This window comes from Pinus tabuliformis, chromosome 9 (assembly GCF_031772625.1).
Source record: "Pinus tabuliformis cultivar Carrire ecotype Pingquan chromosome 9, CPIR1, whole genome shotgun sequence".
NCBI classification, from domain to species: Eukaryota; Viridiplantae; Streptophyta; class Pinopsida; order Pinales; family Pinaceae; genus Pinus; species Pinus tabuliformis.
In genome coordinates, this window is record NC_142307.1 from 992,064,518 (window position 1) to 992,208,696 (window position 144,179).

The 144,179-nt window shown below is 38.8% G+C and overlaps 1 protein-coding gene across 1 annotated transcript; it reads right to left on the reverse strand.

The window, feature by feature from the left end:
* Window positions 1-8,795: 8,795 nt before the first annotated feature.
* On the reverse strand, window positions 8,796-9,347 carry LOC149152061 (uncharacterized). Its single transcript, XM_089443359.1, has one exon. It carries the CDS (start codon window positions 9,345-9,347, stop codon window positions 8,796-8,798), a length of 552 nt encoding a protein of 183 aa, XP_089299485.1.
* Window positions 9,348-144,179: the final 134,832 nt, after the last annotated feature.

A 144,179-nucleotide genomic window follows, 5' to 3' on the forward strand; every position in this document is an offset into this window, starting at 1 on the left:
ATGATCTGTACACAACCTAACTGCATTTCCAACCATTCTAATATGAATTGAATATTTGAACATCCACAAATTGCGAAAAGTGTTTCATGGTGATGTAATGGTTGTCTACAACACATTTTTGGACAAAGAAACAAAAATGTATCAAACACTACTTGATGATTTGACTAATCAACAAGGATTGATGACAATCATACTAGTTGTTCTAAGTGACCTCATCGAAAAACGCAATCAAAAGATCTTTCCAGGAAAAGGAATTGCAATCACAAATTTCCAAATTGTGTCAAAAACAAACTACGACCATGGAAACTATGACCACACTATGTTGTTAGATAATACAATCACTATAGAAAATATTGATAGAGTTTATGTAGAATATAAATTTGTTCCCAATGCAACAATAAAACAGTGGGGAGAAAGCATAGAAGCATTCCAAATTGGAATAATTGCAACACTTGTAACAACAGTTCAAAAAGTTGGAATGCAATACACACTGCAAATCAGAGACAAAATCTTTGAAGATGATAAGGCATTGGTAACATGCTCACCCTTGCACAACTCCCCCATTAGTCTTATGCATTTTAGCTTATTGTCTCTATGCAATATCAAAAAGTTACATTTTTTTGGGTACTTTATATCACAGCTATAGCTATTTGAAAACTCTGCACTTATCTACAATGAAATGGAATAAAAGCAACAAAGTGGATATATGCCAATTATGCTTTTCAAAAACATAACAAAAAGAAAAGACAACAAGGAAAAAACATTTTTTACAACACATGCGACATTCATAACGCATTTGAACACTAAGATACAACAAGACCTCAAAAACTTAATCGATAGACATATTCTGGTAATTAGATACCCAACAATCTACTTATCTTTCATTCCACAATAACATATATTTCTTTATACATTTGTTGACTAGTCTTCTTTTCTAAGAGGTGCAAGGAATACTTGTCGTTGCAAATGCATACTCTACCCCATTTGGGCTTGTTTTTGCACTCTACAGTTTCCCAATGCCATCATCTGCAATGATAGAAGATACGTCAATATTTTTCATTAAGTGCAAACAACAAATACATGTTCCCTTTCTACATTTTATTAACTGCATTATAAGAACTCTCAATAACAACACTCTGCATTGTTGCCTTAGAAACATGATAGTTTTAAAGAAACCACTCTCTGAATTAGCTCAAATATCTTACCAAAGATATTTGCAAAAACAAAAACAACGATTTATGTGTTGCACAATTTACAGATTCATGGTCTTTTCACTCTCAATGGTGACAATGAGATTCTAGATGCTAACAACAACAACAAGGAAAACAAAATGAGCCAAAACTCCAACTAGCAAGTTTGTCTTGTCTACTCAGGTATCATCTTTATTCTTTCATCTTTAGTTTTTAGTCACATAACAAAATGCTACAATTTTCTATTTATGCAAGCATTAGTAAGCACTTTGTATTATTTTTCCTCATGCATGTATGATCAAAATTCATAAAAAATACTCTAGATTATTATAGATCTTAAATGCCAATGTTGAAACAAGAATGAACATTACTATTTTCATGCACAAAAACATTGATGTCAAACAGAAGAATGTCAATTTTTCATTAATAGTGATATCACCATAACAATATTTTAAATTTTGAAATTGCACAGAGATTTTGAAACAATGTCTCTAACCTTTAATATAATATGACTTTGAAGTATCTTTTCATATTCAATTTTACCATTATTAAAAAAACTATTTTTAGTATTGTCTTGTTTTACTTATTCCCTATTATGCTTTATTTTCCTTTTTTTTTTGTTAATATGAAAAAATTAATTGCTCTACTCATTCACAAAAATGGATTAAATAGATTGTACTTTTGTCAAAGTATTAATGTCATTTGTTAAATTACGTTTCTTCCTTGTCTTTACAACATATTACGTTGCCATTTAAGTACAAAAGTTATCTATTTTTCTTTCAAACAACTCTCATGCAAATTCTTGCTATAGTGTCTATTTAGTCAAAGTATTGTAATTTTTTACATTATGCTCTCCTTCAAGCACTTGAAATGCAAATTTTTGTTATGCTTTATACATTAAAAAAACTCACACATTTATGAATGGTTTAACATGTTTTGGCATGTATCATTGTCTTTTGCGTGATGACATTAAATTTTTAATTGTGATATCTCAAACTAGTTTATTTAAGCTCGGAAGCAAATGAGCAATTGAGATAAATACCTTCAGCATTTTTACTCAACCTCAACACATTGATTGAATTGGAATTTCAACGCACAACCATCTAACTAAGATGTATAGATGCGGTATATATGTAACAACTAAGTTGGAAAACCAATTTATTGAAGTGATTGGATGTTTCAAAATAAATGAAAACATGTCTAAGTGTTATATCTATGAAGTTGAGAATACACATAAAGTTAACCTGAATTAAAAGATATTTTTATTTTATTTAATAAAATAAAGTGAAAATAAATAATAGTCTTTAAGAAAATTATATTTTAAAAAATCAAAGTATAGAAAAAAACATAAATGATTTTTTTTTTTTTTTAAATTCTAAAGGGAAGTTTTTCCTATGCCCCACTGAAACTAATAAGAGGTTCAGAACAATTAGTGAGAAAATTTAATTAACAAGAAGAAGTCCCGACACTGTCCTTGACCCGTGCAGTCAATTGGAAGTCGGGCCCCAACATATACATGAAGACAATGTCTCATTTTACATTAAATAAAGTCAACGTTTCATGCATTGCAAGAGCAAGATCTTTGTAACAAAGGCTCTATCATTATGTATCAATGTATAATGATGTCGTCAAATTTTACCTTCATGTGACTGTCTACTATTGGTTTCTATGTTCGAGGCCTGTAGATAACTTTCATTGCCTTCACTTGTCTCTGTTATGCCTGAATATTAATTGGGTCATCTTTGCACTTCCTTTTAGAATTATGGCAAAAGAATAATATTTAGAATTGACAACTCATGTTTTAAGTTAGACTGGATCATCCGAAGTATTGAATACGCATGTAGTAGTAAATATGGTGCTTGATAAGGTTATAAATATTCGTTGAAGGAAACCTATAGCAAATATGAAATTCCTTTCCCAAATAGGGTGCACATGCCCTAGATATTTATTGCTTTCTAGATTGATAGCATACACCATTGATGTTTTGCGATTCTGACAAAGCACGAAAACACATAGGCTATTCTGCATATTATGGGCAACTTGATGGTCTTTGCAACACGTTGATAAACATGGGGTTGATATTATAAGCATGTTCATAACCTTTTAAACACGTGTCCTCATTTTCGTGTTTCAGTGTAAAATTGACAGACACTTATAACGATGTAATCTCGAGCACGTGATTGAGTTAGATAAGATCATCTCTGATCATGGAGTTCGCAAAAAAAACAAAACTGTTTTTGTTTTTGGACAATGGAGTTGTACATCAATTTCTTGTAACTATGATATTGAAGATAAAGGGGTTTCTAAAAGGGGAGTTGATAAGCATGTATGCTCAATATGTGTCGGAATATACCAAAATGTGTCAGAATATACCAAAAAGTCTTGGGAAATCTTAGAATTGATCAACTGGGAGAAAATAAGAAAATATGATTGTATAGCTATTAATAAATTTTATTCTGCAGATAAATTTATGTAGCTCAACTGTTTTAGTAGGAGCTTCACAGGTTAAGTTGTTGGGTTAGTAACATAATATTATATCAATTTTTTTGGATGATATCATTTTTTTTTGTGTGTAAATCAGCCATTTGAATTAAGACAAAAAATACATAGTGTACAAAAAGGTCTGCTCGTGCAGACTAAAGATCGACTCCCTTGCCCGATTCCAACATTTCATAACCATCTAGACTGTCAAAAATCCCCAAGGCTCACCACGCAGGGCGGCACAGAGAGGGTTGGGGACATCAAAACCAGTAATCCATCTGAGTATATGGAAAAACAGAGATCAAACAGACCAAAGTTCCTCCGAGACAAGCAAGGAAAACTAAGAAAAAGACTGTTAAAAAGAGAGACAGAGTACTGAAACATAACAAGTAGACTCGCGTAACCGAAACAAAAAAGTGCTGACCCAAGACCCATGAAAGCACACAGAGACTCCCAAAGCATCCCATTACAGCCCTAGAATGATATAATCCTTGGTGGAGGAATCCTGGCCGGCCGAAGTTGTAGCTCTGCCGGACTGAGGTGGACGTTGGGAAGAACGCTTCCCCTGACTGGTCCCCATGGTCTCCTCTGCCCCTTCCCCCACAACAGCGGCATCCTGGCAAATGGAATGCCTCAGAAGGCTAATCAGCACTGTCAACTTTTTGGATATGTTACCAAATTGTTGCTCCAACGAACTGATTTTGAAGTCCAGCGCTTCCAAAACTGCCATGTGATCCGCAGATAAGACAGAAATAGCCTGGTGAGCCTGATTGAGATACTCCCCTTGCATACTGATAGCTTTCGCTAACATCATTTTCATTCGCCACATCTCCGCCTGAGTGTGGACATATTGAGTTGCCCGTGTTGTTGCCGTGTCGGGATCCTGAACCCACTCCATTTCCTTTTCCAGTTCATTATCCTCTAAGTTTTCTTCCTCTTCAGCAACAATTGCTTCCAACTCCTCTATTTTGTGTTTTTCCTTCTGCGAGGTTCTCATTTCGTATGCCTCCCGAGCATGCTGCAGGTCTTTGTTGGCCGCAGCGTTTCTGCTGCCTTCTCGCGCCATCCTCCTATGACAAAGAACAGAGAAAAGCCACCTTCTGAGAGCACAAATGAGACGATGCTGGTATCCGTTGGAGAGCAGAGCATTGCTCTTGTAATTGGGGACTGTAATTATAGAAGAGGGAGACCCTGAGTCGCTTGAGGCTCCCCATCTCGTCAACTTATGCTCGCACATCCCTTCATAATTATTTCTACTCCAAGGATCACAATTTTGTTGATGGGCTGAATCCATATTATTAAATCAGCTGCACTTGAACCATTCTGGTGAGTGCCAAGTGGCTTTTATTTTGTTTTGATGCCAGCGGAGTCCATAATTTTTGTTCATGGAGCTCCTAGGAACTGACCTGGCCTGCTTGTGCATTGAATGCCTCTTCCATCTGTGTACTCCTTTAGCCTGCCGACCCTTTATCCTTACTTCCCTTCGATTGGATGGCATCATTCTCCACTAACGGCGAAGATCTTTGTACCCCTAGCCTCATCTTTCGTTAAAAATGTCCTGCCTCGAAAGCAGTGTGCACCTGTTTCTCAGCGTCGTGTAAGTGATGTCCTGCCAACAACTGTCCAAGTTGATAGTGGGATTATCGATGCCATAATTTGCCAAGTGATCCACTCCGGTATTAGCTTTGCGTCTAACTGCCTGAAAGATTAAGTTGTTCAGCCAAGAAAGATGTTCGGCAATGCTCTCTGTTACCTTGGCCAGTCTCCAGTGCCGAGTGAATTTACTTGTTTTGGCTCCCAAATACAGTTTCCTCGCTGCCGTGATCGCTAGCTGAGAGTCCCCTTCCACCACAGCTGCTCCAGCTTTTAGTTTCCTGAGAATTCTCAAACCTTGTTCCAACGCTGCAAATTCCATTTCGTTGTTAGTTCCTTCACCTAGAGCTCGACTGTAGATATATTGAATTCCGCCTTCACTGTCCCTTAGAACCCCTCCGATGCCAGCAGGTCCTAGATTACCCCTGGAAGCTCCATCGAAATTGAGTTTGAGGAATCCTAATGGCGGTTGCTTCCAGGTATTCACACTGGTATTTAACTCCTGCCGACGCTTCGAGGAGGATGCGAAGTTTCCCTTGTCAAGGTTAAAAGCTTTCAAAATCTGTAAGTCTGCACTCGAGATGTTTGTGTCTTGTTCTATCCTTCCTTTGATGAGAACCGATTGCTTGATATTTTGGAGAATTGTATCTTTTAAGTGGTTTATATTTCTAATTTCATTTAGGAAGACTCTCCAGTTCCTTTCTTTCCAAATTGACCATGCAATGAACCCTGGTATGAGTTTCCAAATGGTGTTAACTAGTTGATTATTGGAGAAATTACCCCTCCAGTTCTCGATAGTTTCTTGAATAGAATTCTTGTCCCTGTCCGTCCTTTGAAGTATGGTTTCCGCCCATATCCATAAACTGTCTGCCCAGTCACATGTATTGAAGAGGTGATTCATGGTTTCCTCTTCCGTTCCACACATGGGGCAGCGTGAAGGGCCTGTGAATCCTTTTTTCTGGAGATTCTCCCAAGTTAGCATTTTCCTGTGCATTAGGAGCCATAGGAAAGTTTTGATTTTTGGCCAAAGTTGGGCATCCCAGACTTTGTTGTGCCATTTGACCTTTTCTTCATGCTCTAAGTCTTCTATGTGAGTTCTGGCTTCTCTGAGCCTAAAGTTTCCTCCTTCTAGCTTTCCCCATCGTAATTGGTCACTATCTCCTGCTATCCATCCTTCTCTTCTCTAGTTGTGTTCTCAGGTTCCTCATACCGTTGTTTACTTCGGTCAGGTGCTCTGTCTCATTGAATATCCAGGTTCTCCACACCTGGTCCCTTTCATTAGGCTTCCAATATTGATTCACTATAGTTCTCCCTAGCTCCTGGTTGTTTCTTTTGAATCTACGAACTCAGGCCTTTCCAACTTGGGGAGTTTTTTCCATGCGTCCTCCCAAAAAAGGGCTATTTTATCATCACAAATTTCCCAAAATCTATGCTCCTGGATAATTTTCCGGTTGTTTCTCGCTAGGTTCCATATTGGTGAGCCTTCTGGGTTTTCTTGCATTCTGATTAAGTTTTGTAAACTATGATTTGGAGTGTACTTTTTCTTCCAATGTTTGGCCCATGGTAATTGAGGTTCTTTCAGCCACTTCCACCATAATTTAGCACGACAGGCTCGGTTAATAGTGGAAGGGTCTTGCAAGTTCAACCCTCCCATATGTTTAGGTTTGCACAGTTTGTTCCACGCTATCAGTGACCATTTCTTCTTCTTTGAATTACCCGACCAGAGAAAGGTCCTTTGGATGACCCTTATCTTTTGCAGTACTCCCTTGGGTGCTGGAATAATGGAGAGCATATATTGAGGAATGGCCTGGAGGACTGCTTTGGTTAAGACCAATCTTCCTGCGAAGTTTAGGGCCCTGTGGGTCCAATGATGACATCTTTTTTCTAGGCTAGCCAAAAAATTTTCCCAGTGCGTTTTTTGCCAAGGTTTGTCAGTCAACGGAGCTCCTAGATATCTCGAGGGGAGGCTGCTTCTTTGGAAGCCTAGAATGGAGGAAAGATTTTTCTGCACAGCTAAATGAGTATTGAAAAAGAAGATAGAAGATTTTGATAGATTTAGATCCATACCTGAGGCCTTGCTAAAGAGATTGAGAATCCTTTTGTAGCCCAAGGCTTCTTTGACTGAGGGAGTACCATGCAACATCGTATCGTCAACAAATTGTTGGTGGGTAGTTGCTGGAATTGAGGCCAGGGGTTACAGTCCTTTAATAACTCCTTCCTCTTTAGCTTTATGAATAAGTCTACTTAAACCTTCCATCAAAATCACGAAAAGGAAGGGGGATAATGGATCACCCTGTCTGAGACCTCGTGAAGGAGAGAATTGGGCAGAAGGGGCTCCATTCACCAGAATTGAAAATCTAGTAGATTTGACCAAAGCTAGAATCCAAACTATCCATTGTTCAGCAAAGCCAAAGGCTCTCAATATCGTTTCCAGATAATGCTAGTTAACCTTGTCATACGCCTTTGACAGATCTAGTTGCATCATCATACCTGCTTTCTTCTGAGTTTGAAGTGTATGAATCATCTCTTGTGCCAGTAATACATTGTCCAGAATCTGTCTCCCCTCTACATAGCCTAATTGCTCTTCTGAGATAATGCCCGGAAGTATGGGTTTCATTCTATTGGCTATTACTTTGGAAATAATCTTGTATACGACATTGCATAGCGCTATTGGATGAAACTTTGAAGGGGTGTTAGCTTCCTCCTCCTTTGGAATCAGGGCAAGGAAGGTGGAATTGAGGGACTTGAGGATTGAGGCAGATCGCTGTGAAATCCTCCACTACCTCCCAAACTTCTATTTTGACTATTTCCCAACAAGCTTTGTAGAAGTTAATGGTAAAACCATCAGGCCCAGGTGCTTTATCATTAGGCATTTCTTTCACGGCCTCTTCCACCTCTTCCATGGAAATTTCTCGAGTTAAAGCCAAGTTCTGCTCTGCCGTGATTAGCTTGGGGATTGAGGAAATAAGTTCATCAATGGCCTCCATTCTGTCAACTTCAGGTTCTTGAGCTATTCTGCTGAAATGTGTAGTAAGAAGGTTAGAGATCTCTTGATGTGTCTGTATTGTGGCTCCCTGTTCATCTTTAAGGCTAAGGATTTTATTAGCTCCTCTGTGGTCAATAGCTGATCTGTGGAAGAATTTCGTATTCTGTTCTCCTTCCTTAAGCCACTGAACTCAAGATTTTTTTCTTCCAAAGAGTTTCCTCCTGTTGGCAACGTAGTTGCCAGTCCTGCATCAGCATCTTTTCCTTGGTCACAGTTTTTGGGTTTATGTTCCCATGAATCCATCCTTCATGTATCTACTCTAATTGCTCCTCTAGTTTCTTTTTTCTTTGAATATGTTCCCAAAGACTACTTGATTCCAGATTTTGATTTTGTCTTTAATGTATTTCAGCTTACCCTGTAACCTATACATTTTGGTGCCTTTAATGCCCATAGGTTCTTTCCACCATTGTTCAATTTGCTGTATGAAATCAGGATGGGTGAGCTAGAATTTTTCGAATTCTAAAAATTTTATTTCTTAGAGTACCCTAGATTGCAGCAGTCAATGTAATGGGCCAGTGGTCTGACCCTCCACTGGGAAGAATATTTGATTCCACTATAATTCCTTCCAGTAGTATTCCTTCTATTACTAGAAATTTGTCCAGTCGAGAAGCTATTTGCCTTTCACCTCCCCTTTTGTTGTTCCATGTGAAAGCACCACTTCTGGGGAAAACGTCCACTAGTTTAGCCGTCTTGATGAAGTCTAGGAAAGCTTCAGAGTCTCTGTTGAGTTTCCTTATACCTCCTTTCTTTTCCATGAGGGTGGTTATCATGTTGAAATCCCCTCCTATGATCGCCTTTGCTAGGGGATACCTTAGCTTCAGGTTAAGCAGATTTCTCAAAAAAAGAAGCTTGTCCTCTAGCTTCTGTGGACCATAGACATTAGTAAAAATATAGGTCTCAGAGTTTCCTACGACTTGAGCTTCTACAGCTATGAAGGATCTGGCCACCTCAGAGGAAAGGATCTTGATCACTTGTGGATTCCACAAAGTGATTAAGACTCCCTCCCATCCATTGCTAGCAGTCTCCAAGTATTCCATACGCTTACCTAGTTTTTTGATGATATTGATTACCGTGCTACTTGAACATTTAGTTTCCTGCACAAACACTATGGCTGGTTGTTCCTTTTGGACTTTCTTCTTTAAAAGACACTGTTTTGTTTGGTTGTTTAGCCCTCTAGCATTCCAAGAAAGATTTTTCATTTTAAACAGAGTTTAGGAGATTAGAGAAAAAGCCTCTAGGGCTTTCATCTTACCAAAGTTTAAGAGCATTTTTCCCAGTTCTTACAATGCCTCATTGTTCGTTCTGGGTCCTCTCTTTTTACGGTATTTGGAACTTGTTGAGGTTTGACGCAGACTGGTGAGCTCCAGTATTGTAGCAATAATGCTACAACTCCCGGGGCTTCCTGTCTCTCATTTTATCAACCCGGTAGTTCGTACAAACTTGGAAGCGACGGTGCTATATGCACAAGTACTAGCTCTTGTCGCAACTGTCACTTGGTCAGCTGGCACAAGTCCGCTAGGGCTCAAGCCAACTTCTATAGGCTCTCAGAAGAAGCTTGCTAATTGATGGACGAAAGCTAATCTCAAAGGAAAGCTACTCTACTTGACAAAAATGGACTGAAAGCAAATCAAAGCATGTAAACCTAGGAAACCCTAATTTAACTAGTCTGACCTCTACAATGCATGGAATGTAAATGCAACTTCTACCAATGCTGTCACTACCTCTGATAAATGAAAATGCATCGTTCTAAATTACTTGCATCATGAAAGTTATGTTTTTGTATTTTCTGTTAAGTGTGTGGGATGATGGTGATCTTGAGCTAACTAGGGTTTGGTTGTGCAGATGGGATGGAGAAGGAAGGAAAGCGTGGGATAGGTTGGGGAGGCTAGGAGAGGTCCCTAGGGATCCTTAGCACCCATCCACAGAGGTTCCTCGCATTCAGATGCTCAGCAACCGAGAGAGTGGCCTCCTACAGGATGGCTGTGGAGAATCCTACAGGATACTCTGTTTTCTACAGGATGTCTATAAATGGCTACAGGATGACCTACTGTGAGTGTTTGGAGTGATGGAGGTGTGATGAAATGGTAGGGGGAGATGTGTAAGGTAGGAATGAGGCTGGTGATGGCTTTAGAAGTGGAAGATTAGGATGGGAAGTGAGTGTAGGGAGGAGGATGGAAGGTGAAGTGCTATGTCAACGAAAGGCTAGAGAATGGAAATACGTGAGGAATGAAAGACTTTGTGAGGTAACAGAGCGGAGCAGGGGTCAAAGAGATGTCTGCATGCGTGATCAAGATGGAGGGCAAAGTGATGGAACGAGAGAGAGCAGTGTAAGTGAAACAAATGCTTATGACTGTCACTTAACCAAAAATGCATCAACCTAAACTACTTGTGCTTGTAAATTCGATGAGCAGCAATCTAAACGTGAAAGAGAACGTGCATGAAGCTGTGGTAAGGAAGTGTGGTGCAGGTGTGAATCATGTAGAAGCAGCTAACTTAACGTGACTGTGTTGGCAGCAATCATGGAATAAAGAAATGCGTATTTTTGGTGGTTAATCATGGACTTCACTCCAATCCCAGATGAGACGGCAGTGAGCCTTAACAACCTTTTTGTTGGAGCTCCAATCGATTATATCTATCCTCTGCTACACTAAGCAAATGGAAACAAATTCACTATAAGCAATCTCCTTTCTAACTCATGAAAAAGACCAACTCAACAACTTGTAATTCGAATTGCATGTGTAAATGGAAAGCTCACAGTGCTGAAATGAAATGGAAACAACACTACAGCAGAGGGGATCTATGGCTCTCAGGTTGGGCCCTAACCTGAGAGCTATAGTCTCCTTAAGAAAAACTCAGAACTAGATCACAAACTGCCTTCTTTATTCATAACTGATATCATGCCAAATTGGCTTACAAAAAGGAACGAAAACTGAACTGTGCTCCAAAATTACAATAGCAATACGAGAGTTTCAACAACCTATCTAAGGCTAAAGCCTTCATACTTATACAAAAACGATGATCCAACAAGTGTCCTACATTTTAGGAGCTCGGCTGTCCAACTAGAGTTTAACTGCTGATCCTGTAGGATGGTCATAATTGCTGTTCCTGTAGAGCAGTTTATAATTGCTGTTCCTGTAGAACAGCTGGCCGTTTTTTAAGCTCGGAGGGGAGATGGATTAGAGCTCGGAGTTCTTGATGGGAATCACGAGGGATGTCCCTAGAACCGTGGACATCCTCTCCCAAAACCCGCAGTGCCACCTCGTTGTCTCCTTAACTCCTTTTTCGTTGTCTTTTGCTCCCTTTTAATGCCAAAACCTGGAATCAAAATGCATTAGTCACATAGAGAGAGTGCCTACCCTTCTTCCTACAAACAACATGAATAAACTAAGAAATGCATGCATAAGCAATAAAAAAATGAATGGTTTGAGCAAGAAGAATAGGCCAAAATGAGCCCAAATTGTACCAAAATTGGGGCTCATCATCACCCCCCAGCTGAACCATTTGCTCATCCTTGAGCAACCTTGCTCCTGCTCCTTGTCCTTGGCCGAGGATTCGGGACCGGAACAGGCTCTTTCTTTTCTGGTTTTGATGGCCCTGCCTTCTCTGCCCCTGGTGGTGATGAGGGTGATGCTTCCTTCCCCTTTCCTATTTCCTTGAGTCGGGCTTCGGAAGGCGACTGGCCTATTTTTCGTGTCCAGGAAGTTATTTTTGGGCTCCCTTTTTCTGGGGTGGCTGATGTTTTAGAGGGGGTCCTTGCACTGGGTGAAGTAGGGACATCCCCTGAAGTGGTTTGGCTGCTGGGTGGAGGCTGTGGCTTGCCCGTGGTCATCCTCTTGCTTCTCCTGACTTCAGGTGGTAGAGGGGTCTCCCTCTCTCTTTTCTCTTTCGGTTTTGGAGGTGTGCTGAGGGCAGCCAGTGCCACTGCTGCCTCCTTCTCAAGAACGCCAGCCTTCTCTTTCTTGCGCTTTGCTATCTCGGAGCTCCTTGTAGAGGGCCTCTCCTTTTTAGATTTCGGGCTTCCTGTGGAAGACCCTGCTTTGCCCGCTTCCGGGCTTCCTGTAGAAGATTCTTTCTTTGTCTTCGGACTCTCTATAGGAGGCTGTATCTCAATGACCTTCGGGCCTCTTGTAGAAGCCCCTCTTTCCAATCTCGGGCTTCTTGTAGAAGCCTTTTTCTCCGTTTTTGGGCCTCCTGTAGAAGCCTGTCCTCCAATGATTTTCGGGCTTCCTGTAGAAGCCTTGGTTGTTGCTCTTGGGCTTCCTGTAGAAGCCTGTTCCTTACTGATCTTCGGGCTTCCTGTAGAAGCCTTTATCTTTGTTTTCGGGCTTCCTGTAGAAGCCTGTTTTTGTGTTTTCGGGCTTCTTGTAGAAGCCTGTGCTTGCGTTTTCGGGCTTCCTGTAGAAGCCTGTGCTTGTGTTCCTGTAGATGCAACTTCCGCCACCTTTTCTTGCTTGGCTGCGTGGATTTTGCTTTTGGCTTTGCCTGCAGGAGCTGACGAGGTGCTTGGGCTGGCAGGGACCACCTCAGTCTTGACTGCCCTGCTTTTCAACCTCTGTTCCCTTGCTGACAGGATGGGGGTGTCTTCTTTTGCTCTGTCATCCTTTCCCTCCTCCTTTTCCTTTCGTTCTTCCTTTTGTGTCGGAGTCGGGACCTTTTTGCTTTTCCCTTTCTTACTCTTGGCTACGGGCTCTTCTTCTTCACCGCTAGAGGACTCCGTTTCTTCAAGCAACATTTTTATGTCCCCTTCCCGTGTTAAGTTCCTAAATGATTCCCATGCGAGGGGGACTTTATATGAGTGAAGAGCATCCTCCACAAGCAATTTTATCAGCCCATGATGGGCTATCTGATCAGGGATTCTGTCCTTGAGCTTTGTAGAGCACTCCATCAAGGACTGCAGTAAAAAGTAAGGAATGCTCAGCCTCTGTGCTGCAGGGAGGTCAATCTGGTGTCTTAGTTCATTGAGCAGCCTGAAGTGATACGCATATATGATGCTGTAACGACCCTCACAGGTGATATATTTCATAATTTGCAAACTGACTTCGTTCCACGGTGGCAACAGGCTTGTCCTTTTCACCCCATTTTTGTCCTCTGTGAATGATTCTTCAGGCGGGAAGAACTCCTTCTTTGCTTGCTGGCTCTGCTTCCGCTCTTCTTTATCCCACGGCAGACCCATGGGCAGTTCCGTGACTCGACTTATGTGCTCTGGGGTGAGTTGGAGGCTGAGGCCTCGGAAGCTTACCGTGGCCAGTGTCAGGGATTTAGGCTTCAAGGCCTGCAAGAATTCCTCGGCTACTTCATCATCGTAGCCTTGTAGCTTATCACAAAAAGGCATCCATTGTGCTCTGGTGAAGAGCTCAACCACTGCCGGGTTTCTCCTTAATTTGGCGGAATCTGTGGGTTCTCGCCTGATAAACCCACCAGGCATGACGAACACAGTGGTTTTGACCAAAGGCGGTAGATATAAAGGAAATTCGGTCTTATAGACAGAGCATGCAATGAATTCACAAAACCACAGTCTAATTATACTGCTATCCTGTAGAAGCGATAGTATAGGCACGGTAATCCAATATCTTTTATGACCAGACTGTGAATAATGACCTTGCCACCTTTGAAAACCAATTGCGGAAGGAGTTTCAGGGTTACCTCTTTTCCGCCACCTTTTTTTTTTTTTTTACGTGAATACTTCACCTTCCTGTAGATACTGCTTTCTTGTAGATACTGCTTCCTGTAGGACTGCGTTCCTGTAGAAACTGTTCCTGTAGGAGCAGTGCGCAGACTTCGGGGGGAGCTATAGTTGGACAGCGGTCGAGAGGTGCCTTACCAGCGTTCAGGTAGCCGAGAGCTTGGCGTATCAACATGCAGAGGTAATCAGAGGAGTTACTCGAGTCTTGAAGTGAGGTTGATGGATATACACGCTTAATCGAGCCGATTAGATTTTGAATCGGCGCAGCTCGTGGCGCGGGGGGTGAGTTGTCCCCGCCGGACCGTTGGGTGACATCACCCATCATCCGCCTGCACATTCGCTTGCTGCCGCATTCATTCCCACAGATCTGCCGCCGCCCTTTTCGGTTAAACTCGTTTCACGGTTGACGGGACTGATCTTCACGTGCGTGCTGCGTGTGTCCTTTGTTGTGGCTGCCACCTCATCATCCTACTATCCCTTCACTAGCCGATGTGGCCAGTCAACTGGCCTTACGGCCGCTCAACCATTCACCTTGATGCCATGCAAAACAAATCAAAGTAATATCCATGCGATTTGATGGAGAGAAGGATTAGAACACTTACCTGCGCGCGTCTGCATATGATTTTCAGGTTTTTGGACGACGGATCTACCTGCTGCATGTGGCTTACACAGTCCGGAGGCTCGTGGTCACGGGATGCTGGCGCTGTGGTGGACGTTCTGGTTGCATGCGCCCGCGTTTTGCTTGCAGATGGCTGGCCGATGAATGGCATCCACTCCTGCAGGTTTGACTGCTACAGGATTCCCGCAGGAGCCTTGCAACAGTCTCACCTCCTTGGGTGCATGCTGCATGCTGGCGGTTCTGGCTTCTCGATCACGATCCCAGCGCTTCTGATGCATAACGTGGATGTGGTATGGCTCTCGGTGCTTGGTTTTTCTTTGACAGATGTTTTTTCCCGAGAACTCATTGCTTTGTTGTGCTGCTGCAGGGATCTTGGTTGCATGGCGACGAGGATGGTGGAGCAAGATAATAGCAATGTTCAGGGGTGCCATCAGTGGCATGCATGCATTCAATCCATTCCTCAGTCGCTAGATCTTCATTTAAAACACATTTCGGCCGTCGCAACCTTCTACAGGAAGTTTCCTGTAGAACACAGAGCTTCCTGTAGAAATTTTGCACTTTCCTGTAGAAGATCCGCGTCTTCCTGTAGGAAGACTGTCTGTTCCTGTAGAAAACTGTATCTTCCTGTAGAAGATCCAAATCATGATGAAAATTGCACATACCTTGAAAAACATTGTTATTCTTGGAGGAGGTGTTGATGACATCCTTTGATAGCATGATGAAGGCCCCTGGCTTGGAGTGGAGAGGCTTCTTCTCCTCCATAGAACATCTGCATGCAAAACTTTTATTGTGCTTATTGATTTTTCTTTTTTTTTTCTCTTTTTTTTTTGAAAAGATAGCAGGGGCACCCCAAAGAGGTTTTCACCCTTGCTACCTGCCCTGAGCGCCTCAGAGAGGTTTTCACTCAAGGATCCTCTTTTTTTTTTTTTTTAAACTTTCTCCTTTTTTTTTTTTTTTGAAAGACAATAGGAGCGCCTCAATGAGGTTTTCACCCCTACTGCCTGCCTTGGGCGCCTCAGAGAGGTTTTCACCCACGGATCTTTATTATTTTTTCCTTTTTTATTTTTTTTTCTTCAGGGTATGCCCAAAATGGAGGCAGAACCCTTCTCTATGACCAAAACAGATTTCTCCATAGTGCTGATAAACTCTTGTCTTGAGGGAGGCTTCCTGTAGATCTTCAATCGGTGCCCATTGACAAGCATGGGAATGGCTTCCTCATCAATGGTTCGAATGAGGACAGATCCATTGTCATGGCACTGCTCCACTACATATGGTCCTAGCCATCTGGTTCTCAACTTCCCCTTGAAATCTTTGAATATGGAGTCATACAACAAAGCCCAATCTCCCGGCTGAAATTGCTTGTCATGGAGATGTTGGTCATGCCACACCTTCCTCTGAAGTTGAACCACTTCTGAGTGAAGGAGGGCCTGCATGCGGTGCTCATCCAGCCCATTTAGCTGCAACAACCTTTCTTGCTGTGCATGGCTGAGATCTAAGTCCAGCTGAGCTACCATCCTCAAAGTGTTATACTCAAACTCAATGGACAGCAAAGCCTTCTTCCCATAGACCAGCTCATAAGGTGTGAAGCCGGTGGTGGTCTTCCAAGTGGTGTTGTAAGCCCAGGTGGCTTCAACCAGGCGATCTGCCCAGTCCTTTCTGCTGCTGCTCACCACTTTGGTCAAGATCCCCTCTAATGCTCTATTGGTGACCTCCACCTGCCCATTTGCTTGAAGATGATAGGGAGTGGAGGTTCTATGCTTGATCTTGTGATGAGCTAGGAGATCTCCAACCAAGTGGGAGGTGAACTGGCTCCCTTGATCGGTGACCAGCTCTCTTGGATAGCCAAACTTATAGAAGATGTTCTCTCTCAAGAACTCGGCCACTTTTTCTTCTGTTGCTGCTTTGATGGCTTTGGTCTCTGCCCACTTCGTCAGGTAGTCAGTGCACACAATGATGTAGGATATTTGCCTCGAAGAGGGATTGATTGGACCCACAAAGTCCATGCCCCACTTCTCAAATGGCTCAAGAGTCACTTGAGGTTGGAGAGGCATCTCATCCCTTTGGGTCGGTTTCCCCATTCTTTGGCATTGGTCGCACTGGCTGACATATCTTCTGACATCTTGATGCAGTGTGGGCCAATAGTAGCCTGCCTGCAGAATCTTGAAGGCAGTTCTCTTTTCTGCAAAATGTCCTCCACAAGGCCCATCGTGACAGGTGAGGAGGATGTCAAAGACTTCCTCTTCCCTTACACAACGCCTTAAGATCTGATCGGGGCCAAGCTTGAACAGATTGCCCCCAATCCATGTAAATGAGGCACTCTTTCTGATGATTTTGCTCTTCTCTTTTGAAGAGAGGTGCGGAGGGAACTGAGCTGAAACAAGGTAGTTTGCTATATCAGCAAACCATGGAGAGAGTACTGATATAGCAAACAGATGCTCATCAGGCATCTGGTCATCCACCATCCCATCTTCATCTACAAACAAATCTAATCTGGACAAGAAGTCAGCAACAACATTTTCTCTCCCTGGTTTATCAACAATGGTTAGATCAAACTGCTGCAATAAAAGTAACCATCTAATAATACGAGCATTCACATCTGGTTTATTCATCAAGTATCTAATAGCAGCATGGTCAGTATGTACAAAATTCTGGTAACCGGTAATATAATGTCGGAACTTGTTCAGTGCATGGACCACAGCTAAGAATTCCTTCTCGGTTACAGTGTAGTTCAGCTCGGCTTTGGACAAGTTTTTGCTAACGAAGTAAATGGCATATGGAAGTTTTTCCTCAACTTGTCCTAAGGCTGCACCTATGGCTTTGTTTGAGGCATCAGTGTGGATGTGGAAAGGTAGGGCCCAGTTTGGACCTCTCAAGATTGGTGCTGACACCAACTTGTCCTTTATCTCATTCAAACTCCTCTGACAATCGTCAGTCCACTTAAACTCCACATCTTTTGCCAACAGACCAAACAATGGTGAGGCTAACTTGCTGAAGTCCTTAATGAATCTCCGGTAGTATCCTGCTAATCCCAAGAAACTCCGAACATCCCTTACTTTTTGAGGAGGTGGAACCCTCTTGATGAGAGCAATTTTGTTGGGATCCACCTGCAATCCTTGGGAAGAAATAGTATGGCCTAGCACGGTCCCCTCAGTCATTAGGAATTCACATTTTTCAGGACTAAGGGACAAGTTTATCTCAGTGCACTTGGTTAGGACCTTTCCCAAGTTGGACAATGCTTCCTGGAAGTTGGCCCCATAAGGGGTAAAGTCATCCATGTATATTTCCACTGCATCATGGACCAACTCCGAGAAGATGCTCAAGACAGCTCTCTGAAAAGTAGCAGGAGCATTGCATAGCCCAAAGGGAAGGACTCTGTAGGCAAAGGTACCCCAAGGACAGGTGAAGGTGGTCTTATCTTGGTCTTCCGGGCTGATTTGGATTTGATTGTACCCGCTAAACCCATCCAGGAAAGAGAAGAACTTCTTTCCTGCCAGTCCATCCAACACTTGATCTATGAAGGGTAGGGGGAAATGGTCTTTCTTGGTAGCTTTGTTCAGCTCACGGTAATCTACATAGATCCTCCACTTCCCATTCTTCTTGGGAACCAACACTAGAGGGGACACCCATTCACTATCTGAGATGGGGTAGATGAATCCGGCATCCAACAGTTTTTGCAACTCTTCCTTGACAATGTCCTTAAGGGCTGGATTCATTCTCCTCTGGGGTTGCCTAACTGATTTGCAATCCTCTTTGATGTATATATGATGGGTACAGACCGAGGGATGGACTCCTTTCATCTCCTTATAGCTCCAAGCAAAGGCATCTAAGTGGCTGGCCAATAGGCTACACAACTCCTTCTCCTGGGAAGGAGATAGGGAGGAGCTGATCCTTAATGCTCTCTCAGGGCCAAACTCCACACTTTTGACTCTGGGAGTGATAGGGCCGGTTGTACAAGGGTCCACTGAGGTGCTAGCTTGGGCATCCTCCACCAACTTCTCTAAGATAGTGCACTGGAAGGTGGATTCTGGATCAGGGTCTCAATCAGATCATCCTCGGTAGGAGGGTCTCTTCTATTGGTATCTAGGGTGCACAGAGGTGCAGAGTACACCTCGTCTTCCTCTCCTTCCTCCAACCAGAGTGGTAAATCATGCTCTAAAGAAGGTTGGGCAGGAGGGTATAGGACTAGCTGCTTGGACATGGGACCATTCTTGATGGTCATGTTTCCTGCCCGACAACTTATGTAAGCATCTGCAGTAGCTAACCAAGGCCTTCCCAAGATGAGAGGATATCCAGTAAGCTTGGCCTTTGGTTGCAGAACCAGGAAGTCTGCAGGGTATTCCCAAGAATCAATAGAGACCAAGACATCCTCCACAATCCCTTCGGGAGTCACGGTGGAGCGATCTGCTAATTGCAGTACTGTCGAGGTCTTCCTCAAGGAACCCTGAAGATTGAGTTTAAGCATGGTATCTCTGGTCATCACATTGATGGCTGCCCCCAGATCAATCAAGGTGTGGGGGATAATGGTGCCATTGATGTGAACATCTACTACAGGGCTTCCAGGATCTAGGTACTTTGGGCAGATGACTTGTCCTAGCATAAGGTCAGACAGTTGTCCTATGACATTGATAGTTGAGGCATCTTTCTTCCGTCTGCCTGGGTGTTTGAAACACTTCTCCTTAACCAGCTTGTTATATATAGGCACATCCTTGATGGCTTGGAGAAGTGGGATTTTTACACACAACTGCTTGAGCTCACCCAAAAGCTCATCTTCTTCGGGGTTAGGTTGTGTGGTGGCTGTTAGTCTCTCAGGAAAGGGTGGAATAGGCTTTGGTTCACTCTCCTGATGGTTTTCCTCATCCTCTGGGGGAGGAGGTTGGCGATCTGGAAGAGTCTTTCCAGATCTAAGATTGATCTCCTGGATCTCCACAGCATAGGTAGGGCATGAGGTCTCCCCAGTATATACCTGGTGAGCTTGTCTATTGTTGGGGTTCGGGTTCGGTTGAGCAGGCATCTGAGGTTGCCTAGGAGGAGCAGGAGGTAAAGGCTGAGGTTGAACTGGTGGTGGAGGCAAAATGGCCGGAGGAGTGTTGTATTGGGGCCTCCACCCCGACTGAGGAGCACTCCATTGAGGCTGCGACTGGGTATGTGAGTGATATGGATGAGAGGGAGGTTGAGTAGGATACTGAGGTGGATAAGACCATGGAGGAGGCATGGACCAAGAAGGATGAGCAGGGGGACCCCAGGAAGGTATATGAGTCGATTGGTTGGGGTTGTAATAAGCTTGAGACGCCCCTTGCATCCCCTGCTGATAAGGTCTAGATCCTTGAGGCCTCCGTTGGTTGATGAAGTAGAGAGGTTCAGTGGGGGCTTCAGTCCCTTGGTACATGGCTTTAAATCCAGGTAAAGTTGGACACTGATTTGTTGGGTGGTCCTCCTCACAAATGAAACACACTTCAACCGAATGCAATGGACATTCGTTCTTAGGGTGTCTTCTGGTGCACCTAGGACAGAAGATAGCCAAGGCTCTCTCAGCTTCTTCTTTCTTCTGCTGGATCCTGAATGTGTCCAGCTGCATGGCAATGGTCTGTCTCACCTCACTCTTAAGATCTTCTAATTGGTTTGTAAACTCATGTTTGGAGAAAGGGACACCAGTGGAGAGGAGATTTCCTCTACCTCTTTTCCTAGCTGCCCTAGAATGATTTCGGAACACAGTCTTGATGTCCTCATAAGGCAGTTGGTAAATGTCCCCCCCAGCTAACATGTGAAGGGTGTCTAAGAGATCTTCAGGGACTCCTCGGAGTAGAACCAACTTGAGGGATTCAGGGTCAAGTGTGCACCTGGCCCGTTTATAGCTAATTTGGAACCTCTCCTCATAATCCTCTAAAGACTCATCATTCCCCATGGTCATTCGAAAGATCTCTCCCTTAGTTTCCTTGGACCTACAATAATCCCTATACTTGGTATTGAAGGCTTGCTGCATCTGAGCCCAAGTAGCTATGCTATTCCCAGGTAATCCCATGAACCAGCGTAGGGTTGCATCCTTAAGGGTGGAAGGGAAAAGCTTCAACTTTTGCTCATCTTCAGTATAGTCATAGGTTCTACAAAGGACAGCAAACTCAAACAAGAAGGTATCAGGATCCTCAGTAGTCAGTCCATGGAAGTGAGGCAAAGCAGAGGGGCTAATGTTTTTCATTTTCATCTCTACATTGGTCTCTCGGATGGGGAAAGCTCCTTCTATTCTCTAATCTTCTCTCCTATTATCAGCCATGGCTACAGATGGAGTGGTCTCTAACTCTTCTTCTTCTATAGGGTCTTGGTATATCTTCGGATGTTCACCTATAGGTTCCTCTGGGTCACGGTCACCAAAGAAGAGTGAAGGGTGACTCAGTGATGTGGTGGGGGTGTTTGGTAGGAATTTGCCTGATCTATCACGGTTCCTACGAGGCATGAAATGGAAAGGACTTTTCTTTCTTTTGTTTTGAGTGCTTTTGTTTTTTCTTTGGTACCTGCAAAACTGAAACAAAGTGATCTACAACTAACTATATTGCTCAAATGAAATTGCAAAATTGGAAAGCTAATCTAGGAAAGCAAGAAATATTAATCTAGGAAAGCAGGAAATGCTAATCTAGGAAAGCAAGAGATGCTAAGCTACTTTTGCAAAAAGGGAAATGAAGTAAACTACTGAGCAGAAGTAAGAGTATGGAAGTAGAAGAAAAGCAACAATTAATAATACTCTGACGCTTCCCCGGCAATGGCGCCAAAAAGATGGTGAGCTCCAGTATTGTAGCAATAATGCTACAACTCCTGGGGCTTCCTGTCTCTCATTTTATCAACCCGGTAGTTCGTACAAACTTGGAAGCGACGGTGCTATATGCACAAGTACTAGCTCTTGTCGCAGCTGTCACTTGGTCAGCTGGCACAAGTCCGCTAGGGCTCAAGCCAACTTCTATAGGCTCTCAGAAGAAGCTTGCTAATTGATGGACGAAAGCTAATCTCAAAGGAAAGCTACTCTACTTGACAAAAATGGACTGAAAGCAAATCAAAGCATGTAAACCTAGGAAACCCTAATTTAACTAGTCTGACCTCTACAATGCATGGAATGTAAATGCAACTTCTACCAATGCTGTCACTACCTCTGATAAATGAAAATGCATCGTTCTAAACTACTTGCATCATGAAAGTTATGTTTTTGTATTTTCTGTTAAGTGTGTGGGATGATGGTGATCTTGAGCTAACTAGGGTTTGGTTGTGCAGATGGGATGGAGAAGGAAGGAAAGCGTGGGATAGGTTGGGGAGGCTAGGAGAGGTCCCTAGGGATCCTTAGCACCCATCCACAGAGGTTCCTCGCATTCAGATGCTCAGCAATCGAGAGAGTGGCCTCCTACAGGATGGCTGTGGAGAATCCTACAGGATACTCTGTTTTCTACAGGATGTCTATAAATGGCTACAGGATGACCTACCGTGAGTGTTTGGAGTGATGGAGGTGTGATGAAATGGTAGGGGGAGATGTGTAAGGTAGGAATGAGGCTAGTGATGGCTTTAGAAGTGGAAGATTAGGATGGGAAGTGAGTGTAGGGAGGAGGATGGAAGGTGAAGGGCTATGTCAACGAAAGGCTAGAGAATGGAAATACGTGAGGAATGAAAGACTTTGTGAGGTAACAGAGTGGAGCAGGGGTCAAAGAGATGTCTGCATGCGTGATCAAGATGGAGGACAAAGTGATGGAACGAGAGAGAGCAGTGTAAGTGAAACAAATGCTTATGACTGTCACTTAACCAAAAATGCATCAACCTAAACTACTTGTGCTTGTAAATTCGATGAGCAGCAATCTAAACGTGAAAGAGAACGTGCATGAAGCTGTGGTAAGGAAGTGTGGTGCAGGTGTGAATCATGTAGAAGCAGCTAACTTAACGTGACTGTGTTGGCAGCAATCATGGAATAAAGAAATGCGTATTTTTGGTGGTTAATCATGGACTTCACTCCAATCCCAGATGAGACGGCAGTGAGCCTTAACAACCTTTTTGTTGGAGCTCCAATCGATTATATCTATCCTCTGCTACACTAAGCAAATGGAAACAAATTCACTATAAGCAATCTCCTATCTAACTCATGAAAAAGACCAACTCAACAACCTGTAATTCGAATTGCATGTGTAAATGGAAAGCTCACAGTGCTGAAATGAAATGGAAACAACACTACAGCAGAGGGGATCTATGGCTCTCAGGTTGGGCCCTAACCTGAGAGCTATAGTCTCCTTAAGAAAAACTCAAAACTAGATCACAAACTGCCTTCTTTATTCATAACTGATATCATGCCAAATTGGCTTACAAAAAGGAACGAAAACTGAACTGTGCTCCAAAATTACAATAGCAATACGAGAGTTTCAACAACCTATCTAAGGCTAAAGCCTTCATACTTATACAAAAACGATGATCCAACAAGTGTCCTACATTTTAGGAGCTCGGCTGTCCAACTAGAGTTTAACTGCTGATCCTGTAGGATGGTCATAATTGCTGTTCCTGTAGAGCAGTTTATAACTGCTGTTCCTGTAGAACAGCTGGCCGTTTTTTAAGCTCGGAGGGGAGATGGATTAGAGCTCGGAGTTCTTGATGGGAATCACGAGGGATGTCCCTAGAACCGTGGACATCCTCTCCCAAAACCCGCAGTGCCACCTCGTTGTCTCCTTAACTCCTTTTTCGTTGTCTTTTGCTCCCTTTTAATGCCAAAACATGGAATCAAAATGCATTAGTCACGTAGAGAGAGTGCCTACCCTTCTTCCTACAAACAACATGAATAAACTAAGAAATGCATGCATAAGCAATAAAAAAATGAATGGTTTGAGCAAGTAGAATAGGCCAAAATGAGCCCAAATTGTACCAAAATTGGGGCTCATCACAGACCCTGTGTCCGGACCCCAAGCGCTTTAGCTGTACCCAAGCTTTTGCTTTGCAGTTCCATCTCTGCTCTTTGCCGTGCTATGAGTATGTCATTAATTCTTTTTACTTCCTCTTCCGATATGTGTTCCATTCCCTTCTTTTTCTAGTTCTCAACCATGTCTAGTAGATCCCCACCCTCTTGCTCTAGTATATCATTGAGTTCCATATCTTCGCTTTCGATTTCACTAGTGAGCATTTCTGAGTCTTCTTCAACCCCCTCTATTGTTTCTTGAACCTGGAGCACTATGCTCAGAGGGTTCCCCTCCGGTTCTTTTATTTCTGGCTCTATTGTAGATTTGCTTATTTTTGTGGTTTTTTGTTCTTTAATGTTGTCCTCTGATTCCATTTCAGTTTCCAAGATTCCAAAAGCATTGCTCATGTTACCTTGTGAAGTGCTTGCCTTGGTTTGGTGTTTCCTATTTTCTCTCTGTTTAGCTTTCAGTATGGTGAAGATTTCCTTGTTCTTCTCTTCTTTTCCATCCTTGTGATCTCCTGCTACTTTGTTCAGTGGCATTCTCTAATTAAATGACCATGCTCATGACATTTTCTACAACGAACAAGATTTGCTCATAATCTATGGCTTGGAAATAATCCTCGTCCCTGTATTCCAGCCATAGGCCCTCATGCAAAGCTCCCGACACATCCATCTCCACATAGATTCTGGCACAGGAGGTGTACCTTTTTTGCAAAGTTACTTCTGAGGCCTTGATGAAGGTCCCTAGCTTATTAACTATTTGTTCTAGACCTGTGTGTCCCCAATAATCAATTGGTAAGGAAAAAAGGCGTATCCACACTGGTACCTGCTTGAAGGTTTCCTTTTCTGGTACAAAGTTGGGTTTCCATGGCCTTATGTAAAGGCCCGTAGAGGCAAAGAAATAAGGCCCTCCATTGAATATTCTATACTTATCTTCTAAATTTGAGAAAACAACAGTAAAAAAGCCTTTAGCTCCTAAGTGCAGTCTAACATCACCTCTGGGTTTCCACTGTTGCTTTATCGACTGACACAATGCCCGTTTTGTTGGCCAAAACCCCATGAACTTGCAGATCACTGCATGTTCAACCATGTGATCCCGGTATGCCTAAATCTCCGGGTCAGATATTACAACCCTTAGGGTTTTTGCAACTTTGGGTTTACATGGACCCTGGTTCTTCTTTCTGTTGAGTGTTAACGTTGTTCCCCCTTGTTCCTCTTTATCCTGATTCAGAACCTCTTCCTCTGCTCCTGCTTGCTCCTTTCCCTGTTTGTTTTCATGAGCGAAATGTGCTTGTGTTGGATTCTCTCTGGCTCTATTTTCTGTTCTTTTACTATTATCCTTTTCTTTCAATTTTTGAGTGTGATTACCTTCATTGCCTATATTGCCTTTCCTCCCCTTGCTGGTCATATCTTCCTTATTTGACCTTTCATAACCTGCTATCTGCACCCCATCCCGTGATGTCGGCTTGTTCATCATTATTTGTTTGTAAGATGGGGTTCCAATGGACCCCGCGTTTTCCATTTGTCAGGTCAGAGTTTGTCCCCTTCTGTGGAGCTTTGCTGCTCTGCCCCTGTTCTTCTCCAGACTTGAAACCTCGATCTGATGAGTCCGTGAACTTCAAACCCTCGTTTCCACCAGATCTCTCCCTGGATGATATCATTAATATCAATTGTTTAGGATAATAAATAATGATAGCACATGTAAACCCCTTATTGGGGACCACGGTTATCATCTAATATATAATCTATGCACATGTCATGTCTCCTCCCATATGTATGGAGTTCTGTATGCTATTATGAGGAAATTACTATACAATTTTGTTTAGTTTTCTTGACATCCATTTATATTGAACTTTTTGTATATTCTTAAATCAGGTTTTAATTCAATGCATCATTGAATAATAATTAAACAATTATAAATGTAGTATATATATATTGAACAAATTTACTAGTCAAAATAAGTAATTAGTATTTTTCAAAGTTCAATAATTACGCCCATAAACATCCCTCCTATTGGAATTGGGCACATTAATCTTTTTTCTAATTAAAAATTTTGATCAAATAATGTAAATTCAATGATACCAATATATTCTAATTGTCTCCACTAAATCAATGAATAAAATGCATCTACCTAACTTCCTCGCATATTTAAATCAGATATTTAAACCATGTTTAAAATATTTTTTTCACAACATTAAAATTAAAAATTTACTGTCCCTGTTATTAATCACCACCTATGATAATTAGCCAGAAATAAATTTAAAACTCAAATTTCAAAACATGAATGAAATTCGAAAAATTCTGCCTTTTCTTATTCTGAAACGTATGTGCATGCCGGTTGTGAACGTATGATCGTGGAAGAGTTAATTAGAGTTAAGTGGTTGAATAAAATGTAGGGTTTCGTTATATAATAAATAATTATTATTGCTCATGCTTGTTGAAACCGTAATTTCAACGCTGCCTAGGTACACATCCAAAACCGCCAGCATGAAACCACAAACCGCCCAGACAATATCGCACCACCTTCCAGCGAAAAGCAGTTTCCGTATATTGGCCTCCGATGCGTTTTGGTGCAGGCACGTGGCTCTCGCCTGACGTAAGCAGCTCTGACATATCGGGAGCTATCGTTCACTCAAGTGAGGGCTTCCAATATCTCTCTCCACCGTTGGATTTACTCCATCGCTCTCCACCGTCGATCAACCAAAGCTGCTCCAAACCTGCATACGGCAAATATTAAATGTTGCGTGGAGTAATTTAAAAACTTGGTTGACCATACCCTTCTTTAATGCATTGTCATAAGCTTAGGTGAATAAGTTAAGTTAAGTTTTTTTATAGGGCAGGTAATGCATTTAGTTTTATATACGGCATATATTTATTTAGTCGTTGACCATATATATTAAAAAAAACCAATAGTAGTATAGTATGTTTTTTAACGAGTTAAGTGATTTATGCTCGTTATTATTTTTTTTGGTTGCACATGGGAGATATGTAAGAGCGCAGCAGCGAAAGGGAATAGTGTGAGCCAAATGAAAAGAGCTCGTGGGTTGAATTTTTGTGTGGAGGATTGTAAAACGAAGATGCAGTAAAACCCAAAAACCATGTGTGGTTTTGCACAGCAGTGCATAAAGAAAATGGTTGAGCGAATTTTGTAAGCCTGTGTAAATTTTTTTTTACAGCAGTAAACATATGTAAATTTTTATTACAGCAGTAAGTTGTTTTTCACAGCAGTGAATATAAGAAGGATTTTACAGTGGTAAATCTTTGTATCAGGTTTTAATGAATAGAATGTTTTTTATGGTGGTGAAATACTTTGTTTCTCAGTGAATTTTTTTTTAAGCTTCTCTGTGCACAAAAAGATCCCGTGGAGGTAAAACAGAGCATTGCCTTGTGTGTTTGTTTATTTGGTTTTTGGTATTTTCCCATAATTCCCATAAAAAAATACCCAACAGTGGTATCGGAGCAGGCCCAGGCTCTTTAAAGAAGTTAAAGAAGCTGAAGGGAGAAGGTTGTTGCTGCAGCAAGACTTCTCAGGCAGACAGAAGACTCAGACATCAAAGGATTCAGGTATTTCAAAAGTTTTTTTTTTGTGTTGCTGAAGAAACATTCAGTTGTTTTTAAACATACAGTCAAGGAATGGCCAGCACAAGCACTGGTATGGGTATGTTTAATACACAGCTCCCACAGTTTAATGGGAAGAACTATGACTACTGGTCAATAACTATGAAAGCCTTGCTTGCTTCCCAAGACTTATGAGAAATAGTTGAAGATGGTTTTGAAGAACCAGCAGATGAAACTGAGTTCAATGCATTAACTCAGGGAGAGAGAGATCAGCTGAAGAGCAATAGGAAGAAGGATTCAAAAGCCCGTGTGTTGTTGTATCTAGCAGTAGACCAGAGTATATTTCCAAGGTTAGCAGCAGCTAAGACATCCAATGAAGCATGGGAAACCCTTAAGACAGCCTATCAAGGCATGGAGAGAGTGAAGACAACAAAACTACAATTGCTGGGGAAGGATTTTGAGAATCTGTGCATGAAGGAGTCAGATAACATTGACTCATTCTTCACTCATGTGATTGGTGTAATCACACAAATGAAAACTCATGGAGAAACCATTGAAGATAGAAGGATTGTGGAGAAAATATTGAGGGTCTTACCCTCAAGGTTTGATGCCATAGTCACCACCATTGAAGAGACAAAGGATCTCTCAAACTATTCAGTTGATGAGCTACATGCATCACTGATAACTCATGAGCAGAGGTTGAGAAGGAATGAAAACTCATCCCTTGAGCAAGCCTTCAAGACCCAGATGTCCTTTGGAAGAGGAAGAGGTCAAGGAAGAGGAAACAAGAGAGGAAGAGGCAGAAGCCAGAACAGAGGTGGAAGGAACAGCCCATCAAATGCACAAGGAAGAGGCAGCAATCCAAATCAGAACCAAGGTCAAGGCAGTAGCCAACAAAGAGATCAGTATCAGGCTCAAGGACAAAGGTATGATAAATCTAATGTTCAATGCTATTATTGCAAAAAGTATGGACATTATGCTAGTGATTGTAGAAAGAAACAACATGATATGAACAACAGACAAAATGCAAATGTTACAAGAGAAAACAACAGTCAAGAAAATGTCCTGTTAGCTTGTAACATGGCTGAAACGCATAGTGAGGACATATGGTTTTTAGACTTAGGTTGCAGCAACCATATGACAGGGAAAATAGCCCTCTTTTCAGCCTTAAATCAGAATTTGAAATCAGAGGTCACACTAGGAACTGATAGTAAAGTGTCTGTTATGGGAAAAGGAGAGGTAAAAATATTTACAAAACAAAGAGAAAGGAAAACCATAGCAGATGTCTACTATGTCCCCGGAATGAGATGTAACCTCTTGAGTGTTGGACAACTTATCCAAAAGGGCTACAATGTTTACTTTGTAAATGATGTGTGCACCATCATGGATATACCACCCAGCAAAAGATGCATTGCTGAAGTGAAGATGACAAGGAACATGATGTTCCTTCTCCGGATCAGGGCAGATATGAAGAACAAAAGGGAAATGGCAGCAGTCACCCAAGAGGCCTTCCAAAGCGTGCCAAAGGATGAGAACTGGTTATGGCACTTGAGATTCGGGTATCTAAATTTTGGAGGTCTAAACTTATTGAGCAGAAAAGGAATGGTAAAGGGATTACCATTGATAGAGAAGCCGGACAGCCTTTGTGAAGGTTGTATATTGGGCAAACAACATAGAGAAAGTTTTCCATCAGGGAAAAGCATAAGGGCAAAGACACCCTTAGAGATTATCCACTCAGATTTGTGTGGACCAATGCAAGCTCCATCATTAGCTGGCAGCCTATATTTCTTGACATTCATTGATGATTTTACAAGAAAGACTTGGATATATTTCCTCAAAAACAAAAGTGAAGTGTTTGAGAAATTTCAAAATTTCAAAGCACTTGTGGAGAACCAAAGCGGGTTGCACATAAAAGTATTGAGAACTGATAGAGGAGGTGAGTACATCTCAAATGAATTCCTAAAGTTTTGTAGAGAAAATGGAATACATAAACAGTTCACAACTCGGTACACTCCGCAGCAAAATGGAGTTGCTGAAAGGAAAAACAGAACCATCATGGAGATGGCAAGGAGCATGTTGAAGGCAAAGCATTTGCCAAATGAGTATTGGGCTGAAGCTGTACATTGTGCAGTTTATATATTGAACATGTGTCCTACAAAAGCAGTCATGAACAAAGTGCCAGAAGTGGCATGGAGTGGGAGAAAGCAAGGAGTCACCCACATGAGAGTTTTTGGGTGTGTGGCCTATGCACACATACCAGATCAGCTAAGGAGGAAGTTGGACAGCAAATGGGAGAAATGCATCTTCATTGGATACAGTGATGAATCCAAAGCCTACAGGCTGTACATCCCATCTACCAAGAATTTCTTTGTAAGCAGGGATGTTCAATTCATTGAGGAAGAAGCTTGGGATGGAAGCATCGAGAAAACAGTGAATGTTAAAAGCTGTTTGCCTCATGATGAAGATGAAGAGGAAGTGGCTGAAATGCATCCCCAAACAGCAGCGCCAACACAAAGACAGCAAGGGACACCATTGAGGATCAATGAGAGTGCTTCTCCAAGCACACCACAAGGAGGAAATTCAAGTGCATCATCAAGCACTTGCACACCAAATGAAAGAGGTAAGAAGTTTAGAAATCTAAGTGACATTTATGATGAAGGAATGAATTCCTTATTTGCCTTGTATTGTCATGTTGATGATCCTATTCATTTTGAAGAAGCTATTAAAGATAAGAAATGGATAGAAGCTATGGATGAGGAGATGAATGCCATAGAGAGAAACAAAACATGGGATTTGGTTGAGTTACCAAAAGGCAAAGAAGTCATTGGTGTGAAATGGGTCTACAAGACCAAGAGCAATGCTGAAGGCAAAATAGAAAGACATAAGGCAAGGCTGGTTGTCAAAGGGTACAAGCAGCAGTATGGGAGAGATTATGAGGAGACTTTCGCACCGGTTGCAAGAATGGAAACAGTGAGAGCAGTGCTGTCCATAGCAGCACAAAACAAATGGAAAGTCTACCAAATGGATGTGAAATCAGCATTCCTAAATGGAGTGTTAATGGAAGAGGTCTATGTGGAACAACCTCTTGGATATGAGAAGAAAGGTGAAGAGCACAAAGTGTGCAAGTTGAAGAAAGCTCTTTATGGGCTGAAGCAAGCGCCAAGAGCATGGTACAGCAGGATAGATTCATATCTATTGGATAATGAATTTGACAAATGTGAAGGAGAACCCACAGTCTACATCAAGGAAAAGGATGGTAAAATTTTAATTGTTGTCTTGTATGTAGATGATGTTATTTTCACTGGAAATGATATTTATCTTATTGAGAATTTTAAATCAGTCATGAAGGATGAATTTGAAATGACTGACATGGGTTTGTTAAGATACTTCTTAGGCATAGAAGTAGATCAAAATGAAAAAGGAATTTTTATATCTCAAGCAAGATATGTAAATCAAGTTTTGGGCAGATTTAAGATGGAAGAATGCAAGGCAGCAATCACTCCCACAGTGATGGGATTAAAGCTCAGCAGAGAGGACAGCAGCAAGGATTTTGATCCTAGTTTGTATAAAAGCATTGTGGGCAGTCTTATGTATTTAACAGCAACTAGGCCTGATTTAATGTATGCTGTTAGTTTAATTTCCAGGTTCATGGAGAGGCCAAAGGAGGCACATTGGCAGGCAGCAAAGAGAATTTTGAGGTATGTCAAAGGCACTAAAATGTTTGGAATTCTATATCATGCCTCAGAACATTCAGATTTGGTTGGGTACACAGATAGCGATTGGGCTGGAAGTGTAGATGATCGGAAGAGCACTTCCGGTTATGTTTTTAATATGGGTTCAGGAGCCATTTCATGGGCTTCTAAGAAGCAGTCCATTGTAGCATTGTCTACAGCAGAGGCTGAATATGTGGCAGCTACAGCAGCAGCATGTCAAGCAGTGTGGATGAGAAGAATGTTGAGAAGCTTAGGCCAAGAGCAGGCAAAAACGACAGTGATCTTTTGTGACAATAGCTCAGCTATTGCATTGTCAAAGAATTCAGTGTTTCATAAAAGAACGAAACACATTGATACAAGGTTTCACTACATCAGAGAATTAGTGAATAATGGAGAAATTGTCCTCGAACATTGCAGGACCCAGGAACAGGTTGCAGACATCTTGACAAAGCCACTTGATCAGAAAAGCTTTGAATTTTTGAGGAAGTGTCTCGGTATGACCGAATGCCCAGCTGTTGAAATTAAAGGGGAGTGTTGAAATCGTAATTTCAACGCTGCCTACGTACACATCCAAAACCGCCAGCATGAAACCACAAACCGCCCAGACGATATCGCACCACCTTCCAGCGAAAAGCAGTTTCCGTATATTGGCCTCCGATGCGTTTTGGTGCAGGCACGTGGCTCTCGCCTGACGTAAGCAGCTCTGACATATCGGGAGCTATCGTTCACTCAAGTGAGGGCTTCCAATATCTCTCTCCACCGTCGGATTTACTCCATCGCTCTCCACCGTCGATCAACCAAAGCTGCTCCAAACCTGCATACGACAAATATTAAATGTTGCGTGGAGTAATTTAAAAACTTGGTTGACCATACCCTTCTTTAATGCATTGTCATAAGCTTAGGTGAATAAGTTAAGTTAAGTTTTTTTATAGGGCACGTAATGCATTTAGTTTTATATACGACATATATTTATTTAGTCGTTGACCATATATATTAAAAAAAACCAATAGTAGTATAGTATGTTTTTTAACGAGTTAAGTGATTTATGCTCGTTATTATTTTTTTTGGTTGCACATGGGAGATATGTAAGAGCGCAGCAGCGAAAGGGAATAGTGTGAGCCAAATGAAAAGAGCTCGTGGGTTGAATTTTTGTGTGGAGGATTGTAAAACGAAGATGCAGTAAAACCCAAAAACCATGTGTGGTTTTGCACAGCAGTGCATAAAGAAAATGGTTGAGCGAATTTTGTAAGCCTGTGTAAATTTTTTTTTACAGCAGTAAACATATGTAAATTTTTATTACAGCAGTAAGTTGTTTTTCACAGCCGTGAATATAAGAAGGATTTTACAGTGGTAAATCTTTGTATCAGGTTTTAATGAATAGAATGTTTTTTATGGTGGTGAAATACTCTGTTTCTCAATGAATTTTTTTTTAAGCTTCTCTGTGCACAAAAAGATCCTGTGGAGGTAAAACAGAGCATTGCCTTGTGTGTTTGTTTATTTGGTTTTTGGTATTTTCCCATCATTCCCATAAAAAAATACCCAACAATGCTCATTGTGCGTCAGTTTAATTGTTACTATTTGAAAAGACATACACGTGTTGTTGTAGAGGTAATTTCATCTCTACTGTTACTGGTAGATGGTGACATGTGTTCATCACTTAAATAATACGTGGGCAGGCCGACCACAATACAATTTGTGATTATCTGTAGATTGGTGAGGCGGTGAAGTACAGTGACAGAAATGGCTCTCGCTAGCCACAATAGAAATTGTGAAGTCCAAATGAAGTGGATTCTTGAGTAGGAGGAAGTTGCAGAGGTCGTGAGCGAGTGAGATGGTTGTGTTGCGAGAAAATGTATAATGTGGAAATCTCCTTTCCATTCTCTGTTCCTGATTCTTGGTATTCTTTTTATTTTAATTACACATACCAAGCTGGTAGGGTCTTTCTCTCTCAAATAAATTTTGAATATTAATGTTCTAGTGTGAATTTAGGGTTTTAAATTAGAATTTCAAAGTGAATAGTGTTTCGTCATCAATAAGGTTTTACTGCTTGATGTACAGTCTATTCGAGTTTTACTGCTTGATCACATTCTTCACGAGGTTGCGCTACCAATATTCTTTTAAATTACTAGAAAACGTAGGATCAGGGCATAGTCCATAAAATTTTCATAAATCTTTGTTTAGTAGATATATTGCAAATATATAATTTAGCTTTCAAATTCTTTCTCTCATTTTCAAAGGCATCTTTCTTTCTCTGGTTTTACTCCAAACTTTGGTCATTTCTGTGATTTATCCGTAAATGAAATGAAATCTTTCATGTCTTGTCTTATTTGTGTTATGTGATTTAACCTTAAATTAGGTAATCGATGCTTAAATAAACCATTCTCTCTGGTTTTACATGCAACCATTGCCGTGTTCTACATTTTATTTGTAAATTAAATAACCAGTACTTAAATCTACGATTTTATTACAAATTATTGCAGGATTCTGCAATTTTCCGGTTTCTCTGATTTTAGTACAAACTATTGGCCTTGCGTGATTTATCTATATTTATTTAATTAAATAAAGATTTAGTGAAATCTGCAAACTCTTAGAGAGAGTTTAGTGATTAGTCCATAAATTAAAAATTAAATCTCTTTGAAATGATCTTAATCATGTAGTTGAGCTTTGAATGATCTTAATCATGTAGTTTTATTGCAAGGTATTGGTTCATTTGCACAATTTCAATGTGCTTTATCTGCAAAGGAAAAACTATAATCTTAAAAATATAGTTATCTAGGAATTTACAGTAAATTATTGTTTCATTTACAAGTTTTCAATATAATATATTTCCAAGTAAATTATTGTTTCATTTACAAGTTTTCAATATAATATATTTCCAAATTACTTAATTTAACATTAAAAGAAAATCTTTATTCTTTGAATTGAGATTTGAAATCATTAATTATTAGTAATAATATTATTAATAATGTTGTTGTTATTAAAACTAATATGCAAATATAAAATTTAAGATTAAAACATTTTATTTATAAATTGTTTTAATTTGAATTAATATTAAAATATTTACTTTAAAATATTAGTTTTAAAATTAATTTTTTAATACTAATTTTAAAATATTAGCTTTTATAGTAATAACCATAAATAATGGGTGGGCTAACACATAATAAGTGGGTTCACATAACGAAATTTTTTGAATAAGTGGTGTATAGTATTTCAAATAAAAAGTTAACATATAAAATCTATGCAAATGACAAACTGTAATCTTAAAAATATAGTTATCTTGGAATTTACACTAAATTATTGTTTCATTTACAAGTTTTCCATATAATATATTTGTAAATTACCTAAGTTAATATTAAAAGGAGCTTTTTATTCTTTGAATTGGGATTTGAAATCTTTATGGTTATAATTAATGATATTATTAATAATGTTTTTGTTATTATTATTATTAAACCTAATACCAAAATATAAAATTTAACATTAAAACATGTTATTTGTAAATTGTTTTAGCTTGAACCAATATTAAAATCTCAAAATTAATATTAAAATATAAACTTTGAAATATTAGTTTTAAAATTAATTTTTATTTATTTATTTTAAAATATCAGTTTTTAAAGTAATAACCATAAATAATGAATGAGTTAACATAATCAAATTTTTTTAATGAGTGATGTATAGTATTTCAAATAAAAAATGTTGAGTTAACCCAAAAAAATTATGCATGGTGTCACTCCCTCTAACATTGAAAGAGTATAAAATTTATTTATTTTAAAGATGACTAGTTGAGATATGCTTTTTGATTTGAATAATTAATAAATATAATTTATATTTTAATATTAATTTTTATTATTATTAAATAGACTTATTTTAATTTTGAATTTAATACATTTGAGGAGAACCATAAATTTCTTTAAATATATTTTATTTATTTATTTTACATTTAAGAAAAGTTAGGTTTGCATCAATCTCTTTACAGTTAAGTTTTCATCTAATGTGATTTATGTGCAAAGGACAAATTGTAATCTTAAAAATATAGTTCTTGGAATTTACAGTGAATTATTGTTTCTTTTACAAGTTTTCAATATAATATATTTGTAAATTACCTAAATTAACATTAAAAAGAAACCTTTATTTTTTGAATTGAGATTTGAAATCAATAATTATTATTAATAATGTTGTTGTTATTATTATTATTATTTAACTTAATATGAAAATATAAAATGTAATATTAAAACATTAAAATTGTTTTAGTTTGAATTAATATTAAAATCTGAAATTAATATTGAAATATTAACTATTAAAATATTAGTTTTAAAATTAATTTTAAAATATTAGTTTTTAAAATAATAATCATAAATAATGAGTGGGCTAACAAATAATAAGTGGGTTAACATAATGAAAATTTTTGAATAAGTGGTGTATAGTATTTCAAATAAAAAGTTAAGCAAAAAAAATTATGCAAAGGACAAATTGTAATCTTAAAAATATAGTTATCTTGGAGTTTACACTAAATTATTGCTTCATTTACACGTTTTCCATATAATATATTTGTAAATTACCTAAGTTAACATTAAAAGAAAACTTTTACTCTTTGAATTGGGATTTGAAATCTTTGTAGTTATAATTAATGATATTATTAACAATGTTTTTGTTATTATTATTATTAAACCTAATATGAAAATATAAAATTTAATATTAAAACATTTTATTTGTAAATTGTTTTAGTTTGAACCAATATTAAAATCTAAAATTAATATTAAAATATTAACTCTCAAACTAATATTAGTTTTAAAATATTAGCTTTATAACCCATATTAAAATTAAAATCTAAAATTAATATTAAAATATTAACTTAGACTTCTTAAGGATTTATGCTCTACCATGGGTATGATTGTTAAGACTGACAAAACAAAAGTTATGATTATCAAATCCAAGAATGACACTTATGCTATTTTTATGTATGACAATAGTAACCTCGAGGAAGTGTCTTCCTACATGTACCTAGGAATTGATATTCATCACAAGCTCAACTGGAACTATAGCATTGAGAAAAGGATTAATGGGGTATGGAAAGCTTATTTTGGTCTTGAAAATAATTGTAAAACGACAAACCTCATAATGTGGGATAGAAAGAAGTTCCTCTTTGAAACTTTAGTCACTCCATTTATCTTATGTGGATATGAGGTTTGGGGTTGTAGCATCTCTAGAGAATCTTGGAGAAAGATTGAGCAAATCTAGAAGCGTTTTATAACGTATAACCTCAAAATTAAAAGCAACACACCCTATCCTATTCTCCTTATAGAAGTGCGTCTGTCCCCTATCAAGAGCCTAGCTATGACTAGGATTTTGTTGTACAAGCACAAACTCAATAACATAGGAGACCATAGACTTCCTAAGATAACTTTAAATTCTAGCCAAAACCATCTAAGGCTCAAACGAGGTTGGTATAAAGACACCAGGGCCTGGTTAAACCATTGGAGATCGACGAGAATGTTGCATTGCAAAATATTAATAACATTAAAAATATTGTTACTTCTAAGTTCAAAGAAAAAATGTGGTGTGAGAAAGATTTCGTAGCTAAAAGAAAATTAAGAAAATTAAGATATTATAAGGAGGTCATCAACCCCACCCTAGAAGATCAAAAGTATCTCTCATGAGAGTTCGTTCTAATCTTGGCTATATTGGTCATTCATGGTCAACCATGGTCCAATGTCACATTGTAACAAATATTATCTCAATATGAAAAACAACCATGGTCAACAATCTTCAATCATGGTCAACCATAGTCAAATGTCGCATTATGACAAAGATTGTCTCAAAATGAAAATTAGTCATGGTTAATCATGGTAAATATGAAAATCAATCACGGACAATCATGGTCAACCATGGTCCAACATCAAATTGTGACAAATATTGTCTCAATATGAAAATCACCATGGTCAGCCATCATCAACCATGGTTTATCATTGCCAACCATGGTCCAACATCGCATTGTGATAAAGATTTTCTCAATATGAAAATAAACCATGGTCAACTATGGTCAACAATGGTCAATCATGGTCAATGATTGTGAATAGCCATGGTAACATTGTGACAATGATTGTCTCAAGGTCCAACATCACATTTCTATAATCATGGTCGTCCATGGCCAACCATGGTCGACGGTGGTCCAACGTTGCATTGTGCCAAATATTGTCAATATGAAAATCATCCATGGTCAACCATGGTTTGATGTCACATTATGACAAATATTCTCTCAATATGAAAATAAATCATGGTCAACCATGGTCCAATGTCACGTTGTGACAAATATTGTCTCAATATGAAAATCAACCATGGTCAACCATGTTTGTTTTACGGTTTATAATAGTTATGTTTGGGTTTATATACTTTTTGTTTACAATATTAATCCTTTAGGTTTTTGGGTTTTTAGAATTAATCCCTTGTTTTTATTAGTGCCTTATGTTTATAATATTAATCCCTTGGGTTTATTAATCTAAGGGTTCATATTCCTAGGGTATAATATTATTAATAAGGTTTATAATATCAATCCTAGGTCTTAATATAAATCCCTTGGGTTTATAATCCATTGGGTCCATAATATAAATTCCTTGGGTTCATAATATTAATTATTGGGTTTATATTCCTAGCGTTTAATATTAAGCCTAGGGTTTACAACATTAATCCCTTAAGTTTATTAATTTTAGGGTCTATACACCTAGGGTTTAATATTCATCCTAGGGTTTAATGTTGTTCCCTTGGGTTTATAATCCCTTGGGTTTTTAATATTAAGCCCTTGGATTTATTAATCCATTAGGTTTATAATATTAATCATAAGGTTCATGATATGAATCTTGAGGTTTAATGTTTATTTTAGGGTTTATAATATTTATCATAGGGTATATATCCCTTTAGTTTATAATATTAATCCCTTGGGTTTAATATTATTCGCTTGGGTCAATCTTCAATCATGGTCAACCATAGTCAAATGTCGCTTTGTGACAAAGATTGTCTCAAAATGAAAACCAATCATGGTTAATCATGGTAAATATGAAAATCAATCATGGAAAATCATGGTCACCCATTGTCCAACATCATATTGTGACAAATATTATCTCAATACGAAAATCAACCATCATCAACCATGATAAACCATGGTTTATCATTACCAACCATGGTCCAACATTGCATTGTGTTTTTGGGAAAACTAGTGTCTTTTCGATCAACTAGCCCTCTAAGTTTGGCAGCTACCCTAGAAACAACAGTTTAAAGCAATTCGTGATTTCTTCTATGTATAATAGAGAAGAGAAAGACAAAGGAACCAACCTGGATCTTCTGCTTAACTCCTTTCTTGATCTCTCTCCCCCTTGATAGATCTTGCAACTCCTCTCCATACTTATCTCGCTTGGAGAGTACCTGTAGAAACACAGTAACAAAGAACCGTCAAAGCATCTTGATCTATTATATCATAAATATTACAGAATCAGAAATGTAATGAACATACAATGGCATTCACAAATGATAACATTCAAAATTACATAATTATATGGAAGAAAACTCGAAGAACTTTATTAAATAGAAGGGAGAATTACAACCCAGTTATATGATCCGACGTCATCCTCCCAGCATCAATCCCTCTTCACCTCATTAAATATCAAGATCATGCCAACAATACAATGCTCTTTCTCAAATACAAACTATCAGCACTTCCTTGCAAATTACAATATTCCAGCCTGTAGATCTCTTAGATGAGGAATCCATTTGTAGATGTGTGCAAGGGTGTGAGTCATCTCTGGGGTTTTGATTAGTGTGATTTGACTTGTTGCATTTGGTTCCACTTGGAGATTTCTTAGATCTCTTACTCATCCCTGGGCGAATTCAGAGAGGCAAGTGTCATAGGAGAAGTTTCTGGAAGATTCCATGATCAACCACTTAGAAAACTGTCTCGGATATTTGTCCATCCTCGCCCATCGCACCTTACTGAAGGCCAAATCAGTATGCATCGCACCTGGCTAGTGTAGAAGTCAGTATGCATCGCACCTTGACAGTGGAGCAGTCAGTATGGTCTAGTTTAAGCCAATTCTGGATAGTTTCTCAGGTGGAACTTTTGGGGAATGAGGTAATTAGATGACCATGATCTTTTAGGGTATGAAACAAAACTTTTGGGGGTTGAAGAGCCCTAGCTTATTGACATATAATATTGGGGTTGAAGTGCCCAAATATGTCTATAACAGTTGCCCCCTAAAGCATGAAGTCGTAAATCTTGATTTCAGGTGAAATGCTTTATCATGAGGATCTGAGGTTTCGAACTGGAAGGTGACCTGTATAAGATACAATACAATACATCATCATCATATAATTTTCATGATCTAGCTGAGGCGGGCATTCCCATGCTCAGCTTTATAAATTCATTTCATGTACATAGAATAGATAATTGTCTGCACATGCAGACTAGTGATTCTTCAGATGTATAGTCATCATCCTTGGTCTGGATGACCATCTGTGTAGCTTCTTTGCACATTTGATGTCTTTATATCCCTAAATATATCATAGCCCAAATGGATGAAACTAGATCCGGGGTCTTCAAACTCATTCAATATTCGCCCGATGTACAAGTCAATCCATGTGAAAAGATGTTCTGAAGTCGAACATGGAAAGACATCGCCTGATTACTAGCCAATAATGTAAGCTATTAACAGATGTGAGAGGAATCACCGATAATGATAATGACCCTCAAGGTACTACAGTACAATTCACGTGGTGTGAATATATGATCCGATGTCGAACACCACACAAAATCCTTCGATCGAAGGCCATTGATGTCAACCTATCGCCAGAAGTGAGAAAATTTCCATTGAGGGTTGCAAGCTTCAAAGTACTAAAAGGGGTGTTTCTAAGTCAACTTCTTGGATAATGTGTTGATGTAGACAAGAAGTGACCCGTTGTAGGAGGGCCTTAATGTATCCTACATCTACGACATGAAACGAAGCAAATGATTTTTCTGGAGGTGAAAACGATTTGATGACACAAGGTTTAGGAATGGCAGTGATGGAAAATGAAGGTTGGAGGTATTGCAGTGGATGAGGCATTAACTGGGTTTGTGGTTTCTCAACTGGATGACTTCTCTTGAACATGTCGACGACACTAAGATGGATTGGTAGTGTTAACCCCAAAAGATGGATGGTGTGGAGGACCAATGGTGAGATGATCGGTGAATGAAATAACCCAACCTGACTCAACAATGGTGATGGAGTGAAAGTGTCATGTTCAAGAGCGACCTGCTACCATAAAATTCTTCAAGTTTTCTTCCTTTTTTTCCCAGTCATTGCTGACGTGTACCTCTTTATTATTGTCAAGCTTGAGGAGGATAACATGTGCTTGTTCTATAATTTTCCCTTCGGGCAAACCTATCACTATGTTTTAACGAGTCTAGTGACAGTAAAACTCGTTCTTGTCTAGGTGGACAAGTTTGTCGCTATTGTCTTAACGAGTTTAACGACAAGGATAACTCGGTCCTTTTCATGTTTAGAGAGTTTTAAAAGGGATGAAAAGGAAACTCCAGTAGTTCTTTTTCGTAGCATAATCGCTTAAGTCCGAAAAAGGATAAAATAATACAAAATGGATGACTTTTCTGATCACTTTAATGAGCCGAAAAAGACAAGTGCTCGAACTTTTTCATGAGATAATCCCTCAGGTCTGAAAAAGATTAAAATATACAGGAGGGATGGAACTTCCAATCACTTTAATGATCTGGAAAGGCCAATTGCTCGACAATCTTTTCATATTTAACGAGTCTGAAAAGAGTTTAAAGGAGACTCGTTTTTTAGGAACGAGTGGTGTCTAGGGTAGCAACTGGTTCCGGGTAATCTTGGAACTTCTCAAAAATGGTGATTTCTATGAAGAGGCTGGCTAACAAGACCACTCATCGCAAGTGTTCCTAAAAAAGGGTAAACAACCAAATGGAAGGGTATTGATTGGCCAAAAGAATGGAGGTGATGGGAGGTACACAACCAAGGCTCAAAAGGCTGATAGAACGACAATCACGAAGGTTTAATTACCCAAGGTGGGTTCATTTTTTAACGAGCTTGAACCATGGGGGAACTATGCTCGGTGGGTTTATTTTTTAATGAGCTTAAACCATGGGGGAACTTTGCTCGGTGGGTTTATTTTTTAATGAGCTTAAACCATGGGGGAACTATGCTCGGTTTTAGTTTCATTTTTATGCAAGCTAGAAATGACAAAACTAAAAAGCTAGAAAAGACAAAACTAAAAAGCTAGAAACGACAAAACTAAAAAGCTAAAAAATGAAATTGAAAAAGGTTTGCATGCCCCCAACATGATGAAAAGGAGAGTCTCCAGTAGCCATATGGAAACTTCTGACGTTAGGTAGGATGGTTTCGTCTGCAAAATAGACAAAACACTTCCTTAGCTTCGTCCGTAGAATAAACAAAGGTGAATGGTGTGTCAGACCAATCACATAACCTACAGGGAAACCATGTTAGGCAGGATGGTTTCGTCAGCAGAATAGACAAAACACTTCCTTGGCTTTGTCCATAGAATAGACAAAGGTGAATGGTGTGTCAGACAAATCACATAACCTACAGGGAAACTTATCTTTTTAGCTGGGTTCGTCCGCAGAATAGACAAGGGTGCATGCCCCCTAACCTTTGTTACATTCACCAGACTACTCATTGCAATCAGGTGGATGGAATGAAGGTTCAAGAGATATTGCTGATGTAAAAGGACCATTTACATTTGGGGGTACCGAATAAATGGGTGAATTAACCTCTTGAGTTACGAGAGCTGGGGGATTTTCCTTTTGTTGTGTAGGAACGGGCGGATTGCCCCCAAGTTCATCGGAATTTGAAGTAGCAAAGTGAATTTGAAAGGCATCATTCTTACTCTCTTCAGGAAGGGTATGATCTTCTGAAGGTAAAACAGGGTCAACTGTCACCTCGACCTGTTGACTTGGGTCGGGTATCGACTCCTGAGATTCACTTTTAGAGAGAGTGGTTTTGACCGATGGTTGATTTGAGTCAGTTGGTTTTTCAACTAGTAAAGGACTTGGGGAGAGTTTCCTGTAGCCAGATGGAAGCCTCTGTGGTGAAGTAGGACGGTTATCCAATACTCTTTTGGCTTTATCCAAAAAAGGAAAATGGTGAAGGGTATGGTTCCCTTCACACAACCTACATGGAACTTTGACCTTTCCTTTCTGTCCATGAACTTCACTATTACTAGTTGATGGTGTACTGTTAACATGATCACCAGAGGTTGATGACACTGGGTGGTGCGAATGGGGGGACCATTCTCTCAAGATCTGAGGAAAGCTTGGACAATCTCGTTGAAAATGGTCTCCACTACAAATTATGCAAGGAAATTTGGGTTTGTGAGCTTTAATGTGCGGATTTTCACCAAATGATTCATGGTTGCCCCCTTGCTGAATTGACTTCTTCTTCTTCTCCTTCCCCTTCTTCTTCTTCTCAATCACCTAGTTACTAGCATCACTACTTTCACCAAGCGAAGAGGAAGAAGGGGAGGGAGAAACGAACAAAGAAGAAGGCGAAGGGTCAACTTCGGTACCAACTGGATGCTGATTTGATTGCAAAGGAATCACGGTATTTTGAACCACAGAGGTTGAGAATAGCCATACTGGCAGGCCAATGGTAATTCCCGGAAGGGATAATGTAGCCATATACGGAGCACCAATATTTCCCCAAGAAGAAAAAGGGCTAGGATTCCCCTCAAAAGGGATTCCTTGATTGATGGACTCCATATATCTCAACCTAAGATCAACGAAGGAAGAGGGATGTTATTCTGAATTAATTAATTTTATTGACGCTTTGTCACAACTTTGATTTTTCAATTTTTAAGAGTCGAGAAAAAGCTAAAGATGACTCTAGTCCCCTTTGATTTTTAATGAGCCTGAAGTGACAAGTGCTCAGATGGACCTTTTCTTTTAAAAAGTAGAGAAGGAACGAAAGTGACTACTTGGAAAATCTAGACAGATGGATTACCAAACCAATCACAAAACTGCAATATACACCTTAGTGATAAATTAAAGAGAAATTACCAAGGAATTATGTACGACAGTCAATCTTCCTGAATGCTGTGTTCAGTGCATTGCGATTGATAGGGCGACCGACACAGATTCCTATGAATAAAGGATATAAGCCTATTGTGGTCTCCCAATATATATGCGACGGTACGGGGAACACAAGTTCGTGCTAGCACTTTCCGTATCAAGGAGGAGGAATCACCCAACCTTCAATGAAAATGATAGTTACTAGTTTTTACGATGCTGAAACACGTCTCTAGCCTAGGCATCTAGATGTGTTGCGTTAAGTTCCAAAGCGTTGTTAGCTTCATTGAGATTTATTTTAGACTTGAACTTGTTTAAAGTTTGCCTTTCAATGGTTCACTATGTGATGTTGATTTGAAATTCCTAAAAATGCAATCTACAATGATAAACAATCATTGTTTATTTTGATCAATGAAAATCCTAGCTACTAGGGAAAGAACATTACGATTCTTTCAAACAAAGAGCAAAGAGCACACACTAATGCAATTTCCTAAATCATTTTTCACACACAAACTAAATGCAAATGCAAATGCATGTATTTGTTTTCCGTTCTCCTTAATGTGGAAAATGCCAAAAAGGAAAAACAAATGTAGTAAAGATCTGAAATATTTTACTCAAAGCGACATTTTCGACAATTTCTTTTTTCAAAATAGAAAGGAAGACTAAACGACACTTTTCAATTTCAAATAGAAAATTCTTTCGACACTTCGAATATCAAAAAATCAAATCAAATACATGATAAAAAGTTCAATCGACCATTCAGGGAAGGAAGAATCCACGACACTTCTCTTTTTGATATAAAACGACAGTTACAACACTTTTTGTACCAAAGTGACAGATCGATTTAAGCAACGTTTTGACCAAGGATTGTAAATGATGGACAAATACATAAAAACATTTACTAATCCTAATAAATGGAGGCTGATCTATGTGATGCAAGGAGGTTTCAGTAATGAGGCACTATTCATAAGCAGCAAAAACAACTAAACAAAGTTGAAAACAAGGACAAAAACCCCAAATTTCAAGAATGGAAATAGGTTCAGTCAGTCATCACACCCGGGCTTCATAGAAACAGGGATGAATCGAACCTACTACACTCGAGAAGCGTAATGCATACTGGTTTATAGTGACAGACAGTGCGATGGGCCAGGGAGTGCAACTGAAGTGAGTTTTGGCTCAAATTTATAGCTGATTTCAGTGAGTTAAGCTGAGCTATGATGGACAGTAAAGAGAAAAGTATAGAGGAATGATCTTGAGAGGTTACTAAGCTACCAAAAGGACATCTAGAATGCTTGTAAGTCAAATGTTCAATACATAAACTAAACCAGAGATTGACTGAAGCAACATTCATCTACTACGCAATGGCAGAGCAAGAGCAGTTCGAAGGCTACCTGGATGACTTCAGGCTCTGTCTATAGTTTATAAAACAAACAATAACAACAAACAAACATCTATTCACTCCCCAGTGGAGTCGCCATTTTGTTTCTAGGAAAACTAGTGTCTTTTCGATCGACTAGCCCTCTAGGTTTGGCAGCTACCCTAGAAACAACAATTTAAAGCAATTTGCGATTTCTTCTATGTATAATAGATAAGAGAAAGACAAAGGAACCAACCTAGATCTTTTGCTTAACTCCTTGCTTGATCTCTCTCCCCCTTGATAGAGCTTGCAACTCCTCTCTGTACTTATCCCGCTTGGAGAGTACCTGTAGAAACACAGTAACAAATAACCGTCAAAGCATCTTGATCTATTATATCATAAACATTACAGAATCAGAAATGTAATGAACATACAATGGCATTCAAAAATGATAACATTCACAATTACACAATTATATGGAAGAAAACTCGAAGAACTTTACTAAATAGAAGGGAGAATTACAACCCAGTTTTCTGATCCAGCATCATCCTCCCAGCATCAATCCCTCTTCACCTCATGAAATAGCAAGATCAAGCCAACAATACAATGCTCTTTCTCAAATACAAACTATCAGTACTTCCTTGCAAATTACAATATTCCAGCCTCCAAATCTCTTAGATGAGGGATCCATTTATAGAGTGTGCAAGGGTGTGAGTCATCTCTGGGGCTTTGATTAGTGTCATTCCACTTGTTGCATTTGGTTCCACTTGGAGATTTCTTGTATCTCTTACTCATCCCTGGGCAAATTCAGAGAGGCAAGTGTCATAGGAGAAGTTTCTAGAAGATTCCATGATCAACCACTTAGCAAATTGTTTTGGACATTTGTCCATCCTCGCCCATCGCACCCTACAGAAGGCCAAATCAGTATGCATTGCACCTGGCTAGTGTAGAAGTCAGTATGCATCACACCCTGATAGTGGAGCAGTCAGTATGGTCCAGTTTAGGCCAATTCTGGATGGTTTCTCAGGTGGAACTTTTGGGGAATGATGTAATCAGATGACCATGATCTTTTAGGGTATGAAACAACACTTTTAGGGGTTGAAGAGCCCTAGTTTATCGACATATAAGATTGGGGTTGAAGTGCCCAAATATGTCTATAACAATTGTGACAAAGATTTTCTCAATATGAAAATAAACCATGGTCAACTATGGTCAATCATGGTCAATGATTGTCAATAGCCATGGTCACATTGTGACAAATATTGTCTCATGGTCCAACATCACATTGCCACAATCATGGTCATCCATGGTCCAACGTTGCATTATGCCAAATATTGTCAATATGAAAATCATCCACATAGGGTCTATATTCTTTTAGTTTATAATATTAATCCCTTGGGTTTAATATTATTCACTTGGGTTTATAATCTTAATACCTTGGGTTTATTAGTCCCTTGGTCTTATAATATCAAGGGTTTATTACTGTAAGATTGGAATGGTACAAAAATGTTTCCAACATCACATTATGACAAATATTGTCTCAATATGAAGATAAGTCTAACAATCATTGTCGCAATGTTACATTACATTGTAACTTATTCAATGTCGCATTGCTATATTACAAAACTTGGATTTAGTAGGTTTATAATATTAGGGCCTTTTAATATTTGATTTATTATATTAAAGTTTAATATTAGGTTTATAATTTGTAGTATCGAGGTTTATAATATTAATCTCAGGGTTTCCTATTAATCCATTGGGTTTTTAATATTAATCGTTTAGGTTTATCATATTAATCCCTTGCATTTAAAATTATCCCACTAAGTATATAATCCATTGAGTTTATAATATTAATCCCTTAGGTTTATTAATTGCTTGGATTTATAGTATTATTCTCTTGGGTTTATAATATTAATCCTAATGTTTATAATATTAATATTATGGTTTATATTCCTAGGGTTTAATATTAATCTCAGGGTCTAATGTTATTCCCTTGGTATTATAATCCCCTGTGTTTTTAATATTAATCTAATGGGTTTATTAATCCCTTGGTTTTATAATATTGATCCTAGGCTTTCTAATATTAATCATAGGGTTTATATTCCTAGGTTTTAATATTAAGCCTATTGTTTATAATATTAATATTATGGTTTAATATCAGTCCCTTAAGTTTATAATTCCTTGGTTTTATAGTATTAATCCTTTGGGTTTATGTTCCTATGATTTAATATTGATATCTTAGGGTTTAATGTTTATTTTAAGGTTTATATTGCTTTAGTTTATTTTAGGGTTTATATCACTTCACGTTATTCCCATGGGTTTATAATTCCTTGGGTTTATCAGTCCCTTGCGTTTATGATATCATTCTCTTAGGTTTATTAATCTAAGGGTTCATATTCCTAGGGTATAATATTATTTACAAGGTTTATAATATTAATTCTAGGGTTTAATTTAAATCTCTTGGGTTTATAATCCATTGGGTTTATAATATTCTATCAATATGAAAGTCAACCATGGTCAATGATGGTCAACCATGTTTATTTTAGGGTTTATAATATTTATATTATGGTTTATATACATTGGGTTTTTAATATTAGATCCTTGGGTTTAATATTATTCCCTTTGGGTTTATAATCCCTTGGGTTTTTAGTGTTAATCCATTGCTTTTATTAGTCCCTTTGGTTTATAATATCAATCCCTTGGGTTTATTAATCTAAGGGTTCATATTCCTAGGGTGTAATATTATTCATAGGGTTTATAATATTAATTCTAGGATTTAATATAAATCCCTTTGGTTTATAATCATGGTCAACCATGATCAACCAAGGTCCAATGTCATATTGTGACAAAGATTGTCTCAATATGAAAATAAACCATTTTCAACCATTGTCAACCATCATCAACCATGATCATTCATGGTCAACCATGGTCCAACATCACATTGTAACAAAGATTGTCTCAATATGAAAATCAACCATGGTCAACCATGGTCAAATGTCACATTGTGACAAAGATTATCTCAAAATCAAAATCAATCATGGTCAATCATGGTGAACCATGGTACAACGTCACATTGTGACAAGTTTTGTCTCAATATGAAAATCAACCATTGTCAACCATGGTCAATCATTACCAACCATGGTCCAATGTCACATTGTGACAAAGATTGTCTCAATATGAAAATCAACTATGGTCAACCATGGTCAATCATGGTCAATAATCATCAATAGCCATGGTCACATTATGATAAAGATTGTCTCATGCTCTAACGTCACATTGTCACAACCATTGTCATCAATGGTTAACCATGGTCCAATCACATTTGTAGGAATTTATAGGGTAAGTTCCTCAGACAGAACACCAAAGGAAACCGCTCACAAACAGATCACAGATCAATACACCAGTATTTTGACGTGGTTAAAACCCTCAAAGAGGGAAACAGTCCACGGCCTGAGCCAACGCGGCCAATTCAGGCAATTTATTAATAAAAGAATGAAAATTTACATATGCTTCTCTCATAGACGGATTACCCTACAAATGACCTTCCATGCTCTTTAAATAGAGATCATGGACCAATTGGGTGTTAAGCCATGGATCAAGTGTCGGTAATACCGAGGAGAGAATGAATCGTCGGATCACTACATATCGTGACCGTCAGATTGTAAGTTACAAAATGTACATAGTAAAGAAACATACTTTACCTAACTCTATACTAGACCAAGTTGTACTTAACTATTTACTATGTGTCGGAATATCCTAACATCCCCCCTTAAGAACAACTTGGGATAGGATTGAAGGATTTACAAATATGACACAATAGGAGAAGGAAGGAGGCACTAGAGCCTATCCCCCCTTAGTGACAACTTCCTGAACTCCAACCATAAATCGAAGTTTAGTGAACTTCGCCTCTGTGAGAGCCTTTGTAAAGATGTCTGCAACTTGATCATCTGTTGAACAATATTGCACTTCAAGAACATGGTCGTGAATGAGCTTTCTGATGAAGTGCATGTTCAATTCAATGTGTTTGTTGCGCTGATGTTGGACTGGATCTTTACATAGCTGAATGGCACTTTGATTATCACACCAAAGTGTAGTCGGATGCTGCTGCTGAACGCCAAACTCTGACAGGATCTGACGAAGCCACAAGGCTTCCTTACTAGCTTCTACGGCACCACGATACTCTGCTTCTGCTGAAGAAAGAGAAATGGCACCTTGTTTCTTGCAAGCCCATGTAATAGGTCCTGAACCAAGAGTGAACACATAACCTGCAGTATACTTCCGATCATCAGGGTCACCAGTCCAATCGGAATCAGTGAAACCAACCAATAGAGGAGCTGCTTCGGCACTGTAATGAATCCCAAACTGAACTGTACCTCGAACATAACGAAGTATTCTTTTAGCTGCTTTCCAATGACTTTCATGTGGGTTTTGCATAAATCGAGCAACAAGGCCAACGGCAAAGGAAAGGTCAGGACGAGTATGGGTTAGATACAAAAGTTTTCCTACAAGTTGATGGTATAAGGTAGCATCAACTTCAGGAGAAGTACAAGTGACTGAAAGTTTGACTCCAGACTGAAAGGGAGAAGGGGCTGGCTTACAGTCTTCCATGTGAAAATGGCGTAGAATATCACAGGCATACTTGGACTGAGAAAGGGAAATACCTTCCTTGGATTGCAAGACTTGAAGATCGAGAAAATAATGTAAGTGTCCTAACTCTGTCATTTCGAACTTCCTTTTAAGGCTAGAATTCACATGGTTTATAAGGTTGGGATCACTACCAGTCAAGATAAGATCATCAACATAAAGAACAATAATGATAAGAGACTTGCCCACTTTCTTGGTGTAGACAGTATTGTCAGAATGACACCTAGAAAAGCCATTTTCTAAAAGAAAGTTATCCATTTTGGCATACCAAGCTCGAGGAGCTTGCTTGAGACCATAAAGGGATTTCTTAAGCCGACATACAAGGCTGGAGTCTGTTTGTATAAAGCCAATAGGTTGTTCCATATAGATTTCATGCAAGTCCCCATGCAAGAAGGCGGATTTAACATCCATTTGATGGACTTCCCATTTGAAAGAGGCAGCAAGGGAAAGAACAAGGCGGATAGAGTTCATTTTGGCAACATGGGAGAAGGTTTCAGTATAGTCAATGCCTTCAACTTGTGAAAAACCCTTAGCAACAAGACGAGCTTTATGTTTATCAACTTTCCCATCTGGTCCATACTTGGTTCTGTAAACCCATTTGCATCTAACAAGTTTTCGTCCCTTTGGTAGAGGAACAAGATCCCATGTATCATTTTCCAATAATGAATGATATTCTTCATTCATAGCTGCTTGATGGCCTGAAGCTTCTGCAAAGGTGTCAGGATCATAATTCACTGAAGCTTGAGCCAGTAAAGAAGAGGCTCTCTCGAACTAAGAACGTGTACGTCGCTGATCTGTAGGATCACCGGCAAGATCACCTACTGCATCCCGAGTAGCACAGACCCATTTTGGAAGCTGAGGAGTTGAAGGTGGATCCTGAGAAGGTGGGGGAGGAGTTTCATCCTCGCTTTCATCATCTGTGTAGAGCCTCTACTTTACACTTGATTATCCACCATTACCTACAGTTTTCCCTCATTCATCTCTCACTTTTGCCTCATTTTCCTTGCAAACCAACCCAGATCATTACATTATATGACTTTAAGCATGATTAAGGAATTTTGCTAATGTGTGACTGTTTTGTTTAGATTTTGACATATTTACAGGCATTCCGCAGCCATCTGATGATCCCGCAGCCTTTTTGTTAATCTCAAGGTTCCACGTGTCATTTTGCCAAATGAGCCACATGGGCACTTAGGAATCAAGGTGCTCGAGGTTCCTGTGCTATTTGTTCAGCCATCCACGTCATCTGTACCTTCGGTCAACGAGGGTCAAGTTACGGTCAACAAAGGCAGCTTAACGATGATGCGTAAGCTATTGGGTCACGTCAGTTCAAACGGTGACTTGTCCGTGTTACGCGGGTTGTGGGGGACATAATCCAACTCTGGATTCAATGCCCATAACGACCAGAACCTCCAGCTCATCCACGCAGGCTTATGACATGTTATTGAACCTTAATTACGCATGACAGTTAGTTTATTTTTCAGTTTTAGCTGTACGCATTAGGCCATCTTTCAGATGCCTATAAAAACTTGCGTCTGCGTACGCTTATGTTACTTTTAGTTGCTGTGTTTTATGAACTCGTTATCATTTTAGTGCATTCCAAAACTCTGTTTTAATAGTGCTGTTCTAGCACTCTTGACTGTAATTTTCTGCACATGGAGTAATAGAAGCAGTGCTGTTCTGAAGTTTTCAATACCTTGAGTCTTTTTTGGGTTATATGAATGGAGGGCCCCTGTTCATGTTAGCCTTGTATAGTATTTTATGTTCAGCATTTCCTTATTTCCATTCAGCATTTCCTTTTCTTGACACATGTACAGCGTAATTTACTTTCATGTTATTTCATTTCCAGCCTTTATTTTAAGTTGATCAACATTGTTCTTTTGCAGGTTTTTAACCCGGGATTGCTTGTGTGTTTGTGTATTTGCTTTATATCTAGTGGTAGTTTCAATTGACAGATTCAAAGTTGCTGCCTTTACTTTATTTTCATAGCTGATTTTTAGTTTTATTTCTCAAATCTGTCTGCTAACATATGAATGGTCTCTTTATTATAAATTGTCTATCTTTTAGAGATCAGAATACTAATAACTTGCAGCTGGCTTTGGGTACTTTTTAGACTAATCTTTAACTACTTTCTAATCGTGCTTTACACAGTACTATGTGTTAGAGGCAGAGAGTTAGAAAGAGCAAAACATTATAACTAGTCTTTAAAGTAGATTTTTCTCATTTTTTATCATTTCTTAGACTTATCTTTAGCTACTTCCTAATCGTGTCTTACACAGTACTATGTGTTAGAGGCAGAGAGTCAGGAAGAGATAAACACTATCATTGGTCTTTTAAGTGATTTTCTTACCTTTTATTTGCAGCAGCATGAATGGTGTCTAATGCCATTAGAAAGTGGTTCTTTGCTTTCAGTTCATTTTAATTTATTTATTTCCTTCAAGCTTTTCCTTTTCAGCAAGTAGTTAGAAACCACTAATCACACACCTTCACTCATCTAGAATTCACCTTACACACACCATCACTCATCTGTTTATAAATACATCACTCCATCTTAGGAAGATAAATTAACCACAAACAACACCCCAAACGACAAAAAGCCCTAAGAGGTTGCTTAAGTACATATAGTACACCTTCACTTCATCAGCTTACGAGCCCCGGGTTGACAATTAATGACATCAATTTAGGAACACTAAATTGACTAAACATTTTGGCGCCATTGCCGGGGAAGTGAAATTAAGTAGCCATATTCTTAGAAAAAAAAAACATAAAAATTTCAAGGAAAGAAGTTGATAACCTATCAAAGTATGCTCTCCTCTTGCACTGCAAGGTGATCTGGAGGATCAGAAAAGAGAAAGTTATTGATTTAGTAGTTTCTTGAGTATGCTCTCTTCTTGCACCTAGAGTGAACTGGAAGATCAGAAAAAGAACTATTAACTTGACTTGAAGAAAAAATAATAAAAAATGACATGCATAGAGCTAGAGATTCTAGAGGAAGGTTTTTAGCTAGAGCTCGAAGTTCAATTTTTACAAGTCCATCTGCTTCAAGGGATAGACAAGAGACACCCCCCTTATCTCCAACCGAAACTCCTAGTCCTACAATTCCTGGAATTCAAGAGCCAAGAGTTGACTCTCCTACACCTTCTATTGAGTTTGAACCAGGAAGAGACTCTTCTTTTTCTCCTACAGAAAGACCAATTGTAATTGAGGAATTGGAATCATCTGAAGAAGAAGGAGAAATCTCTTCTCATTCACCTTTTGTAGAGGAACCAGAAGATTTTGAAATCCCTAGGAGAATCATCATGGCAGAAGAAGAAGGAGGTGGTAGGGGTAGAGGTAGAGGTAGAGGAGGAGGAGGAAACAACAATAACAATAATGGAGGAAGAGGTCCCCTTGGAGGAGGAAATAGAGATGGGGATAATTCATTTGGGTTTCCCATTGTTAATGAGGATTCCCGAGCCACTATGAAAAACATATCACCATCTGTCCTCCCTAACTTCCATGGGTTAAGGACTGAGGACCCTGAAACATTCTTATTTGAGTTTGAAGTGGTATGTCGAACTTATGACTACCTGGATGACTCTCAGAAACTCAAGTTGTTCCCTTCAACATTGAAGGATCAAGCCTTGAAATGGTTCATGGGGTTACTCACTCAATCCATTAGGACTTGGGATGAAATGAAACAGACATTTTTGGATAGGTATTTGGACTATTGTATGCCTACTAATCACAAGGACGAGGTTTTTAAAATGATACAAAAAGAAGATGAGAGCTTAGAAGATTTACTTGAAAGATTTCAATATAACTTGAAGAGAGCAAAAATGAGTACCTTGGATGAAGAGACCTTAAAAGCCCTCTTATTAAAAGCCATTAGGGATGAATGGATAGACATCTTAAACATGATGGGGAAAGGGGATATTTCTCAACTTTCTCTCAATGATATAGCAGAACTTTGTATCCATCTCTCAAGGGGCAAATCAAAAACTCAAAAAGGGCCTAGAGATCCTTCTCTCCTTAGGGCAAATAAATCTGCAACAGGATCAGTGAGTAGGGCTGAAATCGGCAGTATGCTTGATGAATTTAAAACTGACATCTTAGGGAGTCTTAGTGAACAACTTGATACCCTTAAGATTCACAATAAACAAAAAGCAGAAGCTGAGGCTTTGGCTATCTTTTGCCCGAAGTGTAGAAAGAAACATGCTTTAAGGGAATGTCCCTTAGATGCACACGTTGTAGAAACATGTGTAATTTGCTCAGAAACTCATGAGACCAAGGATTGTCCTTCAATTCCTGGCCTCAAAGCAGTCTTTCAAGAGGATCCAGATACACTTGAATCTCTCTGTTTTATTGCAAGGAGACCTTGGCAAGGACAACAGAATCAAGGGTTTAACAACTCTATGAATTCTCAATCCCAACCAAATTGGAATCCTTGGCAACAACCTTGGCCTCAACCTCAAAATGCTTTTCAAGCATGGATGCAAAGCATGCAAAATCCTTATGGGAGATTTGCTCAATTCTATCAATATCCTCCATCATTTCAGAATCAGCAAGCTCCACAACTTCCAAACCAAGGTCAACAACTATCATTGCCATACCCTCAACAACAACAACCTCCTCCACGAAATCAAAATTCTCAACTATCGCTTCAATCCCAGCAGAAATCAAATCAACTTCCCTCTCAGTCATTACCAAATCCAAATAATAGGAATCCTCAAAATGCTTACATGATGGAAGGTCAACCATTCCCTACCTATATGGTTGTTCCTCTTAATGAAGTACAACTCAGATCAGGTAGAATCTTAGATCAACCTTCTACAAGTGTTCAACAACCAAGCATTTATGAGGAAGAATCTCTCAAAGTCAATAAAGGTTCTGAAGTATCACTTCAAAACCAAAATATCCAAAAAGAAAAAGAATCAACCTCTACAACTCCCATAGTTGAGCAACCTACACCTGTAGCTACACCTCCTTTTCCTGAAAGATTGCAAATTGACAAAGGAGTGGAAAAACAGATATGGGTGCCTGACTATAGTTTCCTAGATGAATTGAAGAATGTCTGTATCAAAATCCCCTTGTTACAAGCCATTAAAGAAATTCCCATTCTAGCAAAGACAATAAAGGAGTTGAGTTTGAAGAAAACAGGAAAAAGAACCAGAGATACTAAAAGGATACATCTAGTTGGAAAAATTGCAGACATAATGATGGGTAAGATTACCATGCAAAAATATGTAGATCCTGGTAGCCCTATTGTCAAAACTCATATTAATGGGGTTGAAATCCCAAATACTTTGATTGACTTAGGAGCCGCGATCAACATTATGAGTAGACAGACCATGGATCAGTTAAAGCTTCCTAACCTTCTCTTTACACCTACTTTACTGCAACTTGCAGATAGATCAATCATTAAACCTGATGGTGTATTGGAAGATATTCCAGTCTCTCTAGATTCTTGGGAATATCCAGTTGATTTTATGATTTTAACTCCCAAGAACAATCTAGGAGGACATCCTCTTATTTTAGGAAGACCTTGGCTGGCCACAGCTGATGCTTTCATAAGTTGTAGGTCTGGGGACATGTATATATCAGATGGTAATTCCACCAAGAAATTCAACTTGTATCCTCCAGCAAAGGCAATAACAGAAATAGGAGAAGATGAATGGGTAGAGGATGAAGATACTATTCAACCTGTTCTAACCATCTCTGAGATCAGTGAGGATAGTCAAATTCTAAATACATTAGAAAATTTTGAAATACCTTTAGAATATGACTCTACACAGTTTCAGTTAGATGCAGACATTGAATATATTTCCTCTAGACAGATGTCTCTCTTCTCAATGGAAGAGTTTGGTAGTTCTACAGTTGAAATCCTTCCAGGAAAAACATTGAACATTAACAAAAACTTGGGAAGACCACAACAAGAAGAATTAACCAAACTGTTGCAAAAACATTCCACTGCCTTTGCATGGGAATACACTGACATGAAAGGAATCGATCCTAAGACTTGTATTCATCACATCTATATTGAAGAAAATAGCCGACCTATTAGGCAACCACAAAGAAGGATGAATCCAAACCTTAGGGAAATCGTGAAAGAAGAACTCCAGAAATTGCTCAAGGTAAACTTCATTTACCCCATTTCAGATAGCCAATGGGTTTCTCCCTTGGTTATAGTGCCCAAAAAGAATGGTAAATGGAGAGTTTGCATTGATTATCGAGAATTGAACAAGGCAACCTTAAAGGATCATTTCCCTCTACCTTTTATTGATCAGGTACTAGACACTTTAGCAGGTAAAAAGTATTTCTCATTCTTGGACGGTTTTAGTGGGTATAATCAAATTCAGGTAGCACCTGAAGATCAAGACAAAACCACATTTACTTGTCCTTGGGGAACTTTTGCCTACCGAGTACTCCCTTTTGGATTGTGCAATGCACCCGCTACATTTCAAAGGGCTGTATTAGGAATCTTTTCAGATCTGATTCATGATTGTGTAGAGGTATACATGGACGATTTCACAGTTTATGGTAATACATTTGAAGAAGCTTTAGAAAATTTGGAAAAAGTACTGGTAAGATGTAAGGAAACAAATCTTTCTTTAAGTCATGAAAAGTGTTTTATGATGTTTACTGAAGGGATTGTTTTAGGACATCATATTTCAGGAGATGAGATTAAGGTTGATAGATCCAAAGTTGAAGTCATCTCTAAGTTACCTGTTCCAAATTGCCAGAAGGATGTTAGGAGTTTTCTTGGGTTTACTGGGTATTACAGAAGATTTATTGAAAACTTCACTAAGATAGCATCCCCTCTTTTCAAATTGCTTACCAAGGACTGTGAGTTCAAATGGGATCCTGAGTGTCAATCTGCCTTTGAAGCTTTAAAAACTAGAATATCTGAAGCACCCATCTTAAGGGGGCCAAATTGGAAACTCCCTTTCCACATTTCTACTAATGCTTCAGATACAGCTCTAGGAGCTGTTTTGGGACAAAAGGATTTGATCCCTTATGCCATTTATTACACAAGTAAGAATTTGACTCCCACTGAGTTAAATTATACTGTTACAGAAAAAGAGTTCTTAGCTGTGGTACATGCAATCAACAAGTTTAGACACTACATAACCGGCTATGAAACCTTTGTCCATACTGATCACTCTGCCATAAGATATTTAATGAACAAACCTGTCACTAATGGTAGAGTTACAAGATGGCTTTTGATTTTACAAGAATTCAACATTACTGTGTTAGATAGACCTGGAAAACAAAACACAGTAGCTGATTTCTTGTCTAGAATACAAAACACTAATGAAGATTCTCCAGTAGAAGATAAGTTTCCAGATGAATACTTATTTGCAGTGACTACCAAGACTCCTTGGTATGCAGATATGGCTAATTATCTTGTTACAGGGAAGCTTCCTCTACACTTATTTCCTAATGAGAAAAGGAAAATCATTCAGGAGAGTGCACATTATTCTTGGATTTCTAATGAATTGTTCAAAACAGGGCCAGATTGTATAATCAGAAGGTGTGTTCGGGAAGATGAAATGCCTGACATCCTTAAGGCATGTCATGATGAACCATGCGGCGGGCACTTTGCTGACAAGAGGACAGCCTATAAAATCCTTTCTCTAGGATATTATTGGCCTTCTCTCTTTAAAGATGCAAAGCAGTATGTTAAAAGGTGTGACAGCTGCCAAAGAGTTGGGAAACCAACTCCTTCAAATGAAATGCCTCTACAGCCTCAGGTATGCATCGAACCCTTTGAGAAATGGGCTCTAGATTTCGTTGGACCAATTAATCCTCCATCAAAGCAAAAGAAGTATATACTGGTTTGTACTGATTATGTTACTAAGTGGGTAGAAGCAAAAGCATTGCCTTCTGCCACTGAAAATTCAGTTGTTCAATTTCTTTTTGAGGATATTTTCACTCGTTTTGGTGTCCCAAGGGAAATTGTGACAGATCAGGGCAGCCAGTTTACATCTAAATTAATGGAGAAGCTGATGGAGGAATACAAGATCAAGCACAGAACATCTACTCCATACCATCCACAGTCAAATGGCCAAGTGGAATCTACCAATAAAGTTCTTGAAGGCATTATCACCAAGACTGTTCATCTTCATAGAAGAGATTGGGCGGAAAGGCTCCTTGAAGCCTTATGGGCCTATAGGACTACATGGAAGAACACAACAGGACATTCTCCCTATGAACTTGTTTATGGGAAGGAAGTCCTGCTCCCCATTGAGTTCCAAATCAAGACCTTCAAGATGGCAGTCCAATTGGGAATGAGCCTCTCAGAAGCTCAAAGACACAGAATGGACCAGCTAAATGAGCTAGATGAAATAAGACAAGATGCAATTCTAAGGACCGATCTAGTTCAGCACCAAAGATCTAAATGGCATGATCGTCATATCAAAGAAAGAAAGTTTCAGAAAGGAGATTGGGCTCTATTGTTTGATTCAAAGTTCAAAGACTTCAAAGGAAAGTTTCAAACTCATTGGCTTGGGCCATATGAGATTGATGAAGTCTTTAGCAATGGAGCAGTTAGAGTGAAAACTATTGATGAATTTCATACTCCTCTTATTGTGAACGGCCATCGCTTGAAAATCTACCAAAAGCCATTCTCAAAAGAAGAGTTTGTCAAGTTGTTTAAAGAAGATTCTGCAATCAGGTTGGTGGAGAAGGATTCTTCTCCTCCATCAGCCTAATCTTTGGTTTTTGAAAAAAAAAAAAAAAAAAAAAAGAAAAAGAAAAAAAATAAATGTATGAGCCTGAAAACCAATCTCTGATTGGCAGTCTCATGCAGAAAACCTGAGGTGAAAATCAGGGTCACCTGACACCTCATGTTTTCCAAAAAAAAATCTCTCTCTCTTCCATCTCATTTCGCCATTTCATCCACCTCATTCACCATCTCATTCATTTAATCACTTTCACTTCACCTCATTTCTTTTCATCCATCCATCCATTCATTACATTTCATTCCATCAATAAAGTTATTTTTTTTTTTAGACAACTAAAGTTATTTTGTGCAGCCGGAGGGTACCACTGCAGATTCCGCAGCCATCTGGAGATTCTGCAGCCATCTAACGATTCCGCAGCTCTCTGCACCTGCATAAAAAAACAAAAACACAGTCTGTTTGAAAAGAAATTTACAGTTCAGAAGTCATCAACAATAAATGGAAAAGAGTCATGCAACAACAATAAAACAATGAAGGGTTAGTAGAAAAGAATCAAAGGCAATCCAAGTGCGGATCTGAGGTATGATCTAAATCCTAAACTGACGGTTATCTCATTTTGCAAAGTTTCAGGGTTATGTTTCTTGCCATTTAATGTAATGATTACCAGTTTTTCCCATCATACGACCAAAAATCCACGTATCCCCCACACTTATCGGTCATGATCCTCACGATTTTGAAACTCAACTGCGGCTGCTCCTCCATTAAGATTTTCGTACCTAAGTGACGTAGACTACTGTACTACGTCTCTCTAAGTCATAATCCCGCAGCCAAGTGTGAACCTATGACCGAAATCTAAGGACCTAACCGTTTCTACCCATCATTTCATAACCCTCATACTCTCGTATCATTCCATTCACGCTGTTTCATTTCCGCAGTTCCCTTATTCCGCTGTGCTCACTACGCTGCTACCTTAGCCATACTCTGTTTTACGTTTTCCTCTCTGCTAATTCTGGTTATCAGTGAACGTATGTTACGGCTGTTACAGTAGAGCCGTAAATTTACTGTGTTAGGGCCACTGTTGAAGCCGTGTAACCTTTTTTCCAAAAGTCTTAGAACAGAGCCGTAGAGCCAATGGGTAAACTCTTGAGAGCAGAACCCGAGGGTTCAAAATTTCTGGAGGGATATCCTCAAGTTAAAGAGGCTTTGCAGAAAGCAAACTGGCTCCAATGCATCCAGAAATTCAGAGGTTACCACAGAGAGGTTACGAAGGCCTTTGCACGTTCCTTCAGAGACAAAGATAATCAAGTGGAGATAGGGGACCTGAAGTTTACAGTCACTGAGAGCAGTATAGCACAAGCCACTTCACTCCCACAAACTGGAGAAAGATGGTTTAAAAACCGATCAGTACAAGACCAACAGTGGAAGCAAATCTTAAAGAACCCAGGTATGGATACCAACATTTTTACAAAAGGGATTCCTGTTACTTATGTCAAGGAAGAATGGACAACTTTACTGTTATTAGTGCAAAAATTCTTTACTTGTGAGGGAAGGTTTGGATTTTTATATGTTTACCATGCCAAAGTCATGATGCATTTCTTAGTAGATGATATTAACCTTCCATATTTTCTACTCTCAAGTCTTAGAAAAATGTGTTCAATTGCCCAAAGCAACCCAAGAAACATTGAACCACATCTGTATCATCATGGTCTTGTTAAGATGCTAGTTGAGGAACAGTTGAAAGCAAAAAGAGATACCTGGGAGAAATTTCTTGTGAGAAACCATTTTGAAGAAGCAGGAGAAACCTCTGTGCCTAGAAAGAGTAGAAGGAAAAGAGAAGAGGCTACCCCTGAAACTGTTGTCCAAGAGGAAACTGTTGTCTAAGAGGAAACTGTCCAAGAACAGATTGAAGAAGAAATTGATGTACATCATTCTGAACATGAAATTGATCCTGAGCCTGCTGTGGACACTGATCAAACAGCTCAAGGAATCATCACAGAAACCCTTTCAGAACTTGCCCAAGAAGTTGCTCAAAAGAGAAAAGAGAGTAGGATAAAACAAAAGAAAGATAAAGGCAAAGCTGTAGCCCAAGAAACTTACGCTACTCCTGAGAACTCTAGTGAAGAAGATACTCAGCCCTTAGCACAAAGAATGGCCAAACTCCATGAAACTGCCCTTTCAAAGAAGGTGGAAAAACAAAAGCAAAAAGCACAAAAAGAAAAACAGAGCACCACCACCGTGAGAAGGAGCAGCAGGTTACAAAGAAAAGTGGGGGCCACAAAGGGTAAATCACTCATCATTGACTTGAGCACACCTGAAAAGGTTGCTACAAGTCCTGACTTTGAGAAAAGCTCTCCACACGCTGAGTATGTTGACACCAGTCCTCCACATGAGGAAAGTCCTTTTGAGCATCAACCTGAATATGAACATGGATCTGAATTTCAGTATGAGCCTAGTCCTAAGAAATCACCTGAAGTTGACCCTGATCAGCAGAAAGTTTATAATTACCTGGAGACGCTAGAACAAGCAGTTGCTGGTCCAAGTACTGCTCAACCTTTGGAGCAGCAAGTCCAATCACTGAAGCAGGAAATATTTGAGCTAGAGGTACTAAATCGCCACATCAAACAAGAAAATGAAAAACTGAAGATACATAGCAATGTGGACAAGATGGTTCAAGATAACACCATGCTTCATATGGGCTTGTGGCAGAAGGAAAACAAAAAGCTCAAGAAGAGATGCAGGAAATTAAACAGAGCTTTGATCAATCTGAAATTCAGGTGTTTGATGAAAAGACCAAGAGTCAATGTGGCCACACAGAGAAAGAAGAGAAGGCTGGATGTCTTAGCAGAGGCATCCCAGCAGGTGGACTGAACCATGTTTTTGATTGCATGAGGACATGCAATGCCCTCGTAGTGGGGGTATGTAGAGCCTCTACTTTACACTTGATTATCCACCATTACCTACAGTTTTCCCTCATTCATCTCTCACTTTTGCCTCATTTTCCTTGCAAACCAACCCAGATCATTACATTATATGACTTTAAGCATGATTAAGGAATTTTGCTAATGTGTGACTGTTTTGTTTAGATTTTGACATATTTACAGGCATTCCGCAGCCATCTGATGATCCCGCAGCCTTTTTGTTAATCTCAAGGTTCCATGTGTCATTTTGCCAAATGAGCCACATGCGCACTTAGGAATCAAGGTGCTCGAGGTTCCTGTGCTATTTGTTCAGCCATCCACGTCATCTGTACCTTCGGTCAACGAGGGTCAAGTTACGGTCAACAAAGGCAGCTTAACGGTGATGCGTAAGCTGTTGGGTCACATCAGTTCAAACGGTGACTTGTCCGTGTTACGCGGGTTGTGGGGGACATAATCCAACTCTGGATTCAATGCCCATAACGACCAGAACCTCCAGCTCATCCACGCAGGCTTATGACGTGTTATTGAACCTTAATTACGCATGACAGTTAGTTTATTTTTCAGTTTTAGCTGTACGCATTAGGCCATCTTTCAGATGCCTATAAAAACTTGCGTCTGCGTACGCTTATGTTACTTTTAGTTGCTGTGTTTTATGAACTCGTTATCATTTTAGTGCATTCCAAAACTCTGTTTTAATAGTGCTGTTCTAGCACTCTTGACTGTAATTTTCTGCACATGGAGTAATAGAAGCAGTGCTGTTCTGAAGTTTTCAATACCTTGAGTCTTTTTTGGGTTATATGAATGGAGGGCCCCTGTTCATGTTAGCCTTGTATAGTATTTTATGTTTAGCATTTCCTTATTTCCATTCAACATTTCCTTTTCTTGACACATGTACAGCGTAATTTACTTTCATGTTATTTCATTTCCAGCCTTTATTTTAAGCTGATCAGCATTGTTCTTTTGCAGGTTTTTAACCCGGGATTGCTTGTGTGTTTGTGTATTTGCTTTATATCTAGTGGTAGTTTCAGTTGACAGATTCAAAGTTGCTGCCTTTACTTTATTTTCATAGCCGATTTTTAGTTTTATTTCTCAAATCTGTCTACTAACATATGAATGGTCTCTTTATTATAAATTGTCTATCTTTTAGAGATCAGAATACTAATAACTTGCAGCTGGCTTTGGGTACTTTTTAGACTAATCTTTAACTACTTTCTAATCGTGCTTTACACAGTACTATGTGTTAGAGGCAGAGAGTTAGAAAGAGCAAAACATTATAACTAGTCTTTAAAGTAGATTTTTCTCATTTTTTATCATTTCTTAGACTTATCTTTAGCTACTTCCTAATCGTGTCTTACACAATACTATGTGTTAGAGGCAGAGAGTCAGGAAGAGATAAACACTATCATTGGTCTTTTAAGTGATTTTCTTACCTTTTATTTGCAGCAGCATGAATGGTGTCTAATGCCATTAGAAAGTGGTTCTTTGCTTTCAGTTCATTTTAATTTATTTATTTCCTTCAAGCTTTTCCTTTTCAGCAAGTAGTTAGAAACCACTAATCACACACCTTCACTCATCTAGAATTCACCTTACACACACCATCACTCATCTGTTTATAAATACATCACTCCATCTTAGGAAGATAAATTAACCACAAACAACACCCCAAACGACAAAAAGCCCTAAGAGGTTGCTTAAGTACATATAGTACACCTTCACTTCATCAGCTTACGAGCCCCGGGTTGACAATTAATGACATCAATTTAGGAACACTAAATTGACTAAACAATCTGAAGAAGAAATATTTTCAAAAGTAGAAGAGATAGGGAGAGGTGGCACATCCGCCGAACTAGGCTCGCATGCCGATATATTTTCAACAAACTTTACATCTCTTCTAATGATAACATTTTTGGACTTAAATGGAATAAGTCTATATCCTTTGACATCTTCAGAATATCCAACAAAAATACATTTTTCACTCTTAGGTTCTAAAGCTTTATGTTTCTCATCTGGAATATGGGCCCATGCTTCACTTCCAAAAACACGAAAGTGACTTACATCTGGTTTGATTGAGCTCCATGCTTCTTCTGGAGTGATATTCTTTAAAACCTTAGTAGCAGTGCAATTTATTATGTAATTTGCACAGTTAATTGCTTCTGCCCAATAATTAAGACTAAGTCCTTTAGATTGAAGCATACAATTAGCCATTTCATTTAAGGTGCGATTCTTCCTTTTAGCTACACCATTTTGTTGTGGAGTATATGGAACAGTATGTTGCATTTGAATTCCATTCTCAGTGAAAAAGTTGATGAATGTGTTTTTAACATATTCTCCGCCATTATCAGATCTTAGCTTAAGAATTTGATGTCCAGATTGTTTTTCAACAAAGGCCTTAAAGGCCAAGAACATGTTAAATACTTCACTCTTGAGTTTTAAGAAGTATACCCAAGTGCGTCTGGAGAAATCATCAATGAAAGTTAAGAAATACTTGTAGCCAGAGAATGAAGCAACTGGAAGTGGACCACATAAATCACTATGCACAAGCTATAAAGGGGCTGAGGCGTGCCAAGGGGCATGTTTTTCAAAACTGTCCCGATGATGTTTTCCGAGTACACATCCGGAACAAACACCATCTCTGCAAGATACCATTGGAAGACCTGTCACCATATTTTCTTGACATAGATTCTGAAGAGAGCGATAGTTTAAGTGACCAAATCGCTCATGCCAAAGTTTGCTCACTTCATCATTATGAGCAACAAATATTGAGGGAAGATTTGATGACCCAAAGTTGTGAAACTTATACAACCTTGTAGAATCATCAGCAATGCCAGTAGCTAAAATCTGTCTAGGATCTCTTAGGTCCTTAATTACAACATCGTGGGGTGAAAATTCAACGATTTTACCTTCACTTGAATGGGTTATCTGATATACAGATAGAAGGTTGCAAGATAAGGTTGGAACACATAATAAATCATTAAACTGACCATTGTCTAGATGAACAGTTGCAGTCCCTACAACACTAAGAGATCTATCATCACCAACATATATATTTTTGGTGTTACAATCATTTAAAGAAGAAAACATGGCTTTGTTTTTGGCCATGTGACAAGAAGCTCCAGAATCAATGAGCCACTCATGAGAATGAGAAGAAGAAGATACATTTAGTGCATAGCCAGACCGAGATGCTTGACAACCACATGCAGAAAGTGCCATTCCTGAAGATGAAGTTGAAGTTGAAGATTGCTCCAAATGGATGTTATGCTTCTTCATTGCTGCTTCCAAGGCTTCCATCTTCTTAAAGCATTTGGATTCTAAGTGGCCATCTCGATTACAAAAGTTGCAATGTCTATCAGTCTTCTTCCATTTGTTTTTATTTGTCTTATCATTTTGTTGAAATGATTTTTCATTTTGAGGCGGAAATTTCTTAGGACCCTTGTTTGGTTTAGGACCATTCTTTTTAGGATACAACTTCTTAGGATTCTTTGGATTTGGTTGCTTCTGGGCGGCTAACGCTTTCTTAAAAGAGTTTCCAAGATGAATAAGACCAAGGTGTAAGATTTTTTCTTGTTCTCTTATTAAAGAATCACAAAAGGAATCAAAGGAAGGGGACTTGTAGGTTTGTCCTTGAGAAATGAAGGCTTCTCTTGTAGAATGGAAGGTGGAAACAAACACAGAATAGGCTGGTCCCAACTTAGTAAGAATGGAGTAGATAATGCTACTATCTTCTTTCTTAACCTTAACACCTTCCAAGAGAAGTCTAAGGGTCTTGAACTTGGACAAAAAATCTTCAATGCAAGAAAAATTATTGGGGTCCAATGTAAGCAATTGATTTTCAAGTTGATGGGCTTTAAGTTCATTTTTAATTCCAAAGACTTTAGTAATCTGTTTCATTGCTTCATCAGGAGTATCAAGTTCTGCAATATGGAATCTAAGATCTAGAGAAATAGACATCCCTATCAACCCACGTGCTTGGTCTTGCCTATTTTCCCATTTAGCTACCTTGTCTTCATCTTTCGGTTTGGTCTCTTGGCCTGTGGCTATTCTGTAAAGACCTTTACTTCTAAGTAAATCCACAATGTAGGAACACCATTGGAAATAGTTGGTGCTGTCAAGAATAAATTGGCATGGACTTTCCATTTTAAAAAAAACTGAAGCTATAGATGCTGGAACTAAGTGTTTCAATGGAAAGATCTCAAAAAATTAGGCTGTTTAAAAAAAACGATTCTGAAAACGGATTTCGGATGAAGAAGTTATGGCTTTTTGAAGAAAATTGGATGAAGTCGCCGACGAAGTGCGGGAATGTGCGGAAATGAAAAATCCGCCCCCACAAAATGGAGACTTGAACCCAAGACCTCTACTCTCATAAATTAGCTTTGCACCAAGTGAGCTATACAAAAAGTTAGAGAGAGAGAGAGAGAGAGAGAGAGAGAGGGCGCCGGGGGGGGGGGGGGGGTTGATGCTTACAAACAGATCACCTTAACTCACTGAAATCAACTCAGACAAAACACCAAAGGACACCGCTCACAAACAGATCACAGATCAATACACCAGTATTTTGATGTGGTTAAAACCCTCAAAGAGGGAAAGAGTCCACGGCCTGAGCCAACGCGGCCACTTCAGGCAATTTATTAATAAAAGAATGAAAATTTACATATGCTTCTCTCAAACTCTTTGGTTTATTGATCTAAGGGTTCATATTCCTAGGGTATAATGTTATTCACAAGATTTATAATAGTAATCCTAGGGTCTAATTTAAATCTCTTGGGTTTATAATCCATTGGGTTTATAATACAAATTCCTTGGATTTATTAATCCCTTGGTTTAGAATATTATGTTAATTATGTTATAATTTCAAATATAATTATTAATATAATTTTCAGACCAGGAGGTAACTCCTCAAAACAAATCATGATATTCATTCAGGTTGGTCATTATTATATACATGAGGGAGAGACTGTTCATTTCATCTCCCGGTGACTCTTCATCTTTTCTATTATTTATTTACATTAATTACAGTTGTTCACCCAATCCCTATGATTAGGTGTCAACATTCCCCCCCTTAATTTGAAGGGATGTTGGTGAGTCCAAGCATCGTTCTAAATCTTTCAAGCTTTTCTCTTCCAAGCGCTTTGGTGAAGATGTCTGTAATTTGCTCATTAGTGGAACAATGGTGGAGATGGATTGTTTTGGCCTCAACATGATGTCAAATCAGATTATATTTACTATTTATGTGCTTCGTTCGATCATGGAACTTTGGGTTCTTGGCCAACTTTATTGTCGAGGTATTGTCAATCATGAGTGGAGTCGATTGTACTTGTTTTACCTGCAAATCTTCAAGAATTTTCCTGAGCCACACAATTTCTTTTGTTGCCTCAGCTGTCGCCACATATTCTGCCTCTGTTGTGGAATCTTCTAGAACTGATTGTTTGTGTGATCTCCAGGAAACAACTCCTGATCCAAGACTCATAACATAACTTGAAGTAGATACCCCAGTTTCTTTGTCTCCATCGAAGTCTGAATCAGAGTATCCAATCAAGTTGAAGTAGCCCACCTGTGTATACTTGATTCCAAAGTCTTGAGTTCCCTTCAAGTACCTCAAAACTCTTTTTGCAGCAGACCGGTGTCCCTCACAAGGCTTTTGCATAAACCTAGAGAGGATTCCAACATCAAACAAAATGTCTGGTCTGGTAGTAGTTAGGTAGTTGAGACTCCCTACAAGTTGTCTATACTTTGTTGCATCCTCAAATTCTTTTCCTTCAATGGATGTGAGCTTTAAGTTTTATTCCATTGGAGTAGTAAGAGGATTGCATTCTATCATTCCAAACCTGTTCAAAAGATCTCCGATGTACTTCTTTTGAGAAAGGAATATGGACTTCGGATGTTGAGTTACTTCAATACCAAGATAGTAATGAACATAGCCCAAATCAGTCATTTCAAAATCTTTCCTCAATTCCTTCTTTATGGATGCAATGTAGCTTTCATTGTTCCCTGTCATCAAAAGATCATCTACATATACCACAAGATATACAATTGTTTTGCCAACCTTCTTGACAAACAAAGTTGCATCATCAATATCATAATGTTTGAAATTGAGTTTCAGAAGATGCTCAGTTAGTTTTTCATACCAGGCTCGCGGTGCTTGTTTGAGGCCATACAAGGATTTCAAAAGTTTGCATACTTTATGTTCATGTCCTTTCACAACAAATCCTTCAGGCTGGGACATAAAAACATTCTCTTTTAGATCTCCATTTAAGAAAGCAGTTTTTACATCCATTTGATGGAATTTCCAACTGCTTTGAGCTGCAAGGGAAAAGAGTGTCCGGATGGTAGCCCATTTTGCTGTGGGGGAAAAAGTCTCCTCATAATCGAACCCTTCCTTCTGTGCAAAACGTTTTGCCACAAGCCTAGATTTGTGCTTGTCAAGTGAGCCATTAACTTTATACTTGTTCTTGTAGACCCACTTGCAGCCAATTGGTTTGGTTCCTAATGGAGGATCAACCAGCTTCCAAGTGCCATTCTTTATTAGGGCATCATACTCCTTTTGCATCTCTTCTTTCCATTCATCATGAGAAGCAACTTCTTTGAAGGAAGCTGGTTCAAAATTTGTAGACAAATTCAATTCACAATCATAAGAAACATCCATATCAACAGGTGAATCAGAGTCATCTACATCACCTCCATTTTGTCGGTTTGAATTTCTAGTTCCTGTCTTTCCAACCTCATCAAGATGAACACTTTCAAGTGTCTTTGTCAACCACTTTGGGGGACCTTTCTTAGATGGTCCAGGCTCCTCCATTGATTGAGTTGGGACTGAATCAAGATTGAGTCTCCCAATTCTATTGATCACATCACTAAAGTATCATCCGTTGTTGGAGTTTCATGTGGGGGAGAGAGTGCTTCAGAAGAAGATTCCACAGGTTGATCTAGTATAGGAATCCCCCCTTCAATATGTGCAATCTGATTATCAAATTCTTGATATGATTTTGCATTTGCAAATCTATCCAAGTGATCAGGTTGCCGCTTAACAACATTGTCAGTTTTGGATGATTCAAGAAAGATTACATCTCTAGATACAACAAACTTTTTATTGACTTCATCATAGATACGGTATGCTTTGGAGGTGTTTGAATACCCCAGGAAGATACACTTATGACTTCTTGCACCAAGTTTTTTTCTATGTACCTTTGGTATCAAGGCATAACATGTGGAACCAAAGACCCTGAGATGATTTACCGAAGGAATGTGCCCATACCACATTTTATAAGGAGTCTTGATTCTAATAGCATTAGATGGACATCTATTCTTTACATATACAGAACATAGAACTGCATCAACCCAAAACATCAATTTTACATTTTTGAAAAACATCATGGAGCGTATCATATTTAAGATTGTCCTATTCATTATTTCAGCTACTCCATTCTGTTGGGGATTATAAGGCACAATTGTTTGATGTTTGATCCCATGTTGGCAAATATAGTATTCAAATTCATTTGAAGTGTATTCTTTTCCATTATCAGTGTGAATAGAGCGGAGATTGTGCGTCATTTTCAATCCATGAATGAAAGTTCTTGAATGTTTGAAAAGCATCATATTTGTTCTTCAATAAATAAACCCAACACATTCTGGTGTAGTCATCAATAAATGTCATCAGTCATTTCAAAATCTTTCCTCAATTCCTTCTTTATGGATGCAATGTAGCTTTCATTGTTCCCTGTCATCAAAAGATCATCTACATATACCACAAGATATACAATTGTTTTGCCAACCTTCTTGACAAACAAAGTTGCATCATCAATATCATAATGTTTGAAATTGAGTTTCAGAAGATGCTCAGTTAGTTTTTCATACCAGGCTCGCGGTGCTTGTTTGAGGCCATACAAGGATTTCACAAGTTTGCATACTTTATGTTCATGTCCTTTCACAACAAATCCTTCAGGCTGGGACATAAAAACATTCTCTTTTAGATCTCCATTCAAGAAAGCAGTTTTTACATCCATTTGATGGAATTTCCAACTGCTTTGAGCTGCAAGGGAAAAGAGTGTCCGAATGGTAGCCCATTTTGCTGTGGGGGAAAAAGTCTCCTCAATAAATGTCATCAGTCATTTCAAAATCTTTCGTCAATTCCTTCTTTATGGATGCAATGTAGCTTTCATTGTTCCCTTTCATCAAAAGATCATCTACATATGCCACAAGATATACAATTGTTTTTCCAACCTTCCTTTCAAACAAAGTTGCATCATCAAAATCATAATGTTTGAAATTGAGTTTCAGAAGATGCTCAGTTAGTTTTTCATACCAGGCTCGCGGTGCTTGTTTGAGGCCATACAAGGATTTCACAAGTTTGCATACTTTATGTTCATGTCCTTTCACAACAAATCCTTCAGGCTGGGACATAAAAACATTCTCTTTTAGATCTCCATTCAAGAAAGCAGTTTTTACATCCATTTGATGGAATTTCCAACTGCTCTGAGCTGCAAGGGAAAAGAGTGTCCGGATGGTAGCCCATTTTGCTGTGGGGGAAAAAGTCTCCTCATAATCGAACCCTTCCTTCTGTGCAAAACCTTTTGCCACAAGCCTAGATTTGTGCTTGTCAAGTGAGCCATTAACTTTATACTTGTTCTTGTAGACCCACTTGCAGCCAATTGGTTTGGTTCCTAATGGAGGATCAACCAGCTTCCAAGTGCCATTCTTTATCAGGGCATCATACTCCTTTTGCATCTCTTCTTTCCATTCATCATGAGAAGCAGCTTCTTTGAAGGAAGCTGGTTCAAAATTTGTAGACAAATTCAATTCACAATCATAAGAAACATCCATATCAACAGGTGAATCAGAGTCATCTACATCACCTCCATTTTGTCGGTTTGAATTTCTAGTTCCTGTCTTTCCAACCTCATCAAGATGAACACTTTCAAGTGTCTTTGTCAGCCACTTTGGGGGACCTTTCTTAGATGGTCCAGGCTCCTCCATTGATTGAGTTGGGACTGAATCAAGATTGAGTCTCCCAATTCTATTGATCACATCACTAAAGTATCATCCGTTGTTGGAGTTTCATGCGGGGGAGAGAGTGCTTCAGAAGAAGATTCCACAGGTTGATCTAGTATAGAAATCCCCCCTTCAATATGTGCAATCTGATTATCAAATTCTTGATATGATTTTGCATTTGCAAATCTATCCAAGTGATCAGGTTGCCGCTCAACAACATTGTCAGTTTTGGATGATTCAAGAAAGATTACATCTTTAGATACAACAAACTTTTTATTGACTTCATCATAGATACGGTATGCTTTGGAGGTGTTTGAATACCCCAGGAAGATACACTTACGACTTCTTGCACCAAGTTTTTTTCTATGTACCTTTGGTATCAAGGCATAACATGTGGAACCAAAGACCCTGAGATGATTTACTGAAGGAATGTGCCCATACCACATTTTATAAGGAGTCTTGATTCTAATAGCATTAGATGGACATCTATTCTTTACATATACAACACATAGAACTGCATCAACCCAAAACATCAATTTTACATTTTTGAAAAACATCATGGAGCGTACCATATTTAAGATTGTCCTATTCATTATTTCAGCTACTCCATTCTGTTGGGGATTATAAGGCACAATTGTTTGATGTTTGATCCCATGTTGGCAAATATAGTATTCAAATTCATTTGAAGTGTATTCTTTTCCATTATCAGTGTGAATAGAGCGGAGATTGTGCGTCATTTTCAATCCATGAATGAAAGTTCTTGAATGTTTGAAAAGCATCATATTTGTTCTTCAATAAATAAACCCAACACATTTTGGTGTAGTCATCAATAAATGTCATCATATATTTATTTCCATTTGCAGAAGAAACAGGCATTGGACCACATAAATCTGAATGAATGAGTTCAAGTTTTCTATGTGCTCTTGAATATGAATCATGAAAAGACTATTTGTTATGCTTTCCTAGAATGCAAGCATCACATTGCTTAAGTTTCTTAGGAATTGTAGGCAACCCAGTAACATCATTTTTCTTCAACAAGTGGAGGATGTCATAGTTCAAGTGTCCAAATCTAGCATGCTATAATAAACTTGATGGAAATGTACCTTCTTCATAATGAGAATTGTATGAGAAATTTTGTGCATAAGCAGAGGTACCCTGTAGCTTGAGAAGCCTTTCTTATTCTATCCCCATCATGACAAGTGAGTGGTCTAAAGCTTTTCTCACCTCAAGCTTGCCATCAAACATATGAATGTAGTGTTCTTGCTGGCGAATGTGCACCAAGGAAGACAAGTTTCTCCTCAGCTGTGGGAGATATAGAACATGATGCAGAAGAAAGTCTGGAAGACTAGGCAATTTAAGCCTGATTGTGCCAAGCCCTGATGGCTTGAGTTTTGATTTGTCTGCAAAGTATACTGCTCCATCAACATTGTTAGTAAATTCTTCAAAAAAATCTTTTCTAAAAGTCATGTGTCAAGTTTCTCCTGAATCAAGCAAGCAATCATTTTTCCAAGAAGCAAGTGAAGCATTAAATAAGTCTTCATTTACTCTAATATTACAGTGTGCCACAACATAGTGAACAGATTCAGGTGCTTTACCTTTGTCTTTGTCATTAGTTTTACCTTTGGGTTGGTTTCTTTCCTACTCAATTCTGTCCCAAGGCAGCTTGCATGTGGATGCATCATGTGATCCATCTCTTTTGCAGCATATGCAATGCAAATCTATCTTTTCTCCTTGAAAGTGTTTGCCCCCCCGCCTCTGAAATTTCTTCCTCTTACTCTTCGATCACCTCTTCCTCTGGAAGAATCTTAAGAAAGATTCTTTTCTCTTTGAGCAAGACACACAACCTCTTTAGAAGATTCAGGAGTTGTCTTCTTCCCAAAAGCGTTCTCTCTTTCAACAAATTTTTTCACAAGGGAGTCAAAGGTAATATCTTTGAGGTTTCCATTTGCTTGCAATGACTCAAGATAATTTGAGTAAGTGGGATAAAGTGCCTTAAGAAAAGCTATCAGAGGAATATCTAGTTCAACATTAGTGACTTTGATATCATGCATTATAGATTTTACTTCTGATGCAAGAGCAAGAGGATCATTGTTTTGTAATTCAAGAGTGAAGAGCTTAATCATGAGTTGAACAAATTCAAGTGCAGAGTGTGAGTCATAGAGTTCCTTCAATTTTTCTAAGGCTTCGAAAGCATTTGAAAATGGTGAAATATGGTGACTCACCTCTTCACTTACTGATGCTACAATCAATGCATAGGCCTTACTGTTCTTATTTTCCCAAATGGTGAACTCCTTGTCTGAGGTAGCTTGTTCTGGCTCTTTGTCTCTATCTCCAACACACTCCTTTACACAACTCATTGAAAATGAGGGTGTGTTTTATTTTTCGGGACCACTCAGGATAGTTCTCCTTGCCAGTGAGAACTACTCCCACAATAGATATGATTGAATGCATTGTAAAATCTGTGTACTGTGGAAAATACTGTGAACTGTAAAAAATATATATACTTCTGGTGGAGAAAAACACAGTTTTGGTGCAAAAATTTAAAAAAAAAATTGCACTCTGATATATAGGACAGAGCTTTAGAGAACCACGGAACTTCGAGCTAGAAAACTCCTGCAACATACCAAATCAACGAAAAGCATCCAATCTGAATGCAAAGAGAGGATTATTACCATAGGCGTTTGAGAGCAGATAGATAGGCGTTGTCATCTTTGCAGCGGAATGGATCCAAGTTTAGACCACCATTCCAATCCTAAAACCCCCACAAAACCCTGTCTCAATTCACTACAACAACCCAACACAGATGCTTCAACCCCATCAAGGCGGATCACCAGGCGCATAGCAGCCAACAATGCAGGAAATCCCTCTTCATCAGTCAGGCAAGTAAACGATACCATATTAAATTCCTCTCCATTGGAATCCGTTGAAATTTGTGACGAACCCCAAAAAATAATGAACAGAGAAGAGCTTTTGAAATGCCTCTGCGATGGATTTCTGGGGCGACAAACAACTGTTTTGCGGGAGTATGGAGTGTATTCGAGATTGGTTAGCTGAGCGGTATTTGAGTCAAGCATTCCACACAACAAAAACCGTGGCTTGAGTAGTCAACAGTGCGTATGGTGTTGTATGTGGAGTTTGTGCTTGAGACTGGAAGGATGTGTACAGAGGGCGGAGAAAGGAGAGAACAACTGGAGTCTCCATGGAAACAAAGAAATATGTGCCCGTTACGAGACTCTAGAGAGGGTCGGCAGCGGAACTTATTCGGATGTGTACAGAGGGCAGAGAAAGAAGGAGCAACGTTTATGTAAAGCAGAGAAAACGCTAGGAAGTAGCAGGAGGAGCAGCGCTTTTATGACGGGAGGACCAAGAATGGCGATGCCAGTATTCGGTGGGTGGGAAGATGCAGAATCCCTCCACTATTCTCTCGTCTTTGCCATAGGGCTCATAATGTCAGAAATAGAAAATGCATATGACAGTGTACTAACAAAGACAAAGGTGTGAGTTCTGCAAAATAGGTAGAACATAGGCCAAGAGGGAGTTACAAGGGCAAACTGTAATGCCAAATATAGAGTTGGCTCTGATACCATGTCAGACCAGGAGGTAACTCCTCAAAACAAATCATGATATTCATTCAGGTTGGTCATTATTATATACATGAGGGAGAGACTGTTCATTTCATCTCCTGGTGACTCTTCATATTTTCTATTATTTATTTACATTAATTACAGTTGTTCACCCAATCCCTATGATTAGGTGTCAACAATAATATTATATAAAAACATAGTATTATATTAATATATACTAATATTATTAATATAATAACCATATTATTATTTATATCATTATTAATAATTACAAATATTTAATTTTTAATAGCCATCTTTACATTATACACCTAATAATTATTAATGTGGTTGATTTAACCCTATCGACATATATCAACCACATTTGCTAATGTGGTTGTAAGTTTACTTGATATACGCCTATTAGTGTATATCAACCACATTAGAAAATGTGGTTGTTTTGGGTTTAATATTATTCCCTTCAGTTCATAATCCCTAGGGGTTTTAGTATTAATCCCTTGGGTTTATGTTTCCCTTGGGTTCATAACATCAATCCCTTGGTTTTATTATTAACTTTGGTTTATAATAACAATCATGGTCAACCATAACCAACCATGGTCAACTGTGGTCAATCATGGTGGGATCTCACATTATGACAAAAATTGTCTCCATATAAAATTCATGGACAATCATGGTCAACCATGGTCAACAATGTTTGATGATAGTCAAACATGTTTTATAGAATAAAACATGGTCAACCATGGTTAATCGTGGTCAAACATGTTTGATGTTGCGTTGTGACAAAAATTGTCTCAATATGAAAATCAACCATGGTCTAATGTCACATTGTGACAAATATTGTCTGGATATGAAAATTAACCATGGTCAACCATGGTCCAACATGGAATTGTGATAAGGATTATCTCAATATGAAAATCAACGATGATCAACCATGGTCTAATGTCGCATTGTGACAAATATTGTCTAGATATGAAAATTAACCATGGTCAACCATGGTCCAACATGGCATTGTGATAAGGGTTGTCTCAATATGAAAATCAACCATGGTCAATCGTGTTTATTTTAGTGTCTATAATATTTATCTTAGGGTTTATATACATTGAGTTTATAATATTAGTCCCTTGGGTTTAACCTTATTCCATTGGGATTTTAGTATTAATTCCTTGGGTTTATAATATCAATCCATTGGGTTTATAAATATTAATCAAGGTAAACCATGGTCAATCATAGCCAACCATGGTCAAACCATATGGATATGGAAATCAACCATGGTCCAACGTTTTTTTCTGGCAAAGATTGTCTCGATATGAAAATCAATCATGGTCAACCATGGTTAACCATGATCCATTGTTTCATTGTGACAAGGATTGTCTCTATATGGAAATCAACACTTTGGGTTTTAGTATTAATCCCTTGGGTTTATAATATCAATCACTTGCGTTTATTATTCCCCACTCAACCATGGTTTATTATGATGTCAACCATGGCCCAACATCGAATTATGATAAGGATTGTCTCGATATGATAATCAACGATGGTCAATCATGTTTATTTTAGTGTTTATAATATTTATCTTAGCATTTATATACGTTGGGTTTATATTATTAGTCCCTTGGGTTAAATATTATTCCCTTGGGTTCATAATCAATTGGGGTTTTAGTATTAATCCCTTGGGTTTATATTATAAATCCATTGTGTTTATAATATTAATCATTGTCAACCATGGTCAATCATAACCAACCATGTTCAACCATGCTCAAACAAGTTTGGATATGGAAATCAACCATGGTCTAACGTTGCATTCTGAAAAAGATGGTCTTAATATGAAAATCCATCATGGTCAACCATAGGTAACCATGACCGAACTTTGGATTGTGACAAGGATTGTCTATATATGGAAATCAACCATGGTCAACCATGTTTATTTTAGGGTTTATAATATTGATGTTAGGGTTTATATACCTTGGGTTTATAATTGCTATCCCTCAGGGTTATTATTCCTTTGGGTTTATAATATAAATCCCTTGGGTTTCTTGATCTAAGGGTTCATATTCTTAGGGTTTAATATTATTCAATAATGCTTAACTGTAATGAACCAGGGTCCAATGCCGCATTGTGACAAGGATTGTCTCAATATGAAAATCAACTGTGATCAACCATGTTTATTTTAATATTTTTAATATTTATCTTAGGGTTTTTATACCTTGGGTTTATAATATTAGTCTCTTTGGTTTAATATTATTACCTTGGGTTCACAATCCCTTGGGTTTTTAGTATTAATCCCTTTGTTTTATTATTCCTTTGGATTTATAATATCAATCCCTTAGGTTTATAATATCAATCATGGTCAACCATTGTCAACCATGGTCAATCATGGGGTTTTAGTATTAATCCTTTGGGTTCATAATATTAATCCCTTCGGTTTATTATTAACTTGGCTTTCTAATATCAATCATGGTCAACCATGGTGGGATGTCACATTGTGACAAAAATTGTCTCCATATAAAAATCATGGACAATCATGATCAACTATGGTTAGGCATGGTTGATCATGGTCAACCAGGGTCAATCGTGGACAACCATGGTCAATCTTGGGTTTTTAGTATTAATCCCAATGGTTTGTTATTCCTTTGTGTCAAACATGGTGAATCATACTCAAGCATGGTCAACCATGCTCAAATATCACTTTGTCACAAAGATTGTCTCAATATGAAATGCAACCATGGTTAATTAATTATTAACATTAATAATTATTATTATGTAAAAATGAATTGATTATTATTATTTTTAGATATCATTTTTTTTTTTTTTTTTGGGATTCAACTGCATTAAGTAAGTCATTCAAACGTATGACCATTTCCATGAGAGGTAGTCGTAACTGACTAATTTCTCATGATTTTTGAATAGTTCACTTAGCACTCATTGCATCGGGTGATGCTCACAGGGGTGAAGAAGTGGGATTGAAACTAGTGAAATGTGGAAAACGAATCACATAGCATCAATCATCACTTCCGGGGCTTGCACCCGGTAACCAGGACTTCCCAGGAGGTCACCCATCCCAGAACTCCTCTGGCTCAAGCGCGCTTAACTGTGGAGTTTTTCCCACAATCAAGCCCACTTAGCTTGCTACCCCATTTGCAAAACCTTAGCAAGTATTGTGCCTCATGAACCATTCAAGTAGAGATCCCTTGACTCTTTTTGAATTTAAGTATGGGGGATTTACGCAGTGCATTATATTAGATATCATTTTTTTTTGGGATTTAACTATTATTTATTCATTTTTATTAGTAAATTATTATTATTATAAAATAAAATAAAAATATTTATATTTTTTCTAAAAACAATAGTAAAATTTAGTAATTATTTGTTTACATTTTATAAAAAATGAATAATAAAGTATTATTATTATTATTGTTATTTTTATTACATATTTATCAATGTTTTTGTCAGAGATAGAAATGAAGTTTTATGAGTATATCAACCACATTTACTAAAATATCTTTTGTTATTAAAATTATTATTGTTAATTAGTATTACTAATATTATTATGAGTTAATATTATTATTATAATAATATAATCATAATTATATTATTATTATTACTATTATTTTTATTAATATAATAATGATAAATATATAAGAATATGGTTTTTATTAATATAATTATTAATAATCATAAATAGTTAGTTTTAAAAAAATACACCTAATAATTATTAATGTGGTTGATATATGTCTATTTGATATATGTCTATTTGCGTATATCAACCATTGGTAAATGTGGTTGTGCTAGTTATAGAAAATGCTACCGATACTACTTTGGTTGGTTTTTTTTGCACCTGATATTGAAATACTTTTTCTATATAGAAAGAGAGCTTAATTTAATTTTGGATTTAGAGTTACCAAAATGAATTGCCCAGCCACATTAGGGATAAAAAACCCAATGCCACTGAGGCACCTTACCTATAAGTAGGTTCACGTGGTCAAAATGGGGAAAAATATTATTCTTTAGCTTCGTGTGCTCAAAATGGCAGGCGGGGGGGGGAGGGAATGTTCTAGCATGTCAACATTGAGAGGACGACAAATATCTTCCCAGATTTGTGTCATGGTAGTGGTTGGGATCCAAAATTCATCACCCTTGTGCCATTGAATTGAATCGAAATGAGATCTTTGTCGTGTTGTTCGAGTTCAGATGGTGTATTTTGCGTCGAGTATGCATTGTTGCTCTGCTCTGGTCTGGTCAAACTACAGAGGAGAAAAAGAAACCAGGGAGGGAAACTGCTATTATTTGGGAAGAAACCCTACTTCTTATTCCAAGGGATAAAAAAATACAAAGAAACTGCGAGAGATATTTCCAAGTTAGTGCTTAGTTAATATTTGGAATGTGGATTGAACGAATCCCAAGGAAATAGTTAAATTTCTTCTTTGGTTTCTTGGTGGTCGGAAATTTCTCATCTGCCTGTATGTTTGCTTTCTTTTGTTATCTAGAAATGGAAAGCTGAACATTTGTGTGTTTGTTGATAATATGCTTATTAAACCTTTGTTTTTCTCATTCCTTAGATCCTTTAATGCTTCATAATAAGGTGAAACTAAATTTATCCTCATCTTTGTTAAGTGTGAAGCCAAATTCATGCAGGATTCTAGATCCTTCTACACGGCGAGTAGTTTCTAGAATCACATGCATGATTCTAGATATTTCTACATCGCCATTAGTTTCTAGATCATTCCAGATCTCCATCTGAATCACATACAAGATTCTAGATCCTTCTTCTACCTCTATAAATTTGTAATTTCTCTGGCCAAGAAAAGTAAGTAAGCCAAGGCCCAAGCCTGTTATGTAATGCAAAGTGATTTCTATTCTCCAGTGATTGTTTTATCTATTATGCTATTTCTGACTGAGTAATCTTGTTGTTTCTCCATTTGTCTGTCTCTGTGAATTATTCTCTGCTATTGCCATCTAAGTCTCTAAGAATAAATCCGCTGTGTGTTATGTATGCTCTGATCTAACAACTGGTATCAGAGCTAGGGTCGAATACCCACTGTGCAAGCCACTTAGTGCCATCGCCTTACTTTGGCAGTGTTCGTTAAAATGTTGGCTATTACCTCTGGAGCTGTTGAAGGATATGTCCAGGAAATAGTTGAGGAACGATGGAACTAAAAAAACAGTTGTTGCAAAAAAAACAAGGCCGTGGACCTGTGTTGAAACGTGTTGCTGGAGTTTGAAACGTGGAGATCCGTGGAGATTGGAGTTGAAACGTGGTGTTCGTAAGTTTTTTTTATATCAAGCTTGCACATATACGTCAAGTTTTTTTTCTCAAACCAACATATGTATGTGTGAAATGTGAAAAGGTTAAAACATTATATATGTTTTTATATTTATTATGAAAATATATAATTATATGTTGGAATTTTGAAAAATATATTTTAAAAGGAGCAGGAATTTTGAAAAGGGTATTTTAAAAGGAGCAGGAATTTTGAAAAGGGTATTTTAAAAGGAGGAAGGTCATTATTACTAAATTTTAAGGAGTAATAATTAAAGTTTTATTTTTAAGTGGAGTTTTTGTGTTTTGGGGTGTGAATTTGATTGAAAATGGAGACAACGGTTACAAATATGGAGAAGTTGAGCGGGGCTAATTTTTCCCTATGGGAATCACAGATGGAGGATATATTGATTTTAAAGGATCAGTATTTGCCGATTGAGAGCACAACAAAGAAACCCTCATCGATGACAAATCAATAGTGGAATAAGCTAGATAGAAAGGCGATTGTAACAATCTGCCAATATTTAGCAAAGAATGTTTATTTCAATGTGTCTGGAGAAAAGACGGCTGAAGGATTATGGAAGATGCTCCATGATCTATATGAGAAGAACACGACATCAAAAAAGTGTTCTTGATGAAGAAGCTTTATAATCTGAAAATGAAGGAGGGTGCTTCAGTTGGTGAGCACTTGAATGAATTTAATGTTATTACTAATCAGCTTGCCTTTGTTAAAATCATTTTAGATGATGAAATTAGAGCTATTTTGCTAATGTGTTCTATGCCAGATAGCTGGGAAAATTTAATTGTAGCTATGAGCACTTCAACAACTACAGGGACCCTGAAGTTTGATGATGTCAGCAATAGTTTAATGAATGAGGAACTGTGACGCAAGTCAATTGCAGAAAAACAGGAAGGAGAGGCTCTAGTTCTAGCTGATCGTGGTAGGAGAATGGGTCGAGGCCGGCAAGGGTGATCAAGATCGAGAGGCTGATCAAAATCAAGGAGAGGCAAAATCATCTGCGTTCATTGTGGCAAACCTGGGTACATGAAGAAAGAATGTTGATTCTGGAAGAAATGACAAAATGAGTAGAGACCGTCTAGTACAAATCACAAGTCATCTAGCACAAATGAAGGTGAGACTACTATTGTAGCCACAAATGGTAATGTGTTGTTCGCTGTTTCAGTAGAGGATGCATGTGCATATACCTCTAGCAGTAGCTTTGATTGGATCCTTGACTCTAGGGCATCTCACCATGTAACCCCATGCAAAGATAGTTTTGTTTCATATAATCCTGGTGATTATGGTAGAGCGCATTTGGGGAATAATCATTTTTTGCAGTATTGTTGGAGTGGGAGATGTCTAGATAAAAATGAAAGATGGACAAGATACATTGTTGAAACAGGTCAGGCATGTAACAGAAATGCGCATGAGTTTAATCTTTATAGGACTACTGGATGATGAAGGCTATTCGACAAGCTTTGGAAAAGGAGGCTGAAAAATTAGCAAAGCTGCATTGGTCATGGCCAAAGGACCCAAGACAGGAACATAGACACATTGAGGACACTGATAGGAAAATCAGATTTGGTTGTTGTCACAAAAGAAGGAAATTCAACAGATTTGTGGCATAAGTGTTTGGGTCACATGAGCGAGAAGGGTTTGAAAATCCTTGTTGATAAAAATTTATTGCCAGGTTTGAAATCCTACAATCTTAATCTTTGTGATCATTGTATATATGGTAGACAAAAAAGGGTTTCATTCCTTAGAGGTGGCCATGACAGAAAGAAAAATGTGTTAGAATTGGTACACTCAGATGTGTTTAGGTCTGTTAACATCAAATCATTAGGAGGAGCATCATATTTTGTAACATTTATAGATGATGCATCTAGGAAGGTTTGGGCATATCCTATGAAAAATAAAAGTGAAGTGTTTGGAATATTTCAAAAATTCCATGTTGTTGTTGAAAGAGAGACTAACAAATTGCTAAAGTGTTTAAGAACAGATAATGGTGGAGAATATTGCTCAAATGCATTTAAGGAATATTGTAACAGGTTTGGCATAAAGAATGAGAAGACTGTGCCCGATACTCCTCAACAGAATGGTGTCACAGAAAGGATGAATCGCACCATTATGGAAAAGGTGTGAAGTATGTTTTCCAATTCCGGTTTGGAGAAGAATTTTTGGGCTGAAGCAGTGAGGACCACTTACTACCTCATAAAGATATCTCCAACTACAGCCTTGGATGGCGGTATCCCTGAAGAAGTTTGGACTGGTAAGAATTTGAATTATTCTCACTTGAAAATATTTGGATGTGAAGCATTCGTACATATTCCCAAAGAAAATAGAACTAAGCTAGATGATAAATCTATGAAATGCATTTTTTTGGGATATGCGGATGAAGATTTTGGTTATTGTCTATGGGATCCATTCAAAAATAAAATTATTAGAAGCATGGATGTTATATTTAATGAGTCAGAAATGTTCAAGAGGGTTGTAGGTGAGTTGGAGGTCAAAACGGTTATTGACAGGTTTGAAGAGTAGCAGGAAAACATACCACCAATACAAGAAAATGAACAGCAAATTCAGGAGCATGAAGAACAACAAGTGGAAAATGATGAAATACAAGAAGAAGGAATCTTGCAGGAACCTTTACAGGAGATTCAACCTGATAATGCACCACCACAGTTGGTTTGCAGATCTTCTAGGCCTCATAAGCCTTCACAAAGGTATCCTCCTTCAAACTATATTTTGTTGACTGATGAAGGTGAACCTAATTGTTTTCAAGAAGCTTGTAAAGTCGAGCATAGTAAAGAATGGAAGAAGAAATGAACTCTTTGCAGGGAAATAAAACTTGGGAGTTGGTAAACATTCCAAAAGGTAGAAAGGCTCTACAAAACAAATGGGTTTATAGGATTAAGCATGAAGGTGATGAAAAGACTTGGAGAGGTATAAAGCAAGGCCGGTAGTGAAAGGTTTTGCCCAAAAAGAGGTATTGATTTCACTGAAATTTTCTCACCTATTGTTAAAATGTCATCCATTAGAGTCATTCTTGGTCTAGTTGCTGCTTTAGACCCAGAATGTGAACTGTTAGATGTAAAAAATGCATTCCTTCATGGTGAATTGAAGGAAGAAATTTATATGGAGTAGCTAGAAGGTTTCATAGAAAAAGGCAAAGAAGGGCTTGTTTGTAGGTTGAAGAAGAGTCTCTATGGGTTGAAACAGGAACCTTGACAATGGTATAAGAAATTTGATTCATTCATGTTGGAACATGGTTTTCAAAGGTTGGAAGCTGACCATTGTGTCTATATCAAGAGGTATGATCAAGGAAAGTATATCATATTATTGTTATATGTGGATGACATGTTGATTGTTGGGCATGATAAGAATAAGATCAATAGATTGAAGAAAGATTTGGGTAGCAAATTTGCAATGAAGGATTTGAGACCAACACAACGGATATTGGGCATGCAGATTATGCATGACGGGAAAAACAAAAGGTTGTGGCTGTCACAAGAAAAATATATCAACAAGGTGTTTGACAGGTTTAATATGAAGGATGCCAAGCCAGTTGGTACACCCCTTGCAGCTCACTTCAAGCTGAGTATTGAATTATGTCCTAGTGATGACAAGGAGAAAGAAGAGATGAGCAAGATTCCTTATGCTTCAGCAGTTGGCAGTTTGATGTATGCCATGGTATGCACATAACCAAACATTGCATATTCAGTGGGAGTAGTGAGTAGGTTCCTTGCCAATCCAGGCAAACAACATTGGCAAGTAGTAAAATGGATTTTGAGGTATCTCAAGGGTACTAGTCATTATTGTTTATGTTTTGGTCATGATGAGACTATGCTTGAAGGATTTACAGATGCGGATATGGCTGGAGATATAAATACCAGAAAGTCCACTATAGGTTATTTGTATACATTTGCAGGTGCAGCTGTATCTTGGGTGTTAAGGCTACAAAGAATAGTAGCCCTCTCTACAACAAAAGCAGAGTACATAGCTGCAACAAAATCTTGTAAAGAGATGTTGTGGATACAACGATTCTTAGGAGAGATAGGAATAAAGCAGGACAAGTATGTGTTATATTGTGATAGTCAGAGTGCCATTCACTTGGTGAAAACCCAACATTTCATTCAAAAACCAAGCACATTGACTTAATGTACCATTGGATCTGGCATGTGTTGGAGGAAGAACAGTTATCCTTGGAAAAGATCCATACAGATAGGAACCCTGCTTATATGCTCACTAAGATTCTACCACGAAATAAACATGAGTTATGTAGAGGCATGGTAGGACTCGATGTGACTTGATGACTCTTATTTGGCTTCAAGTGGGAGAATGTTAAGTGTGAAGCCAAATTCATGCAGGATTCTAGATCCTTCTACACTGCTAGTAGTTTCTAGAATCACATGCAGGATTCTAGATATTTCTACACCGCCATTAGTTTCTAGATCATTCCAGATCTCCATCTCAATCACATACAGGATTCTAGATCCTTCTTCTGCCTCTATAAATTTGTAATTTCTCTAGCCAAGGAAATTAAGTAAGCCAAGGCCCAAGCCTGTTATGTAATGCAAAGTGATTTATGTTCTCTAGTGATTGTTTTATCTATTCTGCTATTTCTGACTGAGTAATCTTGTTGTTTCTCCATTTCTCTGTCTCTGTGAATTATTCTCTGCTATTGCCATCTAAGCCTCTGAGTATAAATCCACTGTGTGTTATGTATGCTCTGATCTAACAATTTTGTCTATTATTTCATGTGAAATAAAAAGTTCGTTAAGATTTTAAGTCATCTTGATTGCAAGTTTGCAACTACAAACTTTGAGAAAGAGCTTATTCGAATTTATGAGTTTTGACAGGAATTTTAGGTCCGTTTACCGATGTGAAGTACAAAATCCTTTGTTTTACTAAGGAATAACTAGGAGTTGTTATTAATGTAGCTTGATTTCAAGTTGTTAAGAAGGGAATACTCGGAGAAGCAGGGAGTCTATCTCAGAGGAGAATGATAAATGAGTTTTATTGGACGACAAAAATCTAATCTCGAAATTTGCAGTGATTATTTGCAGAACTCGACACCAAATACTTTAGATAATTGGTTTAATGAGTGCGTTATTTTGCAGAAATACAGACTCAGTTATTTCTCTTACTTAGATATGAAAATAGTTGCCTCAGAATCTCTAAGCTCATAAGCATAGGAATGTTGGTTAATTTGAATAGAAACTTTGTTTTTGTTTAAATCCGATGATTTTCCATGATTTCCACCGTAATCTATGAAAATAGTTGCCTCAGAATCTCTAAGCTCATAAGCATAGGAATGTTGGTTAATTTGAATAGAAACTTTGTTTTTGTTTAAATCCGATGATTTTCCATGATTTCCACCGTAATCTACAAGGGTCTTGTATTTAAATGTTTGTACATGTCAATAAATTTGTTTGAAGGAAGCTCGTTTCCTGTTTGTTTCTTGGTTCAAGTTAAATGAAATGCATATTTTTCTTGGAAGAGGAATCCTCTGTAAATTTATGGTTTGTCCATGGTTATGTTTACCAAAATCAAAATGTCTCTGGTGTAGGGCATAAGATCAGAATGTCGAGCTTGCAGAATGATCTATTGTTGCAACCAGAGACAACTTGTAGATCTCTTCTTTATGAGCTCTAGGTAATGTTTAATATTTCTTATATTGAGCTCTAGGTAATGTTTAATATTTCTTATATTGATTTTAGATAACAATGAAAAATAAGCTTTGGATCATATAGCGAGTTTGGTGACTAAATAAAATCTTCTAAATTTCAGTTAATATCGGACGACATGGGGAGCCGTAGAGGACATAGGTAAAATTTTGCTCCAATTTGAACAAGAATGTTGGCAGTTTACAGAAGGAAAGTAGACCAATCAAATCGAGCACAAGCTCAGCTTCACCATGCTATTTCTGATTGCGAAGTAGATCTCGCTTCCATTTATTATGCCCTACCATGCCTTAATAGGTCCAAATAACAAGACCCTAAAAATATTGGTCTTTGCAGTTTATATCATGATTTTTTTTTTAATTCTAAATCTTACAGGTCTCTGTATTTTTTAATAAGTTCCATTTATTCTACCCTCGGAGTTTTCCTTACCGTGACTAAATATTTCCAAATAACAAGACCTTGAAAATATTTGTCCTTACAATTGATATCATGATTTCTTTTTGAATTTAAAATCTTATAGGAGTTTGTTTTTTTTGTTTTAGCCGCTTTGTAAACAAACTAATGTAATCATATGGAAATCCACTATTACATCTTAATAATTTTAGATAATTGTAAAGGCATACTCCTTACCTAAGTCTAATGCTGGAATGGTTGTAGAAATACATGTAGTGAATTGTGATCCGAACGTGAGATAAAACCTGAAACGCGGGTTCTGGAGGACGGGTACTTATTTTTTGAAATAGATTGTGTGGGTTTGTCGGGAGAATATTATAATTTATATATATAATATATAAATATTATATTTTATGAATTTGTATATTTTTCAATTTTAAATGAGAAAACTAAAATATTTATGATTTAAACTTTATATATTTAAACATGCATATTATTGAACATTTAACATTCACAATGAAATTTCAAAATTTCTAGTTTGATATCAAGTGAAAATTGGAGTTTAAATATTAGCATCAATCATGATATATGTCCATTGTCATACTACATTCAAAATTTGCCTTAAGGCATCTCCAAACAAGAACTAGGAAATTTTAAAATACTAAAGTAAAAATAAGTAATAGTGAACAATGGCTTCCCTCAAGGCATGCCATCAACATCCATGTCATCAACATCACTCAGTCAGCATGCTCTCCAAGTAGGAATCACTCTCATCTTGAGGTTCTTGCTCATCCATAGCAAGTGGAGGTAGCTCAATAAGGCCATCTGGTTGTAGTCTTTGTCCATACACATAACATCATCTGTGTATCAGGATTGGTTCCATCTCTTGAAAGGACCCTATTTGCACTGAGGGTCTTTTCGAGATATGAGAGGAAGTGTGCTATGAATTTACACTAAGCAATGTTGTGAACATCGACATCAGGATTAAATCAGCGAGGCTTCGGAAAACCAAAAAATCGTAAAAATCCTGAAAATATTGGTAAAAATTGGAAAACATCGGCAAAATCAAGATACCATCAAAATATCCGTAAAAATCGGCAAACATCGGTTAGGACAAAAAATCCTGATTTTGATATAAAATGGGGATGCTATCGAGATGTTCGCAACACTGACACTAAGTTCTTTCCCTTCTTTGAGCCTGACCTATTTCTCTTTACTGAATGGAATACCATCAAAATATCGGTAATTGGTAAAAATCGGCAAACATCCACTAGGACCACTAGGACAAAAAATCCTGATTTTGAGATAAAATCGGGATGTTATCGATATGTTCGCAACACCGAGAGTTCTTTGCCTTCTTTGAGCCCGACATATTTCTCTGTACTCAATGGATAAATACATAAGTACTCCAATTCCTCTCACAAAATGAAGAACTGGCTACCTGGAATATTAGGGGAAGCCCATTGAATTAATTAAAAATTTAAAAATTAAAATTAAAATGAATCCCAAAGAATCCAATTTTGGGGTTCCAATTACCCATCATCACATACTAGTCAAAACAAAAGAACCCAATTTTTTTTAATGGAAAACCCAATTCTTCATAGAAGAACCCGATTCTTCTTAGAAGCACACCGCTACTCGAATATGATACTTGGGGATGAGAACCCACCCTTAACCTGTACAACATAGAATAAAACAATTGAATATACAAGAATTATATTTTTTTCAGATCGGATTTTATATATTTAACATTTTCACGTTAATATCTATATCTATATATATATAATTTTGAATTTTCAATAAATAGATATATATGTATCAGAATAATGAAATGTGTATCTATTTTTCTCCCTTTAATAAAGCATTAACTATAAGTGATTGCTAATAGTTCAGTCAAGCAACAACCTATGCCTATAAACATTCACCCACAAAGACTTAGCCATCTATATAAACTTGTCTAACAAGAGGAATGCATTCTAAAATTCAATTCTTCGTACATGTTAAAAATGTGTTTGGTATGTGGCGGTATGAATTTATTTTAATTATTGTGTTCATCTACTACTCTCTTTCAAGTCTTTTTAGTGACTCATAATTTATTTATTTATCATTTTATCGTCCATCTAATGTTTCCATATCAACAATTCTGATGTGAATTAGCTTATTTACCTGTGAATCTCTATTTTCCAAATTAGACTAGTTTTTTCATATGCAAATTGATAATCACTATCTGTCCAACATACAGATACATAAGCAAAATGTATGGGAATAAAGAGTTGAATGAATTGATCTGTGACTAGTGTCTACATGAATGAGATAACACCGACTGAAACTCAAAGTAGAAAATTGAACAGGCCATTTCAAGAGGGGAACCTTCCTCACATGAAGAACAGTGTCCAGATAATGTGAAGAGTAGGTAGGGTGTCCTCTAAGATTTAAAATTCAAAAAGAAATCATGATATAAACTGCAAATACAAGAGCAAGGAGCTTCAAGGAGAAGCTGCAAGTGATATCTCCTCCGTTGGAGGAAATGCCCCGGTGAAAAGAGGAATGGATTAAGCAAATTCGGGTTATTAAAATGCAGATACAGAAGACTTCAAGTGAAATTTTTGGATGGGCCCATCTGCCATTGCAACGTATGAAAATGATCCATGTCTTAGTAAATTTGAAGAATACGAGAAGCAACTTAAATAGATTCAAGCGTAGTAGACATACAATTGTTTCTCCAAGCATGTCGAATTAACTCACTTCGCACACTCAACCTTGCTATGGCAGCTGTTGGCATGTTTACAATCACATCACAAATCCAATTTGGTTATGAACAAATTTTTCATGTGCTGAACTGAATTAATGCAATGAAAGGGTACACCGTGGTTTAATGGATTAAAATTAACTACATTTTCCATGGATCAAAACCCTTTTAATATGCAATAAAAATAAGATATTTCTGTATCATATACGATATTAGATTTTGATAGATTGTTTTTATTTATTGTGGGTATAGTTATTATTGATTAAAATGAATATTTGTTTATCAATATTAATTAAATAAAATTAATATACTAATAATTTTAAGTTAGAGTTGAAGATTACAAAAATTATATATTTATTAATAGGTAAAAATGAAATATAAAATATAAAGTAAATATAATATCATAATATGTTGAAGATAAAAATATTTAGAGAAAGGTCTTCCGGATTAATCACATCGTAAGGAATGGGTCGACGTTTCGAACCAACTAATGTGGTTCATCTTCCAGATTAATCACATCGTAACGATTGGGTCGATATTTCGAACCAACTAATGTGGTTCATCCTTAGGACCTGAGGATGAACCACATTAGTTGGTTCGAAATGTCGACCCAATTGTTACGATGTGATTAATTTGAAAGACCCTTCTCTAAATTGATGGATCACAAAAGTCTTAGATCTAACATAAAATATTTGTTTCTTTAAATAATAAATAATAAAAATATGTACGTTAATAGATGCTCTCCACTCTAGTATAGTATAAATGTTGTAATGTTTAGCATTTTGGCTTAATCAAAATAAAATAAAATAAAAAATAAAAAATTAATTACAATAAAAGAACATAAAATTCTCTAGACCAATATGGTAGAGTTTTCTAATGTTAGAGATTTTAATATAAGAAATATAATTGAAATTTCAAATATAAATATAATTGAAATTTCAAATATATAAATTTTCAACAAAGTTTTTTTATTTCAAATAATTTCAACTTCACTTATACCATTTCAAACCAAATAAATTTAGAACTATATGGACACAATTAATGTATACAAATAAATAGTAATATGCCACTATGTGGGTTATATATATATAAAATAAGAAGAATTTTGCATATTGATTTGGATCATAAATATGAAGTACAATGATTAATTCCCTAATGGGGTGTGGATCAAGAGAAGTGGGAGTGTGGGTTATTGTGCCCACCACCTTGCATTAGGTTGAATGAGGGTCATTAACTTTTGGGGGTGGCATGGCTAACCCTGTGCTTTCATCTGCATGAATGGTATTAATTGACACTATTTGAGTTTGGAGTATTATATTTGGGAAGGGATGTGAAGAATTCAATATCGTCTATGTGCAGAGGAACTATTAACCCTCCCCATTGTTGATAAGCTTGAGCCCAGAGATTACAATATAATCACTTAGAAAAATAAATACTATAGCAGCTCGTCCAACAAGCTTATGAGTAACAACATTAAGAGAAATGGTGAACCTTAGCCATGGAATTGTGAAGGAGATCGGGAATTGCTTCCCATATTCATGCTAGTATCTAGAAGGCTAGCTAATATTCTTTGCATGCAACAATTGACGCCTGCTTCACTTTGGGTAACTCTCATCTCACCCAACTTTTATTCATTTGCAATTGTTGTGTGGATTAAGATCTGGTCCACTAGGTGGATTCATATTTCCAGTAAGGACAATGCTAGCTAGCTCAATGCATGGGTGCTTGGTTGTAAATATATCATTTGGGATAAATTACTCTCTCAATTTAAATTTGGGGACGCGTTTATGACCATATTACTTGGAGCTTGGGATAATTGGGGTTCTTTTGTTACAGCTCTTGGTTTCTCCCGGGGTTCCAATAGAGTTTGTCTACCTAAAGTGTTAGGACCTAGTGTCTTATTGTGGGAGAGCTTTGTATCTCTGGGTTTTAGTTTTAGTCATGGCATTTGTGGTCAGCTCGTGCCACTAGGAATGAGGGAGGTTTCTTGGATGTTGTAGTCAATGTCTTGATGTTTTTTATGTTAGCTGCTATAGGCCTAAGTGTAGTGGGGGTATTGTTACTCCAAGATTAGTGGTGTATTAGGGTTAAATGTTTAGTAATTTATTTTTTGCATCCTCTCGACATTTGGGTTATTCCTTTCTAGTTTGTTATCATGCAATTCAAACATATGAGAAGTCAAAAGGGTAGGGGGGAGGGAGAGTTATAGGCCCTTAGGGGTGCAATTGGGACCACTAGCAAGCATGGGAGGCTGCATAAGCCTTTTGTGAGACCACCCCTACTGACATTCACAGTGAAATGAAAATTTTTGAGAATTTGGATATTAGGGATCAACATGCTATGTTAGACTCAAATATATTGGAGGAGTTTGGGTAGCTAGTTTCATACCCTGGTCACACCAAGGGCCAAAGAAAGCAGTACTTACAAGCTCTCTTCCTCTACTGGAAAATACACACTCTGAGGGGTAAAATTCTTATAGAGAGGCAAGTGGATTAGTACAATATCATTTCCAACTTAGCAAATATAAAAAGAGAATAGCAAAATATGAGATTCTATATAGAGAAGATGGATAACCAATTGGCTCAAATTAAGCGTCACATCTCCTGCATTTCTACTTCATCAACCACTCCAAGATCTAATGCAAGAGATATGACACCAGTGGAATCTTCTGACATAGTTGTTTGATGGGTTTTGCTAACCTTTTATCGTTTAACATTTCTATGGAATATTTAGTGATGTTGCAAATGATGCTACTCTTATAGTTTTGGACTTGTTATTTTGTGAACATATGGTAAAAATACCTAGTTTCTCATTGGGTAGGTTGAGGCCATCTATTGTTAAGTTTTGATGATAGTGATGGGTTGAACATTGTAGTATCCTTTGGTTTATAGAAGGGAATACAATCTAGCTTAATAAAAAAAAATACAAAAATTAATTAGTATATTTTTCTATTTCTAAATTTGTTGTTATTACAAATTTCTGAGTTACATAAGAAGGCAAGGCTATTGCATGATTATGTTTGTTAAAAATGCATAGCTAAGTGTTGCACTTTCAATAGATACAAATGATATTAAGTGTAGTATCTTCTTCTGTCACTAAATATGTTACTCTTACAAATTGTTGTGACACATAAGAAGGCAAGGCCATTGTATGGTTATGTTTGTTACAACTGCATAACTAGGTGTTGTACCTTCAATATATCAAGGCATATAGGGGGTGTTACACAAGTATTTTGTCATGTCTCCTACACTTCCCTGTGACATACCCTGAAGTGCCTAAAACATTATCATTATATAGTATACTCATCCATGTATACAACTCAAATCCCTCCTTTAACTTCTTTTGGAAAATATTTGGAGCTTTCCTGGAAGAAATGGCTCTTGAAATCCTAAAATGAGAGTCGTCGCCCTTATGAAGCTCAAAACCACGATGATCGCCTGTTGCACCTTGTTAAGCCAACAATGGCATCCATTTGTTCTCTCTCATACTCGCGATGGTCTCACAAATTAAGTTTTCCCAAAGAGGATGAGAAGCTTTGTGATCTAGAAGCTTCCAGAGTGGCGAGATGGATGTGGTTTCGTATAGATGAGGTTTAATCCTCCTAATTTGACCTCTTGGTCTCATCCCTATGAGCTACCTCCTTAATATGTGGGCCTAATCCTGTCTTTGGAAGAAGCCTAACTCCATCTCCCAGCCTATAAATTCCCCTTCTACCATTCCCAAATGGTTGATCTATGTCCATTTGCACCCCTATGCTGAGCTTGTGCTTAGAGGCTATTAATTAGACTTGGAGAAGGAGTGTTGGAGAGTTTCTTGGATTGGACTTGGATTACCACTCAAGGAGAGCCTTTCAACATCAAGGCTATGGTTGTAAGCTTCCCCTTTATTCTTTAAATAATAATACAACTACTGGTTCATCTTCCCAAAATATATATGTTCATGTATGTATTGGCTTGGCATTCCTTGATCAGCTAAGTATGTTATTATTGGATTTTCTATTGGTTTTGGTATGCTTTTTTGTCTCTTGGTCACTTGTGCAGACACATAATTGCTTAAAGAAGCAAGAACAAGTCCGTCACACAAGCATTTTGAGGATCTCAACAAAGGAAATCAGATTAGCATCAGAACAAGGTAGGCCTTCTCTCTTGTTCTACTTTTCAATTATAATTTAGTAAGATGTCTAGTTGATTGTCCCTTCAGTTGCTAGACCCACTCATTGGGCTCGAGGGATCGTCTCTATCCACGTAGAGGATTAACCTTGTCAAAAAAATGGCGATTCCACTGGGCAACCTATGACCCTTCCTTCCCTTCCTTTATCTTCTCTTTTGATGAGTTTGATCAACCATTGATTTTTAGACTTAATTGCTTGTTTGTAGTTAGTTTCATTATTTGATAGATGCCCAGAAATTGTTAACTTGAGTTGTTTTTGAAAATTTTGGATTTATTTTTCCTTTTCCTTGGCCATCACATATTTGAGTCTCACAGTCGCGATGATATTGTGGGTTTTTTAGTTACAGTAGTGATGATCACTACTTTACTCCTGACATGTGTGATGATTGCAAAAAATTAAGAAATTTAGGGTTTTCTCTCTGATTTTCAATTCTAGTTGTCTTCCCCCTCTGATTTACCGTTGTGTTTTTCATTGACTCTCTCATTGTCTAATTTCAATTGTCTTTTAACAGCTTGAGTGTCCTTGAATATTGATTATGCTTTTAAGGTTTTAGGTTTTCTAGGTCAACCTTCGTACCTTGTTGGTCTTCCCATCAGAGATCAGAGATCAATTGCCTGTGTTAAAGAGTCTTTGTGTGTTCAAACGTGATTTGCAGATTACTTTTGTTTCTTATGCCTTAAGTTGTTTTCATTAGTGGATATAGTGAAATTTACTTAAGCTTCATTTGACAAATGATAGATTACAAATTGATTGTCCCATTGGAATCAAAAGAAAGTGTTTTCTTTGAAGTTTTTTATGTTCCGAACTGAAAGTGAAAGTGTTATTCTTTTCCTAGTTTTCAAAGAATTTTGTGTTGCATTCGAATCATTGATTTGAAAGATATTTTCGTACTTCTTGGTTTTCTTGCATTCTCTTTTCCTTTGCACTAGATTACATTAGTTGCATTTTTGAAAAAGGAAAACTACCATTACATCTTAAGGAAATTTTTCTTTAAGATTTGTTTTGGCATTGCATTTGCTTATCATATGAATATTAGATTTCATATTTTTCAATTAGTGTTTGAATATTGTCAAGGATGCATTTTTGCATTTGGTTTGATGCATGATTTGAGTGATTTTGTTCCCTACATTGATAACTTTGATCAAATTGAAGGATTTCATTTCGTCATCTAGTTTTCATTTTAGGAAGAGGTAACATCGTTAAGGCCTTGAAAGTGAGACATAATTACAAGATCAACTTTAAAATATATCAATTAACCTAAGTAGAATTTGAAACATTAACGATCATATCTAGTGGTCTAGGTTAGAGACATATTTCAATGTCTTAAAAACTTAGCAACTGTCGTTCGCTTCGGCATCAGACAGCACTAGCACAGACTTGTGCTCTCTATACCATCGTGTATATAAAGGGAGACCCTTCTAGGATGCAATCCTTTATCTATACGAAGCCGAGTTTTCCGCCCTATAAACGTGATACACCAAACACGACATTCGAGGAGATTGCTTACATGTATGTCAAGTCCTTGGTCAATTTATTGGCTAAGGTGTATATTGCAGTTCATGATTACTTGGTACTCCTTTTACCTAGATTCACCTGAGCAATCATTTGATCTTTTCTGGCTCTTTAAATTTGAAAAGATCATCGAGCAACCTGCCCTTTCAAGCTAGCAAAACTATTGAAAGTGACTAGAGTCAACTTTTTTCCCTTTTCTCGACTCTTAAAAGATGAAAAGGAAATTTTTTTGTTTCTAAAATTTAACTGCCCACGATAAACATGTCAATCCCAGGAAGTTGCTTCTTATACCAAATTGAGTAATTCCCTGTTAATTTCAAGATTGTTAAAGCCCTAAACAGATTTTTTCCTTTCCTTTTTGTTGTTGAGGGGAAGCCATCATGGCTAAACCATTGAGTCCATCTCATAGTTCCTCTTCGTTGTCTAATACTGAAGGGTCCTCCCAAGGAGTTAATCTGGAACTTCCTCAATCGCTTGAGGATCAAGGTGTTGAACTTGGAATTGTTTTGAGCATCCAAACTTTGTCTTCTCGTCCGCCTCCCTCAGATTCTTGGTCACCTCAAGAATCTGATCCGAATTCCTCTGATAATCCTATCCAAACACCCGAGAGTCCGCAGACTCCTAAAATTCCACAAAGACTAGTTGTTTATCCAACAAACCCATTTTTCAATCCTGTTGTGATATCTTCACAATGTCCTTACAGTTCGTACGATCGACCTAGTATTCCTTTGGATTTATCTCCTTGTTCATCTCCGGTTCCTCGTTTCCAATTTTTTCCATCTATGGAGTTAGAAATGGAAATCCCAGTCTCCTCTCCCGGTCATTCGGAAGTTTCCGCTACCCATACTCCTCACACGGGAAGAGGCATGTCTCTCTCCTATCCTGAGACTAGTGGACCCATGTTGCCACACGACTATACCACTTTAGCTCAGTTAGTTTTAGGCACTCCTATTGCTTCGTCATTGTATCAGAACCCCATCTAGTCTTCCAGTGCTATACCTACATCAGGTTCGTTCATCTAGAAAAAAACCTCTCAACCGATTGTCAAAACTGCAGTCACTTCAGTTGCAGTTCAACCTACCATTCCGTCTCAACCTGTTTCATCGTTTCGACCGACCCTTCCGGTTCAACTGACTATCTCAGGTCAAGTCTCGGTAAGTTCTTCTATCCCTCCAATGAGTGGAACGACTGTGCCACTGCCTGGGAGAAAGATTCGAATATCCCTATCATGTCAGGCGAAATAGGTGTGTGGATTATGGCTCAGGTCCCATTCCAATAGGCTTATGTCCTATATGGTTCACAAACCTTGGTTAATATGCCCTACATTCCTCAACTTGGACCTTATGTTCAGCCTAGTCAACCCGTTATTCTAGGTGGGTATGGCCAGATCCAATTCGGGAACTATCAATACCCTTAGGGTATAACCCCAGGAACTGTCCAGCTACCCTTACAACAATAGAGACAACCTTTGTAACAGCAAGGGAAACCTTCGCAGTAGCAAGGGAAATCTTCGCAGCAGCAAGGGCAAGCATGGTAGCAACAAGGACAACTGCTACAACTGCAAGGGAAACCTTTGCAATAGTCGCAGAAACCTTTGCATCCATGGACATAGTTTGTTCAATAATCTTCCCAACCTGTGTTCTCGTAAGGCCACCCTTTGCAGCAACAACAAGGCCAGCCTTGGTAGCAACAAGCCTTATATGTGTATGAGCGAGGTCAGCCTTTGCAAGGTCAAGGTCAACCCATGCATCAACAGGGTCAATCTCCTTATGTCCAGGGACAACAAGGTCAGCAGCCTTATAACCTGTATGCTGCATACAATGCTCATCAGCGGCCTACGACAGGGCAGTTTCAAACCTACCCAGGACCGAATCCTCCTTATGAGAAAGGTAAACCTTAGTGGGGACAAAATCATATTCCATATGGACAAAATACTCCACCGTGGGGGTAAAATCCTTACCCACAAGGATAGACTCTGCAATTTGGGTCTCCTCAAAGATCCTATATGCCTTTTAATACACAATTGGCTTTCTTGGTTACATTGGAGCTGCCCGATGTTTCAAGGCTCAAGAATGATCCCATTCTTCATTCGTCATACTGGTTTCCATTTCCAACGAATATTCTAAGCGATTTCCCCAAATTCGAAGGAAAAGTGAAGGAGGATCCACAAGCCCACATGATGACATATCACCTCTGGTGCTCCTCTAATTCATATGTCAATGATTCTATTCGTCTTTGACTCTTTCAATGAACTCTCATAGGTGATGTTGCTGAGTGGTACATCGAATTGCCTCGAGGTACCTACAATGACTTCAACTCTCTTGCTATAGCTTTCCTCACCCATTTCCAGCTGTCGGTTCACTATGAAATTGGCACCCATTTGATTACATCACTTAAGAAAGACACCACAACCCACATCTCCGATCATATCCATGAATTGAGGCGTCGACGTCGCCTCATCAAGTTTGATATTGTTAATGATTTGTTGATAGAATGGTTCACAAAATCATTCGTCAACAAAATTGCTAAGGACATAGCCATGGGTGGGTGTGTTACTGAAGAGCAAGCTATCACCCGTGCCCAATATTTAGACCTAGTCTATTCGCAATCTGGCACATTGTATGAGATGTTACCTGATGCTCTGAGACCATCATCAGATCTGACATCATTGAAGTCTCCTGATACAACACCTATTAACGGTGTGATTGGTCCCATGTCTTAGACCCTGCGAAAGCTTCTTCGAAGCAAAAATCGGTCTTGAACACTAGTTCCAATAATCCCTCTAAGAATTCATCCATTCCTTGTAAAAGTTCTAAGGTTCATGATGTCCAGTCTACCGCAACAGACAAAGCCTCTAAGGGTAAAACTAAGGGAAAAGGTAAGGCCAAAGCTGATGCCCCAAAATAGGACCCTCCTAAATATTCTGTTGATGCTGCTTCTCGAAGAAAGCCAAAGTATCCTTGCCTCATCTGTGAGGAGGATCATTACACTAAGGATTGTCCCCGTTGATATGAAGTTAGTCCCTTACTGAAAGGGACTCCATCTTTCTTAAAAGAACCCTTTCTATCACAAAAAACCCAATTGGTAGACCAACCTTAGTATTTTGCTTCCTCACGTTCCGAAGTGTTCATGATGCAAGGTTCATCACCTATCTTGATCGCTACTCGAACTAAGGACTATCAAGCTACATCTAAGTAGACGTCAGAGAAAGAAGCCAATGATAATCCTTCTACTTCTACTCCATCCTCTTCTGGTCCACTCCATATCGAGCGCCCTAATAGTGAGTCTCTCATCTGGCCACCCCCCAAAGGTGTTCTTCGGAAGTCATACTTCAATCTGAATGCTAGCGTTGCGCAACATTATAATATTATTAAGGATTTAGCTTAGGCACCTTTGGCGATGTCTGCCTTGGAGGTTCTTCAATCCTGTCCAATGTAGCAGAAATCACTGTTGTCTGCTATGGGTGCTATTGATCCTTCTGATTCAAGTCTAATTACTTTTTATCTAGATAATCATGTACCATGTCTTCCTCATCAGATTCCATTTCTGATCTAGGTCCTTATCAAAGGAAAGACAATTCATAGAATGGTTATTGATGAAGGTGCCTATACCTATATCATGTCAGTTTTATGTTGGAAAGCCATTGGCTCTGTTCCTCTTAACCAATCTCCGAACGCCTTGGAATCCTTTGATGGCATAGGTTCACAACCATATGTTATTCTCACGAACTTACCTTACATTAGAAGGTAAGACCGTTGAATTAGAAGTAGAAGTTCTAGATTCCAATCTCAACTACAACCTTCTTCTCGGGTGAAGTTGGACTCATGCCATGTTTTGTGTGATGTATTCTTTGTTCCGCGTACTTCGTTTTCCTCATGAAGGAAAAATAGTCACGGTTGATCAATTGTCTTGCTTTTCTTCTTGTTCATCAAATGGTAACGTTCGTTGTGGGAAAAACTGAGATTCCTTACGAGAGCGTGGGAGTAGGTCTATTCAAAGACTCTGATTTAATGGGTACCTTTTCTCTCCCGCCTCCAAATGTTCATTTAGTCAATATGATCTCAGACTTTGCGGATCCTTGGATTATCCCTACCGACGATTAAATTGAATCATTTGGCGATGCTATGCATTTAAGTCCATTGGAGATAAATTATCAAGAAACCATTTTAGCTTCTATGGCCACTTCAAAAATTCATATTGTCTTCAGTATGCACCTAGACACTTACGTGCCATATCCTTGGTTTGGTTCTTGGGATTCTCTGGATCCCTTGAACGAGACATTCCCCACTGACGAGAGTATCTTCGAGGTCATGTCTTTGGAGAAAGTTCCATGGAATGGTCTACATCATCATTCTTCCTTTCTCCCTAGCCTCAATACAATGCCTTCTTGTTCTGAAGCATCTATTTCTCATTCTCCTATACCTCCACTTCAAACATCTATCTGGGTACATGAAGTCTTCTTGGAGGGTAACATGGGAAACATCACTGTAACTCTACCCATTGACATTTCAGTTCACCCTGAAATGGTCAAAAACTTTCAACTGGGGGCATCCTTTCCTCATCATGAGTTCAAGTTTTTCTTGCCTCCTTTTACGAGATTTTTTCCCCAAGTCTCTACTATTTGCCCATTATCGCAATGGGATTTTCATCTTATGACTCCTAACCCTCACTTTCCCGGGGTGCATGGGGGCAGAGCCGTATATGAGTTTTACTCTATTGTCTAGCTGAGTCGAAGCTTACACATCATGTCAATGGTGAAACTCCAGTTTTATTCTTTGTTGATTGATTATTCGAGTCTAGAAATGGACTCCATCTGAATTTTTTACGCGTGAAATTCGTGTAATAACTTTTGTACATTAGTGTGTTAATTCATTAGTGTGCGTTTTTTATTTTTGGTGTGTTTGTTTGCTTTGCAGACATATGTTTTTATGCTTACCCTGTGTTCCACTTGGTTTGTAGATGTCATCAGGTCATTACATTGGTTTTGCTGATGGCGCTTGTTGTAGCACATGGAACCTATCTTCCCCAACATAGGTACTCTATGACCCTAATGGCGACCTAATTAACTTACAAGGTATCTTCTTGGTCGAACAACCGATAATATTGTTGAATATAATGCAGTTATTGAACTCTTGTTAGAAGTAGTTGCTCTTGGATTTAGTTCTCAAATTGGATTGAGTAAGAAATCCACAAATATTGCGTATGTATCTACGTGTTAGATTGCTGGAAAGAAATTTTGATTACATTACATATCAACATATTCTATGTAATTTAAATACATTTACTGATGCATTAGAAAATCTTGTTCTTGATAGACATTTGCGTCATTTATGAAACTGAATCATGTTATGAACACATAAGTAGAAACAAAACATATACATACATACATACATACATACATACATACATACATACATACATACATACATACATACATACATACATGTGGCAGTCCATTTTTCCTTACCCTTTTCATGTGCCTCATTCCCTTATAACTCCCGCTTCCTGTGTTTCCTCCTTCTCCATTGTTCTCCTTACCCTCCTTTAACCCTATTATTATAATTTTTCTCTATAATCTTTTAAAGCCCGCATAAGCCCTTTTTCCCAAGACTCCTATGCATTATTTTTGTTTAAATAACTGTAAACCCCGTATTAATCCATTTTTTGTTTAAGCCCCAGGCGCTAATGTTTTAACGCATATAACTACGTGCCTCCGCAAAAGTGCTACCGCTGAGACCTTTACCTGTCACATCAACCCCGGAGCACAAGTTTATTACCTTGACCGTCCGATCGCGCCCGCCTCATCATCCAACGGTGTTCGCTAGTCTTCTCCCCACAAGTTGCGCACGCGATAGCCCGTGGGGAAGGCGGTTTCCCGCTGGACCCTACAGCCACGTGTCACTGTTTGATTGCATTGCTCCACCCTGTATGTAAGCTGCCTGCACCCGATAAGCGATGTGGGGAAATCGCCCACCCGCTATACTGCCGAACCCACGCTCATTAATAACCGTGCATCTTCTGCCCCCGATCACCATCAGATCTGCCCGATGATGATCCAAAGGCCATTGTTAGCCCCGATCGTTCGCCTCCCAATAGCCCCTCTGACCAAATCTCTGTCGTTGATCTCTACGATCCAACGGCTCATATTCACTCCACTTGTTTCTTCCTGATTCCTCCCACTAGCGATCTCCATCGTTGATCTCTGTGATCCAACGATTGTTATCAGTCTCTGTCTCGCTCCTCGTCCGCCATGAAGTCTCCATGCTCCCGATTGCTCTCTGTTGCCAGAAAAGGAAGGAGGCCATGATCCAACGACCTGCACATTAAATCCTAAGCTGCTGCAATTAAAGACAGGATGGCCGAAGGACAAATAGGACAGCCTCGAGCGGATCAAGGTATTAATCAGTGATGGAGCCTTGTATTAGTCGGTACGCCACCTATTCTAAGGAGGACTACAGAGCATTAGATAAGGCCGATTTTGTTTATTTAAAGATGCAGATTGTATCAGAGACCATATCTATTTGTAAATGTGGTTGGTGGTCCATTAAGACACCTCCATGCTTAGCATAGCAGAGATATTTTGTAATCAACCTCCATATATACTGAGAGGATAGAATGTAATAGGTTGATGAGTGTTATTTTGCTGTAAGGTTCAACTTCTGGAGATTGTAACTGTTGTGATACCTGCAGTGTCTGGTCTTCATTTTCAGCTAATGCAAGCTTCTTTTGTTGTTAATTGCTCACTGTCCACTTCTTCTTCTTGTTCCAGGCTGTGCCTGTTTTACATTTATTCATGTGCTGTTAATGTTTAGCATTAGAGGGGCTGTCATCCCACCTCTGTGTTAGGATTTAGCATGTATCATTGAATTTGTTTGTAGGTTTATGTTATTTTAATGTCAGAGAGTTGTCATCCTGTCTGTGTATTAGAAAACAAATTTACAGACCTTTTAACTGGTTGCAGCCAGCCATCACAGGGTCCTGTGCATCTGCTGGTGTGGTCAGTCTTCTCCATCGTCTCATTTTCTTTAAAATTGTGAGTAATTGGTGGTTAAAAGCCTTATAGTCAGGGGGTGTTCACCCATGTCTAGGGTCAAGCATAGTAGGAGTGGTTATCTGGCTTGAATATGCAACATTTCTCTCATTCATCCACCATTTTTCCAACAATTTGTTGAGTTTGTAATGTTCCCGAGCATCTCTGATATACAACCTAGGAGAGTTTCTTGGGGTGATAACATTAATTGGCGTCGTTTCCAGGGAGAGGAGAACCAAAGCTCAGCTTCCCTGGAAAAACAACACAACTTCAAGCTTTGATGACAGAAAAGGTTTGAACACAGTTTCTAGTTGTAATCATCTATCTGGCGTCTCCACTGGTGGAAGACCATCATTTTGCGACTCCACATTGAAGTTCTGGCACAGTTGTTGAGATATGATCGAAGACATCTTAGAAATCAGCAACTGACCATTGCCTGATCCTGAGAAGACCGTTAAACAGAAGAAAGACTTTGCAGAAAGGAGCAACAGGGTTAGGTAAGCCTTAAAGAATTTTTATGTATCTCTGCTAGTGTAGAAATACCTTCAGAGATTCATACAGCTCCTTGTTATTCATTTCCCTTTCGGTCCTCATTTGAAACAAGCATCCATGCTGTCCATCATATTCCTCTATTTCTGCCATTCCATTCATTGATTCATTCTACTCAGTCCACCAGTGTTCTTTTACCCTACCTCGGTCATGGAAAGCCAACAAGCCCTCACAAAGATAGAAAAAGTAGTTGCTGCTAGGTATGGGCCCTTAGTCTTGCCTACACCTTTGAATGCCATGCTTGTAGGAGATTATCATGAATTTATGCCTAAGTTTACTGGTGCAGAAGGAGTAACAGCTGAAGAGCATTTAGAAGCCTTTTATAGCTACGCTGATAACCTGGATATCAATGAAGAGGATGTTTGGATGAGGGTTTTTGTTCAAAGCCTAGATGGGGAAGCTAGAAAATGGTTCAGAAATTTACCCCCTAGGTCTATTGCAGATATTGAGGCCTTAGATTATGCATTTTTAAAGCACTAGGAAAATAATAAAGATCTACTCTTTTATCATGATGACTTTGGGAACTTGCAGAGAGAAGATGGTGAGCTGCTGTCTGATTTTAACATCAGATTCAATCATATGTACAACAGAATGCCAGCTGAAATAAGACCCACCCTTACTTCTGCTATGCTTATTTATGCTAATGCTTTCAATTCTCAATTCTACCTGCTGTTAAGAGAAAGAAGATGCACTTCTTTGGTTGATATGCAAGCTACAACCTTTGAAGTAGAAGCAAACATCATTGCTGCAGAGAGACTTGAAGGTGATGCTGAATGTAGAAGTCAGGGAGGTGAGTCCTCATCATCCTATGAGCCCGAGATAGATGAATTAACCAGGATGATAGAGTTTTTGGCCTCTAAAGTTTCCAAACTAAAGGCTGAGCAACATTTTGAAGAAGTTGGAGCTCATTGTTCTTTTTATTTTCCAACTCCATATCCATATAAAGAAACAAATGAACATTTGTAGATTCTGCAAAGAAATAAAGTTACAAATGAAGATGAAGGGGTAAGGCCCATTTTACAGAATATAGTCATGAAGGAAGAGCTGTTTGAAGAGGAGGAGGTCCATGTTTTGGAAGGTGCTCCTTTCCTAACAAGGGCTGCTTATGAGAAAGTAATATCCAAAGGCACTGCTCAACAATTTGTTGTAGCTGCAGAACAACAACTTGACCAGCAGTGGCAACCAGCAGCAGATCCCTTCCTCCAAGAATTCGAGCCTAAGGCCAGCACATCTTCTAATGGCTATGCAGATCTGCAAATCAGCCAGCCTGCATTTGTCCCCAGTCCAGTGATTAAAGAGGGAGAAGAAGGCTCCCCATCATCTTCTGTCCCTCTGTCTGCTCAAGTAAAAATCCCTCAATGTTGCCACTTAAACACTGAGGCAGAATAAAATTCAATGCTCAAGGCTGAAGCTGATCATATCAGTCTTGATATTTTGAAACCTGCTCAGGTAGCCTCCACTCAGATTGAAAAGGCAGCTTATCAGATGACAGAGGAAGAAAATGTACAGTTTTGGGACTCCTCCTTGGATGAGGATTGTTCAAAGAAAAATTCAGGAGCAGATAATGTTTCTGTGTCCCCTACACATGAACATATTGGTGCACCATTCATATTTTTTGTGTAGGCCACAGAAGACAAATATAAGTACACAGCAACAGTGGTTATTCAGCAGGTGTACAAAGGTTCCTGTGAAGAACATCCAAAGAGGAAAATACATAGAAGGGAAATGAATTTTGATCCATATCTTCCTATTAAGCTCAAATGTCCTAAACTGTTTGAGGTAGAGGATCAAATAAATCTTGTCTTGCTGATCTATGATGAACCGAATGACAGGAAACAATTTTGATGGCCCAACAAATGGGCAATTTTTGAAGTTTTGAGTTTTCAGGCTTTAATGATTGTAAACAGTTTCTTGTTCAGTTTTTAGTATAGACTTAGTTGACTCCATGCCCAATGGATACTAGGCAACTGTTTTTAAGTCGGTTTTGCATGAAGGCATTGGGCTGCAGGTTCTTGAGACCTCACAGGGAGGATCTCATCCCTAGAAGGAGCCAGTGTTAGCTCTGCTACAGCTTCAATGTTTAAAGGTTAAGATCAGGTTGGACAATGCTGGTTTTCGTTGCTAAGGAGCTAGTGGCAGTCCATTTTTCCCTTACCCTTTTCATGTGCCTCATTCCCTTATAACTCCGGCTTCCTATGTTTCCTCCTTCTCCATTGTTCTCCTTACCCTCCTTTAACCCTATTACTATCATTTTTCTCTATAATCTTTTAAAGCCCGCATAAACCCTTTTTCCCAAGACTCCCGCGCATTAGTTTTGTTTAAATAACTGTAAACCCCGTATTAATCCATTTTGTTTAAGCCCCAGGCGCTAATATTTAACGCATATGACTACGCGCCTCCACAAAAGTGCTATCGTCGAGACCTTTACCTGTCACATCAACCCCGGAGCACATGTTTATTACCTCAACCATCCGATAGCACCCGCCTCATCATCCAACGGTGTTCACTAGTCTTGTCCCTGCAAGCTGCGCACGCGATAGCCCGCGGGGAAGGCGGTCTCCCGCCGGACCCTGCAGCCATGTGTCGCTGTTTGATTGCGTTGCTTTGCCCTGTACGTAAACTGCCTGCACCCGATAAGCGGTGTGGGGAAACCGCCCACCCGCTATACTACCGAACCCCTGCTCGTTAATAACCGTGCATCTTCCACCCCCGATCACTGTCGGATCTGCCCGACGGTGATCCAACAACCATTGTTAGCCCCGATCATCTGCCTCCCAATAGCCCCTCTGATCAAATCTCCGTCATTGATCTCTGCGATCCAACGGCTCATATTCACTCCGCCTATTTCTTCCTGATTCCTCTCGCCAACGATCTCCGCCATTGATCTCTGCGATCCAATGGTTGTTATCAGTATCTGTCTTGCTCCTCATCCGCCATGAAGTATCCATGCTCCCGATTGCTCTCTGTTGTCGGAAAAGGAAGGAGGCCATGATCCAGCGACCTGTACATTAAATCCTCAGCTACTGCAATTAAAGACAGGATGGCCGAAGGACAAACAAGATAGCAGATCAAGGTATTAATTAGTGATGGAGCCTTGTCTCAGTCGGTATGCCACCTGTTCTAAGGAGGACTGCAGAGCATCAGATACGACCGATTTTGTTCATTTAAACATGCAGATTGTACCAGAGACCATATCTATTTGTAAATGTGGTTGGTGGTCCATTAAGACACCTCCATGCTTAGCATAGCAGAGATATTTTGTAATAAACCTCCATATATACTAAGAGGACAGAATGTAATAGGTTGATGAGTGTTATTTTGCTATAAGGTTCAACTTCTGGAGATTGTAACTGCTGTGATACCTGCAGCGTCTGGTCTTCATTTCCAGCTAATGCAAGCTTCTTTTTCTGTTAATTTCTCATTGTCCACTTCTTCTTCTTTTTCCAGGCTGTGCCTGTTTCACATTTATTCATGTGTTGTTAATGTTTAGCATTAGAGGGGTTGTCATCCCACCTCTGTGTTAGGATTTAGCATGTATCATTGAATTTGTTTGCAGGTTTATGTTCTTTTAATGTCAGAGAGTTGTCATCCTATATGTGTATTAGAAAACAGATTTACATACCTTTTAACTGGTTGCAGCCGGCCATCACAGGGTCCAGTGCATCTGTTGGTGTGGTTAGTCTTCTCCATAATCTCATTTTCTTTAAAACTGTGAGTAATTGGTGGTTAAAATCCTTATAGTCTGGGGTGTTCACCCATGTCTAGGGTCAAGCATAGTAGGAGTGGTTATCTGGCTTGAATATGCAGCATTTCTCTCATTCATCCACCATTTTTCCAACAATTTGTTGAGTTTGTAATGTTCCTGAGCATCTCTGATATACAACCTAGGAGAGTTTCTTGGGGTGATAACAGTAACCATATCTCTTACATTAAAAAAATGATATGCATAGAGAAAGAGACTCTAGGGGTAGATTTATAGCTAGAGGCAGGAGTTCAATTTCTACAACACCGCCTACTCAACTAAGAACAAGAAGAGATACACCTCCATCCGGAAAACAAAACACATTTGCTGATTTCTTGTCCAGAATTCAAAATATCAAAGATGACACTCCGGTTGAAGATAAGTTTCTTGATGAATATCTTTTTGCAGTGACTACTCAGACCCTTTGGTTTGTAGATATTGTCAATTACTTAGTCTTCGGGAAATTTCCTTTACATTTGTTTCCTAGAGAGGAAAGAAAAATCATTCAAATAAGTGCAAGATACTCATGGATCACTAATGAATTGTATAAAATAGGTCCAGATCTCATGATCAAAAGATGTGTTAGGGAAGATGAAATGCCTGAGATTCTTAAGGCATGTCATGATGAACTGTGTGGTTGACACTTTGCTGACAAGAGGACAACCTATAAAATCCTTTCCTTGGGATATTATTGGCCATCTAGATTCAAAGATACCAAATAATATGTCAAGAGGTGTGACAACTGCCAAAGGGTAGGAAAACTTACTTCTTCAAATGAAATGCCACTACAAATTTAGGTACTCATTGAACCTTTTGAAAAATGGGCCTTGGATTTTGTTGGAACAATTAATCTCCCATCTAAGCAAAAAAGGTATATATTGATATGCACTGATTATGTCACTAAATGGGTAGAGGCCAAAGCATTAACTTTTGCTACTGAAAAATCTGTAGTTAATTTTCCTTTTGAGGACATCTTCACTTGTTTTGGTGTTCCAAGAGAAATTGTGACAGATCGGGGGTCTCAATTTACATCTAAAATGGTGAAGAGTCTTGTGGAAGATTACAAGATAAAACATAGGAAATTAAACCCCTATCATCCACAACCAAACAGTCAAGTTGAATCTACAAATAAGGTGATTGAAGGAATTCTCATTAAGATTGTGCATCTACATTGAAGAGATTGGGCAGAAAGGCTCCCTGAAGCCTTATGGGCTTATAGAACTACATGGAGGAACACAACGGGACATACACCCTATGAACTTGTTTATGGGAAACAAGTCCTGTTCCCTATAGAGTTTCAGATTAAAACTTTCAAGATGGCAGTTCAATTGGGACTAGATTTATCAGAGGCACAAAAACATAGGTTGGAGCAACTCAATGAGCTTGATGAAATCAGGCAAGATGCAGTTCAAAGAACAAGTATAGTCCAAAAGAAGAGGGCTAAATGGCATGATAAATATATCAAGGAGAAGCAAATTCAAGCAGGGGATTGGGCACTTTTGTTCAATTCAAAATTTAAAGATTTTTAAGGGAAATTTCAGACTCATTGGCTTAGGCCATATGAGATTGAAGGAGTCTTTAACAATGGAGCAGTGAGACTAAGGACAATAGATGAGGAAAATATACCTCTTCTTGTGAATGGTAATGATTGAAGATATACCAGAAACCAATTTCAAGAGAGGAGTTCATTAAAATTTTCGAGAATAACTCTGAAATGAAGCTAGTGAAGAAGAATCCTTCTTCTCCACTAACTTAGTCTTTATTTTTCCTAGAAAAAAGATGATAAGAAAAATGATAATAAATTGTATAAGGTTGAAAACTAATCATTGATTGACATATTTATATAGAAAATACAGGGTGCAAATCAGATATTTCTGACATCCTATATTTTCCATTTCCTTTCTGTAATAAGTAGTGACAAAAGCTACATCAAATTGCAGTTTAGAGTTTGCAAGTTTATAGTCTCATTCTATTTTCATTTCATTTTACAGTTCCATTTCATTTCACTAATATTTCATTTACAATTCTACTCCATTCCACCTTATTTTCCATTCTACTTTACATTTCATTTCATGGACACAACTCATTTCTATTTCATCTTTACACTCATATTCCATAGTCATACTTCACTCTTCCTTATTTTTCACATTCTACAACTGATTCCATTCTGCAACTAATTTGATTATGTAGATACAATTTACTTATCAGCTCTGGTACAACTGTACATCTCACAAATAAATCATGAATGTAGGAAATTGGAGAAATCAAGTTTTGAAGACCACCCATGCTAAAATGTACCTACAGATCAAAAGAATAATCAAACAGAAACGGTAAATTCTAAAGGTAAAATGCAAAATTTATTTCAAATAGAAAGTTAAAAACATAAGACATGTATAATATGAATAATTGAATGTCTCCTTAACGGATCATCATTTGATTTGACTGTCAGTTCATCATATCAAATCTCCACCACAAATTCCATACTCGATGAAAAACAGTCCATAATTACTTAATCACACCACATCTCCACTATAAGCTCCATACTCTATACCTAAACGGTCCTTAAGTAACTCCATCTATTAACGGTCAAAACTACGATGTAACCAATATATCCACGTCTCTCCAAATCCTCACCGTCTACTTAATGCACGTAGAGCCGTAGTTTTTTTACCATACCCGCAGTCAGTTCATTTCATAGACAAGGACAATAATTTTGAAGGTTAAGAAATTTTACGAAATAGGAGCCATGGGACTTATTGTTAGGACAGAGCCAATAGGAGTAAAATATTTGGAGGGATACCCACAACTCAAGGAGATGTTGCGGAAGGCTGGATGGCTCAATTTCATTGAAAAATTTGATGGCTTCCATAAAGAGATCACAAAATCTTTTTCTAGATCATTTGATGGTACAGTAGTGGAAATTGTGGATATTAAGTTTGCAGTCACAGAATCCTTCATAACAGAGGCTACAAAACTGCCAAGTGTTATAGACATATTTGGGCACATCAACCCCAAACTTATATGTTGATAAACTAGGGCTCATCAAACCCTAAAAGAGTTGTTTCATACCCTAAAAGAGCATGGTCATCTGATTACATCATTCACCAAAAGTTCCACCTAAGAAACCATCCAGAAATGGCCTAAACTGAACCGTATTGATTGCTCCATTGGAAAAGTGTGATGTATATTGAGTGTTGCACTACTAGGGTGCAATGCATACTATTTGGGCCTTCTATAGGGTGCGATGGGCGAGAATGGACAAATGTCTGAGACAGTTTGCTAGGTGGTTGCTCATGGAATCTTCTAGAAACTTCTCCTATGCCACTTGCCTCTCTGAATTCGCCCAGGGATGAGTAAGAGAACTAAGAAATCTCCAAGTCGAACCAATTGTAACAAGTGGAATGACACTAATCAAACCCCAGAGATGACTCACACCCTTGCACACATCTATAAATGGATCCCTCATCTAAGAGATCTGGGGGCTGGAACATTGTGGATTGCGAGAAAGTGCTGATAGTTTGTAATTGAGGAAAGAGCATTGTGTTGTTGGTGTGATCTTGTTATTTCATGAGGTGGAGAGGGATTGAAGCTGGGAGGATGATGCTGGATCAAACAATTGGGTTGTAATTTTCCCTTCTATTAATAAATTTCTTCAAGTTTTCTTCCATATGATTGTGCAATTGTGAATGTTATCATTTGTGAATGATATCATTTGTTCATTATATATCTGATTCTGTAATGTTTATGTTGTAATAGATCAAGATTCTGTGACGGTTCTTTGTTACTGTGTTTTTGCAGGTACTCTCTAAGCGGGTTAAGTACGGGGAGGAGTTGCAAGCTCTGTCAAGGGGGAGAGAGATCAAGCAAGGGATTAAGCGGAAGTTCTAGGTTGGTTCCATTATCTTTCTCTTATCTATTACACATAGAGGAAATTGTTGAATTGCTTTAAACTGTTGTTTCTAGGGTAGCTGCCAAACCTAGAGGGCTAGTCATTCGACAAGACACTAGCTTTCCTAGAAACAAATTGGCGACTCCACTGGGGAGCACAGATGTTTGTTTGTTTGATAAACTATAGATAGAGCCTGAAGTCAGCCAGGTAGCCTTTGAACTGCTCTTGCTTTGTAATTGCATAGTAGATTAATGCTGCTTCAGTCAATCTCTAGTTTAGTCTATGAATTAAACACTTGACTTACAAGCACATTTAGATGCCCTTTTGGTAGCTCAATAACCTCTCAAGACATTCCTTAATACTTTTCTCTTTACTGTCCATCAAAGCTCAGCTTAACTCATTGAAAACAGCTGCACATCTGAGCCAAAACCCATTTCAGTTGCGCTCCCTGGTCCATCACACTGTCTGTCACTGTAACCCAGTATGAATTGCACTTCCCGAGTGTAGTAAGTGTGATGCATCCCTGTTTCTATGAAACCCAGGTGTGATGACTGACTAAAGCTTTTTCCATTCTAGAAATTGGGGGTTTTTGACCTTGTTTTCAGTTTTGCTTAGTTGTTTTGCTGCTTATGAACAGTGACTCCTTACAGAAGCCTACTTGCATCACATAGATCAACCTCCATTAGATTAGGATTAGTGAATGTTTTTATGTATTTGTTCATCATTTACAATCATTTGTCAAAAAGTTGCTTAAATCGATCTGTCACTTTGGTACAAAAAGTGTCGTAATTGTCGTTTTGTGTCAAAAAGAGAAGTGTCGTGAATTCTTCCTTCCCTTGATAGTTGATTGAACTTTTCTTCATGTATTTGGTTTGATTTGTTTTTATTCAAAGTGTCTAATGCATTTTTATTCAAAATTAAAAAGTTTCGTTGAGTCTTCCTTTCTCTTTTGAAGAAGAAATTGTCGAAAATGTCATTTTGAAAGAAACAGTTTAGATCTTTGCTGCATTTAGTTTTCCTTTTTGGCATTCTTCACATTAAGGAGAACGAAAACAAATACATGCATTTTCATTTAGCATTTTTGTTTTTGTGCGAAAATATGATTTAGAAAAATGCACTAGTGTGTGCTCTTTGCTCCTTGTTTGAAAGAATTGTAATCTTCTTTCCCTAGTAGCTAGGATTTTCATTGCTCAAAATAAACAAAGATTGTTTACCATTGTAGATTGCATTTTAGGAATTTCAAAATCATCATCATGCGGAGAACCATTGAAAGGAAAAATCTAAACAAGATCAACTCTAAAATAAATTTCAATGAACCTAACAACGCTTTGGAACTTAACGCAACACATCTAGAGGTCTAGGCTAGAGACGTGTTCTGATGTCATTAAAACTAGTAACTATCGTTTTCATTGAAGGTTGGCTGATTCCTCCTCCTTGATACGAAAAGTGCTAGCATGGACTTATGCTCCCCATACCATCGCGTATATATTGGGAGACCACAATAGGATTATATCCTTTATCCATATGAAGTTGAGTCTGCCGCCTCATTGATCGCAATGCACTGAACACAACATTCGGGAAGATTGACTGCCGTACATAAGTCCTTGGTAATTTCTCTTTAATTTATCACCAAGTTGCATATTGCAGTTTTGTGATTGGTTTGGTAATCCCTCTGTCTAGATTCTCCAGAGTAGTCACTTTTGTTCCTTTTCGACTCTTTAAAAGAAAACGTCCATCTGAGCATTTGTCACTTTAGGCTCATTAAAAATCGAAGGAGACTAGAGTCATCTTTAGCTTTTTCTCGACTCTTAAAAACTGAAAAAGAAAAGTTGTGTCAAAGCGTCATTAAAATTAATTGAATTTGGAATAACATTCCTATTCCTTAAGTTGATCTTAGGTTGAGATATATGGAGACAAATCCAGAGTCCACCAATCAAGGAATCCCTTTTGAGGGAATCCTAGTCCTTTTTATTCTTGGGGAAATATTGGTGCTCCATATATGGCTAAATTGTTCCTTCTAGGAATTACCATTTGCCTGCCAGTATGGTTGTTTTCAACCTCTGTGGTTCAAAATACCATAATTTCTCCACAATCGAATCAACCTCCAGTTGATCTTGAAGTTGACCCTTCGCCTTCTTCCTCGTTTGTTTTTCCCTTCCCTTCTTCCTCTTTGCTTGGTGAAAGTAGTGATACTAGTAACCGGGTGGCTGAGATGAAGAAGAAAGGGAAGGAGAAGAAGAAGAAGTCAATTCAGCAAGGGGGAAACCAAGCAACCATTGCTTTGAATGGATCATCCGGTGAAAATCCTCCCATTAAACTTCCCAAAGCTAAATTTCCATGGATAATTTGTGCGGGAGACAATTTTCATCAAGATTGTCCTTGCTTCCTCCGATCTTGAAAGAATGGTCTCCTCGTTCACACCATCCTGTGTCATCAACTTCTGGAGATCATGTTGGTAACACACCTTCAACTAGTGATAGTAAAGTTCATGGACAGAGAAGAAAGGTTAGGTTTCCATGTAGGTCATGTGAAGGGAACCATGCCCTTCACCTTTGTCCCTTTTTGGATGAAGCCAAAAGAGTGTTGCATAACCGTCCTGCTTCACCGCAACAACTTCCATCTGGCTACAGGAAACTCTTCCCAAGTCCTTTACTAGTTGAAAAATCGACTGACCTAAATCAACCGTCAGTCGAAACCACTCTCTCTAAAAGTGAATCTTATGAGTCTATACCCGACCAAAGTCAACAGGTCGAGGTGACAGTTGACCCAATTTCACCTTCAGATAATCGTACCCTTCCCGAAGAGAGTGAGAATGATACCATTCAAATTATTTTTATTACTTCAGATTCTGCTGAACTTGGGGGAAATCCGCCCGTTCCTTCACGACAGGAGGAAAACCTCCCAGTTCTCGTAACTCAAGGGGTTAATTCACCCATTTATTCGGTACCCCCTCCAAGTAGTCTAGTCACCTCCTTTGATTGGAATCGACTAGCAAGATCTCGCCTTCCTTCTTATGTGCCTTTCCAGATCATAGTACAAGTTTGTAAAATGATCATGTCTGGCACTATCATAGATGAAGGTGCATCAGTGAGTATCCTTTCCTCAACTGCTTGGAAAGCGCTTGGTTCGCCACCGCTTATGCCTGTTACACAAAATCTGTTAGGTTTTAATAAAGGAACTGTTAAACTCACATGGACAACGAGACAGATGGAAAGATAAATCATTGAGTACAATTTTTATTAACAATAGATGTACATTTATAGTACAATAGGTGACTCTTGGGATTCAGATCCCAAGGTCTCTTGGACTGCTTTGTCCATTCAACTTCCACGCTAACCCTTTAGGATTAGGTGTCCAACATTCCCCCCCTTAATCCGAAGGGTTATGTATGAGTCCAAGAAAAGAGCTGTAATACAAAATGTGCAAAGAATGCATGGCAGCACTAGGCTGATTGTGCTCTATGAAATGTTGGTATAAAGGGCGGTGGTTTAAGGATGACCACCAACACTGGAACGCTTAGTGCAGTTCCCGGAACTCTTCCAAAACTGGAAAGAAACTGAAGTTTTCTGCTAGAGGAAGTGATCCTATTGTTTTAAAGAGGGAAACCTTCAACCATAAAACGGAGGTCTCACCACGCATAAAAGGTAAAACTTCTACCTGAAAAGGGAAGTCTCAACCTGTGATGGTTTAAGGATAACCAACAACTCTGGAATGCTTAATGCAATTCCTGGAACTCTTCCAAAACTGGCAAGAAGCTGATGTCTTCTGCTAGAGGAAGTGTTCTCAATCTGTGATGGTTTAAGGATGACCAACAACTCTGGAACTCTTCCAAAACTGGCAAGAAGCTGGAGTCTTCTGCTAGAGGAAGTGTTCTCAATCTGTGTTCACGGGCATCTTTGTCTCTGGCTGCAACTCTGAAACTGGTGTGGCAGGTTGTAGCTCAGGCTCGCTTGATGTGACTTTGAAGCTTGTAGATGACCATCATTTCCCCCCTTGTCAGATACAAGGTGAGAAGATGGAGAAAACTCAACTGCAAGACTGTTCAGTACTCTGGAACAAGTTCTGACATGTGTTTGGAATATCTTCTTGGCTGTTGATGCCCATTGCCAAGAAGCGATCCATCCAAGATGAATCTTTGTTCTTGCAGGACGTTTGTTTTTGAAGCACTTGTGTGAAGAATGGTTGGTTTTATGACAGTGCTCACATGGATGAAGATCAAAACAGTGATCTTTCATATGGCCAACTCGATCACAGTGTTGGCATTTCACGATCTGTTGTTTTTGTTGTTGTTGTTGCTGTGGAAGAGGGGCAGAATCTGGAACAGCTGAAGCTGAACTGTCATGAGGAGCAGGTGAACTGTCATAAATGAATCCAGCACTCTGAAATTGAATGGGCTTGGCATAGTCTGGAATATGAAAGGACAAGTCCTTGTCATATCCAAGACCAGTTCTGTGCTTGTTGTGGACAAGCTGTTCCCAAGGTCTGGTGATGGGCTTGGGAAGTGCAGTCTTGGTTTCTGCATCTGCATGTACAACTGCTGCTTTATTTGAATGAACAGTAACATTACTGACGTGCTGTTGATGGGTTGAAGTCTCAATGTTCTGAACAGAAACAGATTCAGAATGATGACTCCACTTGTGTAATTCTTCCTGCTGTAGCTTTGTTTCAAGCTGCAAAAACTCAATATTCTCATGTGCAGTTTGCAGAGAGGTTTGGATGTCAAAGAGAGTTTCTTTGTTAACTTTGACCATCTCATCAACAGTGGAATGAATTAGGATATTCAATAACTTTACTGCATCTTCAAGTCTGGCCATTTTTCTTCAATGTCATTTAAAAAACACAACTGAGGCAACAACAACAGAAAAATAATATTGTACTCTTACTACAAGATATTGTAAGGGCTTATCAAGTGGCAACAATGTAGCGAAAATGGTTGATGGAGCAATCTTGCCAATGTCCTCATCAGCTTGCATTATCTTTTTAATCCGAGACGCAGGAAATCGATTATCGAGTTTTTTTCTTCATGGTAGACTTATGCTTCGCCAGATTGCTCATAAAAATATCTGAGTTTTGGGTGTGAGCTGTGTTAGTTTGCACTCCGCTGCAGCTATTCTATAAGACTCTGGTTTTATGAGCAATATGTTCAACATACAGGCACCGTACAGCATTCAAGAAAGTAATTATACATTCACCATACGTGCTCAGAAAATTCACAACATCACTGATATATAATAAGGCAGCCCACAGAATAAATTCTTTTTATGGAAATCTGAAAATACAGTGAGGGAATCAGTAATATGGAACCAGATATTTGAAGACAGTCATCAATAGAGATAGCCAACAATTATAACCCATATGAAATGACAGCTTTCATCTTAGTTGAGAAACTGAAATATGCTGCCCAGAATTCAAGGCAGAGGTCCATGCTAGTTGACAGCCATTGTTTAGGCGACAGAGGTATCTACTTTTCACTTGGCAGGTGAAAACCAAACACAAGATCTACATAGCAAGATTATTTTAAACCATCCAAGAGGCTATAGCAGGCAGCTCCATAAGTGCATTGTGACACATCCCTCTGCGCATGCTGTCTTTGATGGTAATGTCAAGGTGAACAGGCATGCACAACTTACGGACGCAGGCCAACTTAGCCGGAGTTTGCTTCTTGCACCTCGTGCTACTGTGAATGTGAAGCCCAATCTATAGATTGTCGCTGACGATGTCAAGTGTTCTCATGGGGCTGCAATAAGTGATCTTGAAGAGGATCAGCTTTTCTATTTTCAAGAACGTGGAGTTGATGTGCAAACAGCTAGGAATGCCCTTGTATTCTCATTTGGGGCAGAGGTGATGGAGCGCTTTCTTGACCATTATAAGCTGCCAGCAATTTATTAACAGGTGTTTTGACCTCCTACTATAGTAGCTCTAAATCAATCGACTCAAGTGTGGCCCCAAAAATTCTCATGTGTTAAGCACCGAGCCGCCCAAAAATGGGAGAGCAATTCGAGTGGCATACACAGACGGCTGTGAGGAGGCGTTAACTGCACAAAAATACTCCAGTCATAGAAGAGGTTTTCGTTGGTGTGTGTATCTTTCAACAATGCAGAGATTCCTGCAACACCAGTGCGAGTTGAAGTTCTACCTGTAAAATTTAAAGCATTGGATATTGTATTCGATAACGTTATCAGGCAGTGATGGCTTCACCCGCAGCTGAATTAGCGTTCGTCAGGCCACTCATGGATTCCTCGCTGAGCCGAGTACAAACGGGTTATTCTTTCTCATTCTGCACAAATCATTTCCATCCCCAGCAGCAGAAGAAGAAGATTCAGCTCTTTGTAAGACGTGGGACTAGATGCAATAACATCAGGAACGCTCTGTTGGAAACCCGAAGAGATAGACTTTTTTCATTTCTTTACATTCAAATGTTATGTCCTCGTACACTTAACCCTGTCTCAAGTACCTGATCAAGCTGTAAAATCACACAACTTGCACCGAACTTCAAGTAACAGGGAAGCCACTCACTGTGAAAATACCGGAATATTTGTAGCTGCTAGGATGGTTATGCTCACTCACTCATGTATATTACTGGCTGTGCCTTTAGGCTGTCAGTGCCTCTGATAGAACTTAAACACACCAACAAACTTTAAGAAAATCATGTGGTTCATGTGGGCAAACAACTTATGCACAGGAAATTAAACAACCCCGACAGACAGAATAATTGTAGCTCTTGCTACACACCATCTAGGTGATGCAGTACCCACAGTACTTTGTCATTGTTCCCAGTAGATACATGTCCTTATATTTCACTCAGCTAACATGTCAAATAATGCCTCTGGATAAATGCAGTTGCAATTGCAAATAACACAGATGCAATCTATCCAAACACCAACAGCTGGGCAGACCCCTTGTGTATATCTCTATTTTTCTTTTTTTAATTCAGAGGGGACTCGGCAACGTCTCTCTTATATTTATATATCTATATATACACGCAAGATATATCTCTACCGAATTAAATACCCATTTAGACAGATCATCTTCTGTATGTACTGTGTATATATATCTACAATCAGAACCACCCACAAAAATGGTAAAGTGAATAATTTCAGAAATTTCTGCTTCTTCGGTTATCTGGACTAAGAACTAAATACAGCCCAAAAAGCTGATTTATCCACATAGATCTAAACTGTAAATGCAACCACAGTCTTGGATAAATTGCACAGAATCCCACTCCCGTCGGATTTAAAATGCCAATACATCCCAAACAACCAATAGTTTACAGGTTTCCTTTGCTTTGGATGCTGGGAGGCCTCCAAAACCTGACAGCAGAATTAAGGTCGCATTTGAGACCAAATGTATCTACCAAACCTCAAAGAATGGAGAGAACTTTTACCTGGATTGGCTGTTGGAGAGAACCTGAAACTGAAACATATCTGAAACGAAATGCCAAGTTGAAATGTATTGCTCGCTTTGAAATCTTCGAAGGGGCCAGAAGGTTGCGTGTAAAGATCGTATTCTGGAAGTCCTCCCAAAAGAAACGCTCAGCAATTACTCATGATCTGAGGGCGCAGTCTCCAGAGAAAACGGATGCGCAGTCAGGTCAGAGGCAGCGCAGAGATGGGCAGAAGATAGACTCGTTATATGGCAGAGGCAGCGTTATATGGCAGATAAATCGACTGACAGTGGGGTAGAGCCTATTAATGAGCAGGTTGTTGCTAACCGCTGGAGTGTCTAGGCGTTACATATGGGATGCGTTACTATGCTCAGCAGAGGCGTTACATATGGGATGCGTTACTATGCTCAGCAGAATGGCACCCAGAATGGCACCCAGAATGGCGCTGACCAATGTTCAGATTCAATATGCTGCTCGGTCTCTCTACGCATCCATCTCCCAACATTCAGATGTAATAAGTGCAGGCTTGAGCCCAAGAATAAACCTAACTAAGTAATCAGGCCATATCAACGCGTTATTCAAGGCAGCTCAGACACAGAATTATGGAGAATTATGGGCAGAGGTGCAGGACTGACATGCACATAACAGGCCACAGAAAAACAAGTGGCTCTGATACCATGTTAAACTCACATGGACAACGAGACAGATGGAAAGATAAATCATTGAGTACAATTTTTATTAACAATAGATGTACATTTATAGTACAATAGGTGACTCTTGGGATTCAGATCCCAAGGTCTCTTGGACTGCTTTGTCCATTCAACTTCCACGCTAACCCTTTAGGATTAGGTGTCCAACAGGAACCAGTTGACTGTTAGGGATCCTTCCTAAGTTACCGATCACTTTGGGAAGGAAAACCGTTCATCTAAACGTGATGGTAGTCCTAGGACCATTAGATTACAATTTACTACTTGGACGTGACTATGTTTATAACATGGATGCTATTGTTTCAACTCTCTTTTGAGTGATGTATTTCCCACATGAAGGCAAAATTGTCACCATTGACCAGCTTCCATTTCCCAGTCCAAGCATAGCTCCAAGTCAATCATCATCCCTAAATGGTCCTTTTACATTAGTGGTATCTCTTGAACCTTCATTCCATCCACCTGATTTCCATGAGTAGTTTAGTGGATGTAACGAAGCTTAGGGGGCATGCACCTAGTTGTAAAGATAAGTTTCCTTGTAGGTTATGTGATTGGTCTATCATACCGGTCTGTCACACCATTCACCTTTGTCTATTCTGGATGAAGTTGTCCTACTTCACCGTAGTGACTTCCATCTAGTTACAAGAGACTCCTTCTTTCGTTATGCTGGGGGCATGCACCCCCCTTTTCAAGCATAGTCCCCCCATGGTTCAAGCTTGTCAAAAAAATGAACCCATTTTTCATTTTCATTTTCAATTTTTAGTTTTGTCATTTCATTTTCGATTTTTAGTTTTGTCATTTCGAGCTTACGTAAAAAATAAAACTGATTCCAAGCATAGTTTGTTCGTTTCAAGCTTGTAAAAACATGAAACTGAATCCAAGCATAGTTCCCCCATGGTGCAAGCTTGTCAAAAAATGAACCCACCTTCAAGTAATTAACCTTTGTGATTGCCATTCTATCAGCCTTTTGAGCCTTGGTTGTGTACCTCCCATCACAACCATCCCTTTGGCCGATCATAGCTCTCACTTGGTTGTTTTACCCTTTTGAGGAACAATTGCGAGGAGTGGTCTTATTAGCCAGCCTCTTCACAGAATTCACCATGTTTTGAGAAGTTCCAAATTCACCAGAACCAGTTGCTACACTAGACACCATTGGTTCCTCAGAATCGAGTCTCCTTCAAACTCTTTTCAGACTCATTAAATATGAAAAGATTGTTGAGCCCTTGGCCTTTTTAGCTTGTTAAAGTGATTGGAAATGTCATCCCTCTTATATGATTTTATACTTTTTCGAACCCAAGGGATTATCTTATGAAAAAGTCAAGCACTTGTCTTTTTCGACTTGTTAAAGTGATCAAAAAAGTCATCCCTTTTGTATTATTTTATCCTTTTTCGGACTTGAGGGATTATTTTACGAAAAAGAACTCATGGAGTTTTCTTTTCGTCCCTTTTCAAACTCTCTAAACTTGAAAAGGACCGAGTTATCCTTGTCGTTAAACTCATTAAAACAATAGTGACAAACTTGTCCATTCTAGACAAGATCGAGTTTCACTATTGCTAGACTCGTTAAAACATAGCGACAGGTTTGCCCGAACGGAAAATTATAGAACAAGAATATGTTATCCTCCTCAAGCTTGACAGAAATAAAGAGGTACTGGTCAGTAATGATTGGGGAAAAAGGGAAAAACTTGAAGAACTTATGGTAGCAGGTCGCTCATGAACATGACACTTTCAATCCATCACCATTATTGAGTCGAGTTGGGTTATTCCGTTCACCTGTCATCTTACCATTGGTCTTTCACACCATCCATATTTTGGGGTTAACGCTACCAATCCATCTCAGTGTCGCCGACATGTTCAAGAGAAGTCATTCAGTTGAGAAACCACCATCCAGTTAATGTATCATCCACTGCAATACCTCCAACCTTCATGACTTCCATTCCTGAACCTTGTGTCGTCAGTTCATTTTCACCTCCAGAAATCATTTGCTTCATTTCATGTCGTATATGTGGGATACATTAAGGCCCTCCTATGACGAGTCACTTCTTGTCGACATCAGCTCATTATCCAAGAAGTTGACTTAGAAACACCCCTTTCAGTGCTTTGAAGCTTGCATACATCAATGGAAAGTTTCTCACTTCCGGCGACAGGTTGACATCAATGGCCTTCGACTGAAAGATTTTGCATGGTGTTTGACATTGGATCATATATTCACACCACGTGAATTGTAATGTAGTACCTTGAGGGTCATTATCATTATCGGTGATTCCTATTGCGTTTGTTAACAACTTACATCATTGGCTGATAATCAGCTGATGTCTTTCCATGTTCGACTTCAGAACATCTCTTCACATGGATCGACTTGTACATCGGGCGAAGATTGAACAAGTTTGAAGACCCCAGATCTAGTTTCAGCCATCCAGGCTACGATATGTTCAGGGATATAAAACATCAAATGTACAAAGGTGCTACACAGATAGTCATCCGAACCATGGATGATGACTCTACATCTAAAGAATCACCAGTCTACTTCTACAAACGACTATCTAATCTATGTACATGAAATGAATTTATAAAGCTGAGCATGGGAATGCCTACCTCAGCTATATCATGAAATTATATTATGATGACGTATTGTATTGTAACTTATGCAGGTCACCTTCCAGTTAGAAACCTCAAATCCTCATGATAAAGCATTTCACCCGACATCAATATTTACGACTTCATGCTTTAGGGGGCAACTGTTATACACATATTTGGGCACATCAACCCCAAACTTATATGTCAATAAAATAGGCTCATCGACCCCTAAAAGATTTGTTTCATACCCTAAAAGAACATGGTCATCTGATTACATCATTCCCCAAAATTTCCACCTGAGAAACCATCCAGAAATGGCCTAAACTAAACCATATTGACTGCTTCACTAGCAAAGTGTGATGCATACTGAGTGTTACACTGCCAGGGTGCGATGGATGCCACTTGCCTTTCTGAATTCGCCCAAGGATGAGTAAGAGATCCAAGAAATCTCCAAGTGTAACTAATTGTAACAAGTGGAATGACACTAATCAAACCCCAGAGATGACTTACACCCTTGCACACATCTATAAATGGATCCCTCATCTAAGAGATCTAGGGGCTAGAATATTGTGGATTGAAAGGAAGTGCTGATAGTTTGTAATTGAGGAAAGAGCATTTTGTTGTTGGTGTGATCTTGCTATTTCATGAGGTGAAGAGAGATTGAAGCTGGGAGGATGATGCTGGATTAGACAATTGTGCTGTAATTCTCCCTTCTATTAATAAAGTTCTTCAAGTTTTCTTCCATATGATTGTGCAATTGTGAATGTTATCATTTGTGAATGCTATCATTTGTTCATTATATATCTGATTCTGTAATGTTTATGTTGTAATAGATCAAGATGCTTTGATGGTTCTTTGTTACTGTGTCTTTGCAGGTACTCTCCAAGCGGGTTAAGTACAGGGAGGAGTTGCAAGCTCTGACAAGGGGGAGAGAGATCAAGAAAGGGATTAAGCAGAAGTTCCAAGTTGGTTCCATTATCTTTCTCTTATCTGTTACACATAGAAGAAATCGCTGAATTGCTTTAAACTGTTGTTTCTAGGGTAGCTGCCAAACCTAGAGGGCTAGTCGTTCGACAAGACACTAGTTTTCCCAGAAACACCAAGACATGGTGAGAGATGGTTCAAAAACAAAGAATTTCACAAGGAATCATGGAAAGTAATCCTCAGGAACCCAGGTATGGATGCCTCTGTGTTTAGAAAAGGAATTCCTATTATAGCTCTTAAAAGTAAATGGGGAAATATGCTTTTGATATTGCAAAAATTTATCACCTGTGAGGAGAGATTGGGGTGCATGTATGTCTACCATATATGATTATTGATGGGTTTTCTAAAAAATGGAGAAATCAATCTTCCTTTATTCCTACTAAACGGTTTAAGAAGAATGGCTTCAAATGTACAGAAAAAAATAGAATCCCTAGAGACAACCATGTACCGTCATGGGTTGGTAAAAATATTGATTGAGTTTCATTTGAAAAACATAGGAGATACATGGGAAATTTTCTGATAAGAAACCATTTCCAAGAGGCACCAGAATCTCCTGAAGAGGATAATATCAGAAAGAGTAGGAGAAAGAAGACTAATCTAACCATTCAAAGCAACCCCGAGTCTTCAACACAGAAAAATTATGAGGAACCAATCTATGAAAAATTGACAGAGATTAGGGAGCAAATCAAGAAGAGGAAGAATATGAAAAAGGAAGCTGGTGGAATTACTGGAAACAAACCAGAATCTTTATTACAACAAGATGATGAACAATTAATCTCTGAAAACTTGACAGAGATTAAGAAACAAATAAAGAGAAAGGAAAAAGTAGGGAAGGAGAAAAAGGGTACAACTTAGAAGGAGCTCTAGACTTCGAGGTAAGGTAAAGAAGATATCATCAAAGGGAAAAGAGTTCATAAATTTAGAAGAAGAAACCCCAACACCATCTCCTGATAATATTCCATCTACAACACACAGTCCTCAAAGTTCTCCTGAATAGTACTTCGAAGGCAACCCCAACAGAAGATCTCCAGGCATAGACCCAGTTCAACAACAAATTTATGATTATATAGAACCACTGGAGTATAAAAGTGCCTCAATGGATCCAGAATCCTCAGCCAATCCAGAACTCCCTATCAATCCACAAGAACCTCTAACTAACTCTCTCAAATAGGAAATCTATGAGTTAGAGATATTGAACAGGAATATCAAGAAAGAAAATGAAACCCTGAGGGAACAAAGTAAACTGGATAAAGCTATTCATGACAATACCATATTGCACCTAGGGCCGTGGTACAAGAAGAATAGAAAGTTGAAGAGGAAAAATAGAAACTTGAACAGAACAATCATCAACCTTAAACAGAGACTTCTCATGAAGAAACCCAGAATGGCAGTCACTTCAAAGAGGAGCAAGAGAAGAAAATTGGATGTACTAGCAGAGGTGACTGAGTAGATGCAATAAGAAGAATAATTTAAATTTTTGGCAAAATTTCATGGGGACATGCAATGATTTTGCAGTGGGGGTATGTTGAACCTTAGAATTACCTTCTCCTTGACAACTTTTCTCACTTCTTTCCCTTGCTATTCCATAAGAATACATATCTTTATCAATGATAAATGATTTTTGTCTTAAGGAGGACATTAAATGATTGACATGTTATGCTTTTATGTTTTTTCTATTTGAATAAGTTTTTGCAAATTAGCTACAGAATGCGGCCTATTCTGCATCTAAATGTGTGTTTCATAGTTACTTTCATGGTTTGGCAAGTTCCAGGTGTCAAATGAAGAAACCGGCCACATGGGCATCTCTGGAATCATCTCCACATGGATCCTATTCTAGTCACCCAGCCCAGATAAATAAAAAATCCAATTCAAGACCACAGTCAAAGGAGGAGTCAAATGAAGAAACCCAGGAGCAATAGGACTCTTTTTCCACTCTTCGTGGTTAATTAATAAAACCCGATAGTTTTGTTGCAACATTAACTCGAACCAGCCACCAGTGATAATGGTTTCATGCAACCATCTTTCTTGACTTAAAGTCACCTGTAGCTAATCAACCATTTACGTAGATCTGTTGTAAAACATGTAGACCACCTGTAGCTAATTTTTCTAAAAAGACAATTATGAATGTTTTCTTTAAATATCAGTTGTATAGAACTGAGAGCAGTTCGAAGTTTTGGATGTATTAAGCTCAGACTTGCAGCTTTGTAATTTGAACTTTTTGTTCTTGTTAATAATATGAAGTTGTGTTTTGACCAAGTGATCATTTGAAAGAGTATCTTCAGCTAGTTAGCAGTTCAACTCAGTCAGTTGCAGAGGGCCCCTGCACTGAAGGAGGTTTTTCTTTTTATTTTTTTACTGTTCAGTTTTAGTTTCATTATTTGCTTTTAGCATTGTTTGTAACTTAGGTTGATTCCTTGTAGTTTGTTTTCTTCAAGTTCTGATCAATAGCACAATGTTAGAATTCGATGGTGCAGTCTTGCTTCTCTAACCCATTTCATAAAGGAAACAACTTTGTTTTTAAACAAGGTAAGGTTGAAAAGTAATGAGGATGCATTGTTGATTAGTTTACTCACTATCTTGTTTTCTCTGTTATATTTTTCCTAGTTCAGATTGCCAATGCACTGCATGAATAAATGTTTTTAGTCACCATTTCAAGTTGATATCCATCCTAAACTAAATGGTTAAACATTCACTTCACACAAGGATTGAAATCAATCAATTACTTTCTGCATATTTTATTTAGTTCTTTGGACCATAAAGTATAGTAAGTTGCTTTTATGCCATCTCAAGAAAGTTATCTTTCAAAATTGAAGGTTTAGGCAACTAGAAGTACTTTAGTTATTTTCATTCACTGTAGTTATTTCCACTTGCTTTACAAACTTCACCTTTTTAAGTCTTCACTTAGGATCAATGACAAGATTAGATAGACACTTTGTTTTTCCTTCCTTTAACTTAGACTTTGATTAAGTTTCAAGCTCTTGGTTCACCTTTAGGAGATTTAGACTCAGTTTCTCATAAGATTCAGACTGTACATCATTAGTGTTTCTGGGAAAACTAATATTCCTAAAGAATGCTAGCCCTCTAGGTTTGGCAGCTACCCTAGAAACAACAGTTTAAAGAATGGAACCAACTTGGAACTTCCGCTTAATCCCTTGCTTGATCTCTCTCCCCTTTGACAGATCCTGCATCTCCTCCCCATACTTAACACACTTGGAGAGTACCTACACAAGTATAGCAACAAAGAACCGTCAAAGCATCATGATCTATTACAACATAAACATTATAGAATCAGATATATAATGAAGAAATGATAGCATTTACAAATGATAACATTCACAATTGCACAATCATATGGAAGAAAACTTGAAGAACTTTATTAATAGAAGGGATAAATACAACCCAGTTGTCTAATCCAGCATCATCCTCCCGGCTTCAATCCTTCTTCAGCTCATGAAATAACAAGATCACACCAACAATACAATGCTCTTTCCTCAATTACAAACTATCAGCACTTACTTGCAATTCACAACATTCCAACCTCTAGATCTCTTAGATGAGGGAACCATTTATAGATGTGTGCAAGGGTGTGAGTCATCCGTGGGGTTTGATTAGTGCCATTCCACTTGTTATAGTTGATTCCATAAGAGAAGGGATTGGATATTTTCTTAGATCCCTTACTCATCCTTGGGCGAATTCAGAGAGGCAAGTGGCACAGGAGAAGTTTCTAGAAGATTCCATGAGCAACCACCTAGCAAACTGTCTCGGACATTTGTCCATCCTCGCCCATCGCACCCTATAGAAGGCCTAATTAGTATGCATCGCACTCTGGCAGTGTACCACTCAGTATGCATTTCACTTTGCCATTAGAGCAGTCAGTATGGTTCAATTTAGGCAATTTCTGGATGGTTTCTCAGATGGAACTTTTGGGCAATGATGTATTTAGATGACTATGTTCCTTTAGGGTATTGTTATCACTCAGGTTGTCCCCTAGGTCGGAGTAAAGGGATACGACCGAGGTAACCACAAACCAACTTCGGACTGCAGGTTCTAGCCCACTTGCAGTCAGAGAGGGCTCTCTCTTTATGATTTAGCTTTGTTGATGATGATTTTAGGCTAGCTATTGAGTTCAGGGATTTTTGTTTGTGTTTTGTTTGTGTTTTGGTGGGAAAATTGATGTTTTCAAGTAAAGAGGCAAGTGTAGTGTGAAAGTTTCAAACCATTGGGCATGGAGTCAAGGAAGTAAGTGTTAGAAAATTATATATTACGGAGCAATGGAACACATAAAATATTGCAGAAATATAAACACAGAAAATGCACAAAACAAGAGAGACACAGATATACATGGTTCACCCAGTTTGGGCTACGTCCACCCCAAACAGCCAGTCCTTCCTTTCTATTATCCAGCAAAATGAAGAAACACAACCTACAGCAAATCCGTTGTAATATGCTCTGTTTTCTCTCACAGTCTCACCTCTCTGTTTCTCGCTCACAGAATACACATCTATCACACAACCACAAATACAATACCCTCATACAAAGAGAGGGGTTGCCTTCTAGGGCAAAAAACCCTAAACTAAACATAAGTTCTACCGTCAGATCATCCACCTAATGAACGGCCCAGATTAACTAGAAATTACTATACTTTTACAAGGCAATTTTACAGTTGTTTTTAGCTTCGAGGGCGCTGCCCTTGAAACCCCCCGCCAGGGGGGGGTTCCCAAAGGTCACAGCCGCCCCCCCCTGGACCCCCCCTGCAGCGAATATTTTACGGGCGACAACGCATTTCGAACTGGGGTCCTATGTGGCGATACCTTTGAATATAGAAGATAATCAGGCTCCACACCCAACAATCTCCCACTTGGAGACTGATTGTATTAACTCCACCGCTGCTCCATTTGCTGAACAATGACTCCTCTTTAGACCTGGTTGTTTCTCATCTTCATCGTCATCCTTGAAGACCAACTGAAACTGAGCATATTCTCAGTTTCTCCCTGGTTACAACTTTTGTTAGCATATCTGCAGGATTCTGGCTAGTGTGTATCTTTTCCAGCTTCAACTCTCCATCTTCCAACACTGATCGTATGAAATGGTACTTGAGCTGTATGTGTTTAGTCCTGGAATGAAATGCTGAGTTCTTTTCAAGATGAATGGCACTTTGGCTATCACTGTATAATGTGCCCATATCATGCTCCTTACCGAATTCACCCATAAACCTTTGTAACCAAATCATTTCTTTACTAGCCTCTGTAGCAGTAACATACTCTTCTTCTGTTGTTGAAAGTGCAACAACACTTTGGATTTTTGAAACCCAACTGACAGCTGTTCCTCCAACAGTAAATACATATCCTGTAGTGCTCCTCCTGTTATCTCTGTCACCTGCCATATCTGCATCAACATATCCTTGTAGGCAGATGTTTGAACCACCAAAGCATAATGCTTGATTTGTGGTACCTTTCAAATATCTGAGAATCCATTTCACTGCCATCCAATGTTCCTTTCCTGGATTGTTCATGTACCTGCTTACAACTCCCACTGCATGTGCAATATCAGGCCTTGTGCAGACCATTGCATACATTAAGCTTCCAACTGCTGATGCATATGGAACTTTAGACATATAATCCATATCTTCTTGGGTCTTTGGGCACATTTCCTTGCTAAGTTTGAAATGGCTAGCAAAAGGTGTACTAACTGGTTTTGCATTGTGCATGTTAAATCTTTTCAACACCTTTTGTATGTACTCATTCTGAGACAATGTTAATTTACGATTTTTTTTGTCTCTAGTTATTCTCATACCAAGGATTTGTTTTGCAGCTCCCAAATCCTTCATTGCAAATGAATTTGCCAATTTTCTTTTGAGCACATTTATTTCCTGCATGTTAGATCCTGCAACAAGCATGTCATCTACATACAATAAAAATATAATATAGCTGCCATCATTTTGCTTTTTCAAATAAACACAATGATCAGAGTGACATCTAGTATAACCTTGTTCAGACATAAACTTGTCAAATTTTAGATACCACTGCCTTGGAGCCTGTTTTAAGCCATACAAGCTCTTCTTCAACCTGCACACTAGTTTCTCCTTCCCTTTCACCTCATATCCTTGTGGCTGCTGCATATATATCTCTTCCTCCAAATCCCCATGGAGAAAGGCTGTCTTTACATCTAACTGCTCAAGATGCAAATCTTCAGCTGCTACAAGACTTAAAATAGTTCTGATTGAAGTCATTTTAACAACAGGAGAAAATATTTCATCAAAATCAATACCTTTCTTCTGTGCAAACCCCTTCACCACAAGTCTAGATTTATACCTCTGTTTTCCTCCATCTTCTTCCTTCAGCCTGTAAACCCATTTATTCTTCAATGTAGTTTTTCCTACAGGCAACTTGACTAGATCCCAAGTTTGGTTATGCATTAACGAGTCCATCTCTTCTTGCATGGCTACCTCCCACTTCTTCCTGCTTTCAACCTGCATTGCTTCTTCATAACATTCGGGTTCACCGGAATCAGTCAACAATAAATAATATAATGAAGGAGAGTATCGTTCAGGGGGTCTACTTATTCTGGTAGATCTTCTAACACCACTTTCAGGTGTTTGGGGTGCCTGTTGCTGTTGTGGTGGTTGCTGTTGTTGACTATTATTATTTTCAGGCACCTTTACCTTTTCAATGATTTCATCAAGAACTGTGTATTCCTTGTTTTCTTTTTCCTGTTTCTTTTCCTGCAACTGATTCTTATACAAGACCTTTTCATTGAATATTACATCTCTGCTCCTAATGATTTTGTGATTTTCGTAATCATATAAGTGATAACCAAAATCATTAACACCATATTCAATAAAGGTACATTTCTTTGACTTTGCCTCAAGCTTTGTTATATTTTCTTTATCAATATGGACAAAGGCCTCACAACCAAAAGACTTTAAAAAGGAGTAGTTTACCTTTTTACCTGTCCATGCTTCCTCCGGAACACCACCATCCAAGGAACTTGAAGACCCTCTGTTTATTAGATAAACAACAGTATCTATAGCATCTGCCCAAAACCGTAAAGGCAATCCTGCATGCAATCTCATGCACCTTGCACGCTCCATGATTGTTCTGTTCATCCTTTCTAATACACCATTTTCTTGTGGTGTTCTTGGAACTGTCTTCTCTCTGCGAATTCCATGTTCTGAATAGTACCTATCAAACTCTTTGCTGCAATATTCACCTCCATTGTCTGATCTAAGAAACTTCAATTTCTTTCCTGTCTCAATCTCAACCAAAGCTTTCCATTTCTTGAAAGTATCAAATACATCATATTTATTCTTAATACAATAAATCCAAGTTTTTCTAGTTGCATCATCAATAAAAGTAACATAATAATGAGAGCCACCGAGAGATGATACCTGAGCAGGTCCCCATACATCTGTATGCACAAGCTCTAATTTTTCATTCTTCTTTTCTTTCCCAACTCTGAGAAATATGACTCTCTTCTGTTTTCCGTAGATGCAATTCTCGCAGAAGTCCAAATCAACATTCTTCAAACCCGGCAACAAATTCCTTGAGTGAAGAATCTTCATCCCCTTTTCACTCATGTGTCCGAGCCTATGATGCCATAATGCTGCATCTGCTCCTTTGGAAGTTAAAGCATTAACAGAGTTAGAAATACCATTGCATAAATACAATGTACCAACCTTTTCGCCTTTTGCTATTACCAAGGCTCCTTTGGTGACCTTCCAAGCTTTATCTGTGAAAGTTGTCACAAAACCTTCACCGCCTAACTGCCCTGTTGAAATCAGATTTTTCTTTAGATCTGGAACATGCCTTACCTCCTTTAATAGCCATTGGTTTCCATTCTGCTGTTTTACAAGAACCTTACCCATTCCAACGATTTTACAGGGTTTATCATCACCCAGACGAACTTGTCCAAAATCTCCTTAAACATAGTCATGAAAGTATTTCTTATCAGGTGTGGCATGGAATGAAGCCCCTGAATCTACCACCCAGGAATTAGTAATATTTTCAAAAGAAAGAATCAAAGCATCTTGTAACACCTCACCTGTCACATTTGCTTCATGATTGTTTTCTTGCTGTGCATCTCCTTCTTTTCCCTTCCGAGATCTACAGTCTTTCTTTAGGTGTCCTTTCTTTCCACATTTCCAGCACACTATCCCCGATCTGGACTTGGATCTGCCTTTCCTTGATTTACTGCGATATCCTGAGCTCTTTCCTCTTTCCATTTTTCTTCCTCTAGACTTTGCACTCAAAGCATTTCTCGATGTCTCACCGGAGCTTTTCCGTCGCATTTCCTCGCTAAGGATAGCACCGACAACATCATCAAACTTTAAAGTACTAGATCCAGAAACGGAGTTACTAATGGTCATTACCAAACCATTCCAACTTTCTGGTAATGAGCACAAGAATAACAGAGCTCTAACTTCATCATCAAAGTTTACCCCTACAGAACTTAACTGACTAGTAACTGTATTAAAATCATTTAAATGATTTGCAACAGATCCACCTTTCGACATATTCATATTAAATAACCGTTTCATAAGAAATACCTTGTTTGAGGCCGAGGGTTTTTCATATAGTTTCGACAATGTCTGCATCAAACCCTCTGTCGTGGTTTCCTTCGAAATGTTGAAGGCGACTGACGCAGCAAGGCACAACCATATTGTTCCGAGTGCCTTTCTATCAAGAAGGTTCCATTCTTCGTCTTTCATACCTGTCGGCATCTTTGTTTTTCCGCCCAATGGTAGGTATAGATCTTTCTGATACAGATAATATTCCATCTGCATCTTCCACAGCGAGAAGCTTTGGCCGTTAAATTTCTCGACCCTAAACTTACCATCTTCCGCCATTGCTCCCACTCGAACCAGGAACCCTTCTTTCCTGCGAGTTTATCAGCCAAATAGACCTTTGGCTTTGATACCAGTTGTTAGAAAATTATATATTACGGAGCAATGGAACACATAAAATATTGCAGAAATATAAACACAGAAAACGCACAAAACAAGAGAGACACAGATATACGTGGTTGACCCAGTTTGGGCTACGTCCACCCCGAACAGCCAGTCCTTCCTTTCTATTATCCAGCAAAATGAAGAAACACAACCTACAGCAAATCCGCTGTAATATCCTTTGTTTTCTCTCACAGTCTCACCTCTCTGTTTCTCGCTCACAGAATACGCATCTATCACACAGCCTCAAATACAATACCCTCATACAAAGAGAGGGGTTGCCTTCTAGGGCAAAAAACCCTAAACTAAACATAAGTTCTACCATCAGATCATCCGCCTAATGAACGGCCCAGATTGACTAGAAATTACTATACTTTTAAAGGCAATTTTACAGCTGTTTTTAGCTTCGGGGGCGCTACCCCCGAAACCCCCCACCAGGGGGGGCTTCCAAAGGTCGTAGTCGCCCCCCCTGGACCCCCCCTGCAGCGAATATTTTATGGGCGGAAACGCATTTCGAACTGGGGTCCTATGTGGCGATACCTTTGAATATAGAAGATAATCAGGCTCCACACCCAACAGTAAGACTGCTGGTGCGTTTTCTTGGTTACAAGAAGAATGAGGAGCAAGGTAGTTGCACATGGAACAATTTTCTATGTTTTAAAGGATGGAAAGAATGCTAAGGAAGGAGAGGCAATTAAGAATCTCTCAGTCAGCTTAACAGAGAAAAGTGGATGAGCTCTATCTAAGGGCAGTAAAGAATCCCTAGATAACTGTCAAACATATGTGAATAAGAGTAAATATGAGCCACAAGGAATTCATATTCATGTCCAGTTCATTTCAGATGAAAAAACATAAAGAAATAGCAGAAATTGAGCCTAGAGTGCAGTTAAACAAGTTCTAAGCTAATCTTTCTTTTTGCTATTTAGATGGTGAAAAATGAAAACAGAGATAAGAGGCACTTATTGATTCATGTTGCAGCACAAGAATTCCATCATTCAGTCTCCAGAGGCCATTAACAACACATCAGGCAGTCATCCTTCTAATCTCTTCAGCAATCTTTGGTTAAAGAGAAGTATCAGACATACAGTGCGAGTCTCTAATGAAAAGTTATCAATCAACCAACCCTTGAAACAATACAGAGGGTGGTATATATAGGGATGATTCTCCAAAATTGTTTATTACAGCTGTGACCTAAACATGTCTGAAAGTAAATGATTACCTTAACCTAAACTTATCAGAAATAAATGTAAAAGAAAATAAATATCTATGAGCCGCACTGAGGGCAGCCGTATCAAAACTGAATTAATGCGTTGTCCTCGGTGGCTTGGTGTTGTGCTTCTGTAATAACTGCACATGGACTTCTGCTCTATTGTAGTTCGGTGGCTTTAAGTGCTTTAACTGTGATTTGAGAGCTGGGATGGGCTTACACCTCTTGATTTGACTCTGCTAGAGGCCAATCAATGCTGACTTGCCTTGGGAACTGAAGATTTCTATTAAAAAATTAACTGATACTCTTTGCCGCTTCATCTCTACTCTGATACTCTTTGACAAATGAATTGGGCTGGTTTCTCTCTCGCTGCGGGTCAAATGAAAACTTAATGGCTGCAGTTCGGCCCTCTGTTTCCTCTAGAATTGTCTTTTGTTCATCTCAGCATGCCTCGCGAAGAAAAACGGGTCATTCGGCGCCTTTTGGGCTTGTTGGGGGCTGCGCAATGAGGGATTTTCCATGTCGGCCTTTTTCCCGTAGCCATGCGCGATTAGTGCTAGGCGCTAATCGCGCATGAAAAACTGCCTCAGAATTTGAATCCAGGCCTCCTAAGCACGATTTTCGCCTTTCGCCTCAAAAATTGATGATGACGTCAGCATGACGTCAGCGGGGGGACCATGGTACGGTGAATGACGTGGCAGGATGATGTCAGCAGGGTGACGTCAGAAGGTACGGTGGATAACGTGGCAGGAATGACTCGGCAGGAGGCCGATGTTGTGCAGGTGATGTGGCACGGTGACTCAGCAGGTACGTAGGACAGGATAGGTGACATGGGGCGCGTGTACAGAAGGCAGAAAGTGGTTTCATTGGACCGCTTTCTGTACGGGGGCGGTATTCGTCAGAGCCCCTCCGATGCAATAGGAAGTGGACAAGTGTCTTTGGGTACGGCAAAAAAACCGCCTCGCTATCGGAAGCTAACGACCGAGTAGCGGGGCGCCTCCGAAATCGCCGAGAGCCATCGGATGGGGAGGGCCCAATCCGACGGTGGACAAAGTGCGGAGCTGGCGGGAGAATAATGGACGGGCGCGCGAATATTCGATTTTTGATATAGCGCGGCGGGGAGGGTGAAGACTTAGGAAAATGCGGGTTTTCGTGGGTGTTAAACGAGCGGGGGTCGAATATATATGAACAAAACTTTAGGATAAGGGCAAAGAAGTGGGTTTTGTAGGTTTAGGGTTAGGGGAAAAGGTTGTTAACATGACCAGGTGTCACACCAACTCCTGTTAGGACGCGGATGGGTTCATGATAGTCCCAGGTGGACTATTATGTCCCAGAACTGATAAATACATAGCTATAGTGCTAGAGGGTGGGGTATGTATATAGGGGAGTTATTTAGCATAGATTTAGTAGGGGACAAGGAAATAGATAGGGGGCTATATAATATAGTCACGAGTTAATATGGAGACGATGAGAAAGCGCTAAGGTAAGAAACCTTAGGCCATTTTGGGGGAATAGGACTTTGTAACAGAAGAATGGAAATCCTTGAGTGAGGCAGATCTTCACCAAGGCCAATGATGTGGAAAATGATGACTAAGAGGCATCAAGCAGATCTTGACCTCTTTGGGAAAATTAGTGAGTGATTTGGGGAATAAGAATGAAAAAGGGGAGTTAGTTATGTCCAGCTTGACTTCCTCCAGATGAAAACTGCATCATGGCTGTGATCTGAAAAGATATAACACTTAGAAACACAAAATTGATCATGAATCATCATTCTGCAACCTCAAAAACTACCTACCCAACCTACCATCTTAACATTTTTTCTTATTTTTTGGGTTTGGGTGCACTTAGGCTTGCAGACCCAGCTTTACAAATTTTTCTTTTTTCTGTTATCCTATCTAAGTCTACACTTATTTCTGCCAAGGGCCCAGATTAAGCAGTTGGGCTCCTTTGATTCTCTACCTATCTACAAATCTGCCAAGATTAAACTGTTTGGACAGATATCATTCTCTATATTCTAAAACAGGAAATTGAAACCTAGGGAGACCAAGTTTAAGTTGTTTGGCCCTCCCTTTCATAGAACAAAATGGTTGAGTCATCAAAATTCGAATTCAGCAGTGGCATTTGGATTGGCACACTTTCACAGTGTCTTCTTTAACCTCTTTTTGGAAATATGGAACACTACAGCATGCAGAGTACGACATATTTGGCATGTAAAAATGTCAATCATGAAAAATGAACACCTGTCGCAACAGGAGGCTAACAGTGGCTCCACTTGGGGATGGATTTTCCTTGTGAAAAATTAAGAACAACAGGTCAGACCGCCTTGATCTTTTGTGGTTGCTGTGGATTGAAGGAACTTCTTTATGCTAGCTGTTAGATAATTAAAACTCTGTAATATAAACAACCTCCCCCTCAACTGAAATATTGTGCAATGCATTGCACTGCCTGCTTTCTTCTGCGTGCTATCTATTATGTAGAATGTTGCTTGAGCATTGCCTTTGAAACATTTTCAAAACATGGATCAAAACTGATATGTTTGCTTTACTTTGCTTTGACCAAGGGTGCTGATATGCACTGAAATACTGCTCTGTTTTGCTACCTTTGACTGAAGATCACCAACAACTTCCCTTTACCATGAGTTGTTTGATGTCACTGTGTCATTCTTGCTGTTTTGTTGAGGTTAGTGCAGGGACAGAGCCTTTAAACTGGAGCACTTGTATTGGCTATGTCTTCTCAAAATTTACTGCTGCTCCCTTGACAATGGGTTTGCTTAAAAAAAAAAAGTGAAAACAAAGTGCTGATATATACAAATATTACTGTACAAAAGATATATACAAAGCTGCACTGTGTCCCTTAAAAGGGATCATGGTAATGTTTTAACATACGGCCATTGACAGGGCCTTCTTCAACAGAACTATCCCCTACAGACTTGAGAAAATAAGTGTTATTTCCCTGAACAGCAGAAATAACGAATGGTCCCTTCCATAAAAAATCAAACTTGGCATGTTTGCCTTTGTCTTCTCTTCGTGAGTCCCACCTTAGAACTTTGTCACCAATGTAGAAATCCTCAGCTTTAACTCTCTTATCAAACATCTTTTTGAGTTTCTCTTGCAAAATTTGAACTCTACCATAAACTTTTTCTCTGGTTTGCTGAAGATGAATGGTCTGATTTATCCTTCTTTGAATGTCATTTGGTTCAGCCTGAATTTCCTGTAACAGTCTGATAGTAGGAATGCCCAGGGATGATGGAAATCTGGCCTCCATGCCATATACCAGCTCATAAGGGCTCATTCCAATGGACTTCTTGCTTGAAAGTCAGTCTGCCCATAGGGCATTTACCAGCTTTTTGTGCCAGTTCTTCTTGTTCTCTTCTAGCACTTTCTTTATGATGTTGATGAGGCTCTCGTTGGATGATTCGGCCAAGCCATTGCCTTGAGGGTAATAGGCTGTAGAGTGGCCCAAGGTAATATGAAATTTGTGGCAAAAACTAACCATCTTTTTGGATTTAAAAGCAGCAGCGTTGTCAGTGATGATTTTCTCAGGGCAACCAAATCTAGAAAGGATATTGCATTCAAGGAATTGGATAATGACGGTGTCATTGGCTTGCCTGCAGGGAATGGCTTTGACCCACTTAGTGAAATAGTCGGTGGCTGTCAGGATCCATTTGTGTTGGCCTGAGGAGGAGGGATGGATTTCTCCAATGAAGTCAAGACCCCATTGTTGAAAAGGCTTCTCGGTAGAGATGGGTTTCAGGGGCAAAGGTAATAGCTTTCTATTGCCCTCAAAGACTTGGCATTTGTGGCATGACATGGTAAACTTCTTTACATCTACAAAAAGAGAGGGCCAATAAAAACCAGCCCTTAAAATTTTATCAGCAGTGGACTTCCAATATAGATGTCCTCCACAGTCACCTCCATGGAATTCTTTCATGGCATTATTAGTTTCGTTCATGGTTAAACAGTTAAGCAATATACCTTCATGATTTCTCCAGAATAATGCACCATCTATGACACAAAACTTTAAAGCTTTCATTTTCAAAAATATTTTCTTGGTTCTGGACAATCCTGGGGGAGCAAACAGGTTTAACAGTACAAAACATATATCAGCATACCATGGGGATTGAAAAAAGGTCTCACTGATCTGTGGAGTCGCCAACTCCTGTTCATTGTCCAGTTGGTTAATATCTAAGGCTTGAAAGTTTGTTTCGGACATCAGTTTGGCTAAACCTTGTCCCTTTATCAGCTTAGTTGGTTTTATTTCTATGTCATACTCAAGGATGTTTGCTATCCACTTGCCTCTTTTGCCTTCTAATCCCTCTTGGGTCAATATGTCTTTTATAGCAGCGTGTGGGACATAGGCAATCACATGGGAATATAAAATGTACACTTTGAAATCCTTGATGGCCTTAACAAGTGCATAGGCCTGCTTTTCCATGATTGGGTACTTCAAAGGGGCATCTCTTAAAGCTCGGCTGAAAAATGCAATCGGCTTTTCAGCTCCCTACTCATCCTTTTGCAAAAGGACAGCAGCTATAGTATGATCAGATGCAAAAGAAAAGATGATAAAATCTTTGTCAAAATGTGGGCTTGTGAGGACAGGGGTTTGTGTTAAGGCGGATTTGATACTCTCAAATGCCTGTTTGGTTTCAAGAGACCATTTTACCTTGGCATCCTTTTTTAATATATTGCTTAACAGTCATATCAGTTCAGCTAGATTTGGAATAAATCTTCTTAGGAAGTTGATTTTCCCAAGGAATGCTTGTAGCTCTTTCACGTTTCTTGGATATGGGATTTGGAGGATGGCTTGGATTCTTTCAGGATCAATTCTAATCCCATCTTTTGATATGATGTGACCCAGTAATTTGCCTTCTTCAAGGCCAAATAGAGACTTCTTGGGATTCAAGGAAATGCCATATTTCCTGCATGTGATGAATATTTGCCTAAGATGCTTGAGGTGCTCTTCGTCAGATTTGGAAAACGGGGTTAGGTCATCAAGATAGACAACTAGGAAGTCATGTATTTCTTTGGCAAAAGCAATATCCATTGCTCTTTGAAAGGTTGCACCAGCGTTTTTAAGTCCGAATGGCATCTTAACATACTTAAATGTTCCCCAGGGTGTGGTAAAGGTTGTCTTGTCTTGGTCATCCGGGTGAACAAGTATTTGATTGAAACCTGAAAAGCCATCTAGCAAAGAGATTCTAGATGACCCCACTACTCTTTGTAAGATGTGGTCCATTTTGGGCAAAGGATAGTGGTCTTTTAGGGAGACTTGGTTTAAATTTCTCAGATCTACACAAAGTCTAATTTCACCTGTCTTTTTTCTTGTAGGAACGAGGTTGGATACCCATTCAGAAAATCTGATGGGTGCTATTATGCCTGCTTCAAACATCCTCTTTACTTCCTTCTCAATCATGGGAGGAAGCATAGGGTTAATTCTCCTAAGTTTCTGTTTGAAAGGTTTCTAGTTTGGTTTTGAGGGAATTGTGTGTTGGATCACCGAGGTGTCATAGGATTTCAAATCCTCATAACTCCAAGCAAATACATCTTGGAATTATTTGAACAAATCAATGTACTTGGGCTTTTGATCAGGTGGTAAATTTCTGGACAATTTTATCATTTTGGGATTCTCTGCTGTCCCAATGTTGTGTTCTTCTACAGCGGTGTTCAATGGTTGCAATTTTGGCTTTCTGGGAACATCATTGGCGTCAAACATGTCTTCTAATGGGGTTAGGCTAGCAGGCAGAAAATTATCCTTCAGGTCAATGATCTCTGCCTCTGTTTTGGCAATTTCCTCCAAATGTATTTGTTTCAGTTGTTCTATGTTTGTTTTGTCAAAAACAGTGGGGTTTAGGATTTGTTTGGTTGTTGTAGTTGTTACAACCTGCTGGTTTTCATTTGTTTGTTGTTGGACATCGTTCATAGCATCCATGTCAATGTTGATATTAGAGAACTCATGCTCAAGGGTGAGGAAATTGTTGATCTGGGCGTCATTTTCAAACACTTGCCAATCTTTCACGTTGTTTGGGACAGTGGGCCTATGTTTTATTTCGGCTGTGAAGTGATGGTTTGGGTCAAAAGGAAGCTTGCATGTACTAGCAAAGGTGGCTAGGCTGTGTGCATGAATGTTATGCTCTCTTGAAATTTTGGCCAGTTTGAATTCAGTAAATGCATTGAGTATATTAGTGGCAGCAGTCCTATAGGCCCTCATTCTATTGTCATTGGTTACAAAGTTACCTTTCATCTGCTGTATGACTAGGTCAGAATCTCCTAAAATAGACACCTTTGCAGCTCCTAGGGCTTTGAGCAGTTTAAGGCCTAAAAGCAGAGCCTCATATTCTGCCATGTTATTTGTGCATTTGAAATTCAGTCTGTAGGCATGACCTTCCGCATGATTGTTATGTGTATTGTGAATCCACACACCTGCCCCTGCTCCTAACTTGTTGACAGAGCCATCAAACTCTAAATACCATGTGATTTCTTGCTTGTGGTTTGTGCCAAGAGTTTCAGCTATGTTAGGATTGGGCAGAGTTGAAATTTCTGTTTGGGGGGTTTCTTCTATCATGCTAGTTGCATTAATTGTTGTGATAGTCTCATGGGTATATGCAACCGATTCTTCATTGATTTGTGCTCGTTGTTCTAGAGCCAACGGCTCATCATCAGTTAGAGAATTTGTATTATCATTAAACAAAATAAAAGAATCCATATCAGAATGGATTGAGTAAATGGGAAAATTTTCAGGCTTACTCTCACTACTCACCACATATTTCATGAGGGTTTCTCTGTACAGTCTCTTTGGTTGCCCAAAGACCGAAATAGTAGCATAGGAGAGGTCTAGTTGAAGGGATCCTTGGAGCTTTGCTCCCCATGATCTTGATAGGAGCATACCATATTTTGGTGGGATGTCAGCCACTACCACGTCCATGAGGATGGTCTTATTGGGATATTGGACTAAGGAGACACACAAGTCTTTGATGAGGCCTAAACACTTGACTTGACTTGAGTCAAATGAGTACAAATCTTTGTAGGGTCTTGTAATATCCAGGTTCAACTTTTCCATAACTGCCTTGAGCATCAGATTGTGTGATGCTCCTGAGTCAAACATAGCGTTGTGCAGAACTTTTTCATGTATATGCAAACTGACATAAAAGGGTGGAATAGGTCCATAGGTTGATTTTCCATTAACTTCTGGGCCAAAAACCAGTTCAGGGGTATCATCCAGGACATTTACATCGTCCTTATTCTCTGGGACTTGAAGTAATCTTTGAATTTGTTGCCTATATACATCATGTTTGGCAAGTTCTGAGAGGGGGATGGATATCTTCAACTTGGCTATTTCTGCCTCTAAATTAAATGGCTTTTCCAATGGAGTCTTGGTATTGATGCTGGCAGTTTTTTCTGTTTCATTTGAATTATCAGTGTTTTGCTCTTTTTTATCAGTGTTATGGGAATCGATTACTTGCGGTTTTTCAACTTCAGGAAGGCCTTTTGGAACGTTGTTCGAGTTTTGCTCAGAGGAAGAAGGTGGCAAAAGCTGATCTACAGAAGGCTGCGTTTCTATAATGTCTTCTACAGTTACTTGATGCGGATTTGGGACAGTTGTATCAGCTGGTTCTGTTATGACAGCCTTGCTCTTAATCTTGTTGGGCTGTTTGCCATCCTTTATTTTGTTAGGTTCAGAAATGTCAATGGTTCTAGTTCTCAGCTTGTATTGTTTGTGTACTTCATGCACAACAGTATCATATCCTTGTTTAAAATCAAAAGACTTGCCAGACTTAGTTTGAAATTGACTAAAGTTATATTCATCTTGGTCTTCTTGGCTCAGAAAAGTCTGATGCTCACCCTTTAGATCCATCAGATTCATATGAGTGTCTTCTGTTTTCTCATTGGATGTAGATCCTTCAACATAATTATCTTGAAAAGGGGGTCTTATGTCATGGTCTGGCTTGACCTACTAATATTTGTATTCTGCGTTTTCCTAAAATTTGGGTTCCTTATGGTATTGGACTGTTGCCCTTCCCATGATGATCTTCTCTCAACATTTTCTACTCTTTCTCCCAGCCTTTGTAGGCCACTGATAATCGCATCAAGCTTGTGATCAAAGGCTGAGGGTTCTTCCTTAAAGGTGGTTCTTCTTTCCATTCTGGCTCTGTTTCTTTTGGCAATTAGGTTGGCCTCTACGCTGACAGCAACATTTTGCATGTCTGCAAGGGTCTAAGGAGCTCTTTCTTTTAACTGGTATGCCATATCTGGATCGAATCCATCAGGAAATTTATACAAGGCAAGGTCAGGTGGGGGTCTTAAGTTCTGTGGTATTGCATTATAGACATTGTTGAACCTTGCACAATACTCCAAGACAATCTCCTGAGGACCTCTTTTAATTGTATCATATTCAGCTAGTATGTGCAAGGGGTCTTTCTTTTTCTCCCATCTCTTGGTAAAGGATTGGTAAAGCTCATCTGGAGTAGTTATGGAGTTTGCAGCAAGTGATCTAAACCAAGTTCTTACATCACCGGTTAAACTTTGAACAAAAATTCTCATTCTCACGCTATCATCATCTATCTCGTAGTTTTCAAAATAGTCTTGCATCTTTTTGGTATGCTGAAGGGCTGTGAAAGGACCGGTGCTGTCAAAATAGGTAATTTTAGATTGGTACTCCTGAGGTAAAGCCCCGGGATTAGCAGACAATTGTAGGGGTGCATATCTATTAGCCATATTGGCAGGGATAAGTTGGACGACAGGGATAACAGGCACAACAGGGATAACAGAAGTAACTGGAACAGCAGTTGTAGTTTTTGTAGTATGTGCAGTGAATGGAGGTGTGGATGGAGTACTTTGAGATGTGGACGATGAATAAGGGGAAGTAGGGGTTGAACGAAATAAAACTTTAACAAGGGTTGGAACACAACACGGAGGAGCTGTTTCAGGACTCAAATCAGAAAAATCTTGTCTTTGCTCTTGTTTCCTAAGGATCTTAGGGATTAGGTTCGGATTTTCAAAAACAGCTGGAGGGTATGGATCTGGATTTGACCTTGTATATCGTGGATTCTTCTTGGGAGCCAGTTTCTGAATGTTGTTTTTTGGTATTTTTATGGGAATATTTTTGAAATTGGCAAGGAACTGTCAGATTTTGAAATGGTTGTGTATAGCTTAAAACTAGCATGAAGATTGACTGAAGAAGCTTTTATTTGCTTCTGTTAATGTAAAACAGGAACAGTTTCAAAGGCTTTCTGGCTGACATTCAGGCTTCATCTGTAGTTTTAAGGGATATACAAAAATTAGAAAATTGATATGCTTAGTGGATTTTTCCAACCTTCTTAGTGAAATTAACTGAGGATGTCCCCAGTGGAGTCGCCATTATGTTATCACTCAGGTTGTCCCCCAGGTCGGAGTAAAGGGATACGGCCGAGGTAACCACAAACCAAATTCGGACTGCAGGTTCTAGCCCACTTGCAGTCAGAGAGGGATCTCTCTTTATGATTTAGCTTTGTTGATGATGATTTTAGGCTAGCTATTGAGTTCAGGGGTTTTTGTTTGTGTTTTGGTGGGAAAATTGATGTTTTCAAGTAAAGAGGCAAGTGTAGTGTGAAAGTTTCAAACCATTGGGCATGGAGTCAAGGAAGTAAGACTGCTGGTGCATTTTCTTGGTTACAAGAGGAATGAGGAGCAAGGTAGTTGCACATGGAACAATTTTCTATGTTTTAAAGGATGGAAAGAATGCTAAGGAAGGAGAGGCAATTAAGAATCTCTCAGTCGGCTTAACAGAGAAAAGTGGATGAGCTCTATCTAAGGGCAGTAAAGAATCCCTAGATAACTGTCAAACAGATGAGAATAAGAGTAAATATGAGCCACAAGGAATTCATATTCATGTCCAGTTTATTTCAGATGAAAAAACATAAAGAAATAGCAGAAATTGAGCCTAGAGTGCAGTTAAACAAGTTCTAAGCTAATCTTTCTTTTTGCTATTTAGATGGTGAAAAATGAAAACAGAGATAAGAGGCACTTATTGATTCATGTTGCAGCACAAGAATTCCATCATTCAGTCTCCAGAGACCATTAACAACACTTCAGGCAGTCATCCTTCCAATCTCTTCAGCAATCTTTGGTTAAAGAAAAGTATCAGACGTACAGTGCGAGTCTCTAATGAAAAGTTATCAATCAACCAACCCTTGAAGCAATACAGAGGGTGGTATATATAGGGATGATTCTCCAAAATTGTTTATTACAGCTGTGACCTAAACAGGTCAGAAAGTAAATGATTACCTTAACCTAAACATATCAGAAATAAATGCAAAAGAAAATAAATATCTATGAGCCGCACTGAGGGCAGCCGTATCAAAACTGAATCAATGTGTTGTCCTCGGTGGCTTGGTGCAGTGCTTCTGTAATAACTGCGCATGGACTTCTGCTCTATTGTAGTTCAGTGGCTTTAAGTGCTTTAACTGTGATTTGAGAGCTGGGATGGGCTTACACCTCCTGACTTGACTCTGCTGGAGGCCAATCAATGCTGACCTGCCTTGGGAACTGAAGATTTCTATTAAAAAATTAACTGATACTCTTTGCCGCTTCATCTCTCCTCTGATACTCTTTGACAAATGAATTGGGCTGGTTTCTCTCTCGCTGCGGGTCAAATCAAAACTTAATGGCCGCGGTTCGGCCCTCTGTTTCCTTTAGAATTGTCTTTTGTTCATCTCAGCATGCCTCGCGAAGAAAAACGGGTCATTCGGCGCCTTTTGGGCTTGCTGGGGGCTGCGCAATGAGGGATTTTCCATTTCGGCCTTTTTCCCGTAGCCATGCGCGATTAGCGCTAGGCGCTAATCGCGCATGAAAAACTGCCTCAGAATTTGAATCCGGGCCTCCTAAGCACGATTTTCGCCTTTCGCCTCAAAAATTGATGATGACGTCAGCATGACATCAGCATGACATCAGTAGGGGGACCATGGTACGGCGGATGACGTGGCAGGATGACGTCAGCAGGGTGACGTCAGCATGTACGGTGGATGACGTGGTAGGGATGACTCGGCAGGAGGCCGATGTTGTGCAGGTGATGTGGCATGGTGACTCAGCAGGTACGTAGGACAGGATAGGTGACATGGGGCGCGCGTACAGAAGGCGGAAAGTGGTTTCATCGGACCGCTTTCTGTACGGGGGCGGTATCCGTCAGAGCCCCTCCGATGCAATAGGAAGTGGACAAGTGTCTTTGGGTACGGCGGAAAAACTGCCTCGCTATCGGAAGCTAACGACCGAGCAGCGGGGCGCCTCCGAAATCGCCGAGAGCCGTCGGATGGGGAGGGCCCGATCCGACGGTGGACGGAGCGCGGAGCTGGCGGGAGAATAATGGACGGGCGCGCGAATATTCGATTTTTGATATAGCGCGGCGGGGAGGGTGAAGACTTAGGAAAATGCGGGTTTTCGTGGGTGTTAAACGAGGGGGGTCGAATATATATGAACAAAACTTTAGGATAAGGGCAAAGAAGTGAGTTTTGTAGGTCTAGGGTTAGGGGAAAAGGTTGTTAATATGACCAGGTGTCACACCAACTCCTATTAGGATGCGGATGGGTTCATGATAGTCCAAGGTGGACTATTATGTCCCAGAACTGAGAAATACATAACTATAGTGCTAGAGGGTGGGGTATGTATATAGGGGAGTTATTTAGCATAGATTTAGTAGGGGAAATAGATAGGGGGCTATATAATATAGTCAGGAGTTAATATGGAGATGATGAGAAAGCGCTAAGGTAAGAAACCTTAGGCCATTTTGGGGGAACAGGACTTTGTAACAGAAGAATGGAAATCCTTGAGTGAGGCAGATCTTCACCAAGGAAAATGATGTGGAAAATGATGACTAAGAGGCATCAAGTAGATCTTGACCTCTTTGGGAAAATTAGTGAGTGATTTGGGGAATAAGAATGAAAAAGGGGAGTTAGTTATGTCCAGCTTGACTTCCTCCAGATGAAAACTGCATCATGGCTGTGATCTGAAAAGATATAACACTTAGAAACACAAAATTGAACATGAATCATCATTCTGCAACCTCAAAAACTACCTACCCAGCCTACCATCTTAACATTTTTTCTTCTTTTTTGGGTTTGGGTGCACTTAGGCTTGCAGACCCAGCTTTACAAATTTTTCTTTTTTCTGTTATCCTATCTAAGTCTACACTTATTTCTGCCAAGGGCCCAGATTAAGCAGTTAGGCTCCTTTGATTCTCTACCTATCTACAAATTTTCCAAGATTAAACTGTTTGGACAGATATCATTCTCTATATTCTAAAACAGGAAATTGAAACCTAGGGAGACCAAGTTTAAGCTGTTTGGCCCTCCCTTTCATAGAACAAAATGGTTGAGTCATCAAAATTGGAATTCAGCAGTGGCATTTGGATTGGCACACTTTCACAGTGTCTTCTTTAACCTCTTTTTGGAAATATGGAACACTGTAGCATGCAGAGTACGACATATTTGGCATGTAAAAATGTCAATCATGAAAAATGAACACCTGTCACAAAAGGAGGCTAACAGGTATGAAACAACTCTTTTAGGGGTTGATGAGCCTAATACATCAACATATAAGTTTGGGGTTGATGTGCCCAAATAACAGTTGCCCCCTAAAGCATGAGGTTGTAAATATTCATGTCGGGTGAAATGCTTTATCATGAGAATCCGAAGTTTCGAACTGGAAGGTGACCTACATAAGTTAAAATACAATACATCATCATAATATGATTTTCATGATCTAGCTAAGGGAGGCATTCCCATGCTTAGCTTTATAAATTTCATTTCATGTACATAGATCAGATAGTCATCTGTAGATACAGATTGGTGATTCTTCAGATATAGAGTCATCATCTATGATTAGGATGACCATCTGTGTAGAGCCTTTGTACATTTTATGTCTTTATATCCCTGAATATATCACAGCCCGGATGGATGAAACTAGATCCGAGGTCTTAAAACTCATTCAATTTTCGCTCGATGTATAAGTCAATCCATGTGAAGAGATGTTCTGAAGTCGAACATGGAAAGACATCGCCTGATTACCAGCCAATGATTGAGCTGTTAACAAACGCGAGAGGGATCACCAATAACGATAATGATCCTCAAGGTACTATAGTACAATTCACGTGGTGTGAATATATGATCCAATGTCGAACACCACGCCAAATCTTTCCATCGAAGGTCATTGATGTCAACTTGTCGTCGGAAGTGAGAAACTTGCCATTGATGTATGCAAGCTCCAAAGCACTGAAAGGGGTGTTTCTAAGTCAACTTCTTGGATAACGAGCTGATGTTGACAAGAAGCGACTCGTCATAGGAAGGCCCTGATGTATCCCTCATCTACGACACGAAACGAAGCAAATGATTTCTGGAGGTGAAAAATGAACTGACAACACAAGGTTCAGGAATGGCAGTCATGAAAAAATGAAGGTTGGAGGTATTGCAGTGGATGAGACATTAACTGGATGGTGATTTTTCAACTGGATGACTTCTCTTGAACATGTCGGTGACATTGAGATGAATTGGTAGTGTTAACCCCAAAAGATGGATGGTATGAAATACCAATGGTGAGATGACCAGTGAACGGAATAAACCAACCCAACTCAATAAGGGAAATGAAGTGAAAGTGTCATGTTCAAGAGCGACTTGCTACCATAAATTCTTCAAGTTTTTTCCCTTTTTTCCCCAGTCATTGTTGACCAGTACCTCTTTATTTTTGTCAAGCTTGAGGAGAATAACATATGCTTGTTTTATAAATTTCCCTTTGAGCAAACCTCTCGCTACTTAATATTTTAACGAGTCTAGCGACAGTGAAACTCGGTCTCGTCTAGATGAACAAGTTTGTCGCTATTGTTTTAATGAGTTTAATGACAAGGATAACTCAGTCCTTTTCATGTTTACAGAGTTTGAAAAGGGACGAAAAGAAAACTCCTTAAGTTCTTTTTCATAAAATAATCCCTTAGGTCCGAAAAAGGATAAAATAATACAGGAGGTATGATATTTCAAATACTTTAATGAGTTGGAAAAGACAAGCGCTCGACAATATTTTCATATTTAACGAGTCTGAAAAGGGTTTAAAGAGGACTCTATTTTGAGGAACGAGTGGTGTCAAGGGTAGCAATTGGTTCTAGTAATGTTGGAACTTCTCAAAAAATGTTGATTTATGTGAAGAGGCTGGCTAATAAGACCACTCATTGCAATTGTTCCTCAGAAAGGGTAAAATAACCAAGTGGAAGTGTATGATCGGCCAAAGGGATGGTGGTGATGGGATGTACACAATCAAGGCTTAAAAGGTTGATAGAATGGCAATCACAAGGGTTTTAAATATTGAAAATGGGTTCATTTTTAGACAATCTTGAACCATGGGGAACTATGTTTGGATACAGTTTCATGTTTA

What these genes read in the sequence shown, in the direction of transcription:
- LOC149152061 (XM_089443359.1), bottom strand. Translation starts at nt 9,347, where the DNA reads ATGGAATACTTGGAGACTGCTAGCAATGGATGGGAGGGAGTCTTAATC.